General features: G+C 26.3%; 11 protein-coding genes across 19 annotated transcripts; 9 read left to right on the top strand and 2 right to left on the bottom strand.

Moving 5' to 3' along the window:
• The first annotated feature begins 14,156 nt into the window (after window positions 1-14,156).
• Window positions 14,157-24,393, top strand: LOC113547983 (forkhead box protein K2). 2 transcript variants are annotated; one of them, XM_026948590.1, is made up of 11 exons: window positions 14,162-15,258; window positions 17,051-17,305; window positions 17,827-17,985; window positions 18,056-18,476; window positions 18,728-18,879; window positions 18,961-19,175; window positions 21,209-21,352; window positions 21,913-22,024; window positions 22,092-22,293; window positions 23,571-23,785; window positions 24,163-24,393. In XM_026948590.1, exons 1-10 carry the CDS (start codon window positions 14,918-14,920, stop codon window positions 23,781-23,783), a joined length of 2,214 nt encoding a protein of 737 aa, XP_026804391.1. In that variant the 5' UTR covers window positions 14,162-14,917; the 3' UTR covers window positions 23,784-23,785; window positions 24,163-24,393. The 2 variants fall into 2 exon arrangements, with proteins under 2 accessions (XP_026804392.1, XP_026804391.1); XM_026948591.1 differs by having other exon boundaries at window positions 14,157-15,258; window positions 18,964-19,175; window positions 23,571-24,393.
• Window positions 24,394-26,132: 1,739 nt separating this feature from the next.
• On the top strand, window positions 26,133-34,258 carry LOC113548452 (zinc finger protein 713-like). Of its 5 annotated transcripts, XR_003404889.1 has the most exons (9): window positions 26,134-26,559; window positions 30,677-30,975; window positions 31,054-31,230; window positions 31,499-31,597; window positions 31,686-31,881; window positions 31,947-32,152; window positions 32,442-32,739; window positions 32,826-33,557; window positions 33,696-34,257. XR_003404889.1 is itself a non-coding variant. In XM_026949335.1 (8 exons), exons 2-8 carry the CDS (start codon window positions 30,685-30,687, stop codon window positions 33,503-33,505), a joined length of 1,947 nt encoding a protein of 648 aa, XP_026805136.1. In that variant the 5' UTR covers window positions 26,133-26,574; window positions 30,677-30,684; the 3' UTR covers window positions 33,506-34,258. The 5 variants fall into 5 exon arrangements, 4 of the variants coding, with proteins under 4 accessions (XP_026805136.1, XP_026805132.1, XP_026805135.1 ...); XM_026949335.1 differs by having other exon boundaries at window positions 26,133-26,574; window positions 32,826-34,258; XM_026949331.1 differs by having other exon boundaries at window positions 32,826-34,257.
• A 9,343-nt stretch (window positions 34,259-43,601) lies between these two features.
• LOC113548278 (replication initiator 1-like) lies at window positions 43,602-44,847 on the top strand. Its single transcript, XM_026949078.1, has one exon. The coding sequence runs from the start codon at window positions 43,762-43,764 to the stop codon at window positions 44,623-44,625; it is 864 nt and encodes a 287-aa protein (XP_026804879.1). The 5' UTR covers window positions 43,602-43,761; the 3' UTR covers window positions 44,626-44,847.
• A 131-nt stretch (window positions 44,848-44,978) lies between these two features.
• LOC113548276 (signal recognition particle subunit SRP68) lies at window positions 44,979-50,429 on the bottom strand. Of its 2 annotated transcripts, none has more exons than XM_026949076.1 (12): window positions 50,281-50,429; window positions 49,845-49,937; window positions 49,162-49,228; window positions 48,975-49,088; window positions 48,756-48,912; window positions 46,923-47,044; window positions 46,555-46,738; window positions 46,260-46,487; window positions 46,030-46,176; window positions 45,778-45,923; window positions 45,449-45,692; window positions 44,979-45,384 (listed from the first exon to the last, which is right to left on the bottom strand). In XM_026949076.1, exons 1-12 carry the CDS (start codon window positions 50,300-50,302, stop codon window positions 45,136-45,138), a joined length of 1,773 nt encoding a protein of 590 aa, XP_026804877.1. In that variant the 5' UTR covers window positions 50,303-50,429; the 3' UTR covers window positions 44,979-45,135. The 2 variants fall into 2 exon arrangements, with proteins under 2 accessions (XP_026804877.1, XP_026804878.1); XM_026949077.1 differs by lacking the exon at window positions 50,281-50,429 and adding an exon at window positions 50,045-50,203.
• A 302-nt stretch (window positions 50,430-50,731) lies between these two features.
• Window positions 50,732-56,380, top strand: LOC113548273 (pyruvate dehydrogenase phosphatase regulatory subunit, mitochondrial-like). Of its 3 annotated transcripts, XM_026949071.1 has the most exons (16): window positions 50,732-50,865; window positions 50,963-51,217; window positions 51,280-51,407; window positions 51,476-51,579; window positions 51,647-51,910; window positions 52,010-52,280; window positions 52,344-52,468; window positions 53,168-53,364; window positions 54,154-54,308; window positions 54,429-54,568; window positions 54,706-54,735; window positions 54,822-54,970; window positions 55,074-55,278; window positions 55,350-55,619; window positions 55,700-55,872; window positions 55,959-56,217. In XM_026949071.1, the coding sequence occupies exons 2-16, from the start codon at window positions 50,988-50,990 to the stop codon at window positions 56,215-56,217; spliced, it is 2,700 nt and encodes an 899-aa protein (XP_026804872.1). In that variant the 5' UTR covers window positions 50,732-50,865; window positions 50,963-50,987. The 3 variants fall into 3 exon arrangements, with proteins under 3 accessions (XP_026804872.1, XP_026804874.1, XP_026804873.1); XM_026949073.1 differs by lacking the exon at window positions 54,706-54,735 and having other exon boundaries at window positions 55,959-56,380; XM_026949072.1 differs by lacking the exon at window positions 50,732-50,865 and having other exon boundaries at window positions 50,988-51,217; window positions 55,959-56,380.
• Window positions 56,369-59,005, bottom strand: LOC113548275 (60S ribosomal protein L13). Its single transcript, XM_026949075.1, has 5 exons — window positions 58,895-59,005; window positions 58,389-58,666; window positions 58,144-58,323; window positions 57,940-58,074; window positions 56,369-56,549 (listed from the first exon to the last, which is right to left on the bottom strand). Exons 2-5 carry the CDS (start codon window positions 58,632-58,634, stop codon window positions 56,430-56,432), a joined length of 681 nt encoding a protein of 226 aa, XP_026804876.1. The 5' UTR covers window positions 58,635-58,666; window positions 58,895-59,005; the 3' UTR covers window positions 56,369-56,429.
• Window positions 59,006-59,107: 102 nt separating this feature from the next.
• Window positions 59,108-68,655, top strand: LOC113548274 (protein-glutamate O-methyltransferase-like). The gene is made up of 7 exons (XM_026949074.1): window positions 59,108-59,249; window positions 64,387-64,473; window positions 64,542-64,647; window positions 66,649-66,884; window positions 66,980-67,323; window positions 67,408-67,641; window positions 68,191-68,655. Exons 2-7 carry the CDS (start codon window positions 64,391-64,393, stop codon window positions 68,535-68,537), a joined length of 1,350 nt encoding a protein of 449 aa, XP_026804875.1. The 5' UTR covers window positions 59,108-59,249; window positions 64,387-64,390; the 3' UTR covers window positions 68,538-68,655.
• Window positions 68,656-74,091: 5,436 nt separating this feature from the next.
• Window positions 74,092-76,561, top strand: LOC113561072. The gene is made up of 4 exons (XM_026967281.1): window positions 74,092-74,117; window positions 74,185-74,469; window positions 75,740-76,013; window positions 76,547-76,561. Exons 1-4 carry the CDS (start codon window positions 74,092-74,094, stop codon window positions 76,559-76,561), a joined length of 600 nt encoding a protein of 199 aa, XP_026823082.1.
• Window positions 76,562-77,142: 581 nt separating this feature from the next.
• On the top strand, window positions 77,143-87,894 carry LOC113561063 (E3 ubiquitin-protein ligase RNF123-like). Its single transcript, XM_026967269.1, has 14 exons — window positions 77,143-77,280; window positions 80,231-80,350; window positions 80,955-81,222; window positions 83,370-83,590; window positions 83,694-83,804; window positions 83,905-84,157; window positions 84,217-84,379; window positions 84,595-84,788; window positions 84,853-84,992; window positions 85,086-85,265; window positions 85,327-85,489; window positions 85,684-85,836; window positions 86,612-86,792; window positions 87,759-87,894. The coding sequence occupies exons 1-14, from the start codon at window positions 77,143-77,145 to the stop codon at window positions 87,892-87,894; spliced, it is 2,421 nt and encodes an 806-aa protein (XP_026823070.1).
• A 988-nt stretch (window positions 87,895-88,882) lies between these two features.
• On the top strand, window positions 88,883-108,738 carry LOC113549537. Its single transcript, XM_026950886.1, has 4 exons — window positions 88,883-89,051; window positions 100,085-100,258; window positions 101,531-101,632; window positions 108,358-108,738. The coding sequence occupies exons 1-4, from the start codon at window positions 88,883-88,885 to the stop codon at window positions 108,510-108,512; spliced, it is 600 nt and encodes a 199-aa protein (XP_026806687.1). The 3' UTR covers window positions 108,513-108,738.
• A 13,078-nt stretch (window positions 108,739-121,816) lies between these two features.
• Window positions 121,817-122,340, top strand: LOC113550095. Its single transcript, XM_026951732.1, has 2 exons — window positions 121,817-121,960; window positions 122,128-122,340. The coding sequence occupies exons 1-2, from the start codon at window positions 121,817-121,819 to the stop codon at window positions 122,338-122,340; spliced, it is 357 nt and encodes a 118-aa protein (XP_026807533.1).
• Window positions 122,341-132,959: the final 10,619 nt, after the last annotated feature.

Below are 132,959 nucleotides of genomic sequence, written 5' to 3'. Positions count from 1 at the left end.
TTAGCTATGCCTATGATTTAAATACAATTTTATAGTTTTAATTAGTGGGGGTTGAGAGCTGCTTCAATTGTTGTCCTCGGTCCAGTTTCTCTTGCCAATCCGGCCCTGTTCATTGCTATACATTTACATATAGTATGTTTCTATATAAACTATAATAGAAAGTACATTATAATATAATATACATTATACGTAACACACTATAACATTTGTGTTTATTGTTTATGTATAAGTCAAAGGCCTGTGTGTTTGTATAACATTCGAAGTATGACCATTTATCATGGTATGCTGATTTTAATAGTAAACAATAATAGATACGTATAATATTTGTATAATATAACTGTTGTGAATTGAATATTTAAATGTATTTAAAAAAAACCTTAAAATATGCACTTTTAATCTTGAAAAATACACTGAAACCCGCCTTAAACACAAAAAAATCAGTACAAAATACATTAGATACTATACCAATACCATATAGTATAGTATACTAAAGAATAATAATTTAAAAAATATAAAGATTCCAAAAGCGTTATACATTTTAAATTAAAAAAGGCGTGGAATAAAGAACTTAATTCGACGTGCTTACAGAATATGTAAAATACTTATAAACCTTAAAAATTAATAAAATATGTGTAAAAATTGTGATCAATGGATATGTTACAAATATAAAAAATATTAATAATAGAAATATACCTAAAAAGTAAAAAAATAAAAATGAAAAAATAAAAAATTCCAAAAATGTAAAATTAACGTTTCAAAAATGAATTAATTATTATCTAATTCTAACTTTGTATTAAGAAAACTATGTTTTATAGTATGGTAAAAATAATGTATTTTTCTTTACAAATTCACAGCATTAATTATTATAATTATTATTATAATTAATTGAATGTGTTAATATTCACAAAATGTTATTTGTTATTTCTTTTATATTTTTAATTAACAGCCGATAGGTTCTGCTGGATATGTCGTACGTGGTTTCTGTACACTAAAACAAATACGCTATCGCAAATTTGACAGTGTCAATGTAGCATTCATTATAGCATTGATTTTATAATAAACTATTATAAAATCAATAGTATAACTGTATAAGTTAGCATAAGTCAATACCAACGTACCGTAAAATGGTGTGAATAGATTCGTGGTAAAAATAACTTAAAACTATGGCCTTAATATTTACAAAATTGTAAAATTGTAAACATAGAAAATAATTATAAATCACATAATGGGCAATGGTAGGAAGTTTCAATTTAACAATTAATATTTAAATTATTACAATAAGTTAAAATTCTAAAAACGCATGTCAATGTATACTTTTGACATTTTTAAATTACCTTAAGAACAATTTATAAAAAATTACGTGTCAAGCTTTCTAGCTTTTTAACCTATAAATAAATTGTTATGAGTATAAACAAAAAGATGAACTAAAAAAATTCAAATATTTCAATTACAATGTATAAAATATAAATAGCTTAAAAAGACACAAACTCTTAGTAACATTTGTACAGAAAGCAATTTTAAAGTGTGCTGTTTAAATGTTCAAGTTTTCCATAAAAAACCCTCAACATTGAATTATAAGTAACACAAGTTTCATAAAATTACAAATAAGCTCATAACTTATATGAAATATTGAACGAATACACAATATTTTAACCAGGATTAAAAATATATAATATTTGATAATCTGTGATATGTATTAATGAATCTATAGACGTTAATATAATAATATTTATTATTATTCAACAGTATACTTTTTTCTTACTTCTGATATAACAATGAACACGGAATGAAAAATGAGCTTTTAGCTTGTGGTCGAACCACAACGAAATGTTTAGTGTTGCATAATCTAATAATAATTATTTACATATCAATATGAATGATTTATTTTTGAACATTTAATACAAAACAATAAGACAAAAATTTGAATATTTATTATTGACAGTCGAGTGTCGACAAGAATTAATTAGCCATAGACAGTTTTTAAAACAATAAATATAAAATATAAAGTTTTTTTTATAAAAAATTGTATATTGCCCCAGAGCGCAATTTAACCTAATGCGGCAGTAATTTTGTGAAGAGTACTATAAAAAACTTGTGTTAATAATTATTAATTAATTAAGTGCTTTTACCTTATATTTTAATTTGTTGTGTTTTATTTTATTTGTATACAACTAAAATAATCGGCATAAAAGACAATATACATATTTTATTTAATACATACATTATAAATATAATAAAATATATAACCGGTATGTATATCATATAATACATTTTAGCCATGGACCAATTTTGAATAGGTAAGTACCACCTATTTTAAACAAGATATATTATACATTACAATAATATTATAAAGAGAATAAATGATAAATGTACATTGGACAGGTTTCCAAATAATCAATAGTATATAGTGTTCATTAAGTATACACTGTTATAAATGATCTAAGTAGTTAGATAGTTAGGTACCAACTATAGATAATACCTAATAAGTATAATACGTAATAAGCCATGATTTATTGTGGTATGTTTTTATTATGGTCTGAATGCTTGATAGTATTATACTACTACTATACGCCATCACAACGACGTCGTATTATTATTATTGTACGATGCAGCAGCAGCACCTCACATGAAAAATGCAGGTGACACTATAAAAATTCTCTATTCTAAAATAACAAACATAACATGGATTACACAGAATTGCAGAACAAGTTCATGTGCATTATCCTAGAGTGGATAAACTAGTGTCAAGTGTAAATCAGGTTTCTTTAAAAGCCCTTTCATAAATTGTATTATTTAAAACAGTCCATCCTGGAAACCCCTTCCTTCCGAACCAACTCGCTGGGGAACTCGGTTAAAGCCACGTCATATTATGACCAATACTTAATTCAAATTCCGAATTCGTGATGTACTCGTATTAGATAGCTTTATTAAAGCATATCACCATCGTTTGGTCTTATCAACCGCCACTTCGAGACACAAATAGCACGACTCGGTCAACACTCCCTCTTTACCAATTCTCGGGAGAGGTGGAACGGGGAACCAAGCAACCGGCTGTATGCTTGTATACGTGTCCCAGAATTCTATTAACCTCAGGCTTCAACAGTTTTTACCACTTCTGGTAAATATATACTAGGATATTTTTACTGCCCTCGGAGTAAACTCCATCCTAATATATATATATATATCCTTGGATATCATTTACCTCCCAGAGAATGTCAAAAAATCCTAGTATATATTTACTTTGGGGAAGTAAAAATTACCGGGGGTAAATATCGTTTGTTACAACAAAGTGTATAATTAATATTAGTATTTCGATTTAATAAAATCTGACATAAATTATACACTCAAATTTGCATTTGGTGTTTGTGTTTTATTTTCACATCCCACACAACACCAATTTTGGGAGACAACGATAATCAACGATACAAGTCGGTCGTTGAACGAAACTTTTCGCGTTATAAAAATATTTTATCAAATAATTATTAATCATTTGAAATTAAAAATATAAAGACAATATTGATTGTTTAATGTAACGAGTAACAACTTATTTAAAAAAAACCAAATATTTAAATAGTTTATAATCACTTTGCAGAGATTGAAAATATATTTAACTAATACTAACTTCTGATAAAATGTTTTCAATTCAATAATTAACTTAACTAACGTACAACCAATTTTCCACATATCAGATTTTTTTTTCTTAATATTGTAATATACCAATAACACTCCAACGGTACAACAATATTAATAAATAATAGTTAACATATTTTATGGAACAAAAAAACTTTTACAAATTTTAGACTTTTTTGAACATATCTTGTTTATTTCAGTTACAATAACTTCTAAGTTATAATTATAACTATATTTTTCACGAATATCAACTTCACATTAGTCATATTCATATTGACTGCCTTCGGGAAGAAACGGTGAAAAAACCTGCTTATTGAACAATTATTATTGTTTAGATCGTGATTCTTTCAATTATTCTGTGGTGATGCCCGTGATTCCGTACTACCATGGTTATAATCACCAAAAATAATACAACCCCATCATGTCTAAATCATCCTACTGACGGCCTTTGATTTAATCACAAAACGTTAAAATTACAAAAAAAATTTAAACCTTCAAATTCTCAAACACTGATGAGTAAACTTGTAAAAAAAATTGATTTTAATATTACAATGTAAAGTATCTTCAATTGATTGAAAATACAATACCTAATAAAATAATAATTTATAGTTTATACACATTATTAGAATCCTATATTATATGAAAAATAAATATATAATATTATAAGACATACTAACATCACAAACCAGACAAAACCAGACAACACCGGGAAAATTTTACAAGTTAAAATAAATATAATAATTACATATTAATATATTATACAAATAATAAAACAATATTCATATTAAATTCGAATATTTGTAGACTTTTAATTAATTGGACTTTTTTCATAGGACTTTAAAGTAAAATACTATAATAATTTATAGTCTGAAATATTACAATAACCCCTCTCCCTAACTAACAATTTTTTCATTTGTAAAAATGCGAGTTTATATAAGCTTTTTATCGGTTCATTATTTATACAAATTTCATGAAAAGGGAAAAAACTTTAAACTCTACACGTTGTGCCCATACGATTCAATAATATACATCAGGAAAACTTACTATCAACTAAATTATGTTATATGTATATTAGGTTGCGTTTAAATATTTTAAGATTAAAAAAACGGCGTATTTATTGTAATTGATTTTGTATATTTTTTATCGCTAATAATTTATTATTTCCGACATTTTTGCAAAAAAAAAAATATATTTAGTAGCAATAGTTTATAATTTAATGATATTATTATTAAAATGTTCACATTTAAATAAAATAAATGAAGCTATTAATATACTGTGCTAATTTTTATTAATTCTATAAGTAGTGTTATCTTTATCGATTAATAAAATTCTATAGTTCAATCAATACAAGGTGATTCACATTCACTAATCACGCTCAACCCAATTTTTCTTTTAATGAATTAATAAAATTTTTAATTTTAAAAGTTTTAAGTATACTTTAAGATCATATTTTCAAATACTTAAATTATTTATACCATTTGAGCTAGTCCTGTGACCATTCAAACTTTATTTTTCATATGAGAACCAACCTTTTTACCATAATTTGTTAAACAACTAATTTTTTTTTTTTTTTTTAGAAAACATGAAGCATCTAAGTCTCAATTACTACTCGTTCAAATATTAATTTAAATACATACATTTTCCAAAAAAATCACGTGCTTAATAATTCACAACAAAAAAAAGATAATTTTAATTTGTAAAAAAAATTGATATTACCAATCTAAATATTTTTTCTTAAATGGTATAAATAACTTAAGTATTTATAAATGAAATACAAAAGTATATTTAAAAATTCCATAAATCAAAAGTTGAATAAATGTGTTATTAAAAGGAAACAATGGGGTGAATATGCTTGGTGAACCATTCTGTATATAAAAAACACTTTAGTCTAAATTATATTATGATAAATTAAATTAAATCTTTTATTTTGTACAAATAATTATTTTGTTAATAAAATAAATTAAAATATATTCATTTTATACTTGCTCTGTATTAGCGATCTATCAATTCTCAATTTAATTTTACTGAACCTAAATATTCATTATTGATAGGTATAATAGTATGTGTGTATACTGTACTGAGGTTTTTTATTATATATTTAATAAAATTTTTCAATTAAGTGTATTACTTATTATAAATTATAAATAATTCATTGATTATCGTTCATCAGTGAATAAGATATAACATAAATTATTTAATGTATTTATTATTCGTAGCAAAAACCAACATGAAATAAAAATATTGAATAGCCAATAGGTATTTGTATTTAATAATGAGTAATAACTATTATTATTTATCAATAACCAACCTAATTAGTAATTTGTCTTATACTCTTATCTGTCCAAATAAACAAATTATAATTTGGTTTACGTCATAATACATATATAGTTTATATACATACACAAAATAATCAATTTCCATGATTATTATCAGTAAAAAACTAATGATTTATTGTTAGTAAGGTTATTATTTGTTCATTTTGTTCTTTTATTAAATTACATTTCATTCTTAAAAATGTTGAAAAGTATTTTCCAAATGTAATTTTCAAAATCTAATTACTATACTTTAAAAAAATAAACCTACCTTATACCTAAACAATCTAACAAATGTCTGAACTTAAATAATTGTACACTTGTGTTGTACAATATTTGGTTAAAATGGTATTAAATTAAATTATTATATAATGCAAATTTTCATTTGCATTATATAATTTTTATAAAAATTTTTATGTAGGTTCTATATTTGATGTTAATACTTAAGAGTTTTATGAATTTAATAATACATTAAACATCGCGTAATTTTTAATTTATCGTAAGTTACCCAACAATACCAATGCAAAAGTATTAATGTAAAAATAATTTAAAAATGTTTTTTATTTTTCTGTTATGCCTATAGTTCTACAAGATATACTAATTATTTTAAAACTTTCAATTTATAATATTTTAAAATCTATAAATTCTATAACGAGTAGGTGCATTAATAACTAAAAAATCATAGTAACAAATTAATTTGTAGATATTTCTAATTCAACATTAGTAGGTACCTGCCTACTACCTATTATATAGTACATACCATCTCAATAATATTATATTAGTTTATCTATCCCTTATCTCATCTCATTATGTATACATAACAATTTGATAAAATTCTACTAAATAAATTTAATAATTGGTATAGTAGACTATAAGAACACCAATTCGTATAAAATTAATTGATAGTTACGGTAGCTCAACTTTTCAACACAGATGTGTAAATATTTCACACGACGATTAAAAGTTTTATTAGTACCGAACAATTTAAAATTATTTTACACCTGGAAGTTACACAGAGTAGGCGCCTATTTATACCTATGCCTAATAGTTTATATTCTTATTAGCATAAAGTACTAGGTGGTTGTTGTTTGTTATTTCTACAGGCTATAAAAAAAAGTAATTTAAAATGCTAGAAGGATTTAATACAAATGTAAATGTAAGAAAAGTGTTGACTATAGTTCTACACAAATAAACTTCTAACTTTTGAATGTATAATACTTGGAAGAAATTAGAATAATCGTAATAGCCTATAGGAGCATACACAATATCTGATGCAATATGATCGTTGTATGGCATCTCGCAAGAAGCATATTGTTATTATAGAATACGGTAAAAGTTGTTTTATCCGATACGATTCTGAGCTATAGTAAATAAAAATGTATATGTAACATAATTTGTAATGTTAATTTCATCTTGATTTTGAAAAGTTTTTTATACATTACTATACTTAATAATGTATTAATTTTAAGTTGTTCTTGAAATTTGAATCACAAAAACAAAAAATGCAATAAACCTACAAATTATTATACTTCCATAATATGCATTCTATGACACATACGTAGAATGATAGAACACATTACTTGGTTTTTTATTGATAAAACTAAAAAAAAAAAATATACTACGAATGTAAATTATTCTAAATAATTCTTCTAAGATTATGAGCGGAAAGTTGAAAATATTGATTATAGTATTTTATCACGATTCAACAATTTTTGTTAATAGTTGTTGTGATTCAAAAAATAATATATCTATATTTAGCCATATAGAGAACTTGAAACTTTGTTAATGCCTTCATAGTACATTATTATTTACTATAAACAATGAAATTTTCTAAAATATTTAGATTCATTTTCAACTATTAGCTATTTATACTACGAACCGTTTCGGTTTCACTCACACCATTCAACAAAAGTCGGTATTTACTCAAAAGTTATAACATTAGTATATGATATAAATATACAAAATAATTCACAAAGCATATTATGTTCACATTCATTTTCCTGTTTAATAATAAATTTATTCAAAATCTATTTTTTTTAAATTTTTAAATGTATTTTTCATTTAAAAAAGTTTGTATTTCCACAGGATACCCCTTTAGTAGGTACAAACAATCTCAATAATTTGAAAAAATATTTTTAGATAAATTTAAAATTCCAAAAAATCTGATTTTTAGTAACTACATTATTGAAGAAAAAGGTGCATGCTTGATGAATCACTCTATGTATACTATATTACTATTATAATAATTAATAAATTACAATATTTTAGCAATAAAGTGATTCAACGTATTACTAACTATAAAATCAAAACAATAGTAGTGTAATAAATCAATAAATGTATCATACAATATCGTTAGTAATATAGGGTATAAACTGACATAATATATTAACTCCGCTCGAAATCGTTTTTCATATGCAACGACTTATCACTGAATTAAAATTTAACACATTTATAACAATTTAAGATAATGTTTCTTTTAGGTAGGTAGTTCATACTGGTAAACACAATTATTTTGTAAAGACATTTTAAGTTCAAACTTGGATGAAATTACATATTTTTTCAATGAATAATGATGTTAAATATTTTGTTGTAATTTATTATTCGTGGGAATTTACAAATTTTAAGTGTATTTTTCATTTTACTGTAGGTACTTACGTAATGTCGTTTTCAAAATATGTAAATTAATTTTAAAATATTTCTTATTTATTCCATAAACGGCATAAACGTATTCACACTATTTTACAGTGGTACAAGGTGATATTGACTCAAAAATGTATAACAATTAATAATAGTAAAATGTGATATAAATATAATAGGTATTATAATTGTATAATGATATAATATAATACTAATAATGCTACCTATATTTTTGGAAAAAAATTAAATCAACCTATTGAAATACAAAAAGTAAAATAAATTACTTTAAATATAGAAATATCAAAAAACATATCATATGTACAAAATATACTTAATGGTATAGGCTGACAATAGGTCTGCTCAAAATCGTTTTTTGTATTGATATATCATTGAATAGAAATTTAACACATCCATTACAGTGACCCACTTGACACCTACCGTATATCTAAATGATATCCACTTTTACATCGTTCGTTTGTATTGCATATTGAAATTTAAAACGCTTAAAAATAAAACAGAGTATAACAAAACAAGACTGTAAATAATATTATATAATGCCAAAATGTATTAAGTACTATCATTGATTATAAATACTATACTGTTTATACTACTCAGTATTTATAATCAATGGTACTATAAGTCTATAACCCTAATACAAATCACAATAATTAAAAATCCTTCCATAATTATGTGGTCAATTGGTCAAAAATAAAGATAATTTTGATTATGTTATTAATAATTGTCGAGTCAATTCAGAAGATTATTAATTAATGCATCCATTAATCATTATCATAGAATAAAAAAAATACTTATTAAATTAAACCAATTATGTTGGTAAATAGAATTTACTAAATACCATATTTTTAGTATCTCTTGTAAAATTATATTTATGGTTTTAACTATAGATTTAGAAGCACAATTAAATCATCGAGTAACACTATTGACCCTCCTCCAATTAATTATTATTGATTAATTTATCTTTAGCTCAGATTATATTTGCAGTGTAGTCCGTGACTCTACTAGGCTATAAGAGTGTTAGTCACTTAGAAAATACTATAAAATATATTAAATTAGAAACTAACATTTTCAAAAATATTAAAGCAAAGAAAAAAGAACTTATAATAGCACCAACAAAAGATAGAATAAATATCGTAGTATAATTTATTCGTAAATCTAAAATTACAATAATAATATAATCTATACGTAGTATGTACACCTTCACATAACAACTGGATAGAATATTGAGGGGGGATAAGGAGGTTATCCCTCTTGACTCTTAGGTTTATAAATAAATAGGCATTATAATGTGTTAAAAAAATGTTGTTTGTTGTTTGTTGCCTTATCCCTTCCCATCCCACTTATAGATCAGCCACTGAATAACAACAATAATATAGCAATGTAAACATTGTAAACACGATAAAATCTAATAGAATAATAAAATTAAGTCGTACCATTATACTATTTTAGTTAATTGCGTTAGGTACTTCTACTAAATATACTCAACTCTATAGTAATATGAAATTCAGCTATATTTCAACATTTATTTTCTGCAGACAAATAGGTAATTAAATTACCATCAAGTACTCTATACTTGATACTAATACTATATTATAGGCTATATGCTATAGTTGTGTATATTATGTAAATATATAATAAACTAATGAATAATATAAGTACCTATAACCTATAGATTCATTTTTCATTCATTACACATCAATCGAGAACTATTGAAGTATTTTTTAAAAAATATAAACATTACAATAAAAAAAAAAATATTAACAGAATTATTTAATGTAATAATGAACATTATTTTCCACTTTTTCAGTGTGTTTTTATGCAATTGCAAACAATATTATTTATTATTCGTTGATACCTCGTCCTACTCCAGTCTATTTATTTATTTTAAAACATTTTTTTTTATCCATCCACATTGTAATCTAACAAATAATAAATACATATCAAATATAACAGTTTTACATTTACAACACAATAAACACCATTGAAGTCAATTAACTTTTATATTAGTATTCTTTATTTATAAAATATTGTACACTTGCGTTCAATAAATCGAATTTAAATTCAAAGTGCAAGTCGTCTAAATAATATTCTATCGTGATTCATGATATCAAATTGCAATTAATTTAAATTAAAACACGTCTTGGGCATCATTCTGTGTTTTCTCAATTGGTTCAAAATGATAACGCACATTGTCTACATGAAATCAACGTAAAAACAAACTACACGAACTAATCGAAATCCTAAATAATATTTTATTATAATATTATTATTATTATTGTACTTATTTACTAATATTTTAATCTAATAAAATCATAGATAACTTATTACAGCAGACGTAATAAACAGAAAAAATAACTTGTCTACTGAACGTTGGACGACTAAGGTAATTGAAATCCTACGTTTAGTTTTATTGATTTTTATGTTATTCGATATAAGTGATCTATTGTAATTTATAAATTAATATCACTTGTGATTCGATTCGCAATTGCTCAATTCAAATATTTATCGAGTAAAAACTAAAAACATCAGTCTCTCGGTGTTCGTCCATTGTACAACATAACTGCTCCCATAGCACTGTCCTGCCAACAGTTTAAACATTACATAACTACATATTTAAATGTTGGAATGTATACGATCTGTAATTTTATTTTTATACAATAAGTGAATTTGATAAAATTTTTTTTTAACTTTTTAACTATACTCTATATGGTACCTTATTATACCGTATTGAAAATAATTAATTTATAAATAGAAGTTTATTTATTTATTAATTTACTTAAATTACCACAAAATTGGGCATTGATCATTTCTGATATTTAGGTAATTTAAAATCAAAATTGCAATAGGATAAGAATTTATGAGAGGTACAAATATATACACATTACGCAAACGTTACATACACTCGTATTTTGATTTAATGATTTTATAGTCTATAATAGCCGATATAGGTACACTAAATGATCGTAAAAACCAGAAAAAACTCCCCAAAAAAATAAATTAAAAATAATCCAAAGAAAAAACATTTGATTAAAAAAATGTACTTGTTTTTCTTCGTTTAATACAAAAACTAAAAATTACAAATAGTATAATATATTAATTTACAGAGAAAATTAACTATCGAATAAACACAAACTCACGTCTACACAACATGTATATTATACAATAATATAGTATACAGTATACACGCTATACACTTTGTAGACAACATTAATGATGACATTGATTTGATAACTTTTGTGGGTTTTTGCTACAGATAACCATAATTGATATAGATCACTATAAATATAGGTCTAATAATAAGAGAGAAATTCAAAATGATTAAACACGTTAATTATTAAAAATGTGTACTATTCAATTTTTTTTTTTAGGCTTATTTTTAATTTGATTAATTTATTTTAATTAGTCTTTTTATTTTGCATATTTTCGTAGTTTTTTTTCCTCCGACCAATACAACAAGTAAACGTCACGTCCGTAATGGGTTTTCAGATTTCCCATTTCCTAAGCACGGCCGGCGGGATGACGTGTGTCACGTGTATAAAAATAAACGCGGACTCGGCCCCAGATAAGCACAATATATAACCTCGTCGATCGGATATTTTTTTTTTTCGGTCGAATTTCGTTCGGTTTGCCAGACGGTGTGAAAAATTAAAAAACGGCGCTCGATCGCAACAATACTTTAAGACGTATTGTCATGACGTGTGCACGAACAACGCGGTAGGTGCGCCGCCCAAGTGCCGACGATGATGGATCTTATAAAGAAATATAAATAATAATATTATGGTGTATCGCATACAAAAAAAAAAGCATTAAATTACGCGATGCCACGGCTTTTATTTATTACTCTAATACTCTGCTTTTATCGATAGTGATTTTTTTTTTTTTTTTGTTATCTGTAATTCGATTTTCGTCGTTTGCCGTGGTGGGCAATATTATAATATACTTTTACTAATATAATCTTTCGAAGAGTGGTTAGAGCACATAATAATATTATCGGAGACCCGACACCATAATTACAATACATACACAATAACGCAGATAAGTGCGTGTGTGCGAGTGTTTGTACTGTGAACCTATTCAACAGAATACAAGCGGCGCAATAACAATAACAACAATAATAATATTAATAGTAATAATAAGAATAACAACAGACGAGCGTTTTTATAGATAGGTATGGTCGGACGGATGATCAGGTAAATGAAAACGCGACGAGTGTAGTTGTAGATGGGAGGGCGGTGGGAAACGACCGAATAACAATAATAATAGTACAAATAATAAGTCGTCTAAAGAGTAGAACACAAACAACAGCGGTGGCGTTGACCGAGTGTCGTACGACGTCACCGTCGCGCGTCGCCGAACACGCCGTGCTGCGGCCTGAGCAGCTGTGCTGTACAAGTGCGACAGACTGTTGTACCATACGATACGGTAGATTTCCAACCTCTTTGAGACCACGCTCTCGCTTACAACGTTTTTGGAATGTTTACACAGTGGTGATAAAAAAAACCGGACGAGTTGATCATGACTCGTCTACCGGGCGGCAGCAATCTCAGCTGTTTTTTGTTTTGTGCCGAAATGAGCGTATGTGCGCGCGCACACATTCGTCCATGGTGACTTACACGCATGCGCAAAACGAACACACACAACACATCGCATTTCCTAGCCGACTACGCGCGTGTGCGTGCGCGCGAGCCCGGCTCACACACACAGTGATTGTATATTCTTATTTCTGTCCTTCTCGGGCGCACGCGCTGCCGTCGTCATTACCACTGTTATTATTATTATTATCAGTACTATACATGTATCGTGTTATATGTATGTATATTGAGTGTAGTGTGTACGTAGTACGTATTACATTATTACGTAACACGTCTTAGTCGTTGGAGATTGATAGGCCAAACTATGGGCGATACTCTGCGATAGCTCCCCGAATCCCGATTCCGACGATAGTCGATAGTTACGCACACACACACACACACTCGCGGACCAACTTGTGTGTATCGTATTTTTTAAGACAACAGTATTGTATAATAGCATATATTACGATAAAAAATAATTTTTTTTCTATTCTAAGTCTGTGTTGACTGGTAGATCCGTCGTCACCGGGGAACTAAGTGTACACATACTCAGGATGAGGAGCGAAGAAAATTTACAATCGAACTCAAACTAGTGGTCGCACACGCGCTTAATCTAAAACGTCATTTCGACGCTAACGGCAACGATATTCCTACTTGTAAAATACAAATAATACTATCATGCTTGTCTTCTACAGTTATTTATAATCAAAAACGCGGTCGGCCGGCGCGACAACGGTGTGTGGCAGCCCGCGTAGAGTACCGTCATAACCCCAAAAAAAATTTAATAAAACAGAAAGAAAACGTCGTTACGTCGACTGCCGAGAAACAGTGACGGAATATTGGGCCGGCGGGCGAACGGACGCGGGAAAGAATTATATAAAAAACGATAAACCGGCGCGCGCGCCGCCGCCGCCGCCGTGGGATTTCGTCGTCGGTTCGACGCGTGTCCGACGATCGACGACGACACCGCCGCCCACATCGTCACCGTCACCGCCACTCGACGTCAACAGCAGCACCGGCCGCCGCAGCAGTTCGATCGTCACGTGGTACACACCCTCCACCCGAGGCCGCCGGTCATCTGCTGGTAAACAAACGGGCACACCGCCGCCGCCTTCCCCGCACCCGAACACACGCACACTATCGCGCCAGCGCGAGCGCGCACACACACACACACGCCACAAGGAGTCACGCGCACGCACAAACACACACACACACACGTTCATTCGCACTCGTACTTTGGTTTTTAGTCGTTCGCATCGCTGTCCGTCATCGCCGCCGTTTCGGGGAAAAAAAAAATAACAGCAGCAGCAGCAGCAGCAACTCTCGCGGTCTCGCTCACTCCCTCACTCCTCGTCGTCTTCCACTCGCTCACCATCACGTCCGACCATCATTCTGTCTCCGTCTGTTGCGGTCGGAACGTCTGTACACGGCCGTCCACTGTGCGTGTGCGCGTAACGCGTCGTCGATTCCGCCGCGCCGAGTACGTCTCGTGCACACACACCGGTGCAGGTTACTCGCCTACACTCGCCCGGGCCCGACGACCACAACACCGCCGCAGCATCGAAACGAACAACCGCCACCGTACCGCGCGATATCGTCGTCGCGTGTTATCGTCTCTATCGTCGTCCGTTGCGATACCGCATATCGCCGTCGCCGCCCGCCGAAGTACAGTGTACACGCCGCCACACGCACACCTCCGTCGCAGCAGCATCAGCCGACACGGTGCTACGTGTGCAGCACGCGGGGACCATGTCCGACACGGATTGGACGCTGCACGCGCTCAAGTCTATGCCCGGTAGCCCAACTAACGTGCAATGGGCCCCGGACCAGGACGTGACGGGCGTGATCGCCAAGCTCGAGGGTCGCGAGCTCGAGTACCTGATCCGGCAGAAACGCATCGTCATCGGCCGGAATAGCTCCAAGGGCCAGGTAGACGTCAACATGGGCCACTCGAGCTTCATATCGCGGCGTCACCTGGACGTACTGTACGAACACCCAAACTTCTATCTGACGTGCCACGGCAAGAACGGCGTGTTCGTGGACGGCGTGTTCCAGCGGAAGGGCGCCCCAGCGCTACAGCTGCCCAGGAGGTACGGTACCCGGACGGTGGTCGTGGTGGCGGCGGCCCGCAAAGGCCGTCGTCGGCTCTGTGCGCCAATACCCGGTCTTTGCTTACGGTCATCGTTAACGATACCGTCCCGGCATTTGATTTTTCCAATTCGATTTATATTTTTTGATCTCCGCTAAAAAATCGCACGCGGCGCCGCCCCTCTTTCCTTCCCCCCGTCGATCAGTTCGATCCGGCCCGGCGGTCGCTGTGTTTACACACAACGTTTTGTTTCCCAAACGAAATGATAAACGAATCGGAAGACACGACGTTGTTACGGGCGATCGATGATAACGTGTTTTTGTTGTTTGGTTATAAATGGCTGCGCGCAAGTGTGTGCGTGTGTAACGGGTTTTCAAGGTCTCCCTGTTGCCAAAGTTCAAAATTGTCGATTGTTGTTCATACACGCGCATGCGACGCGTTAAAAAATATTTCCCTTATCATTGTTCAGAATCGCCGGACTCACGAACACAGCATTAGGTTCTGGGTCCGACAGCCACCCCAATCATCGGTGTATTAACAAAACGTTCTAATGACACTTGGCCACCGATTTGCTTCTCTCTAAACACATTAGGTTTTGTCACCCTTACTCTCAGCTTGAAATTTCATTGATGTTTTAAAGTATTTAGTATTTTTGTTAATTTCCCATATAAGTATCAAATCACATCATTTAAGTCTAAATAAAACTATACTAGATATACAAAATTCCTTGACAAAGTATTTCCAATGGGAGATCTCTTTATTCCGTTATTCCTGTGCTATTATTATTCTATCAATTAGATTTATTGTTCTAATTTATTTGTAACAGGTTGCTGAATAAAGAATTGAGTTTAAAAAAATATATATATACACAAAGTTCATCATTGTTTGAGATCCCAATACCTCACAATATTATTGATCAAACTATACGTATTAAATACTTAGTATAATAGTTAAAGTACATTACACACAAGAATTAATTTTAATTATTGTCCACATTACCTTTAATTAATCTATATCTAAATGAATTATAAAATATAGTTTAATAAATCTTATTAAGTCTAATTTTAATATTGTGTTTGTACATATTAATTTTGATATGTGTGGTTTTTAGTCATTAAACAATATTTGTTGAATTACGTAAACTTAAATAGTACATACTTAAATATTTCATTAAATATAAAATTAGAATTGTTAATTTTTTTACATTACAAAGTCAAATATGTTTTTAAACTGTTTGCTTTTGCAATAAGAATTATTCATAAATGTAAAATACCATTTATATGTCTGATAAAAATATTAGTTTTAAACCAATGATTAATACTTGCTACAAATAAACAATAAGGAAAAAATACTATAGATGAATATACAATTGGTTTTTAATATTAATGAATAATGATACAATATTTTAAATAGTGTTATACCATTATTACCACTCATAGACTTTTTATATATTTTTAATATTATTTTGAAGATACAATTGCAACATCTATTTTGATTACAAGACTTGTATTTATTTTATATCATTACCTACGCAGTATATGTTCAATTTTAAATAATTAATTACTCTATTGATTATCTGTGTCGATATTTAGGTACTATCTATCAATAATAGGTACTAATTGTTTAATACAAGGTTTTTAATATGTCTTATTAAAACTAGTAGTTTCTTATATTTTCTTTTAGTTAATTTTTGCAAAAAATAAATAAAATAAACATTAATCGATTAAAATTATTTATTAATCTAATAATGCAAAAAATTATATAGTAATTATTAATTATTTTGTTTTCTGTAGGTGTTTAATGCGATTTCCTAGTACAACAATTCGGCTAGTGTTTTATTCATTGATAGATGAAATGGCACCACCTCCTGTACTTCAGAATACATTTATTCAAACTCAAACTAGATCAATTGCAACACCTTCAAGAAGTTATGCAAGTCCATTGAGTATAAATATTCCTCCTCAAGTCATCAAACAAGAGCCTTCAACATATTTGTCAAAGGAAAATAGATTTATGAGTCCTTTTCCATCTCCTACTGGTACTTTAAGGTGAGCATAAATTGAATTTAAACATATTTTTCTTATAAATAATATAATTATAATATTATTAATTAGATCGTTAATGTAGTATGATACAATGTGATCAATTTCTATTATTTAATATATATATAAATGTGTATAAAAAGCTTTGTTATAATAATATTTTACTAATTATTAGAGAATTTATAACTAAATGTTTCAATAAAAATTGGTCATATTATACTTTATATTTTAATTTTATTTTTTAGTTATTTTTTTCTGCAATTCATTTTTATTAATTGTTTATACTTAAATAAAAAAAAATAAAGAATATGTTGATAAGATAATTTTATAAAATGAAAATGCAAAATAAAACTAAAGTCTTAATTACTAAGAGTGTTTATTAGTGGTGGTGGGCGGGCTCATTGTCATGCATAATAGTTGCAATCGGCCACTGATGTGGAATTGGACAAACCTATACCGCCCCTAAGTAGTATTCTTAATGTGAACTGACAATAAACACATTTATTTTATGATTTTTATTTGTTTAGTGCTGCAAATTCATGTCCAACTAGTCCTAGAGGAGGACACAATCGACATACACTTGGACCAGATTTGCAAATGGCAGCATATGCTGCTGCAGTAGCTCATCCTGGTCAAATAGGTGTAATTTCTACACCCACATCATCTGCTATTTATGTAGAAGAAAAGTAAGATTTTTTTGTGAATTTTTCATTAATATATTTATGTTTATAATTTATGTGTAAATTGTTTGTTTAGTAAACACATAAATAATATGTCTAGTCAGAATAGCCGAGATGAAGAAACTAGCCCATTAGATGCAACTGTTTTTGATGTTAGCATTGGTAATGAACCATTTGTTGGTGATTTTTATAGAAATGGTACATCAACATCCACAGGACAAAATTACAGTCCTCCTGAAACTGTGATCCAAGATAGATCAACTCCTATAAATAACAATAATAGTAATTCTAATGCAAAATCTAAAGATGAGTCTAAACCACCTTATTCATATGCTCAACTCATTGTACAAGCTGTTGCTTCAGCTTCTGATCGTCAGCTTACTTTAAGTGGAATTTATTCCTATATTACCAAAAATTATCCTTATTATCGATTTGTGGATAAAGGATGGCAAAACTCTATAAGACACAACTTGTCATTGAATCGATATTTTATAAAGGTAATTAGATTACTATAGTTAGATAAGGTAAAATCTAATAAAAAGTGAAACTCATAACTAAATTATTACTACTCAAAATATATTGAAAAATATATTCAAAATATGATGGGAAGTGATTTAAGAAATTTTATTATAAAGTGACTCCTAATAATTTTAAAAAATAATATACAAAAAGTTAGATATGTTTATTTAAATTGTTACAGCATTTTTTTTTAGGTAACTAATTGTTTTATTTTTTCATTTTTATTAAGGTTCCTCGTTCACAAGAAGAACCTGGAAAAGGAGCTTTTTGGAGAATTGATCCTTCATCTGAACAAAAATTAATTGAGCAAGCTTTTCGGCGTAGACGTATAAGAGGAGTGCCTAGTTTTAGGCTTCATAACTCATTTGGAATGTCTTCAAGGTAATTTAATTTAATATTTAAATAATTTATTATAAACTTAACATCAAAGTTATATCATTGTTTAATTTAATCTTATTTAAGAAGTGCTCCTCCATCACCAAGTCACATTACTGGTGGCGAATTATCAATCGCAGATTCGTTATCTAGAGAAACTTCACCATCGCCTCCAGTATCTTCTTCAGACCAACAACAAGATGAAGTTTGTCTGACAAATTCTATCTCAAACCAAATTAAATCACCAAATAAAATTTCTCATACAAATGGTGTTGGTGTGCTTCACTATGTCTCATCAACAGGTAATAATTCTTATATAATTAAAAATGTATGTTACATAATACTAAAATGTATTTAAATGCGATATATTACTGTTTAATACAACAGTTCTCAAACTTTTGTTTTACGTACCACTTACGCATATATTAATCAGTTGTGTACCACTAATGACTAAAAATAGAACAATCCAAAATTCAATTGTACAGTTAAATACATCTTTTTTTTTCAATAATAAGGTAGTATAAATACTACAACTACAGTATAATAATTTTTTATATATTAGCTTTTTTAAAATAAGATATGAAATAATTGAATGGGTTTATTATCCAAAAGCGTAGCACTATGTAATCTTTTGCATACCACAGTTTGAGAACTGCTGGTTTAACATATTCTCTGGTTATATACTCATATGGTATTAGCTAATAATTATTCTTAAAATTTATTTTCAAGTAATAGATATAGGCTTAGAGACTTCATACATTTGCTTGATATTTTTGGATGATTAAGTAAATAACTTATTTTAGATATAATAAATCTAAGTACAAAATTATATTTTCTTGTTATTAGGTTTTTAATCATTAAAGTATTATGTATGCATTTTCTAGATTTTGAAAAGCTTTCTTCAATTTCTGTAAAAGTAATAAAAAAATCCATAAAATGTTTTTTATATTTACAAATTTATATTTTTCACTCATTATAATTTGCGCTCTTACAGCCCATACAAATATTTATATTATTTGGTCTTGTAATTTCGATTTTTGTAACAATAACCATCATATAAAATTGAACCGAGAAAAATAATAATACTATTAATTAAACATTTTAAATAACCTATTCTAAAAAACTTTTAATGTTTATATGTATAATTATTTGTACATTTCTTAGATTTGTAAGTCAATTGGCATAACTATCAACATTAAGAGGACGTAGTACCCGCATGTGTTGTCTTCGTCTTACACACGTGAAACATAGCAAATTTTCGTTCACCAGTTTCAATATTGTGCTGTTGGTTTTTGATATTAGAGTGAACTGACCTATTATAAAATTTAAAGGTAAGATTATTATCTAGGGCTCCTTGTAGCCTTTTATTGATATTATTTTTAAGTAAGTTTTGATCTTTTTTAAACTATACATTTAAAATAATCATAACTTATTTAAAAATAAAAATATCAACAAAAAGCTATGTGGGGCCCTGGATAATAATCTTACCTTTAACTTGTATAGTAGGTCAGTTTACTCTAATTTGCTATGTCGTACGTGTGTAAGACGGAGACAACATATGCAGGTTCTACGTCCCCTTAATGAAATATTGAAAAATGTATTTATTGATTATAACACATAAAAACTAAAAATAAATATTTATATAGACAACATTTTTATTAATTATTTTTATCCAATCTTGGAAAATGCATTTTTTATAATAATATATTTTATCTAATTGTATAGTTTTAATATTTTTAATTATGTAAAAATTTAAAATATAGATAAGGTTATAGAAAATTATTGAATATTTAATTTGTTATTTTATATATCTTTAAAATTAAAAAATCTAACTGATAAATAATAATTTCAACATTATATTATTTTTTAATTTAATTTATTTAGTTTCATAGTTACCTTATGCTACAAACAATATGAAACTTGAATTATCTTTCTTGTGCACACATCTTTAAATTGTTATATTTTATTGATAATAACATAATTTCATAAAAAATCTGTCTATTCGAATAGTTATTATTTTGCTAATGATACATACAGAGAAGTGGCGTACGCAGGGAGGGTTGTCAGAGAGGTATGAGACCCTCCTTAAAAATAAGTACCTGTTCAAATTATGAAAGAAGGATTAAAAAAAAAGGTCAATTCATGCATATAATTATGATATGACACCCCCCTTCAAAAAATCCTGCGTACGTCACTGATATATGTATATATATATACTTTATTTTATATTGTTAACTAATAACAAACAGTTGCTTTTTTTATTTTTAAATTAAAAAATATTCACCACTTAATCTTAACAACAATTAATAAAAAAAATGCTTAAATTTTTGTTTAGCTAACAATGAAACTTTAGAAATGCAAAGTCCTCAACAATTAACGTTCTTAAAGTCACGATTAGTCTTGCCAGTGACAACTTATAGTAAATCTACAACTAGACATATTACAATAGTAAACAATGGACTTCCAACATCTCAGTCAGGTAATTATAATTTATTAAAAAATATAAATACAAAATTAATATTTACAGACAAAAAAACACTCTAATGGTGCAGATCTTAAAAGGATATCAACACTACTTATTTTTTGTCACTTTAACCTACATGTAAAATAAACAAAACATTCTCACAAAATCTTTTATATTTTTATATTTTTAAATTACTTTAAAGTAAAATTACCTATTACATAGATTATAAAGGATAATATATTTATATAATGCAAAATATTGTTTAAAAACAATTTAATATACATTTAACTTGACAAAAAAATTTTTAAGTTAAATGATAAAATAATGAGATTATATATCGAACCCTTAAAAATATTATTTTTGTGAGTTTTTTTATAACAGATTATTTTACCTATGATTACTTTAAAATTATAAAAAAAAAAATGACTTTACATTAATACATTTAATCTATGTTGTGTACAGGGTGTGAAAATAAAAAAAAATATTGTGATGATATCCACTCAAATCTACTAAAATTCAACTAATATTCTCTTAGAAATTAATATTTAACTGACACAAAATGTTTGTTTTTATAGGAAGCACAACTAAAACTAACTTAAACTTTATTGCCTTTCCTCCACCAATCAAGGAGTCTTTATTGCCACAAGCTCCTGTTATTGTGCAAGCTTTAGATCAGACATTTGATGCGTAAGTTATTAGAGAGTTTAAATTGATAGATTTAAATTACTCTTAATGCTATTGTTTTCAATTCTAGTTCTAAGCTGAATCATGCATTAAATATTGATAAGGCAGTTAACCATCATAAACAAGTTGAAAATAATGAACCACATGAGGATATATCTCAAAATAACCCTACTCAAGGCATAGAAATAGAATCTGGAGAATTCGGAGTTCAAGATATTCATGAAGAAATTATTGACGATACTCAAAAGACAACAGGAGAAAATATAGAACAGGTCAGTTTACCACAAAAAAAAAAGGAATGTTATATATTTATAGAAAATTTCAATTTATGCAATTAACGCGTTTATTGCATTGTAGCATATCCCAATTGATGCTAATTTTTTTATTGGCACTGTATCTTATTATCAAATGCATTATGATTAAACTATTTTTTATTAGTTCCTCTTATAAATATTATTTATAAGTATGTGCATGTCATACAATAATATTAAAATTTTTTGATTTTAAAGAATTTATTTTTAAAATCACCATTATACACTATAGTAGCAGTTCCTAAACTTTTACGGCACATTAAAAAATAGTTAGTGATTTGTGGAACTTCTTTTTTTAAATAATATAAAATAACTATCTCAATAATCACATACATCTGGCAGAACCCTTGAGTTGTTCTACAGAACCTTAAGGATCTACAGGCCACATTTTGGAAAACGCTGCTCTATAATATTCATTATACTCAAATATTATGATCTGCCGTTAATGTTGTAAATTATTCTAAAATATTATTTTATTTTATATTTATCAACTGCAAGTCATTAAATTCAATTTTGTTATCTATTATTATACGTCCCGTACTAGATTTATAGTAAATTTCTTATCTGTTTTTTTTTTTTGTCACTAGTCACAATAAATACAAAAACTTATCTTATTTTAGTATTTTTATTGACATTTAAAATATATCACCTATGAATAATCTATTTTTGTGTACTTTTTGTTATTTTGATTGTGTATTTTCAATTTTACAATATTAAGTTAATATTACAGCAGATATTTTTATGTTTTGCTGCTGGCTGCTATAACCTAATTACTAATTAGTATTAAAATATCATCATTTAGTGGTCAAAGAGAGATTAACGTACATGAGACTACTACTAGGTCGTACTCCAACATAATATGTATTAGATATTAATGATATTATCTAACATTATTATCCTGATTCTTATATTCACATTTGTCTATTTCACTATTTATTACTATTTCCCAAATTCCCAAATTCTTAGTTTTAGCAACCTTTGTCCTTAACCTATTTAAAATCATCCATATTTTAATTTGTTAATTGAAGATAGTGTTTCTCTCAAACATTTTATGCTTATCTAATAGTCTTTCTTTTTTTTAAATTTTATTTGTCTTGTGTTTTATGTAATTTTAATATGATTATAACAGTATTCACATACTATTAAACATTAAATTGGTATTTTACCGTATCTTTTTTCTTTTATAGTAATATACATAAGCCTATTTTATTCATTGTTTTGTGATTTTTTTTGTTTAGTCATCTAAGAATTTCAAATCTGAAGAATCTTCTGAAAATGGAAATCAACAAGTCGTTGGTGAAGAAGTTGAAGAGGAAGAAGAAGTAGTTGAAGATAACAATTTTGAAGAATCCAAAGAACCGGATAATAACTATTCTGATAATTTTCAAGAACCACAAGCTAAGCGTGCCAAATTAAATTATTATCAACAAGAAATAAATGGCGTCCCTTAAAGGTAATTTATAATTATTAAAAGTTTAAACATGTTATTGTTATTTAAATAGGTCTTATCTTAAGAAAACTTTTTTCTGTACATAAATTATGTATAAATTTTAAGTGGGCTACAAAATTATTGTTATTGTAATACATTGTTCTCTTTAATTAATTTTGAATTATCTAGCTTAATCAAACTAGGTATTTCTCTCCATCAAAATATTTAGTTATTTTATGAATTAATAAGTAATATGTTTTTTTTTTTAATATTATTTTTTGCTTGAGCAGAACTATAGGCAGTTAATATATTATGTTATAAGATACCATACTACATTAATAACAATGTGTAATTGTAAGAATATTGTATTTTTGCTAAACATTTTTTTATGATTGTTCTAGCTATTATGATATTATACAAATTATCATTGCAATTGTAAAAAAAATCCAAGTGAACAAGGTAGCCCTAAATTTGACATGATGACCATCATTATCATTTTATCCTATGTCTCATTATGTTCCTTGTACATAACTGTAATAACATATCTATTGTAAAAAAAATTTTAATTCCAATTAATTGACAATTTATTTTTGGTTGATAGGGAATTTTATTCTTTTTAAAGTGCAATTACATTTAATCTTTCTATATTTTTTCTTTTGTTATTATTTTTTGTTGATTATAAATGTTATCAAATTAAAATAAATTGCCATAATTTTTAATCTGTATGTGGACAAAAGCTATTTTTTTCGGTTTTTAATTGTTTGAGAATTTTGATGTTATAAAGTTCATTTTTAAGAAATATGTGATTGGACATTTTATATTATACAAAAAATATAATATAATTATTTTTATAAAATAAGTTTTTGTCTACTTAAAAAAATGTGTTACCATTTGTGTTTAGAAAGATTTAGTTTACATTGGTATTAAAATTATATAAAATTAAATTTAAACTATACTCAATTTGTTGGGTTTAAACATAAACAAACTTATTATGTTGGAATTTTTAAACATCTTGTACATTTTTCTTGTTTATTTATATATTATAAATATTTCAAAAGTATTTTTCAATCAGCAAATAATTATTTTTTCATTTAGTTCAATACTAAAAAATAATAATAATATGCACAAATGCAAATGTGTATTTATAAAATATTGTATTACTGTCTTGGGGCATCTTTATTCGATGAATGTGCGTGGAACCCGGCTCTACCATATTTATGTGTACCCCGTCTCTAGTTGTATTACCCTAGGCAATTCCGACAAGCACAAATGTTTTTTTTTAAGATTGTAATAAACATGATGTTGTTAGTAGTATTTATATATATCATAATATAATAGATTCAAATTGTATTAAGGAATAAAAATAGTCAACGCAATACTTTTTTAGCACACTTGTAAGTGTAATATAAGATTACTATTTACTTTATTTTGTTGAGACATTAAATTTATAAATTATTTAGTTTGAGTGTTGTTATATATAAAAAAAAAAAATCAAATCGCCTTTCCCTCCTTTCTCCGAAGTACGTGGAACATATTTTGAAGTATCCAAGTGTTTCTTTTTATCCTAAAACGTAACACCATTAGTGTGTGTACGGTCCGTATAATACGGAGTTTGTATCGTGAGGCACTATAATAATAATATATTATTGTCGTATTACGCGGTATGTGTGAGTAAGAAAATAACAGCATTAAACTAAACTAGGAATCGATCCGTTGTACAAAAAAAAAAAAAAATATAAACGAAACAAAACATTAAAAATATGACGGTGGCATAACCGAAGATCACAGCAGCTGCTGCTGAATGCTGATGCGTGTGCATGATATAAATGACAAGGTAATATCAGGAGTTCGACGGTCATATACTCCGGTAGGCGCCACGTGACGTAGCGTAATGTATAGTAATAATGGTTTTTATGACATTATGATAATGCGAACAAGCAAGTGACGTGTTGCCGAGACTCGTACCAAATGTCGACCTGTACGTCATACGTTGTGGTCGGAAGCTTCGTTTCGCGCGCCTTTCTAGTTTCCGGACGTTGTCGCCGTAACATAACGGTAAATACAGTGTGACCAATAGAGCGTACGTCTGCTCACTAGTAGCTGATAAGGGGGCCTCCCGTGAGGAGGGCAAAGCACCATAGAACTACTACTGTATTTTAGCCTGGTGCGTCGTAACCCGACGGCGTTCAACAAGTAAAAAACGCGGCCGCCACCCCAAGGTCGAGAACCGGTCGTCACCGTCCGCGGGCGGCCCCGACACGGTAATACCGCGTCGCCGCCCGAGGCCGGAGAATTGACGGTCGGACCGTGTGGCGGCACTGTCGCCTCGGTGAAAACGTCCATTCGCAATGGCGTGTACGTGGACGGCGAAGGTATTCCGTAGTTTTTAACTGGCGGCCCGTGTTCACGTCTACGACAATCGAGCAGCGCGCGCGCGTTATGTAGTGTTAGTGTTTTTATTATTTTTATTATTATTATTATTATTTTTTTTTTCAATCTCAGAATATATACAACATACGTATATATTATGTATTTTATATTTTATCCATTATAGTTTTTTGATTTATGCCCGCGAAACGAATCACGAAAACCAATACCGAACATATTATTATTATTACTATTATTATTGTTGTTGTTGTACATAATAAAATATTATATTGTACATAAAACGAGCTGCTGCTGTCGCCGCCGTTGCCTGAAAAGCTGCCTCCCCCGCCGTCTGGTCTCGCTGCGAAAAAGACGTCGAATCGGAGCCACCGAAAGCTGACGTCTGAGCGTCGTCGCCGTCGCCGTCGCGTGTGAGTATCATCCGTGTGAGTAGCCGCCGCCGCCGCGTCGTCCCCGCTCACGTACAGCACAGGGCCTTCTCTCCAAAATGGCTCTGCCCCTACCTTTACGTAGTGGTGGCCTGCACATGTATGTGTGGACGGCGGTGCGTGTGCGTGTGCGTACGCGTTTTCATCCCGACTTGGGTCAACGGTGGTGTGCCGTCACCCGCCCGCCCATCCGCCCTCCAAGCGCTCTCGAGGTGTCCCTCTCCTAGGAGCATTTTTATTATTTTTTCCCGTTGTCGTGTTTTTTTTTTTTTTTTTATAATCGCATCGAACGCGCCGTCGCGTTCTTTTCCCGCGAGATAACGGTACGCACCTCGCACGCCAACGGTGGTGTCGTTCCGTAGTCGTCGTCGATCTCGATCGTTCGGAGAACAACCGAAATCTTCTGAAGGATCAGTTTTTTCCAACCCTTGGAAAGCTGGGGGCGCGAATCTATGGACCGTGTGCGATCGGAACGCGCGCGCCCTACGATCGCACGTTATTAAAATTATATATAACGATGACGAGAGGACCGCGGCGCGCGCGTCTCGAGAAAGTACAGGCGGCCGATTTTTATAAAATATTTCCGTACCGATAAGTAGGTCTTGCGGCATATGATAGTCACATCCTGGTTCTTTAGAATAATACAATTTTTTTTTTCCATTCCGTTCCTCCGCTCATTATACACGCGACTGGATAGTAGAAAGTGAAAGCGTGTACGTACAGTTTGTACGACCGTCTACTACAGTAATAATAATATATATTTTATATTTTTATTATTACATTGCTGGCAAGCGAGTGTGTGTGTTTGTTTGCGAGAATTGTACGTACGCGTGTGCGTTTGGGGCCCTGTTCTTGCCTGCGCGCGATTTACTTTTCGTAAAAACGCATTCGGACGCGTGTACGTTTTTCGGGACGCGTTCGCGACAAATTCGAGAAAAATCTGTGGGATAGACAAGAGTAGATTTTTTACCGACGTCGGTCCGCGTCTACGTTTTGTTTAATGTTTTCGCTGTTTTCAGCGCCGCGTACGAAACGAACAGCGGTGTAGTAATGATACCGTTGTAGTATTTTTAAGTACGAACCACATCGGTATTATTACATCAAGCCTAAAACAAAAAGGTACTACTTTTTCCAATCGATCATCTAATTTTGTCGTTTTCCATCGCTCGTCATCGTCGTCCTTCTCCTCTTCCGGACAACCAGTGGTATCTGACGACGACGACGACACCACCATTTCCTCTAAACGAGATTCGGATCTGTATGCATTTTCATTTTTTTTTTTTTTTTACTCTTAGTGGTCTATCACATTATTTATTTTCGGTGCAATGTCATTAAAACTTCGGTTCTCTGTTATCTACCCACTCGATGTCTGGCACTTTTTTATCTCGTATTTTCAATTGATTTTTTTTAATGATTAATCGAGTCTATTGGTATTTTTTTCTTCGCAAAATAATTATGTAACCATAAATGTCTTCGATAGCAATGATTGCCGACGACACATTTGCATTTGTTATTTTCCCGTGTTTTTTTTCCAATTCTTGTGTATAAAGTATCATTGCTCAATTTCAATAACACACAATATAAAAAATGTCTTTGTTTTACATTTCTAGCGCATAAATCCTTTTGCACCACTGCTTATTACTGTTTTTATCATTATTATTATTATTTATTTATGACACACCGATCTATTGTTTTTTCTACATAATCATTATACCAACATAAACATTATATCATGAAAAAATAGTTTTAAACAATATAGTTTTCTTTAAACAGTAAATATAAACAATGAATAATATTTTAAAATAACTAAGTATTTACTAACATTCTAATTTGTGAACAAATCATACTTAAAATTACCTTAAGGGTAACCTTAAATATTATACCAGTTAATAGATATATCATGGCTCTTCAGATTTTTAATTAATATTTTTAATACTAAATATTGTATATAATATTATTGAGTAAAACTTCTATTATGTGTAGGTATACGTATTAAATTAATTATAATTGTGTACATTTATTTATAGGACAGACATTAACTACCTAACTTCCCATTTTATTACTTTTATATTGTCAATGAGAGATATTATTGGTCAAGTTGGTTTTGAGATTGTCAATTTGTCCAAAGAATTTATACTCTGATTTTGTGTATCCGTCGATTATTGAGAAAATAATATTTTCATGATAGATTCTAGAAATTTTAATATAATAATTTTTTAAATATAATATATTTACTTCACTCTTAAAATTGCAATTGTTTTGTATTCTTAAGTCTTTGATATTGTCTGTTGAACTATTCATAATTCATTGCATGATTTTATACTTTCTGCTTTTTAAATTATATGGTGAATTTTAATAATATCATATGTATTTAATAAGGACAAGGTACTAACTAACATAATTCAGTAGTAAAAATATTAAAATAAAATAATTTAATTAGTTATAAAAACATTGGAGATCTTAGACTAACCATATTTGCTAATATTTTGTAGCTAATCCTCAATCCCCCCAAAAAAATAAGGTATTCATTATATACAATTAACCAGACACCATACTAAAATGATACTTAAAAAAATTGTTTTTATTATTAAATACATTTTAATACTTTTAAAATATATAAAGTTAAATTATAGCTTATGTAGTTATGTATCAATAACCTTCCTAAAGTAATGATTTAATAAAGCACGATCATAATAATTTTTAGGTCTTTAAAAATTAAACTTAAATTATGATAATAATCACATTTTTCAATTTGACTGTTTATCTTAGAAAGTAATAAAAGTAACATGGATACCTACTTAATTTAACTTTATACTCCCTGTACCTGCAATATTTTAGTATAAATAATATTCTTAGTGATTTCGTATTCTTGATTAATATGATTTTTAAACAATTTAGAAATATTTAGATTTGCTGTCCTTAATTGTATGAAAGATATTAACATAATATTTAAATGTGAATAGTATTAGGTAAAAGCAATTAATATCATATTAGAATTCTCTAAAGCAATTTAAAAATATTTTTACAGTTAATCTGTTTTAAATAGTGTTTGTCTTACTATCAATTATTAAATGTATTATTGGTTTTAATAATAAAGAAATAACATTTCTATGTTATTAAAATGCATTGTATGCTGCTCTTACTTTTAAATGCACAATCAATTTCTTAGAAAATCATTGAAAAAAATATATTATTAAATAAAATTTGAAGTACAATTATTTTCTTAAAAGTTTTCTTAATTGCCTCATTATATAATGATTAAATAGACCTTGAAATTTCTAATTTAGATTTCTATATTTATTCCATATGGAAGTGCCTACCAATTCAATAAAATCATAAGTTTTAAATTTCTAATATTTAAAGCTTAATTAATTTTAATAAATTTATATTAGGTTAAATATATTTATATAACTTCTATAATAAAGAAAAATATAAAATCTACTATTACATTAAATAATCAATTGTAAAACAATATTTAAAAATTAAAATAGATAAATATTTTATTTTATTTTGTGAACTTTTTTTTTAAAATTCCAAGTTTGATAAGTATATCTTGTATAGATATGGTAAATAATATAAAAAAAATTTAATATGTTAATATTCAAAATATTTAATAACAGACTTTATGTTATGAAATTATTATATAAGGTGACAATAAATAGCATTATCATGAATTATTTTTAACAATTTAAACAAATTTTTAGTTTTAAATGTATATAGGTATTTACTTTGTTGTTAGTTGAAAATTGTTTTAAACTGATTACCAAACATTTTTTTTAAATTTATATTGTCAGTGATTAAATATTTAGTTAGAGAATAAATTTAGTTTAATACAATGCTAGTGTTAGGTACTGATAATAAAAATGTTTGTTCATCTTTTATATTTTATTATTTATAAATATGTATATTTATACCAAGATTTGAATTCCTGATTTTATTTTGATTTCACAAGTTTGAATCAATAATGGAATGATAATAACAATATATTCACAAGTTAATTTATTGTTGAACTTTTATTTATTTTCATTTCAATTATGTTTGTTTAGAATATTTAATTATTTTGCATGTATGTATAAATAATTAATTATTTTTATTTTAGATTAAAGTATGAATACTGGAAGTTATCCTACATTTGTGACCGCTGCGCCGGCAACTTCATTTAACACCTGTTCAAGTGCAAACATGACTCAAGTGAATTCAGGAAACAAATATACAAATGTTCAACAACAAACTGATACAACTAACACTAATACAGTAGTTAATACTTCTAATACTAGTGGACAAGTCGTTGCACTATTGAACAGTGATGAAGCAGGTGTAACTTATTTGAGGCCTCTGGATTCAAATGGTTTTGCTGTAAATCTAGCAGGAGTTGGATCATCTAATCAACAAGGACAAGTATGTTAAGCATTATTTTTAATTTAATATCATATTATATTTTATACTTTTTTTAATATTCATAATATTTTTATTTAGATATTTACTATTCCCATAACTGTTCCTGGTTCTAAGCCTGGAGAACAAAGCCAAACTATACAAATTCAAGTAGTTGGGCAAGGTGGTATATCTGGCGATAAACTTTTGCCTGTTTTTGGTCCAGTATTACAACTAGCATATAACCAACAACAAGACAATGGAACCATTCAACTTCAGGTTAGTTATCTCATATAATAAATTAATAAACAAATGAGAAATAGATGCTTAATTTTTTGGCCAAAAAAACCTAAATATTTTATGATAGTATTATTTTTAATCTTTGGTTTGATGAAAATATCTTTTAAAAACGTAATTAATGTTTTAGTTATTTTATATCACCAATTTTTACTATAACTGACCCTGTTTTTGGAAGTGATGGTTTACCTTTGCTCTAGTGTCGTTCATCTTTAAATTTTTTCCTATTTTTATTTTTTTATTGTATTAGTTGCAGCAAGAAGGTGATGTTTCAAATGACCAAATACATAATAATAACAACGATTCAATGCAATCGTCTGATTTATTACAAGACGTTCAAGAAGACCAAGTAATTACTTTCCATTGATTATTTGTGTTTTTAATTTGATGTTTTATATGATAAATAGTAAATAAATGTATTATTTTAAATGTGTTAGGATATGATTCAAGATGTCAAACCAGTAATTATCGAACAAAGCGGCACAGATAGTAATGGTTTACCATTTCCATTAGCAGTAGTGGTAAATCAAGACATGGTTGTGCGGCGTAATCAGCAAGACAACAAAATAATTGGCGATCAAAAAGATAATCAGGCGGACAAACGATTAAGAATTCAAAATGAACAAGATCCAGGTAATAATAAAAATACCATATGTATTTTATTGAATTAAAGATTTAACAAATTATTTTACTTCCAGCAAATCAATATGTTATGACTTACTCATCTAATTCAAATAATTCTGTTTCATTGGCTGATTATATTTCAATGAATCACGATAATATACCTCTTGGACATTTTTTAAAATTTTCACCTGATAATAATAAAAGAGATAGTATGGAATCATCTGGTAACCAAGATGATGGCAATAGTGAAATGGTAGTTTACGAAGATACCAATAGTGGGGTAATTATGAACTCATTTCTCATCACCCGTATTAATTAATTTAACTGATCTTAAAATGCTACAAAAACTTAATTTTAATAGTAGTATGAAAATATTCTTCTTGTATGTTAATTTTTGTGAATTTGGATAAAATATTTTTGTATAGATATAAAAAGTACCAACTAAAGAAAATATAACATTTTCTTTAAATGTCAACAGCTCGGTGCTTTCTTAAAATAACGTGTTTAAACAAAAGTTTTATCCTAGTTAACTAATCCAGTTCTTAACAAAATATTGTTTACAATTTTAGGAAAAGGGTAAAAGAAAAAAAAAATACAAAAAGAAACCACCAGCTGCTCGAAAACCACGACCTGGTCAAATACATATTGCAACTGCCTTAGATGGTACACTTCTATTTTGTTGTCCAGAATGTAGTATGGCTTACCCCGATAAAGAAATGCTTGAACAACATTTAGTTGCTCATAAAATAGAAAGAAGATTTATATGTGACTTATGTGGTGCTGGACTTAAACGAAAAGAACATCTAGAACGACATAAATTAGGTCACAATCCAGAACGTCCATTTGTTTGTAATGTTTGTTGTAAAGGTAAATTTTTGTTTATTATAATCAGTTATTGTTAAATAAAAACATATAATGCATAACATTAAGTATTAAAAATTCTTATAATTTAGGTTTCAAAAGAAAAGAACATTTAAATTTACATGCTGTGATCCACTCTGGTGTAAAAACTGAAGTATGTCAGGATTGTGGTAAAGGTTTTTATCGACGAGACCATTTAAGAAAACATACTCAAAGTCATATTACTAAACGTTTAAAAGAAGAACATGCAGCTCTTCAACAAATGGCAGAACAAGTAACAGTATCAGATCGTCAAAAAATGTCCGTCCCCGAGCTTATCCAAAATCAAAGTCATTCAGGACCAATCATTAACTTGGCTCACCAAGAAATGATAATTGATGCTGTTGCAAGTGGAAGACACGACAGCCCTACCCCTCCAAATGATCATCAAATTGTCATCACCAAAGGCAACCAAAAACTTACTGAACAAGAGTTGATTATACTACAGCAGCAGCAGCAGCAGATTCAACAACAACAGCAGCAGCAGCAGCAGCAACAATTACAACAACAACAGCAACAGCAACCAAATAGTCCAAATATAGCCCAACAAGAAATGATCATTGAGGCTGTAGGACAACAACATCATAGTCCATCTCCACCACATGTGGAACACCATCAAGTCGTTATTACTAAACTAGAACCAACAGAAGATTCAAGAGAAAATGAAAGTATTGTTTTGACTCAGTCTGATGCTAGAGAAGCACTTGGTTTACTACACCATCAATCTCAATGACCTATACTTTCAACTGCCAAGGTGACAATTAAACAGGAGCCACCATAATAATGCAAGTATACTATTGGTAATCTATATTAATCGTTTCCTAAAAGTCATTTGATCTAAAATCAATGTTAACATATATATGATACTATTTTTAAATTCTACCAAAAATAACTTCCATTATTTTTTTTTAACAATTATATAGAAACAGATGTGCTCAATATTGTAAATAATAAAATTTACATGGATGACATTGTTTTGCATGAACAGCAAATAGTTTTGTGAGTTTCAATATTTTATTAATACAAACTTATTATATTTTATTATTTCTGACTGTCAAAAGTAAATGTCAACTAAAAATTTTCCGTTCATCTAGCCTTTTCATTATATTGACGCTTAATATTATTTAAGATCATCAAATTATAATGTTTTATTTTACTTTAATTATATCATCATATTATTGAATTTTGAATACATTTTGGTTAAATAGAAGATTCTGAGGAGAAAAGACTCATTGCTTATTTGAATTAAATAGGATAAAACAATAAAAAAAATCAATCTTGCTCACCCTTCTTTATTTGTTGAAGATACACAATTCATCCCATTGACAAAATTAAAACCTAAAATATAGATTAATCTGCAGTACTAAAAGCAGAATAATAGACGACATATTTTATATTTTTTTAAATTTTAAAACATTAAGGTAATTAAAAATTATTATATAAAAAGTGTATAGTCTATTTTATTTATAACAAAATTGTATATTTCTAACTTTCATTATTATTGATGAAAATATTGTGTAAACATGTTATTTTTATTTTTTACTAAACATTTTATTGTTTGTTATATTATTATTAAAATATTTATGTCTAAAGTATAATAATAATATATTTTACTTTATTAACAAAAACTTGAATATAAATGTAGCATGCTCTACATTTAAATTAAATTATTTATAACAATATGATATATTTTTTAATTTATTGAACAGTTCAATAATGTGTACATTTCCTATTAATGCTTGATAGTTTCATTTTTTTTTTTATGTTTTATTTTATTATGACTTTTTTAACCACATTCTTTAATAGAAAAATCGTACATTATCAATACAATTAGTTTTATATTAAATAATTGATTTAAAATATGTTTGATACTATAATTGACCAAAGTTTGGTAAATTACATATATTTTATTACCAAATATAATTAAAAGTTAAGTCTATAATTTTTAATAAATTGTAAATTAACGCTTTTAAAAACATCTAATACTTTATTTTTTTTTTTAAGTAAGCACTGTGATACAAAAAAAACTAAATTTAATTTATGTCTATGGCTTTTCTGTAATGTCTTAAAGATGTCAGATATTAATTATGTGATAAGTTGTAGTTTCCATACATACATATAATATCTATATGTATGTATGTATACTCATGCATATTTATAAACAATGTACACTATGATTTTAGAAATTTAGCAATAATAATTTTGAGGGTAAAATAATACAATGTTAGTTTATGTATGTTCACAATAAGTTAAGTAATTTTAATGTAACCTAAGAAATCCGTTATTTTGTATTAAGATTATTTTTTGTTTTTGTTATGTTGTCAATTAAAATTGTCTAAACCAAAAAAAAAATGTAATTCACATACTAGATAATATGTTTAATGTTCTATAATTTTAAATGTGAACTATGTGATAAGTTACAGTGTAAATAGAGGTGCATATCATCATCTAGATCTTAAAATGTTACAACAAAAATGACAATATTTTTTTTACTTGATATGAATTTTTATACAGCTATTTTTGTTAGCCATATGAATGAGGACAATTTCACATATTTTTTAGTTAAAATTTCAGAAAAATTGAATGTTATTAACTAATAATTACTATCACTTTTATATTTATGTTAACATTTATACTTATGTGTAAGGAATGTTTTGTATTGTATAAATATAATACATTAATTTTGTTGGTTGTATGGGCTAGGTTAATTCATTTTTATTTAATTCAGTTTACATTATAATTTGTCTTAATATTTTTGGTTAAATGGTTTTAAATAATACATGCATTTATTATCAATGATTAACAACATATTTTTCTTTGTTTTAGTTTTACTTATAAAAAATAAATGCATGTGATTTGTGTATTTATTGATAGTTTACTTAAGGTAACAAGTATTTTTTTTTTTTTTATTTATACCAAATTTAATCTTGAAAATGCCTATAATTTTCTATTGCCTTACAAATGGTGACATTTTTATTTTTATGTCACTCTAATTCTAGGTATGATATTTCAAAGAGATAAAAAATTATAAAGCTTATTAGATGGTTTTTAATCGTTTTTGTCACATCATCCCAAGGCTGGGCATTAACAAGTTAAAAAATGTTACTTAACGAGTTACTTTTATTTTTGTAAGTAACTTTTAACTTAACGAGAAAACCCAAAATGATTTTAATATATTAACTATCAAGCAATAAATTTGTTGTGTCGTCAACAATTATTATTTGTTCATAACATTTTATTCATATTGTTTCCTGTGACCTTTCATGTAATTAATTTTACACGTAAAAAAGAAAACTAACTTATTTTTAACTAAAGTAAGTTACTTTTTTTTCAAAGTAACTTTTAACTTCAAACTTACATTTTTCTGTATTAATTTAATGAGTTAAAATAATTAGTTAACTTGCCCAGCCTTGCATCATCCTATTATTTTTTATTCAAGTAATTCTAGATCCACTTTTTTTTTTAATTATACTAAAAATATGTTTTGTTTCGTGTTGATTTTGACCATAAATAAAAAAACATACATATTTATACAATTCTAACCAATAGTTTATTTTTTCGGATCGTTCACAGTGTCCAAATACCTCGATTTTCAAATTTTTCGACTGCCTTCAAGGTCATTACAAATTATTATCTGCTGTAAAGTAGAAAGCAAAAGAATTGCAGATAGCTATTGAATTTGTTAAGTTATATAGTTAGCGTAGGTATATAACCATACCTGCTGTCTGACCAAGTATATATACTATTTGGCTATGTTATCCACGATGATGGTCGATGCTATTGGTCAATTAATACGACTTGGAAGTGTGTCCGGTAGTAATGGGTGTAACAGTTTTTATTGTTAATCAGCAATCCTCAGATGTGTCAAATAATTCAAGTACAATATGTTGACATTAAAACGTCAACACGCCTTAGCAGTAATTGAAAAAACAAAAATTCTTGAGTGGCCAGAGACATCACTTCCAAAGTATAACAGACTAATGACAAGGCTCTTTAGTCTGCTTTAAACAATCATGTATTCTTGGGAGATTGGAACGCGGCGTTTTTTTCGTATTATTTATACATTATACGTAAGTAATAAATAATAGATATTATTATAATTATAAATAAATTCTAAAAACAGCCCAGACACTTGTAGAAGGAACGCTATTGGAGAGCTAAAAAACTATGGGGATAGGTACCTATGTGATATAAATAAATTACATTTTTTAATATCGTCGACTCATTGATTAAATACAATTTTTTGTATTTAATCAATGGTCGGTTTAATCATTCGAGAATTTTTACACATTTAGTCCTTGTACGAATGAAAAGGAACTAAAAATGCAAACAGATTGGATTGGCATTTTTTTATTATCACATTCTTAAACACGAAAGCGGACTTTATATTGGAACGACTAGTACCTAATCAGTTCTTGAATTAAAATGAGACGTATACAAATCCCTGTTTATAAAAAAAATATTTACCTATACCTTTTCTTCTAATTGTATCCAAATTAAAAAAAGTAGTAAGATATTTAAATATGCAAGTGGCCAGTGGGTATACATTTTTTTCACTCTTACATCCCCTTTTTATTTTTTTTCCAATTCAAGCACTGTTAGTAATATCTGGGGCTGTGAATTTAATGCACCAAAAAACATTAAAATATGCACTTAAGACTTAAAATGCCAAAAATTATAGTATAATATGCATTTAAATGGTTTTTAATTTAATTTTTATATTGATTTTAGTATATTATATTTATAGTACAAAGATGTATTTATTAATAAAAAATAAAATTATAAATAAGTTACCTAATTTTATTTGAGTTTTGATTTTTAAGTTGAAAATATAAATTTGACTTGCCTATATACAAGCTATGTAAAACAAAAAAGTTTTCAATGATATTAGTTGACTGAATTTAATTAAAAATACCAGAAAATGAACTAAAAAATAAAAATATGGTCTAAAAAGGCAAAAAAATAGAAATTAAAAGTTTTATAAATGTGGATTTGTTACATAATTCAATTTATGTACTTGTCTTATAAAGCTATGTTTCACAGTAACCGAAAAAAATTCACTTTCTTACAAATCCACAACCCTAATAATAACTGACCGTTATACAGATGATATACCTATTATAAAATAACTATTTACTATTTTTTACTGTGGAACACCTTTTAATTATTTTTAAGATTACTACACTACCTACATCCGTGTGTGTTGTATTAGTCTTACAAAGTTAAAAACGTACGACATGGCAAATATATATGTTCAGACTTCAATAGACAGTTCCAATTTTGTATAATAATCTTTAACAACAGTGGGTGATTGATATATTATAAGATTTAATAAAATATTATCTGTGTTTTCACATAGGTTTTTGATTTTTTACGATATTTTAATTTTTAAACAAGTAATTCAAAAATTGTAAAAACCCATGCAGAAATGCTTTTATTATAGGTACCTGTTCATTCTTTTAAGCTTGGAAATACATTGATTCTCTCAGTTATTACAGGTTACTACTCAAAATTTGTACTGTTGAAAACAAATTTTATTTTATGTTGAATAATGTTTGCAAGACGGAAACTATACCTACATATTGTTCGGGTGTGGCGTCCTAAAATATTGTTCTTACATCTGTTTTGACCGCCCGTGAACTCAATGTCTATTGTAGTCGTATTCGATCACACGTATATGCCCGCCCGATCCGGTCTCGATAAGCCTAACGCACATTTTCATTTGTTGCGCCATTATATAGAATCTGTACTGACTATATAGTGTCTCGTCCATCATATACGCATATACGCAATGTATGCGTCTGTGTTTTCATAGACATCATTTGACATTCGTGTACCAGCATTGCGGTATACTACCTATTATGTCCAAGTCATACTTTTAATGAGATTCATGCTAACTCGAAATCTGCGTACTGCAGGATTTTGTAATCGGTTATGAGTTTACGACCACCGCTAGAGATTATATAATATTAGATATGTAGCAAATCTTAAATCTTGCAGATTACATCACAGAAGCTTATGCCCAACAGATACAGTTTCAGTCGTATAAGGGAATACAAGTCCTTGTATATAACTATGGGATTCAGTTCAAGTTGGTTAGAACCTAGAACGATATAAAATTGGATTTCGACGTCAAAGTTCGCTTATTCGTCAGAAAATTTGCCGACTATTGTCTATTTTTTAGTTAAATTTATGGAATGTATATAATACTCGTACTTGGGTTTTGACCGTTTAATGCATTATTTCATATGATTTTTGGTGAATAGATAATAATTTTAATATTATCAAAGCATTTCCAAAATCTTTTACTTATATAGTTATGTGATGAGTCATTGTAATGAATGTGTTAAATTTAAATTCAATGATAATTATCTTTATATATGAAAAACAATTTTGAGCGAAGACAGTCAATCAGCCTAGCCTATATCGGGCTATATCACTAAATATATATTTTATGATGTTTTGTGATATAACTATAATTAAAGTAATTTATTTTACCATTAGTAAAACAGAAGTTGAATTAATTGTTGTCGAAAACAATGCATTTGAAAATATCATCGTGTAAAATATAATAATACAAGTCCATATAAAAAACCGTTTCTCCTGGAAGATACTTTATAGATATCCTGGGTCTAGATACTATATATTTTTATACTTAATTAAATTCTTAAAATTTTGATTCAATCATCGAATTTCAATGTATAAATGTATAAATAATAATATATTTAATAATGATAATATAGGTATAATATATTATTTAATGAACAAAATAAATAAATAAGTTTAATAAATCATTAAATTAATTTAATTTAAATTCCAAATAGCAGATGCCAGTAGCGTCACACAATTTTTAATTTGACGTGTTTTCTTTAATATTTTTTCCAAGATTCATTTATACGTATTACCTCGACTATAAAAATGAATGTATATTATAAACTATAAACTATGATAATATGATGTGCCGATCTATTGTCAAGGTATTTATTTATATTTATATATTAAATACTTAAATACTAAAATAGGAAATACAAAAAAAGAGTACAATAAATTACTATGATGGCAATATACTGTGAAAACATATCAGCAATCTTCTTTGAGATACAGAAACATTATATCCAATATATTCTTAAAAAAAAAAATTTTCAATAACCTAAACTTATACAGAATTATAGACTAATAATTAATATTGTTCAATTAAATCGTTTTAGTATGTGACATAGGTACTTAAAATTAAATCATTCCTTCAACTTAGCTTAAATGATTCTCCACTTGGTACACTTCATTTAAATGAAAGTATCTGTGTATCTCATATTGTATTTGTTTTCTTTCAGGTCAAACGCCTAATTTAAATAAATTCCCTCAAAACTTTAAATATTTTTTTCAACCTCGATTTCATTAATTGATATTTATACAATTTGTATCTGCTATAAAACTTGTAATCGCTTTTGATTTGAAGCTTTATCATTATATAGGTAATATACCGATTATTTGTATTATATATTGTACCTACATTATTTTATTGTAATTGTTGTGCTAACAATGCTACCATAATTTATACTAGCAGAATAGCAGATATTAAAAATAATAATATAAAAAATAGCTATATAAATAATTGATGACATCATATATACTTAGTATCTAGTTATTAACGACTTATATAAATTTAATATTATATACTAATATTTAGTCCGATGGATCGCATCTGCTCAGAATTATTTTTTGTATACAATGATTTTTTACTGTAAATAAAGACTGTTTTTAAGGAGTTTAATATAGGCAATTTTCTAAGATTTCTAGTATGTACGCATACGTAATAAAAGATTTATTATCTATTTAGTGTATATATGACATAGCTAGTGGTGGATCTAAGATTTTTTTTTGGAGGGGGAGGGCAAAATTTATCACCATAATTTTATAAGCACAATATTTAGAATTTGATGTTAGGTAGGTCTTCAAATAAAGTATAACTCAAGTATAAAATATAGATAAGATTACAATCATCATTATAGTTTTATCGCTTTATATTATCCGAAAATAGATGGTGCCAGTCAGATGTCTGAACGATGACTTATAATCATTATTACAACTACGAATATATAACTACCAAGGGGGGACCCGGGCACCCTTTGAATCCGCCACTGAACATAACGTAAAAGAATTAGCGAGGTGTTGCGTTACACAAATATAAATTATTATTATTGTTTTCTTTTAAATATATCGGTATTTTACCAATTGTACATAGTATTATGTACTAATTATAAGCTATAAATTCGGTAAAATTTTTGAAAATATATTTAAATTCATCATAAAGTTATTTATATGGAAATTCTTATACTTTTAAATTAAGTTTTTAAGATCAATAGAATTAAGATTTAAAAAATGAAATATTGAAGAGTGTAAAAGTTTAATTTCACAATAGTAGAAAAGTCGTTTTCAAGTAAACTTCATGAGAAATTCGAGTATGTTTTTTGGTTTTCAAAATTTTATCCGATTACTAGAATAGTAGGTAATATTGACATAAGATTAAGCTTAATTTTGGTAAGAAACCTAACTGGTGGGAGGAGAGTAGTGAAAAAAGAATTTATGTCAGCAGTCAAAATTTGGAGGGAGATTGTGCAGTGTGGTTTGCACCCAGGGCCAGATCTGTTGGCCCTAGGCACTGGATAAAATTGAATTTCATAACATAGGTACTTGTGAAATGTGAATACTATTTTTTTGTATATTTTTAGCCATATTTTCGTAGTCTTTACGTTTGATATAGGTTATAGGCAGTTGGGACAGTGTCTACAGTGCCTAATGGTATTAATACCGCTCTGTTTGCACCTCCAGTTTTGTAATTAGCACCTTAAAAATTAATGTTATCTGTGGTATTAATATTATGTATAAATAGTAAAAACAACAATGTCATTAAAAATATGTGATATTAAATGTTGGGTGTATACAGTGTATAAGATAATTGCTCATAATGTGGTTTCGATATCTCAAGTTCGAAGTAACAACTAACAGATCGATTTGATTTAAAATTATATTGCTCATTCAGCTCATTAATTAAAACACATTAGATTTGTTGCCAGGCTTGAATATTATTTGGGTAATGATCTTTCATGATTTTACAAAAATCTAGTAGGTACTGATTTTGTCAATACATTTATTTTATGACTTTATGTTAAACCTTTCAAATAACTACGAAAATAAATAGGTATAGGTATTATATTCATATACCTAGTGTAGATGTGTGTATTTTGATCTTCTGCACATTTATTTTTTTATATTTTCTATTTGATTCTGAGTTAGCCAAAAACTGACAAAATCGTATTACTGGTGCTACGTATATTATGTACCTATGGACGTAAAATATACGTTCTAAACATTTTTAAATTCAATTTATACACTAAATTGGTATATACGTAATATACTTACACCAATTTTTAATTAAAATCACACAACAAATATGTGTTGTTCCGGAAATCATCAAATATATATGTGAAATATAGTCAGTTCTTAGAGGAACGTGTTTAAAGAAATTCGTTCCTTTAATTTCGTTCCATTTTTAGGAACTTATCGGGAAAGTAGTTCCTTTTTCATGCTTAGGAACGTATTGGAATTTCATTCACTTTTTAGAAGAACATGAAAGATTTTTTTCGTTCTTTTCTTCGTTCATTTATTTTTAAATAAAAGTAATTAAATCATCAAAAATGTAGGTATTAAATTTAGTAGCTAATGTAAAAAGTACACAAATAAACCTGTATACGATATTATTGATAAAATGATAATGTTTACAAAAGTTAAAACTATTACTATACAACAATATGTATTATGTTTAAGATTTTAAAATTAAAACAATTATAGTATAAAAATTTACCTATGTTTTTTATTTTATTTTACTTCACATTAAAAAGGAACGAGGAAAGGAACTAGTTCCTTTCTTTAAGACAGGAACGGTAAAGGATTAAGCTCCTTTTTAACTAGAGGAACGTGAACGTGAACTAGTTCCTTTTTTTAAATATTTATAGTACAAACATAAAATATATTTTATTTTTACTAACATTACCTATCTGAATCACCTACCAAATATTCATCAAAAATATTTTACCTTTAAACGTAACATGTATCAAAAATTTTCTTAAATATTTGTAATACCTATACACGTAGTTAAGATGTTAAGTCGTTAAATATTTATATTGTTTAAACTCGTTTTATATTATACGATTAATCTGAATGAAATATAGATATCTTTTAAACCAGTGGTACGCGTAAATTATTATCTTAATAAAAAGCGTTATTTTATGTTCATTACTCACTGGTCTTTAGTCGTTAGTTTGTTTATTCTACAGGCCACAGGATACGTAATAATTTTATCGTTGATAATTTCATGAATTAGGTACTTATGTAAAATAATAGCAATTTTAGTCGATATATCACTCGTGAAGATTAGCTGCTCGAGGCGATTGTACCATACCGGCTAACCTGAATACGCCAATCATGCGGAAGCGGCCAAGAAATATGTAAAGATGGGCCCGGACTCAACTCCCTTTCTTAAAAATTAGCACCACCATTGTTCAGGGATGATTGGAGTGTGTAAATAAATTGGTCGTAATTTAAACGAACTAAAAAATAAAATGTGATGCCCGTGGTTTATATATTAAAACAGTTTGCCAGAGTTGGTCTTTTATGGGACTAAGGGGCGCGCTGCCGGTATAGGTCGTGCAAGTGCGTATTGATAACGGGGTCAGGAAGGGTTGTTTGAAAGGGCGCCAAAATGCTGCTCATGGAAAGGCGTACGTATGGTTTTTCTTTTTGTATGTTTAATACTTTATTGATTATACGAAATCAACGCAGCCATCTTGTATCGCGTTTTTCAATTTCCCGTAACAATCGCAGCGGCGGTCTCGGACGTGAGTCGTCCCTTCCACGGAGGAGTGGTGTTGAAGATAAGCGTTCTCCGATTTATCGGTAACTACCGAGGCAGACAGATAAACGACAGAAACGATGACTTCCACGTTTCGTTCAAGCGACATACTCCAGCAAATGGACTTCGCTATGATTGGCACCCACTTCGCTTCCGGTCCGCTGCAAATCGACCAAGATTTCGCGGGCATCAGCGGGGTGCACTTCAACAGCACCGGGTCGCAACAGCACTACGCCAACGACGGCGAGGTGACACTGCAGCCCAACGGCATGCCGCCGTCATGGCAAAGCATCGCTGCTCCCGGGTCGACCGTGGCCGATTACCTGTCCCACTTGCCGGCCACGCTCACGTTGCACCACTTCCTAAAGTACTCGGGTGAGTCGGTCTGCAAAGACGTGCGGGACGAAACAAAGCCCCCGAAGAAGAGGAAAAAACAAAGCAAACAAGCGAATGCCACCGTAGCATCCGCAAGTGACCGCTGTCCGCCGACGACGACGACAACGACAACGACAACAACGCCACCGCAGGTCAAACCGAAGCCCGGCCAGATACGGATAACGAGCTGCGCGGATGGCACCACTATGTTCGGATGTCCTGAATGCCGGGCCGAGTATTTGGACAAGCATCTGCTCGAGGAACACTTGGGCACTCACGCCACGGAACGGAGATTCGTGTGCGACATTTGCGGTGCGGGGCTAAAGCGCAAGGACCACTTGACGAGACACAGGCAGAGCCACAGTTCCGAAAGGCCGTATGCCTGTACGGTGTGCGGCAAAGCATTCAAACGCAAGGAGCAGTTGACCCTGCACAAGGTGGTACACACAGGTGAGAAGCGACACGCTTGCGTAGAGTGTGGCCGTGCGTTTTACAGGAAAGATCACTTGAGGAAGCATGCCAGAAGTCATGCAGCCAGGAGAGATAAAAGTAGTGGACAGACGTGTTAAGACACCATGGCGGACAGAAAGTAATGAGTCAAAGCACGAAACGATTTGCCAATTTGTAATTAAAGATTTTCATTTGTATACATATTATTATTATTATAATATGTATATTATTCAACTCTTGTAACTACTGTCGCTTATAAACTAATATTAAATTATACGTGAGTGCATTATAATATACCATTACCATATTTATTATGAATTTGTAAATATCATGTTATTAGTCATTATCAATGTTTTCCTTAATATTAAAAAATATCTGTTATTAAAACAATGAAACCAAGTTCATTAGCAGTAATTTATTATTATAATGTATACAATTAATATATAATATAGAAAAATTAATTAATCATTAATTTATTGATGTATAATATATTATCATTATTTGAACAAACTTTTAATATTTAAACTATGTTGAAAGATAAAATATTTGATTGTACAGTATTTTATCCATATTGAATTTTGGATTGTACAAGTTCAAAAATACAAAATATGTGTTTTATTATTAAACGTTCACTTCTTTTTTCCACCCCAACCCCACAGACCTTTAACAAATCCGGAAATTCCTTCTTTGTTAGCCGGATCAGACACTGGTTGTTGTTTTTTGAACGCGGGAAGTTGCACAAAGTTTAATGCAACATCAAAGAATAATGGCTTGCACGGTATTTCTTCCATTTCAGGTGGTACTTTAATAACATTAGGATCTTTACCTAATATACTCGAATCTTCGTAGTATTCGTCCAAGCGTTTTGTCAAAGGCATCTAAATTAATAAAGGTATTTAAATGAATAATTATGTCGAACAATAATTATGTTGAAATACTTACCTTTTGAAGTTTGGCATTTTTCAAACTATCTAATTCTTCTTCATTATCTTGTTCGAGAACACTTTGAGCATGAGCGCAATACTTGGAAGACTCGATGGTGTTCACTAAGTTACTCAATCGCGTCTTCAAATCATCATCAACTTGATTAATAACTGAAGATATATGAAGTAATGCTCGTTCATACATAGCCATTGTATCCCTCCAACGGTGCAGAGTACTTAAGCTCTGACCAATATAATAGCATCTAAAAAAAAGAAAAAAATTACAATTTAGAATAAGATGATAATATTACATAGAAAAGTTTTATGATGAAATATTTTAAAATATACCTGAATGCTTTGTAAGCTTTAGCTTTAATAACCAATTTTTCTTGAAAATCTGAGTCGTCTTCCAAACCAGGCAATTGTTGTTCCTCCAAAATATTTTGTATCAAAATCTCATATAATCTAGTTATATCTTGAAGTTTCTTACTTCCCTATGTTACAATAATAATTATTAATAAATAATTAAAAGGATACAATTCAAAAGAATATACAGTTATTTAAAAATAAATTATAGTTTTAAACAGCACTAAAACTTACAACTGTTCCTTGTTTGCCATCATTTTCCAATGCACTTTCAATTAACAACAAATTACGCTGTATTGACCTTTCTAAACGAATAAATGACAAATAAGTATGAAGATACTGTAATGATGATGCTGAAGAAGTTGAAGAACCATCCATTTTCTGCATTAAAAATGTGTATTAATCAATTAAAGCGATATAAATCAAACCTAATAACAAAATTAAAATAACTCAAAACATCTAACCTGTTCAGTTTTTATGTCATCCCTTATTGCTAACATAGCATCTTTACAGTCCATTAAATGTTGTTCCAATGAATCACTTTTTTCAGCTAATGTAGTGCATTTGTCCAACAAACTATTAAAATCACGGTTTGCTAATAAGAAAGTCCTTACACGAGAATTTTTTACAGGCACTGTACGATTTCTCCAAGTCACTTCACTTAATGAGTCTCTCGTTTGTGCCATCAAAGTCTATAAAAAATGTATGGTTTATTTAATTAATTATGATATTCTTTTTTTACTAGTAAAAATAACTAACATCTAATGTCACTAATAAATCCCCTTGTGCTTGATTACGTAAGTGTAATAGTTGATTAACATCTGTCTCATTGCCAATGTTATAAGCACAGAAGCGTAAGCTTGGTTCTAATTCTTCATAGCGATTTCTATATAAAATAGCATCTTCTTCGTTTAGTGCGGAAGCTAATTTTTCATAAATCATTCTGAAAAATAAAATATTGTTATCAAAATTGATGACATCTTATGTTAATAAATGTAAAACTAAAATTTCACATACAGTATTTGGACATGTACATTTACATGTAAGATATTTAATGGTTGACAAAGAGTAATATTTTAATATAAATTGTAATCGTAAACAAGTAATACTTAAAAATGTTTGCTTACTGAGCTTTTTTTAAATTTTCAATGGCCGGTTTCCACTCTTGTAATTCAAACTGTAACATTCCTTCACACCAAGCTACATAAGCTTGAGTTTCCAATTGAGTCCGAGCGTCAAATTTTTCTGACTAAAATGTATTTGTTTTTATTAAAACATATTATTCAAACATTTAAAATTATTATTTTATTTAAATACTTTGAATTAAAATATGTAATTTATATTGTGTTATATAAACAATTTTTATATTATTTGAACACCTTATATATTATAATTAAGGCTAGGGACTTCATACCTTAAAAAACCTTGAAACATGCATGTATTTATCTACTAAAGAACCACTAAATAATAAATATGCTATTAAAATATGCATTAAAAAAAAAAAAATCATAGTATTAAATAAAAATTTACTTAGTTATTATTTTCTTTTTCGATTTATTGTTTTTGAATCACACTTGCGGTGTACTGATAAGTAACCATGCAAGTGATTGTCAAGAAACATAAACATTAATTTTATATGAATAAAACCATTATAATAATATCTTAGGTCTAGAAAATCTATTTAAAATTAAGTATTTTTTTATAATATAATAAAACTTACACCTTTGTATAAATATTGTCAAATATGCAAAATATGCAGCTATAAATTTTAAATATACACTAGTGTTGATATAAAACATATTTATATTTTACTTAGCTATATTTTTAATGATTATTGAAAAACATGCAAACTCCTAGAAGTCCCTAGACCTAATTATAATATTTTGAATGATGAATAATTAAAAATATTGTTTGTTAAGATAAATTTGGTAATTCCCTAGATTACCAAAGTAGTTATATTATGTATGATGAATTTTATAGGTAACATTAAATTTCTTGGAAAGACTATATTGATTGAACCCAGAATTTTATTAGAAGTTACTAATATACATTTATGGAAGTAAATAATATTTACTATTATATCAAAATATGTCTTTACTCTTTTGAGCGATAAAAATAAACCTTTTATTTGATATAGTAATCGGTAAACTTTTTACAAATGAAATAATTATTGTTTTAATTAAAGTGATAGGATAATCTTTTAGACATATTGCTATTGTACCAAAATCAACATCATATCATTGTCATTATAAATATTAAAACACAATTTTATTTTATTTATATAAATTAATAATGATGCATTCTCATCCTTCCCTTTCTCAAATGAGACCACTGTTACCAACTGATAATGATCGATTCTAAAATTGAATTTGAATATTAACATAAAGAGTAATAAATGAACAGTATATAATTACATGACAAATAGTGTATTACATACTTATACATAAAAGATATCTTTTAATTTTTTATAATATATTATATTATATTTTTTAATAAATAATAATTCAATATTAAATTTGTTATGTTTTATCATTGTTATTTTTTATAAATATACGTAATATAAATGTTTACTACTCTCTGTTTGGGAACCTCTGATTTAGCCCACTAATAAACTACAAATTTAATTCAATAAATTCTGGCTGGCAAATTTATTGTTACCCAAAAAATGATCATACTTTAAATTATACCCTGTTCAGGTTAATTGTGCTCAGTCCCTCGGATGAAAACCAGTTCTGTTCGCGCATGTATTTTGCTATGGGGAGCGCTTTGGTGTGCCAACGCATATTTATACATAGTGACTCCAACAATCAACAACAGCGGTCGTACAATGCCGACCAATCACAGGGCGTTTGATCTCGCCTGAGGGATTTGACAATTGTTTGCTCAGTATGCATGCACGAGTTTGGGCACTCTTAATCTGAACAAGGTATAATTGGTATGTAATATTACAATAACTCTACCTCACAAAGTTTTTGAAGTTGTATTGCATAACTAGCAGCTTTTCTTAATCTAGATACCAAATGAAACTTTTTCCTCGGTTCTGTATTAGCTTCAACTCGTAGTTGCATTGCATAACTCCATGCTCTTTCAGCCAACATCAATGGAATGTAAACAGCTCTAAATTTAATAGAATGTTACAATTAAATAATTGATTATTTTTATTAACATGAATATCTTACCTTTCATCTGTCAGATTGGTTTCTGTAACATTTTTCTTACGAAAATGTCTACGATCCCCCTGCTGTAAATGCATAACTTTTCGTAAACGTCTGATACGCCTGGTACAATAACCTCTATAAATTAAAAATGAATAATTGAGTATTTCTAAATATTTTCACCAAAAATATAGTATTATTTAATATTTACCTATATCTTTGATAATCATTGTGCCTTAAGCCATGCTGCTGTTGGGCTTCTTTAATTATCTTTAATACTGTTAGAATATTATTAAAGAATATTTAAATTTAAATACTAGATACCCATTTTTTTTTCAATTTCATTATATATGTTAGTAATTATTCATATAAAATAATTAATAACGAATGGAAAATATACCAAGTAATAATTGATATTTAATAAATTTGTAATATTGGGAAATCGCAATAGTAAAATAATTCATTTTTGCTTAATAATTACGAGTAACCTTTACTAATAAATTTTCAAGAATTATAACATTAAATTTTATAAGTAGGAATCTGAGAAGAAAGCAGGAATCAGAAAGGAGAAAGGTCAGTATAGGATGTTTGAAGCTTTTGTTTTGCTTTTTTAGCGGTGATAGGTCTCAATGATTTCAGATAAGCAAAAAAGAAAAAAGTATTTATAAACGGGAGAATGAAAAATTGCTTTATCATATTATAATAATATTAATTTGGTAAGACATTATACATAAAATCCTTGGTTACTCAAGTTATTATTTTTATTTTGGGTACATGAGGAAGATAACTGTTTTTAATATTATCCATTCCTATACATTAAGTGTAAAATAAATGAAACATACATTATAATTTTTTAAAGATATGTAATTTAATTAATTAATAGAAAAAGGATACTTTCAATTGAAAATATGGGAATTTTCTTTTCTTCGTTTTCTGGTGCATTCTCCTTGTTGCTCTCGTTGGCTACAATTTGGTTCGACATCGTACCTGATTAGATACAGTGACAATATTATTGTCTACTTAGTCCAAAACTTATATTATAATAAATCCGATTATTAATGGATACAAAATTTATATAATATAAAAACTTTTACTTATTAAGTCGATATCAATTTAATAGATTACGGTGTACTGTAAGTAGACGTTTTACTAAATAAAACACACGTTGACAACTTTCGAATTATATGTTAGTATGTTACATAAATAATGAGTGATAAGTCGTAAAATACACTATCAAGTATTCAAGTGGCAAGTCCAAAACCAGATAACAATTTAGTAACGTTACAACACACTTACAAGTCACCATTATAATCAGTAATTCAGTACTTACGCGTAGATGTAGAAGTAGACATCGATTATTCAAATATATACTTAAAGAAACTATTTAGAATAATTAATAATAGTATATGATGTAGATAGTAGATATGTTGTGTTACTGTATTGTCTGTACTAAAGACAAAATTATAGGTATTATTATCGTGGTATATGTACTTATCAATGATATTTAATGGTATTATTGGTTACACCGAGGGATGGGAGTCAGTTCTTCCTCTGATACGCCATTCAACAATAACTGGCGGTCTAGTATATATAATATTATATGTCCAATTGCCATGGTCCATAAGTAATAATTACACATGCTATGATCTGACAAATGTCGATATTGAATCTACAATTAGATACAATTTATAGACACGATAAACTAACTTTTTTATATAGCAGTGTTATCAGGCTCATCAGACTTAGTTATCTCGTTATTATCATTTTATCAGTATTACATTTATCAATTTAAAATAATTGTTCGATTTGGTCGACTTTGAAGTTTGAATTGAGAAATTTAAAGTAAATAAAAATGCAATTAAAATAAAATAACATGGAATAAAAATCGTTTATGATTTCCTACTGCTCGTCTGAGGTATTATTTATAATGTTTTATAAATAATTGTAATTCAAATTTAGTCTCAGATGCTGAAGCAGTTTCGTAATGTGTAATGTTTTGTACACTTTTATAGGTCTGTGAATAGTTTTGATTTAAATATGTTTTTGACCAGATGGCAAAAAAGATTATACTTGAAAAAGTTAAACCGTTGGTCCATTAGCCTCAGCAGTTGTGACTGTACCCGTACACATTCTACAGTAACTCATGAGTCTGTGCTCCCGACTCAAGCACAGGTTGTGATATGTGGTACAGGAGTTGTTGCCAATTCATTGGCCTACCATTTAGTGGAAAATGGGTGGTCTGATATTGTACTCATTGACCAAGGAAAGTATGTATCTTATTGAATGCTAAGTTAAATATTTTGAAATGTAAACCCCATTGTGTACTTAGGCCATGTGGAGGGACATCACATTTTGGTTCGGGAACCCTGGGCTTATTTAAACCAATTGCCGAACGCAATATTATTATGTATAGTATTAAGCTATACAGGCAGTTAGAAGCTAAAGGATATGATATTGGTATGTTATTGATAAATACAAGTATTACACATTTATTTCTATAATGTTTACAATTATTTTGCATTTAGGTTTAAAACAATGTGGTAGTTTAAATTTAGCTCAAACTAAAGACAGAATGATAGCTTTAAAACGAAGGATTGCATATAGTTCACCCACTGGATTGCATTGTGAGGTAGAGAAATATTAGTTTTAATTTTTGGAACTACTTTCTTAATTTATCTAATATTTGTTTTTATTAGATGTTGGGAAAAAATGAACTGAAAAGATTACATCCATTTTTAAATACTGATGACTTAGAAGGTGGAGTATGGGTACCTGAAGATGGAGTGGCAAACCCTCAAGCAATATGTAAATCATTAGCTAAATTAGCTTCTGAAGGTGGTGCTCATTATGTTACTAACTGTCACATTCAGAAAGTTGTTACTGAAGAAGATCGAATTAAGGGTGTGCATACTAGTCGAGGGTTTATTTACTGTGAATATTTTGTGAATTGTGCAGGAATGGTAAAATTAATTAATTACTTCTAAGTTTAGCAATATTTAAACAACAATTCTGATAGGATTATTTAAATAAAGGCTAATGATAAGTTATTTATTTTTTAGTGGGCAAGAGAAGTGGGAAATTTGTGTTCTCCTAAAGTCAGGGTGCCTGTATATCCAGCAGAACATTTTTATGTTACAACTAGTCCATTACCTGGGATTGGTGTTGATTTACCATGTATAAGGGATTTTGATTCTCATATTTATGCCAGAGAGTTTAATTCCGGATTCCTGGTAGGCGGATTTGAAAAAATAGCTAAACCTGCTTTTCTTAATATGAAATTAATACCACCAGATTGGAAAAAAGATATGCCTTTAGATTGGAAACATTTTAGTAAGTAAATTAAAATACCTAGTATGTTACAATATAATTTAATTTAAATTAAATTTGTTTTAGTGCCCTATTGGGAAAAAGCTATGTCTCGGATCCCAATTCTTAAGGATGCTGTTTATCCAACATTAGCAAACTCTCCAGATACATTTACACCAAACGGAAAATGGATTTTGGGAGAAACACCAGAAGTAAAATATTTTAAAGTAGAAGTAGGATATTGACGAATAAACTTAGCCTAGCAATTCTAAAAATACCCAAAAATTAAATTAATTTTACTTCATATAATATTTGTGGCTAAATTTAAATTGCAAAATAATTTTTAACTATGAATGTAACTATTAATATAAGCATTTAATAGTTTTCCATTTTATTTACATTTTCATAAATACATTTCAATTTTCCTACATGTAGATAGATGAAACTATAATACTATTTGAAATAAAACTAAATATATTTACAAATGGATTTAGCTAGTATCCAATCACTTTTTTTCAATTTTAAATATTCAAAATAGAAATAATAAATAATAATATAATACATGTTTAGATATAAAATAGTTTTAATATGAACTTACATAAATAAATACAATGAAACCTCCCTTAACAGACAATTCGGAATTAGAAATATTTTCACTACTTATCTATAGAAAAATAATTTTACAGAACTATCTAAATAACGGACACTTTCATGGCTAGATTTTGATAATTTTTATTGTAGTTATTATCTAAGTGTATAAAAATATGTTTCAATTTAAACTTTTATATATTTACAAGGTACCAATTCTATGTGTATCTAACATACAATGAATATCTGTACTAAACAAAGAGCTATTCAATAAAATATTAATTATTATTGAATATTAAAGTGAACTAACAATTGTTTTTTAGATTGACAACTATTTTGTAGCTGTTGGAATGAATGGTAATCCATTACAAGGAGCTGGAGGGATAGGAAAAGCAATGGCTGAATGGATCATAGAAGGAAAACCTACACAAGAACATTTAGCTTTTGATGTACAACGATTTTTAGATCTTCATAATAATAGAATGTATTTACAAGAACGTACAAAAGAAGTAGTTGGCAGGTATTAATTTTAACTAGTTAACTTTATTCTATAAATAATACTATGTTTTTATAAATACTAAAATCATTAAATGTAGTATTGACATTAAACTAATAAATATATGTATGCTGTTCATAAATTTTCTGATTATTTAAATATGAAATTTTTTTACTTTTTAAAAGGACACTATACTCGCATATTATGTTGTTTCCGTCTTATAAATGTAAAACATAGCAAAAACTGTTTTGCACGGAATTGAACCATTCAAGCTGTAGTGATAGTCAAGACTCCAAATTGATTAACAATATACTTGAAAATATTATCTGTGAAATATTGTTTTAATTTTTTTGATATCATTTATATAAACAAAATTCTTATTGTTTCAAAATCCATTATTTCTAAAATAAATAAATTTGTATTTTCTATATGAAAAAAATAAAAACAATATTTCAAAGTTAAAGTTAACCTTTTTTATGTGGTGAATTTTCATTTTTTAGTAGTTATATAGCCTTCTTGGCTTTTTCCCGTACAATTTTTGCTATTTTACATTTGTAAGATAAACAGAAGACAACACATGCGGGTGTAGTATCTTCTTTAGAAGTTAAAATGTTTTAAGTTTCTTAAAGTCACCATATAATTATTTAATTTAATGACACTATTAAGATTTTAGCAAAAAAACACTTTTATGCTATCTTTTGACATCAAGGATCATATTATTATGATAACAATAATTCTTAATTTGTTCTTTAAATTAAATATAATAATTTAAAAATGTTAGTACCTACCTTATTCATAAATTTATTATTTAAGACACTATTCAATACCATATCCTCACCAAAATGAATATAAGAATGCTAGAAAATTACGGTGTTCACCGTTGTTCAGTGTTTTGGAAAAAAGAGGAGCAGTTTTTGGTACTCGAATGGGATATGAAAGACCTTTATACTTTGACACAACTTACAATGGTAAATAAAAATAATATAAATAAAACTACATATTATATTATTTTTAAAAACAAAAAATAAATGTTCTTATGTTATGTTTAATTTTTTTAATGTGATGCAAGATTAAATATTTTTTTATAGGAAAGGGATCTCCACCAGAAATGCCACCGGGTACATTTTACAAACCAAAATTCTTTGATTTTATGTTAGAAGAATATTATGCATGCAGGGAAACTGTCGGTATTATAGATATGTCTTCGTTTTCAAAAATGAAAATTCAGGTATTATTATATGTATAAATAAGTACATTATATTTATTATTTTTTTATTATTTTTCATGCATTATCTATTAAATTTGTTTCTATATAAAACATTAAACCATATATTATGTAATAATTATTTGTATACATACATTAAGGGAAAACAAGATGTGAACGAAGAAACCGAGGTAAACACATTATATTTTATGTGAATGTGATTAAAGATATTGGTTTTATTGATGTCTAATGTTTTCTTATAATTTATTAATTTCAGTCTCAATGCAACGGTGTTGTCGAATGGTTACAATCTTTGTGTACTAATGATGTTAATATTCCAGTTGGCGGTATTGTCCACACAGGAATGTTGAATGAAAGAGGTGGTTACGAAAATGATTGTTTATTAGTGCGTGAACGAGAAAATTGGTGAGAAATGAAAAATCTTCCTTATTAATAATATTAATTATGTATGTTAAGTTTTTGGGAAATTTGTAATATTTAAATTCTTAATAAAATTACATACTTGCAGTTACCTAATGGTATCACCGACTAGCCAACAAACTAGAGTTTTAGATTGGCTTAAAGACCATTTGCCAAAAGATGAATCAATTCAGTTAGCAGATATAACTTCAATGTATACCGTTGTAAACATTATTGGTCCTAAAGCAGGCGCTTTAATATCTGAACTATCACAAACTGATGTTGACATTAATGTACAACCTTTCACCTATAAGGCAAGTTGATAGTTATATTAAAATAAAAAATAAAGCTATGACTAACAATTCCGTTGAAATTATAATTTTAGACTGTAAACATTGGTTATGCTTCTGATGTTATGATGATGGCTTTTACACATACTGGTGAACCTGGGTTTTGTCTCTATATACCATCTGAATATGCACTGCATGTGTATGATCGTTTTATTACAGTTGGATTTGACTATGGAATTAGAGACGTTGGAAGTTTAACACAACGGTTTATGAGAATTGAGAAATTCATACCGTTTTGGGCAGAAGATTTAACTCGTGACACTACACCGTTTGAAGCTGGCTGTAATCATGTTGTAAAACTTGACGTATGTGATCATATACATTTTAAAGTCATTCATGTCTCTACAACATTATTTTAAAATATTCCCTGTTTCTCTTTTTACAGAAAGAATATTTCATTGGAAAATTTGCATTACAACGTCAAAAAGATCAAGGAATTACCAAAAAACTCGTAATGTTTATATTAGATGATTTAGATCCTGATAAGGACATATGGTCTTGGGGATTGGAACCTATTTACCGAAATGGTAAATTTGTTGGAACCGTAACATCAGCTGGGTAAGTATACTTAAAACTAATATTATTAAACCAATTTACACCAATAAAATTTGATTTATAGAAAAAAAATATTGGTTATATTTCAGGTATGGTTTTACTATGGGAAAATTAGTATGTTTAGCATATATTCGTCGTCCTTTTACAGATAATCGTAATAGGAATCATATGGTTATCACAAATGACTATATATTGTCTCCAACAGCAAAATATGAAATCGATATAGCTGGAACTAAGTTTTCAGTTACTCCTAAAATACATACTCCATGTGTAAATATTAACATGCAGAAAGTTTTAGATGATTCACGATATGTGCCAAAAGTGATTTCTCAAATACCAAGAAACTAATTGCTTTTTCATTAACATTTTAGCATTTAGGTTTGTTATGAAATTTATAGAAAAAGTTATTTGAGTTGATGTAACTGGCACCTATTTTGTATTAAACAACTAAGAATTTAATATTTTTGATATGACATTGAAAAAATAAATAAATACTCAATGATAAGTTTAACGTTTTTATTGAGTTATTATTATAAAAGTCAAACAAAATACACCACCAATCACTTCTTCTTCTTTCCTTTACCCTTCTTGTCAGTGGCTTTCTTTGCCGCATCTGGATTTTCTGCAGCTTCTTTGGCCTTCTTTTCTTTGATACCAATCAATTTAGCTTCAAGTCTTGCCTGCAACCATATAACATTTTTAATTAACCACAAATACATATAATGAAGTTATTAAGTATATTGAATTGTATAAAAAAAGTAATGATATATTCAATTAAAATATTCACTTGGGTAGGATGGTTTTAAATGACAGAACTATATTTTATGGTTAATATATAAATAATGATACCATTCAGACACTGAAATAGATGACTATGACACATTAGGTCATTAACTAAATAAATCAAATATTATCTGAATGGTTCAATGTGATGAGACAAAATTGTAGATCTCAATGATGAAAATTTAAATAATTATTCAACCATTGTGTATTTACTGTTAAAATTTCTATATATTATTACAAAAGTAACAAAACATGACAATTTTGAGTAAGTTCTACAGATAATCAACACAGAAATAGCGAATTTCTACAAGTGAAAATAATCAAAATTTCCAAATTTATATAATTTAAATTAATTTAACTTCCAAATGAAACAGCAATAATATATCATAACTTTATAACTGAAATACTACATAACTACAAACTGTTCAGGAGGGATAAAAAAAACTAATTAATTTGTTTCTAAAAAATAACAATGAATCCATATTTATAATATAATGTATTATATTGTATTTCATTAATAGCATAATTATTGTACTTAAAAGGTATTACGAGGAGATTGATGGATATACAAGATCATATACATGTTGATTAAATACTAATATTACAGATACATGTAATTTTTTTGTAATGAAGTAGATACACAGTAATTATATCATAATACAATTGATGGAACTGATTAAACTATAATATGTATTTAATGGTATCAAAAATGATTTTTGAAAATTGTTAATTATGTTATGAGGTATTGCAATTGCAGTTAGTCACAAAATGCATTATAATTTGATATAATTTAATTTGCGTTATGTATGAAATATCTGTGTATTTAACGAAATTGATAATTTTAAAAATCTTGCTCCAATCATATTAAAAAGAAAAAAATGGACAGAACATGAAATGACTTAATTCAAACAGTTATGAGCTTTATAGCAGTATCAACTCAAATGTGTGTCTTAAAGATAGTTTTACAACACTTTAGAAAAAGTGATAGAAATTACTAACCCATAATTTAATTTTGTACAGGTTGACTCAAGAATTACTCATGTATGAAACCAAGATGGTTAGAGTAACTCTTTTAAGGATTGTACATTTAATATTCGAGGTATATGATAAATTATAAATATGTTAATTTGACTTTATTAATATTTTTGTAAAGTACAAAAATTTGTTTTAAAAAGCAACAAAATAATTGATAATTTTGCACACCTATGACTCGCACGTTTGTAAAATAGCAAAATGTGGATTTTAAAAATGTGCATTAATAAGCATTTTATTACATATTTTTCTTACCTGGCAAATAGCATTGAAAGCATTGAACTTCTTCTCTTCTTCAGTGATAGCTCGAGCCTCAGGTTCTTTGCTAGCAGCCTGTTGGATGGGCAATACATCTCCCTTCAATTGTGTAGCTGTCTTGCATTCTTCTTCCTATAAAATAATATAAAATATAATATCAAAAAAAAAAAAAGAAAAATCTAATTATTTATGTATACGTACAGTAGCTTCACCCTTCTTAATCTTGTTGGTCTTGCTCTTGAGTGGGAACAAAATCAATTTGGATCGGTACTCCTTCAAACGTTCAATGTTCACTTGTAATGATTCTACACTTTTGTTTCGGCGTCTTGTGTCTACAGCAATGCCAATGGTACGAGCATAATGTTTATTTAAACCAGCACCCTGATAAATGGTGAACATATGAGTTTAGTATATATTTATTATTCAATACTAACAAATAAATTTACCTTAAGCTCTTGCAGAGTAAAACCTCGACCAGCACGAACTTTAGTGTGATATCTTAACGTGGGGCAGTGTACTACCGGTCGCAAAGGACCTGCCGCTGGTTTAGGTGCCAACGCTTTGGCCTTTTTGATACGGTTTTGGTGGCGCCTGTATTTACGAGCCGGCTGATTGAACCAGGTCTTAATGTAACGTTGCCAGTCTTTGTGAAAATGCCCATTTGGGATCATATTATTTCCACTTGGAGCCATCTTGATGACTTTAGTTGTTGACTACCTATATCCTAAACGGGGACAAAAGATGATTCGTTTAACAATTATGGTTATGATCACAACGAAAGGGCAACAAGGAAAGTAAGGTGTAATAAAAAAATAAAAATTTAAAAATTAACTATGAAGGGTTCTAATATCGATTTGACGTGATTTATAAAAAACGTTAAAATAAAATTAAGACAAGTAAATGCCTTGAGTCGCAGGATTCAAGCGGATAAAATAATATTGCATGTACTTACCGAAAATGAAGGGAATCAACCACGAACGAATAGAAAAGGACGTTGTTTGTATTTGGTAGCCGTAGTTGTAGTTGATAGGTGTTATCGGCTAACCTCAAAATGACGCGCATTTATTATTTTATGTTGCCCGCACTATTTCATATTTTTCGTCAAACAACATTTGATATCGCTTTGGTGGTACCACTGATAAATAGCCGCTTAGGACAAAGTTAAAATCTAATTTTTTCACGACAATATAAATAGGTACTGTCTGCCGAACTTATAATTGTCGAGAACCAATACTGAAGTATCGTTTGACGAGGACAGTTGACGTTCAAATTAAATTGCTCTTTCAGATCAACATTAAACGATTTTCGTAAGTACAAGCATGTTTTTTAATTTTAACTGGATATGGCGCATCATATATTATGTAGTTAGGTCTTAGGTACCTACCTAAAGATAATAAATTATTTTAAAAGAAAAAAAAATTACCGGTTAAATTAACTCGTTAATTAATAAGTTATAAGTTTATTATTGATTTATTCATAATATAAATTATTAAATTATTTATTTAATACTTTATATTGGAATATTAATTTAAAATAAAATAAATTATTGTGGTAAAAAGTGAAATGATACATTTACTTTACCTTTTAGTTTATTATTGGCCGCTTATCTTTCTATAATTATATGCATAACAAGTAGCAGTTATAAAATATAAAACATTTTGAATTAATTTTAAAAATTATTTAATATTCTATCATTTATCCATTTCAAAATTTAAATAGGCACTTAATTTTTATTGCAAATTTAAATCTTTTTTGTCTTTAACTTGGGTAGATAGAAAAAAAGTTGAAATATATTCTATCAATCCTAAGTTCAACGTGAAATATTGTCTTAGCTCATATACTTTAATTTTTTTGACCCAAGAAATTTTAAAAGTCAAATTAGATATCAATAAATTAAAGAAATATTGATATTTTAGTATTTTATATTTATTTACATAATATGCTATACGGAACAATAAACATTATAAAATTCGTCATCGACTCAGGATATATTGGATTTTATGTGTACTTATGGTCAATATGCTGAGTCTAATTTTTCAATGGAAATTTAGAAAATATCCAAAATTACTAAAATGAAAACGAACATTTCTTAGTAAAATATTTCATTCATTTAACTATTTAACTTTGATAATGTTAAAATATGACATGCATATTGCATAGGCAGTATGCTTAAAATATTTCATTTTTGTTTAGTAAACTATTTGGGTTTATATTAGAACGTTATATCCGCATATGTTGTCCCGTCTAATTAACTCATAAAATACCAAAATATACGTTCATCATATTTAATTTTTTGTTATTAACTAAATATCAGAGTTAATTTACCTATTATTAATCTGCGGGCCGGATAAAATATGTTCGTGTGCCGTATCCTGCCCGTGGGCCGCCATTTGATGACCTATGTTGTATACGGTACCTAATACACTTTAACTTATAATATATCTTAAGTTAAATTGATTAACATTCAAATTTCTACAAAATCTGAAAATGTGGTTTCATTATTTAGTTATTTTTTCAAATTTTATATGTAATATTAAAATTTTTATCGCAGTTTTTCTACTTTAGAATCAATATTTTGATACTATATACTTATACAAAGTAGGTACATAATTTATACATAGGTAATGGTAGTAAGGAGATGTCTATTAATTTTATTTTGTGCAATAATAAAATTGCAAAATCAGTTAAATATTTTATTAATTTTTGGAGTTTATAAATATTTTTAACTCATTACTTAATATATTATATAGATATGCCATACTTATTTAGAAAAAAAATTTAGATAAGAGTGGCAATTAATAATTTATTTAAATAATTTCGTTAAGTTTTTAAAATGACATAGATAAGTAAATTATTTTTAGTTACTTGCTGATTTAGAATAAATTTAAATAAAAAGACATTAAACTTGAATAGCTCATTTAGGTTTTGTGTATTCAATATCATTCTGGCGTTAAAAATTGTTTACACCGTTAAAACCATTAGTTGTGGTGTATCCATTACGTTATATTTTTTCTTCGGATAAACGGTACACTTCAAAAAAAAAAAAAATAAGAATAATATAATTTACAAAACAATCAGATTAATCATGAACTGTGAACATTAGATACCCAATGAAGAGTGGGTATATTACCAAAACATTTACGAGAACTATGAACTCATAAAATAGTGATAATTTCAGTATACACAAATAGTATAATTATCATTAAAATAAAAAAGTAAACACATAGCTTATGCACATTAAAACAATATCATTGAAGTTTAATTGTTTAAAAATTATAACCTAAGGTTATTCAATCTTTGAGTTTTTCACTCACGAATGAAACTAATGTACTGTAATGTAGAAAAATAATTTCCACTATACTTATAACGTGTGTATTTTTTATTTTAACAATTAAAACGGTATTAATGTAATTATTTTGTAGTATAAAATTGAAAGCAAATTCTTCACCTGACTTGTAAATTGTGAGATATTAATTCGATGAGATTATAAGTTTTAACTTATATCTGATATTTTATTTAGGAGTTATCTACATAGTTATACGTACCTATTGGCTATTTAAAAGATCATACGGGTTTATAATATATTCAATTTAGGATTTTTATGAGTATACTAAGTGCTATTATGATTTATGTAACCTTAGGTTTATTTAAGTACAAAACCTTGGATTATAAAAAAAAAACTATTTTATAATTTCAAATTTTCCTAGGTTAAAATGTATAAACGAATTAAATGTTTTAACTTGTTTAAATAGTACTACAATATACTTTTGAGAAGGATGCTCATAAACACCTATAGGTTTATATATACATTATTTTTGAAAACCGATTCACAAGAAAAAGAATTGTTGAGGGTTGTCATAGACTTGCAATAGATCATAGTTGAGAAACTAAATCTATACACGATACATTTTGTTCTATCGTACTGTTTTAATTTTTTTGATATCACAAAAAAGTTGCTCTACTGTAAAGTATTATTTATATGTACATTGTTAATCGTCCTTAAGTAGGTTACTGAAATGGACGTGTAAACTTGAACCTACTATTTGTAATGATATTTTATTATTTATTTTCCTATTAGTTCGTTAAACTTATTGTTGCGAAAACATAGCATTTATTTTATTATTAATTTATAATTATTATATTATTTATTATAGTTTTTAAGATAACTTGTTGGTAAGTAAATATCGCCCAATACCATAAGAAGGTGTGAATAGATTTGTGGTATAAATAGCTTAACATTAATCTAAATATTTTGAAAATTTCATTATGTATCTTAGTGCTTTTTAAAAAATGTATTTTATATAATATTATTATATTATATCAAGAGTATAGTTTTTCATTGAAAACAAAGATACGATTCAAATTAAATCAATGCTATTACTACGAATTACAATATTTTAATCATTGCACAACACTTCAATTATATAAAATAACTTGGAAGCTTTATAAAAACACTATTTCATTAGTATAGTTTTTATTTGGAGTGATAAATGTAATGGTTTTAAATTATGTGTGTTTTGGTTTGAGCTAATTGTAAACTTTTGAAATTATAGACTTTTTTCAATGTATGTTAATAAACAGTTGGTTTCTCAATCAAAAAGCTTGTACATTTAATACAAGGCTCCTTTTATGTTTTCTTTTTGTTAATTAAAAAATATCGAAAATACATTCACACAATGAATATTTGCAGATGGCCATAAACTTAAACAAAATTGGGTATATATATATTTTATTTTTTTATAATTCAAAAAATATTCTACTACTGTTTATAATATTTTTTTTTATAATTCTAAACAATACATATTATACACAATACAATTTTCAAAATAGATTAATTTTGAGCTTTTTATATTATAATATGGTATATTACGGTATTATTATGGTTTAGATATACATAAGTTTTATAAAATGTTTTTGCCAACAATTATTAGCTCAAACAATTAAATTGACGAAATAACAAGTACAAATAAAAATATGATATAAGATAAACTAGGCATCCTTTGAAATAGATTCTAATCTATTATTGGAGTTCATGTAAAATCTGTTTATGGGAGGGGATAAGAAGAATATGAATGTCATCAAAATTTCCGATTTTAAATTCTATAATATGTATCTGCCGACTACTAAAAATTGCTGAGTTTTTATGTAATATAATTGTTTAAAAACACATATTACAAAAAGTGGATCACGTTAGTCATTTTTTCCATATAGCTTGCGTTGAACTACCTACTTCATTTATCTCAACCTATTTAAATGAAACTGTAAAACATTAATCAGAGCAATAATAAATTATACAATTTTTAAATAACTTTTTGGTATAAATTAAATACACGATAATATTATGTTAAAATGATAGTACGTGTAAGTAGTAAAAAAAGGAAAATAAAATGTCAATGTAATTTTTCTTAGTTCTAGAAAATATTCTTGAGTTATAACAGTAAAAATATTTTCACAACAATTTGTATAATTGTATGTGATCTGTTCATATGTATTTATGCGGTTTGACAGTTTCGCTAGAATTTCCCAAAATCTAAACTCTCTATTACGGTTTTGATTAGTACTTATATCGTCAACAATGTTCTTAATCGAGTTATCCATGGCTGTAGTCAGGGAGGTTTTAGGGTTCAGACCCCACCCTCTTGGAATTTTTTCTTGAAATAAGATTTTATAATAATTTCATATTTTATTACATATTATAACACATTTATACTCTATAAATTCCCCAAAATATTTTGCTCGCTATGGCCTTGAGATTATCTATAACTGATTGATGGTCATGGTGGTTGGAAATAACTTTTAATAAACATAATAGTATACTAAATAGTGAATACTTTTTCGTTAGTCGATGTAACATGTATAAATGCTAAGTAAATAATTAATATCGTCATAGTCAGCAGATACACGTGAAGTTTATAATATATTACCCATTGGCCGTTTTATTCATTATTCAATAATTTTGCGCCAAGGAAGGTCGATGTCAATACAATAATTTTGTTTCCATTCTAAGTTAAATCAATTTTAAAAATGAATCAAATAAGTATCTAAATTCTAAGTATACCTACTAATTCTTAATATTTTACTCAAAAAACTGCTAACTGATCACGAGTTGTCACGACTCTGATACCACACATTCCTATGATAATTTTGTATACCCGTTTCCTTCGCTGAAAATCATCTTTTCGTACATAGAATAATTCATTATCCATTATAAAGTTATCTATTAAGTGATTAGAGAATTTGAAACCTATTGGCTATTATACAGTAGTGAATTTTTCTGTATTTTTTATTCAAATCTATTAGAAGCTTATTAACTTTTGTATATACTTACAATTTACATATATAATTTATTTTAGAATAATATTAATTTTTAAATGATTAAACTATTTACTAATACAGTTAATAATTGTCAAAAATAATATAGATATTTAAAAATATTATTTTCAGCACAATGACGATTGAAAGTAAATTGTTTAATCTATGTATTGACGAAAGTCCACCAAGGAATGAACCATTAGTAGCCAAGTACATGAGGTATTTTTTTTTTAAATTTGCTAAGTTTGAGTACCTACTTATTTAATTTTATTAATTATTGTCCATAGGAGTTTTGCTTTTCCAGTACTATCGAAACTAACTCCATTTAACATATCCAAAACCGGTAGTTACTTATCAGCAAATAAAAATGTTATTTTACAAAAATATGGAGCGGTAAGTATCTAATTTTTTTAAATTAATTATTGAGAAAGTAGATACAATTTGTTAAGATAATATGATAAAAATATAACTAGTAATTTGCGTTTTATATTCATAGGTATTAAATTTACATTTATAATTTATGTATTTACATACTTCAATTAATACATTCTATGCTTAATAGGCTAAGACTGCAATATTTTATAATTATACGGGTATATACGTATATATAGCAGGATACATAGGTATATAATTTTATTAATAGGTGTATAATTGATGACTGATGAATATATTTTTTTCGTTTACAAAGTTCATATTATTTTTTTAATATAATAATAATTGCATTATATTATAGACACTTTGTGTATATATACTATATAGTGTACCTATACTGTAGGTATACACAGTTAGTGTATAATGTACAATGTACATTTAAGATAATAATTATACTGGTTTTAAATTGTGATTCTACTTTGATGAGCTATGAGCAACAATTCACTAATTGTATTTACTCCATTTACGTTTAAAATAAAGTATAATATCGATTGACGTGTGATTATCAGATTATTATAAAACATAATTGACCACTTGCTTGTAGAGTTTAGACTAGTATAAATTGAAAGTATAAAGTGATTACTGATTAATATAATGAAAATGAAGATAATTATTATAAATATTTATAACTATATTAGTAAAAACCATTTTAAACCTTGACCTGAATAGTGAATTATTGTTGTGATATTAAAAATAAAATTATTAATTATTATATTCTCTTATTAGTTCTTATATTTATTTATGATTGTCATCACTATGTTAATATTATGTTGAAGATTATCTTACATTTTTTTCATGCATCAAAAAATTTATGTATACCTACTTATGTAATATCTTTGGGATGATTTTTAGCCATTCATCAAATAAGTTTTATTTTTATCCTTGTTAATCATTAACATACAATCGACAATAAAATTATTTAAATATATTTATAGCAATAATAATTTTGTACACTACATTTTCTTTATTTGTAGTGGTGTTTTTTTTGTATATTGCAAATTGATACAAAGAGATCAATAATTTATAATTTTTACTATAATTTTTTGAAGTATTAAAAAGTTATTGACAGGAATGGTTGTTCTAGTGGTCACATTATTTTATCCAGCTTTGAAACGTATACAATATTTTTGTATACGAAATTAATTTATAAAATATAGGTTTTTTTTATATAGAAATCGTACGTTTAGAATTTAATTAAAATCATAAAAAATAATCATTAAGTAATAACACGTGTAGTTTAGGTATATATTTGTAGTTGCAAGATATTGAGTACTTACATAAAAATATGTACATGTTCTTATGTTGCATATGTCATATTTGGCTATTGACTATTATGTACCTATTGTATTTACATAATTAATCTATACTACTCGTATTAGTTTAGTGCAAGGATATATTTTTTTAGAGAAACAATATTGTTCTAGTAAACATTGAAATATCAATACCTCCTTTCAAGCCCAAATTACTACCGCAATTCTATTATGTTTAAATTGAGTCAATTCTGCTAACAATTAGTATATTGTGTATTCTGTAGTTATATTTTTAATTTTAACTCGTATATTTTAGCATATTATGAATACTTACTAATACAACTTTATATTTTTTAAGTATATACTAATTTTGTTTAGCTATAATATAGTTTTCACCATATTTAAAAATATAATATAACTTATATCAAGGTGTATAGCTAATTACAATAATTCTTATTCTTGAAAGTCATGTTATTCTTGTATAATACTTATTATTTTTTTTTGTTAGATTAAATTTAGTTTATATTTTATAAAATTAATTTTTTTATAAACTATGATATAATATGATGTAAAATAAAAGTATGATATCTTTGGTATCTTAACTATTGTATACATGGTGTTCTACATTTTATTGTATGGGTATCAATGCTTTTTTGGTCTTTTGTTTTATGGAGTAAATTAGTATAATACTTTGTATTTAACATTATTTTAGGAAGCTGAAAATGATATTACATCAATTTTGAAAAAATTGGATACCTTAATAGTAGATATTTTAAGTAATACGCCATTTAGAGAATTAAACTCTGATAATATAGACGTTAAAATTTGGAATAAAGTTCTTGATGACTTTTCGGATGAAGATGGAAATCGGCCAACTTGGTTATATACAAACTGGTTGTATTCTGAATGTTATATACATCGTCGTTTATTTGAAGCATTTGAAACTAGGTTAGTGGTCGTCTTTATAATACTTTCGTCAAATTATTATAGATTTATTTTCATTAAAATTATACGTAATTATGTAATTATTTTGTATATTTTAGTACATTATTAAAAAACTATGATCCATTTTTTGAGCAAAAAATGAAAGCTTTAACATATTGTGAAGATGCTACAGATATTTTGGGAAAATTCTTAGTTAAATATTTCAATAAAAAAGATGTTCAGTTAAAAGATCTTCGTAAAGATGTACCGAAAATCATCAAGTGTGCCTTATGGGGAAACCGTTGTGATCTTTCACAAACTGGTGGTGAAGCTATTGCACAAACTGAGAGCCCATTAGATTTGGTTGATTCATTGCAACCCCTTATGCTTGCTGACGAATCATCTAAAGTAGTTGATTTTTTATTTGCTTCACTCAACGATTCCAATGACAATAAAATTTTAGGTACTTGTTCTTAGCATAAACGCGTATTTTACTTGTGTGTTGACAAAATGTTTATACTTCTATCTATATGGAATTTGTTTTCAGATATTATACTGGACAATGCGGGTTATGAACTTTTCACAGACTTATGTTTAGCTGATTATTTGATGACATACAAATTTGTAAACACTGTACGGTTTCATGGAAAAGCTATACCATGGTTTGTATCTGATGTAACTATTCAAGATTTTACAGCTACTATAAATTGTGTAGCTCATACATCTAGAAGTGAAACATTAAAAGAATTAGGCAAGCGATGGGAAGCCTATTTTAAATCAGGTATTTATGCGAATGTGATATCAAATAATTTTTATACAAAAAAGATTTAAAACTATATAGTTTCAAATATTTGAATAATTAGAAATAAAGTCGTAAAAATGGCGAATTTTTGTCATAAAAGAGGTCCATGTTCAGATTTTATTTAATAATAAAAGCCAAATGACTAATCTTTTGTTTTTATATATCTGTGTGGCTGTGCTAAATACAAGTAGATTATACACTTTTATTATAGATTAAATATAAAAATAGATTAATAAGATCTAGAAATAAAGGAACGTTTCTGATTTTAATAGTATAATATTACATTATGGCTATTTAGTTGTATAATATAACAAAATATTTATACCGGGCCGGATAAATAATCACTAAATATTTAATGAAATAAAAGTAAGCTAACGATCTTTAAACATGATTTAATGATCTGTTAAATTTATTAAATTATTAAATTAATCAATAATACAATCCGGCAATAAAATACTAATGTATAAGTTAATAGTGATTTAATAAATTCATGGTAATAAAACAATGTCTATGTTATTATTGTTACAGGTCAATGGATATTTGAAAGTGAACAATTTTGGACCTTGCCATTCAATTTTGATAAAATGAAATCATTAGATAATGATTTATACTCCAAACTTTCGCAGTCATTTTTAATCATATCTAAAGGAGATCTTAACTACAGGAAATTAGTCGGTGATATATTTTGGGAGCCTACTGTACCTTTTACTCAAGCAGTGGGAAGTTTTAAACCTTCTAAATTACTGGCACTAAGAACATTGAAATCAGATATCACTTGTGGCTTAGCAGAAGGCTTAGCAGAAAATATATCAAAAAATGATCCAGATTGGTTAAAAATCGGCAAATATGCTGTTATTCATGTAGATGGTTTTTAAAATGTATTATTATCTATATCGTGTTTAGAAATTTTTTTTTTGAAAAATTTAAATGTAATAGATAATTATTGCAGTCAAAAATTAAAACATGTAATCAAACATTTTTGAATATCAATCAATATTATACCCATTACACATTTTATGGTGAATAAATATATTACTTTAGCTATTATTAGTTTTTATTCACTTATTAAATTTTAGATCATATTTCTATGAATTATAGTTAATTAAACATAAATAACAACTAGGTACTGATATTTGTCTTAAAATTGTATTTCAAGTTAAATATGTATCTAGTTATATATTTACTCGTATGTTTGTAAATGTAATAAATGTAGTCAAATTTAGAAATATATTTTATTTCTGATTTATCTAGTATTAAAATTACACCATATATAAGGTGTGACAAGACTTTCCATTACAAATGTTACTATAATTGTTAAATAGTCCTATTACACCCTGTATATACAAATATATATATATAGTATGTACCTATAAATAAAAAAGAAATAAGATATTAAGAGGCCGTTCTGGTAGCGAAAAATCGACCGTAAAAAAACGCTTTCGTACTTCCCATTTTCCTCAGCTCTCGATAGTCGTAGAAACATGATTTATTCACCAAAATAAACTTGAGAAGTTCCTCTTGACGATCTCGTTCCAGATTTTTGAATTTTTTTTCAAATCGGAGATATTTGCATTTGAAGTTTTCAAAATTTTTAAAATTTTTAAAAAATCATATAAAATAGAAAAAAAAAGATATTATCACAATTTAAGCATAATTGTCTAAAGGGAGGGTATACGTATTTATAAGTTAAAAACAATAATAATTTGAAATAGATGGTAACATATATTATTACTACCTAATATATGTATAACTGTGGGTTATAGGCTACAGCTAACAATCATATTATTCAGAAATGCACTACGTAGATAACAATAATTTAACATAATTGTACTATAGAAGACACATATAGCCAATAGCCACTCCTCTCCTCTCACATTTGAATACGAAACTTATATTAATATCTTAGATGTTTTTTAAGTACAATTTTACAAATCTTTGAAATAATACATACCTGTGGTTAATATATTATATTACCTGGGGCGACATTAAAAATATTCAACGATGTCACAACCCCGTGGTTGGGGGGGGGGGTAATATTTAAAATTGCAGACTAGATTCAGAAATACAAAATGTTAAATATCAAAAAAATTATAAGTATATTTGGATTTATTATTTACACATCAATAATTGTGGATATGTCTGGCAGGTATTAAGAAGAGATTACTTACACCAAATTCTCAAGGTTTCTTATATTTGTCTCAGTGTCTAACATATTTTATGAGGAATGTAGTGATAGATATAAAGTATATCCTTCTTTTAAGAATTGATAATACATTAGGTGTCTGGTAAATTTGCCTTTAATGATTACTGATTAGTATTATCATTATAAGATATCTTTAATGGAATTGTAAATAATTTTTTTAAGCTTAGAAAATCTTCTTAAACAATGTTATGACTGAGGTAGTAATTTGTCAGCCGTCAGATAATTACAATATTTTGTTTAAGACCATTGAATTTCCATTACCTAAGTTACTCACTAACTCACTTCACTAATATTATATGTACCTATCTAATAATAAATAATAAAAAATATTACGAGTTAATGTTATCAGTAAAGAAAAACTATTTTAACTGTATGTTATAGTATTATATTTAATATCATGTATATATTTAATATAATGTATTGATCATAATACATATTATGATTTTTAATTTAATCAATTATTGACTATTCGTATAGTTTTTATCTAATTTTCAATAAGTATATATAAGCTATATAAGTAATAGTATGTTATGAAATATGAACCATTGCGATTAGTATATTATGTTATTATTTAATATCTATAAATTGTTTTTTTTTTTAAACAAAACAAATAACATAAATAATATTGTAAATATTTTAAAAATATAATCATATTATTTTAAATAGATACATACTATGTATTATTGTACTAATGTACTGTCTTGTGTAGTGGTTTAGTTTGATTATATAATATAATGTGTAAGCAAAGAGGTGTGACATTGGATATTTTATATAGGTACAAACTGCATAAGTGTGTCATTCGTTTACAGTTTTACACATGTATTTTATGAGTCAGTTAAGCATTTTTTTTTTTTAAATCAATAACATCATTTAGAACTAAAATCATATTAAATATATTCTAAATCTGTTTTTAATGCAGTAGTATGGTAAAAAATTGTCAAAATTTTAGCATACTACACATGTTTGATAACATAGACGTTCTCACGGGGGGGGGGGGGAATATGGGGATAGATCCCCCATGGCCTTTTTTTTTAGTGCTACATAACGGGTAGGTAGGTATAACTTTTTAAACCTATTTAAGAAACTCAATGACTGAAGTAAGGAGTAGTGAGTACATATTTTATTAATATTATATAATATTATAACGTATATATCATACAATAATTGATGCCAAAGAAGTTCTTGATGTGATGGCTCAAAAATCAAGAAAACTTGGCATAATTTTGTAGATTTAATATTTTAATTAAAAATATAATGTTGTTATAATTTAATGTATGTTATTTTTAAATTTAAAAAAGGGGTGTGGAGGCTGCCCCCATGGCTCACCTTTTAATAAATTTTCATTTCCCCCCCCCCCCCCGATAAAAAATTCTGAGAACGCCTCTATTTAATAATACAATCATTTTTAAGACAGTTGAGTACCTACTTGTAAAATATAATCCAACAAGTAAGTGACATTGATCTTAAATGTAGGTAGATAATTTAATATAAATAGAATATTTTCACTTTTATAAATTTAAATTATTCTGAAAAATGCTATGATATTTAATGCTAATCTTACTATTTTTAATAATACCTATCTATTAATTTAGATTTTATTAAATATTGACAAAATAATTAATACTTTTCTAAACCAAACACTAATATTTTCTCGTATAAACTATAGGCATAGTGTATTATGAATATAATGAGTATAAATATATATATTTAATAATATATTGTTTTGCTGATTTAGTAATAATTTAAGGAATTTATTTAAATTCAACTAATCATATATTTTGATTTCATTCGTATGTTTGTTATTGAACATTTTGTTTAAGCTATCAATAATATATATACATATGTCACATAGTTAACTAATTAATTAAAGATGGAAGTCTACAATAATTATATATTAAAGATATCTTTTAAATTAATTTGTAGTTTGATATTAAGTTTTTATTTATGATGCTAGAATGTATGAAATACCCACAAAAAAAAACAACAAAAATGCGGAGATCATTCGAGACGCGAATGTTCTAGAACTTTTATAGGGTTTTAACAAGACATAACACCGCAATAAAAATATAACGCGACCCATGTACCCATCATTAATACATAGGTAGGTACTATCTACATAATAGGTGTATTATTATAAATTATGATTACATCGTAATATCTAATATCTAATATATAATTAATGTTGATCGATAACAGTGTCCATAATAGAATAAGGTATTATTTAATCCTTTGTTTATCTAAATAATGGCTTCACCGTTCAGTATTACTCACCGTCGACTTCTTCGCGAACTGCCTAGAACATTCTACATTCTACACCAACATATGATAGCCAATAGGTATTATATTATACGAAGTGATATGTATATAATATATCGGGTGATCCTTTTAATATAAGACAGTCATTATTTCAAAAACTGCTAATGTTTTTGAAAATATGTTTTCTACATTATTTTAAGCCGTTAAAACATTATTTAGAAAAATAAGATATGTTTTCTATTTTTTAAATTTTTAACGCTTTTCCCATATGCATTATTAATTTTTTATTTCAAAGCAAAAAATTTTTTTTAAGGTACTTCAGTAAATAAAAGTCGAATTTAAGGTAATTAGTTTATAAGTAGTTTAAAGAAGTTTAGATGGGAGGAGTGGTGTGGTACCGGGCCACAGAAATAGGTACTTACCCCGAAAAATTTTAGTCCACTATTCCACTCATCTAAACTTTAAATACCTACTTATAACTAATAAAATACTTGTCTGAAATTTCATTTTAATAGATTGAAATGCTCCAAAAAATATTTTGCTTCAAAATATGAAATAATAATTTAAATTTAGTCTTATTATTAATATTATTTAACTGTTATTTTCATTATTTATTTGTCATAAATGTACTAATTTAGTCTAATTTCTGTTAATTGTAAGGTACTTAAATATTCAGATCATATTAATGCTATCTCATACACCAAATTACTGTTTTCACCAGAAGGGTCATTCCCTGTTTATTGTATATATAAAAAAAAAAAAAATAAAAACAGTTAAAAAATATTAAAACTATAATTTTTTTCCAAAAATGTTTAACATGTTATAGTATAAAGATATATTTTCGAAAACGTTAGTGTTTTCTGAAATAATGAATGTCTTATGTTAAACAGATTAACCTGTTTATGATGTAAAATCCTAAACGTTTATAATAAATTCAATAAGTCAAAAGATTGAAAAGAAACAAATCTAGACAAACACATATTGTTTTTCTATACTTAATGTATAGGTACATAGATTTGAAACACATTATGTAATGTAATATTTTATTGATCAATGATCTGCAGTTTATTAATAAATCATCAAGAGTAGTTCCGTATCGACCGTATCACAAATCATAATTGCTAATTTTTACAGAAAAAAAAAATTATATTTTATTTTTAAATAATAAAATAGGTAAATTATACCTAGGCATTACTGGATGTTTTAATTCAAGAAAATAAAAATCCGAGAAGGTCACTTTGCAGTATAGTAGTCCCTTACACTCGTCGATGAGTGTACATCGAATACCATAGCTATATATATATATTAATTTACTAACTAGGTATATAATATTTTCAAGCTTTTTTTGGCACCAGTAACAGTATAAATAGTATAAAAATCTAAAAATGTACAGTTTTAACAAGTTCATATGAGCAATACGTTTTGTATTATTTGTGTAGTGTAAACTAATGATTAATTAAAGTTTTTGTATAATAGGCAGGATGTAGATCGATTTGATCGTAGTTGCAGACTTAATATTAGTAAAAAACACACATATAATATATTTTCTGGCCTATTAATTATTATTAAAAAATAATTATATCGTTTGAATTGTCATGGAATACGTAGTGGTATAGTTGTATTAATACAACATATAATCTATTTCATAATAGTTGTTTGAAATAAATTAATCATAAGATAAAATACAAATGGAGAACTCAAATATTGACCATATTGATGGTAAATCATTGTTTGATTCGATTAAGTACCCTCTATAATAGTATTTAAACAATGTTTATTTTAAAATATTATATATATATATATATATATTTAGTTTAAATGTGTAATATAACGATAATTAAAATTTAATTTATTTGTTTAATTTAAATATATTTTTTTTAAATAAATTTGTCTAGTAAACATTGTGGTCGAAGAAGTAACTAAAATATTTGGAAAAGACGGTAAAAACAAATTAAAAACGTTGGTAAAGAATGAAAAAGTCTATTCAGAGTAAAGTGTTAAAATATATTTATTTTAATGTGTCTAATGTAAACTGTAATGGAGGATATTAATTGTCATTAAAGCATAGATAAGTTGAAAGATGATATGGAAATATTAGCTAACAAATCAGAATTTGATGAACTTTTAAATGTAGAAAAAACATATTTTGAAAATGTTGAATCTTTTAATTCAACCTACTTAAATGGACAAATGCTGTTCATGGAATTTGGTACAATGTATTCAAGGAGTAATATGGCCACTGTGAAGTCGGTACATGGTATAAGAAAGGATGATGATGTCTATCAATATGAAGTACAGTTAAGTTCTAATGGACCGATGCGCATAGGATGGGCTACTCAGAGGTGTGCGTTTACTGATGAACTGGGAGTAGGTATTTGGTATTTTTTCACGAAAAATAATATAATCTATTAGACAGTTATAATAGCTATTGGATTATTGATGATGATTTATTATAATATAAAATAATATACTATAATATAATAATAATAATAATAATTAAATAATATGATAATATTATAATTTAATATATCTATGCCTTATAATTTTTCAGGAGAAACAGAAAATTCGTATGGTTTTGATGGTTATCGTTTAGAAAAGTGGAATATGTCTAATGCGTGCACATACGGTCGAAAATGGAGAGTCGGAAATATAATTGGTTGTACTATTGACTTGGCAAAAAAGTCTATGGAATTTTTCAAGTATTACAATAAAAATTTTTCTATGATAAGTAGAATAGTATAATTAAATTAAACTGGTATTAAAATAATAAAAAAAAAATACACAGTTTCATTAAAATTTCAAGGAGAAAAAAGTTGTTATTACAGTATAGTTAATTTGTCTTATAATTATATAAGTTTTTTTTTTTATATCAAGTTTAAATAAAAACTATACTAGGTAGACGTTAGAAAAAAAAACATTACGTTGGTGTAACTTGGTTCATATATAAATTTCTTGTACAATCAATTATAGGGTTAAGATTTGAAACAATGCTAATAATGTTTATATACAGCCATAAAAGTTTATTCAATTTTTAATAGTGATGCATTTATTCAAACCTTGATTTTTGGAATTTTAAAGTATATACTTTTTAAGTGGTAGGTAATATGTATATTAAAATAATAATAAAAAATAATTGGCTGAAGAAATTACAGTAAAAAAATAGAATGTATTGAAATAGGACTTCACTTCTTAAATGCTATAATCATCGAAGTAATGTATATATTGTTTTTTTAGTAATTATACTAACTCCTCAGTTTTTTAAGATATTATAATTTTTAACTATTTATGTGTATTTTTGAATTTTGATATTTTACATGCTCGTAAATCGCTTAATAATGGAAGTGCTGTAAAAAATCAATATTCATACACAGATAATATTTTATTGTTTTTAAGTTTGATAATAGTTCAGTGCACTAGCATATTTAAGCAAACAACCCAAAATCGTTTCTGATGAAAATGAATTTACTATGCTGTACTTTATTAGATGGAAGTTTAACAAATAAAATATAAACATCTGTTCATTGAATTAAAAAAAAAAAAAAAAATTGGCCACAAATACTCCTTTTAAATGTTTATTAGATCTAAACTTGTAGAAAAATAGTGTTTAAAAAATTATAGTATTGTTATTTATATTTTTTTTAGTAATGGTCAATCACTTGGTGTAATATTTGAAGAGTTATTAAACAAAGATGACTTGACGTATTTTCCTACATTAACTCTTTCCGATGAAGAAAATGTAGTTGTTAATTTGGGTGAAAGACCATTTAAATTTCCAGTGTTGAGTTCAAAACCTATAATTACCAGCCCGATAGCCTTAATAAATTATTTCAGACGTCTTGAGAAAAATATAAATTCTCTAATTGAAAGCCAAATCAGTCTAAATAAAATTAATGTGAGTTTTATATTTCTATACTCAAATATGTTACAAAAATTCTAGTGACTATATTTCAGACGAAAAATAATTTGAAACACTACGATAAAATAAGAGTTAATCATATTATGAAAAATATATTATTTCATCAGTTTGAGCATTTATTGAAAAATCAATTTATTGTAGATAGCTGCTTAATATTATTTTTAAAGAATTTGAACAAAAAAAGTCCTCAAAAGCTTATAGTTCTTCTTAAATTAATGTGGGAAATTATACCTGTAAGTTATATTTTAACGTGATAAATAATGTTTAAGAATATAATAAATATAATAAGATTAGTAATTATGTTTTACACGTCATAATATTACATATTATATGGTCATTTATTAAGTTGACACATTTGATTATCAATAAACCTAACACAACTGATATGTACGTTTAGATTTCGAGTGCAGCACTGAATATATTGATTTGTGATACATTATGGTGTTGTTTTATTTTGTGTCTGTTATAACTTTTTAGAGTAGTAAAAAATTAATAACTTTAAATTTTAGGATGGTTTCTGGTAATCAATTGTTGTTAGTCACAATTAAAAATTTTACTCAATCTAAGGTTAGATTTGATCTTACGAAAATTACGTTTTGTTTTAAATTAAGATCTGTATTCATAAAGTACCTATTTAGATTTTACAATTAAGATACAAATTACTATGACAGTAAACAAATAAAAACTATTTTTTGGCGGTATCAGTATGTTATTTTTATTTAATTATACTTACAGTTCTACTGCTTTCGAATTTTTATTGAAGTTAACATACTTATACAAAAATTTTGGAGAACAGTTTCTAAATAATTTAATTTTAAGTTGTTAGTTTAAAAATATATATTTATTATTTTAGACTTTTACTATTAAGAACAAATTTTAAACAGCGCAATATTAATGGTCCTCAGGAATATTTATTTTCTTTTTTAGTTTATATTTTTTGTTCTTTTATATTAAATTATGCTTGTATAACATTAATTATAGAATAATATGAAGTGTTTATTAATTTATTTTGTTGTATGGTTAAAGCCTTAAAAGTTCAACTAATTAAAATGTACAGTAATCATAAAGTTTTCCAATTGTCTAGAAACATAGAATGGTTTCCATCATGAATTGTTTAATATTTTGTCTACTTTGTGAATTTAAATGTACATGGAGAAATCAATTTGACATATCTCATCAAACAGCTGCACTCAAACTTTTAACTACAATTTGTCAAGAAACCAATACTAGAAAAGAGACAATTGTAAATATTTTTTTCGACAAGATTAAGTACGTACTGTTATTTTAAATTAGACAATATTATACTTTTAATGCTTTAAAAGTTGTATAACTAAACGTACAATTACATTAGATAGTACCAAATTTAGGTAGTTATTTTTTAAAATTATTTCTTATTTCTTAAGTAGGACATTGCATTTATAACTTATATCATGTTATTCATGAGTGTTTGTTAATTGTAGAAGAACCAAGGAAAATAGTTTAATTTAAAATTAATGTATAATGTATGTAATATTATTATATTATAGATTATATAAGTACATCATAATATTATCGTTGTTAGTATTTGATTTATTAATTATAGTGAAAATGTGACCGATTATATAATTCAACAGCAATTTAGTTTATTTTTAGCATGGTTTTAGATTTATCAACATAAAATATTTTATCTCTAGTATAGGAAAATACTAACATAATTTTTATACATATTATTAACATTTAAAACCTAAATTTAAAAAAAATATATATAATGATAACAAAAATACAAAAATAAATAAAAACAACATGGTTTTATCTTTAGAACTCAAATTTCAATAGTTCAATGAAGGATATTAGGATAATCTTAACAATATTTACTACATCATTATTCATTAGTATTCTCGTTTTAATTACTTTGAGTTGAATAAAATATAACAAAATTTTAAATAAACCATAATGTGATTAAAATCTGAAATCTGATTTCCATTGATTACTATAATAAATTATTACTGTGAATAAATTGGAAGTACTTACATGTTACAATAATAGTAGTAATTCGTGATTTTATTCGAATTATAATTAACTGTATTCGTATACAAAACGAAAGTTAATTGTACTATAAGATTCAGTTTTCTTATTGTAATAAATAAATAATTAACACGAAACAATAATTTTGTTAATTATTACGTAATACTGTAATAGTAAAATATTTATAACTTGTACTACTTAGTATACTTATATTGGTTTGGTGCCAAGAAAATATATTATATTGATTGATAAAAAGAAATTTAGTAAAATCATTACTATTTATTTAATTGTGACTTTTTTGTATTTTTTATAAGATGTTACAGCTTAAAAACTCATGAAATATAAATTTTCATAATAATACAATATATTATATATTTATAACATTGTTCATTTAGAATTAGATTAAACATGAACATAACTGTTAAGGTTCAACCATTTATACATATTATATACTATATAGTTATACAATTTACCTTAATTATATCAAATAGTGTAAATACTACGTGAGTTAAATCCCCTCTTCACGTTAAACAATTATCATTAAACCTTCCTCAATATTAATGTAACGCGCGTATTGATATTACCATATTGTATTTGTAATTTGAATGAAATTCCGACAAATTGAGATTATTATTAAATTTTACAAACATTTGAAAATAAGTTATTAGAATTAATAAACTATTGTTTTCACCTAAAAAGCTTTTTTTTTTAAGTAAGTGCTCTAGCGCTCTGTTATATTTACGTAGCCCTCCTCACTCCACTTATAATCTCTAAATCTTTGTTAACATTTTGTATACATTAATTGTATATTAATTTTTAGAATTTGAAAAATGGTTTAAAGATGATTGGATAACAAGGGAAAGTGGCTGCAAGAATAGTAGTTTTTTTGTAAAATTTTATTGGATAATAATCAATTCGAAAATATATTTTAGAATGAATAAACAAATTTAGTATTGGTTTATTATTCATAAAATATGCAATTCTAATTTATAATACAAATACACCATAATGTACAAGTATAGGTATAATTTTATTAATAATAAATATTATATTTGTAATATTACATTTTTTAATCATTATAATTTTGTTATCATCAAAGAGTTGTGTTATATTTACAATTTATCATTTAATAACACAAAATCATACTAAAAGAATTTCAAAATTAAAATGAGTAATAAGAAAGTTAAACATTGTGTTTCAAAATGTATTGTACATATTTCAATATGCTATTGCTTCAGTGTTGAGCATGAAAGAATGTCTTGACAGTTTATAAGTTATTATTGTTCTATATAATATAATATATATATATACATATATACAACTATTCACTTGTCATGAATAATGATGAAAATATATACTTATTTTTCGGTTTAGAGTATCTACGACTATTTGTTAAGTTATAATCAATTTTTTATTTATTAAATAGTTTTTCATTTTGCATAAAGTGAATTTGTTTTTATCCTACCATGTTACAATATGTAGGTCGTTAAATTAAGTATTATATGTTAAAATGTTTAAATCAAATTGTATCCCTATTATTTCAATTTATAATTGAGTAATTAATATTGTTTTGTATGCATTTATTTTTTAATTTCTAATATATTTGTAATTACAACCTTTGTTAATTTAAAATTATTCTTATAAAAAATTTACCTATCTATACATTTCAGTATTGTTTGAATTTAAAAAACTAAACGTATTAAACTATTATTATTGTAAGCTTTAGTATCCATTTTATTATTGAAATATTATATAGATAATAGGTATAGTAAATACATAATACATATAGATATTACAATAGATTGTCAATAGCATAGCATTTAATATTATTATTCTTACATTGCGTAATAAAAGGATAAAAGGATATAATATGCATTAAAAAAATAATTAATTTTATAGGTTTTCTAACTTCCTACACATTATTTCTCCATCTGACGAAATGCTTGAAAAAATGTTACCACGTGTGTATTGGAGTATAGAAAATGTAGATTTGGCAGAAGATATGCAAAATAAATTGATAAAAAATTTTCCTCAGGATTATAAAAAATCTAAATCAGCTTACAATGAAGCGAGTGAAAAAATCAAAAAATTATTGATTCGTAATTTATTATTTACATTTTTAAACCATACTAAATATAATTAATTACACTTAATCATTATTTATTCAAACAGAAATAGAAAAACTTCAGATAATATTTCTTAAAACCTTATTAAACGACAATGACCAAACTGACACAATAGTGAGCTCCAGAGTTTTATTTAGCAGACGATTCCAAAATTTTATCCAAGAAAATATAATTTATTGGAGGGTAAATATTATTAATTTTTATTTTTTATCGTAGATATTATTAATTTTTTTCTGAATTTTATTAAATTTTACCAGATTTTGTATTATTTCAATATTTTTAATATTCAAAATTTCAAACAAAATGTTATTAATTTAGTTAATTATAACTAACAGTAATATTAATTTTACAATATTTATGAAAAGGATTTTTGTTCTTATTGGAATACAAATTACGTACACTTATTAGTGCGCCTAAGACATGATTATGATTGAAATCCTGTATTAAAATTGTTGCTCCGCGGAGTCTAAATCAGGGAGTTAAAACTGTTCATATTATCTTCCGAATAGTTCATCATTGATTAATATGTTAAACATCAAATAGTTTACAGTTTATTATAGTTGTAATTAAAGTTTTTACATTAAGCTATTATTATTTAAAATTCTCCAGGAAGGAGTGACCGTGGTTATGTAATTAAGAAAGTAATCTAATAATACTTTAGAAAAATACTTGATGGTTATTTTATAAATTATTATATTAAAATAAAAAAATAGTTGTATTCGTAATTTATAATGTATGTGTAAAAATGTTGTGATTTCAGTATTTTAAATTGCCTTATGTTTTCTAGAATAATCCTATATTAAAACAACCGGGTCCGGTATTGTTGAGTACATTCTTTCGTTTATCATTTTTATTACGTGAACTGTTGAGGGAAGAACTAGTAAATGTTAATGACTTAAGAATACACCCAAATATTTTTTATTTGAAAAACTACAATTTTTTTGGAATCGAACGAATAGGAGGCACATTTTCGTACTTGAAAAATAAATATAATGAAATTATCAAATCGAAGCTGGGACCTCCGTTTGACAGTCGAAATGATGATGATAACAATAGTAATATTTTTACAAGTGATGTATTTAATTATAGTAAGGTAACTATAATGACGACAATAACGAAATGTTTGGTATTAATACCCTGCCTTATATTTATTGGCTCTGATTCAATTATATTTGAGTTAAAGTATTTTTTATTTGGCTTATAGTGCTTATACTATACCCATATACAAATGTTTGAATTTTAAAGTTGTAACCAAATATATACAAAAAAATTGTTTACATAGAATAGTAATCAATTGTTTTCAATTGTATGTTAAGTGGAAAGATTACATAAGTAGGCTCAATAATTTTTTATTAAACATTTGAAAAAATGATGACTTCTGAGTTATTGTGTTTAAATAAACAATTCGGAGTGGCAGATTTAAATCTTATAGTAGCTTACATATTATAGTATTAGTATTTTAAAATTTAAAATACATAGGATGTTGGAATTTTTAAATCAAATTGTAAATTAGAGTCATTAACAATTATTTTATTTTAGTTTTTATCATATCTTTCATGGGAAGATGTGTTTGTAATTTTGTCTACATCAATAATTTTTCAATAAATACACAATTTGTAGCATATTTTATAAATAATGATATTATTATTTATTGCCATCACCTTTGTGCTTTTAAACGTATTTTGCTTAAAATCTTAATTATTTTTCTGACTTAAGGATTGAGCAAGTTGAGTTAGTTTTAATAATTTTATAATTTCATATACATTAACAACTGATAAAAAAATATCGAAAATTCTGATTTAAATTTTTCACTCTAAAGCTGGTCACAATGTGGTTTTATTTATTTATTTGTGTCTTTGAACAATGTACATAATATACCTAACGCGCGAGGTTTGAAACGAATACTACACACTAAAACGGTATGAAAACTAAGTGGTTTGATATTCGCTCTAATGTTCGATGTTCAAAAAAGGTAAAAAAAAAAAAAAACACCGAAAATCAAAAATCAAACATGTGTATTACAGCATGTGTAGTTTATACCGTTTATGGTGTATGTACGAACTACACTAGGGTGACCATATTTAAACAAAAATTAAAAAAACAGGACAAAATAATTTCAGTAATACATTCTAAGTGATATAATTAATTATTATAGTTTTTTCGTTAATTTCTATATTATGAAACCTGAAAGTGTTGTATTGCAATTGCCATCTAAAATGCAACAGTTTTATTTAATAAATTGTAATTGTTTTTAAACATTCATCATAGGTATAGTCTGTTAAAATATTTTATGTTGCTTTTTTTAAATTCGTAAATTCTATTACTTTTATTTTCACTCCTACTTGTGGGTTAAAATACTGAATTAAAAATATTTATGATCGACGTGTCCACTTTAATTTTCGGGAATTTAATTGATTTCAGTTCTTCTAAAATCTGCTAAATGGCAAAAGGAGCTATTGCATTCACAATTATAGACTCATATTTTGTACGGGCACAAGAAAATTTTTTTTTTGAATTTTCTTTGATTTCCGATTATTTAAAAAATAAAATAAAATTTAAAATAGTATGTTAAAACTTTAAAATATTTTTATTTGATTTAATACAATTTCTCATACGGAATAATTAGCATCGATATAAAAAAAAATAGGACAAAAGGCATCCTGAAAAAAGTTTGTCAGGACAGCAGGACAGAAAACTGAAAAAGGACAATCTTGTATAAAACAAGACGCATGATCGCAATAAATTATACTAAATATTATTCACGGGAAAATAAAACAATAGCGTGAAACCTGTTAGAATAATTATTTAGGGAAATAAAATACTGCACGATTTTCCAATTGTATGTTACTTTTATACAGTTTATACATTTTAATAGTTTTTAATTTGTTGCACTTCACTTTACTATAGTATTAATTAGTATTATTATACATTATACGAATCAAACAATAATATTCGAATGTTTTATGCATATGTAAAATAATAATTGCATATTATAATACTAATTTTATAGGTATTCAATATTGTTCAATTATATTGTATTATTATATTATCCCGCAGTTAAACGCCATGTATCACTTAAAATACTAATTAAGAGTAACGTTAAAATATTCAAAGGGATATTTCTTCAATACTTTTTGGTTTACCCACATACCTATAGTCATAGTAGCGTTATATGATTTTGTTCAAGCCGATATGCTTCAAGCCGAGGATGCAATTATAGAGATCGATTCGCCGGCAGATATAATTACTGTTTTAAGAAGACTCATTACAGAAGACAGAAATGCAAACACCCATATCGCTGGTGCTGTCAATAGAACATTGTCATTCGATCATTTACCTACTGACAAAATACACATATTTTCTGTGCTACTAAATAGTATAATATGTTTATATCATGTAGCTTGTCATAGACAACTAATTGAAGTAAAAAAATATAACATAATATATATATATATATATTTATAACGTTAAACATGTACTTAACATATTATTAATTTATTATTATTTTTAAATTTAATATTCTTAGTATGTAGCTTTCAAAGAAAGATTAGTCGAACTATCAATAGATTATGCTATAGTAGATTATGAACTAAAAATTTCCAATGAAAACAGAGATGTTTTAGAGCATACCCTTAAGGTATTTTTTATATATTTAAAATTTGATATATCAAAATATTTTTATAAGTATAAAAATTTGATAAATTATTTGAAAATGAAATATTTATATATTTGTTTAGGACATTGAAAAAAAAGTATGTTTATCAACGAGACATATAGCCTGGCTGAAGAGTTTGATATTTGTAACCGCAAATGAACAAATTTTAGAATGGATTCTCACCATCATTTCTCACACACTAAAATATTGTTCAGACATAGAAAAAGAATTGTTCGGATTTGTCCCGGGCTATTATATAGATAATCTATTAGGGTTAGCTGTTCTATTACCCGATTATACAAACATAACCCAGAAGTTTGATGATATCATAGTTGGTAATATTAATTGTTTAAATAAATATTTATCTTCATATTAAATACAAGTTTAATTTTAGGTAAAAAATGGTTAGCTAAGTTAATTGCTGAATTACTACTAAACTTTTTCAATGACCATAGAATAATTCATCCAAAAACAAAAGAAATAATAATACAAGGAGTAACTTTATACTTAACCCATCCCAAATCAGTTGTCATTCTTCAAGAAGTTGCAGAAAAATCGTAAGACTCAATAATATTTAACAATATAACTAATTTAATCTGTTAAATATTTTAAAGATTGTTTTTATTTTTTATAACTGCGGTCTGTGATGTGTATACTATAATTAATGCTATATTATATTAATATATACTACTCGTATATTATATAATTATACATGGTTTATATGCAAATAAAAATATGTTTAATATAACGAAGAAAATTATTATTTTTTTAGACGATTGCGTGCAATCAAATCAATTTTTAAACCGATGGAACGAAAAATATGGATAAAAACCAATTTATTATTGATGTTAATTTGGTATGGTTCTGGATTTGCATTCCGTTATGTACAACCACCTCATCTAAAAAATAAACACATTTCTACGCAAGGAGCACTCGAAGAAATTGTGTTTTCTAACATGGGAACTGGTTATAGTTTTATAACATTCTTGTAATAGTTATAATTACTGTTTTATTTTTAATTTTTTGACAGTACGACTACCTGCGATTGTGCTTCAAAATGACATACGGACAGTCATAGCTTACGACAGAGAAACAGCGTCTAATTTTATCAATAACTCTTTGAATTATCTAAACTGGGCTTTTTCTGAGTTTATAAGTTTATTTCAAGAAGTATGTACAATTATGTTGATATTCATACATTAAGTTTGTTAGTTTCATTTTATACATGAGACTATAGTTTTGTCGCTTTTACAATTTTAACAGGTAAAATATATAAATGAAAACAATTCTTTTATTATTTCGCCGGAAGAAGCGAATAAGCTAAAAATGTGTGGTAAAAGTTTTATTTACACTGTAACTTTATTACGTGTTATTGAAATGATGATTCATTTTGATCGTAATATTATAATTGATCAAGAAGGATCACTTGGCAGAGTCTTTCAGGTTGTAAAGAATATTAGAATTTCTTAAAATATAATAGGTACATTTGTTTTGTATTTTTCAGTTGATTTGTCAAATTCTTAATCGTATAAATGCCTCATCTTCTACGTTTAGTCGAATTTTGACATCATCTTTACCATACATGGAATGTGTACATAAGTTTACAATTCTTGTAGCAACAACTGGTGTTTTGTTATCTATGTTAGACGGTGAAATAAATAAACAGGGTGATTGAACAAATATAAATTATTAAAAATAATCAATGTCTAAAATTTAATATTTTTTAATCAATAATATAAATAAGTAAAAAAAATGTATATATTTTACACTCCATTTATATACTACACTTTATGTGTAAAATAAATAAATTCATGATTTAAACACTTCTTAAATATTTAAACAACTCGTAAAACTTTATTAGTTTCAGAAGAAAATCCTGAGAGACCAAGCAAGATTTCTAGTATTCCAGAAATTACAGATGTTTTAATTTCAGATCCTAATTTTGATTTGTCATCATTGGACTTTATTATATTACCAGAAAATGAAAATGATGAACCATTTTCCTTGAATTTTTGTAAATTATATTTATATTTTAAAGTATTTATAATTAAAAAATTCTTATTTATTAATAACTGTTTAATATCAAAGTTATGATAAAATATTCTATATTTGTTCTTATATTATCTTAATTATATTTTAGTATTTTACTATCATTGTACTTACTTACAATTACCTACCTATTATAGCTGCTAAAATTAAATGTATTGATTTAGTTTATTAATTTATCATAATGTCTATATTTTTAAAACGATTAAGTAAAATTTAAATGTATAATATTTGGTGAATTTCAATTCATACTTTCGAGAATCTGAATTAAAAAATATTAGAGCATCTGTATTAAGGAAATTAAAGGCAGAGAGAGAGGGAATATCTCAATTAATATTTCTAAAACCAGACGTGAATTAAAATAAAAGCTTTAATATTTTAGCGGATCTTAAATATTTTGACAATTCTATTATTTTTACATCAATGTTGTTTTGTTAACTAATTAAAAATAAAACTTACCCAGGAAATCCGGCCTTGTTTATATTATATTATATATTTAAATAATTTTCTTTTTAGTGGTTACATATACAGTATTTCAGTAAAAAATTTAATAGTGTTAACTAATAAATAGGGTAATAGATATTACATTACTTTCACAACTTTATAATAATAAACCTTTGTGGAACACTCTGTATAGTTAATTAATTCAATTTTGTTTACATTTATTATTAAATATTCATTAATTATGTTTACAGCTATTGTAAATATTTAGTATAATTTTTAACATAATTTTTCTTCATTAGATAAAGAGTATATTAATAAGGAAGAACTTAAAAAAGTTCGTGATATGTATCAACATTTGGATTGGTACATGAAGCGTCACAAATCTATGGCTTCAAGCATAAACGAGGAGGATTTATGTATAATATGTTATTCAAATAAAAACGGTGTAACTTTGATACCGTGTAAACACCAATGTTGCAAGTAAGCTCATATTTATATAATCAACTTAATAGTGATTAAAATTCATAATTTTAAAAAATCTTAAAATTCTTACTCGATACTAATAAATTATAGTTAATAGTTACCTAACAATTATAAAGTATGATATACAAAAGTGAAAAATACGTGGGCAAGATTTATTAAATGCATAAAAAATTATGGACATAACTGTTTATTTACACAAATTAATGCGACGATATAAATTAATTTATTTGCAAAACTTCACAATATACATTAAAAATTATACATTTTTTACAAACTAAAAGGCTCATAATAAGTCTCTGTGAAATATAATGCAACATTGGGGATTTGTCTATTTCATATAGTATTTATATTATTTTTTGAGAGAGAAAGCGTTTTGGGAATCAAAGTTTCTTGAATAAAATTATATAATTACAATGGTCGACTGTAGTACCACCAATCAAATAATTACAATAAATTAATTTAACGATATTACCCAGTTTTGAAAGGTACACAGTTACATAATTCTTTATACAATAAGAAATTGCATTTTTTCTGTTATCATCTTTTGGGACAGTAAAATGTTTCGATTTTAAACTTTGAAGGTGATATTTGGTAGAAAGTTAAATCTAGTTGATAAGTTGGTGTCAAAAGTAAAAAATTCCTCGTAATGTAATTCTTAAAAAATCGGGTAAACTAGAAAAAAAAAATAAAGGAAAAACAGGATTTTTTTTATATTTAGTAATTATTAAAAAAACGAATAAATATATAAACTTGAGATATTTACCAAAATGTTTCTATTATAATTTCCTGAATATGGTGTATATTTTAAAATAATTTATCTCTATTTGAACTACTATAAGCAATTGAAATTTTAATTTTTTTTATTTTGATAGAAAATATGTAAATAAGAATTAGAATAATCATGATATTATCATGTATTTTATTTTAAAATTATTGATACAAATTGTATTTATTTTTTTTCAGATTATGTATAAATCATCACATACTTTATTCGCGTGTTTGTTTTTACTGTAAGGGAAGAATCGAATCAGTGGTAGATACCAATAATTTGTCGACTGTAATACATGATTTTGGAATTGAACCGCCACCATTATTATGACCGGATTGATTTCACAACAAACTAATATCATTAATATTCAAAATATATTATAGTTGATATTATAATATAAAATTGATTATTTAAATTGAAAATATCTATTACTATTAAATTAAATAAGTTAGAAAATAAGACAAATGATGAACGATAAAAAAATCTCGCTTATATTGAGTAATGTTAAATTAAATTATTGCAGATAAAAAAAAAATAGTGAAAATAAAATATTATAATTTACCAACACTAAAAAATGTAGTCAAATTCACAGAATTAATTGTTGAATACAATATTGACAAATACAATATGAATTTTAAATGTATAATTTAAAAAAGTATAAAAATACAAAATTACTGAAGAAATACTAAGTTAATAATGTATACATTTTAATATAATTTTAACCATTTTTGACTAGACCAAGTTCCACTTGAAATTTAAATTTAAAAAATACAATAATGTTTTTAAATTTGTAGAAAAAAAAGAATTTTGATCAACTCTGAGTACGTCACTGTCTTAACACGAATAGTATTGTAGTTATTATTGTATAGCTATTAAGTCATAATTATAGTATTGTACAACAACATTTTATATTATTACTTATTTTACTTAAATTATTTTGAATTTAATGATAAATTTTTCGGTTAAATAACAAAAATTAAAACGAATATATAAATATTAAAACTATACTAAATAATATATGGATTATAAAAATATTTTAGTGTATAATTTTAAAATTTAAAACCATTATTATTTTATAAATTAAAATTATAAATATCAAATATCAATATAGGTTTATTATTTACAAAATATTGTAATGATTATTTTTAATTGTTAAATAAATTGCTTACATAAACTAATAAATAATATTACTATAAATGTAAAATTAATATATTTACACTTAATGGTTGTTAAAAGACCTTTATTATAACTACAGGCTTTCAAACGAGAATGAAAATGCAACATATTGAAGAATAAAGTAGAAGTGGGAGGCATAAGAATGGGCTGTGTTTACTTGTGCAGTTTAGTATTTCACAGACCCTTAGGTGAGAAGATTAAGTCATTCGTGTTCAAACGTCGCGTCATGAACGTCCTAATCCCACTGGCTTTGTCGGTATTCTTGCTCAATCAAAATAATGCTTGGTTTATAAATCACAAAAATTCAGGAGGTAAGAAATTCTTATTTATTTAATTTATAATTTTTTTGTAAAATAATTAAAAAGTATTTAAATTATTAAGTTTTATTCTTTTAAATTAAAAATAACTTTTATTTATAAATTCTCATTTTAAGATAATAAATTTCTTTTTTTATTACAAGCTCATGGTTAAAAAAATAGCATTATATATTATAGAAAAATTGAGAAAACTAAAAAAAAATGTACAGATTAATTACTTTTAATTTCTATTACTGAACATTTATGTAAATATTAAAATATTTTTAACAAATCTACATTTTTTATACAATAATTAAATATGTAACTTTTATTTGTATAAAAATGTTAATATTTTCATCATGTTAAATTATAATGTATTTGGTAGCAATATTTATTTACTTTCTATTATTTGTAATACTTTTTAACTAAAGTGAATACATTTTTTAGTTTTTATGTCGTTTAAAAATTTGAAATTGTAAAAATAATATATCTAATATCTATACTAAGTATTCATAATATGGAGATTTATAAAATATCGTAGGTGCTAAAATAATAATATTTAAAATGTCAAAACTCTATGAATAATATATTTTTTAAGTATAAATGAATTATTTTTATTTTACTTTTAAACTTTTTAAAAAATATTTTCTACAAAATGGATAATCTAATAATATTAAATCGCACGAATAAATGTATAAAATATAATAAATTAATAAAATCTCAGTATTCAATAAATTAATACATTGAAATATTAGAATTTTTTAAAATACAATTGTTTTTACGCATATATATTTATATTCCATTATTTACTAACGGAAACCACTTTTTAATAATATAGAACATTTTTATAATATTTCATTTTTATTTTATTAACTATTGTAAATGAAATGCCCAACACCTATTTGATGGTCCTTAAATATTTATACCGATTATTATCTATAATTTATTTGAACGCAAGACCATGTATTATATATGAATGTATACATTGTCAAACTTAAATAAAAATAACTAAACAATTGAAGCGATAATTGAACATACTTATATAATGTGTACATAATTTCCATAGTAATATAATATTTTTATAATTGTTATTTTTAAATATTAGAAATATAAAATTAAAGCAATCCGTAATTTATTTAAAGAATATGTTATGGATTTGTTTTATTTCCTATAAGAAAACTTTTAACTTTATTAAGCAATTGCATCTACAATAGAATTTTAATATGTTGTATTTTCAAATGTTATTACCATACACATATTTTTTAATTCAATCGTTTCTTTATAAATATTAGTTATTAGACTATCGTTTTATTTTTGTAAATATTGCTTATACATATTTAGAGTAAAACATAGGTATTAATAATGCAACATGAAAGTAAACGTTTTTTTTTCATTCAGGAATTATTATACACTTATTTTAACGTTTTTAGATAGTATTCAATTCAAACAATAATAATATAAAGAATTTTCATAAAGTTGAAATTAAAAAAAATTCTTGAAATATAAAATTCAAATAAAATATTAAATTGTACTTTTGATGCTAAAATGTTTAAGTGTATATACATAAAATGGAACGGAATAAAATTATGGAAATCACAAAAAATAAATTATATTATTTATGTTATACATATAACCTAAAGTTGATTTTTTAAAAAAAATTGGTTTTCGAAACTTAAATAAATGTTTTTATATAGATATAGGCATATTGCATATTGAATTTGTAATAAATGTTAAATATAAAATATTCTATTGAGAATACATATTATAGGTTACTACTAATCATATTATATATGTATATTTATATTTTTCTTACTCAAAAACCGATATATTTAACTACTTTATACATTTCAAAGCCACAACCATTTTATTTTTATACTTTTACCAGAAAAAATCCAAATACATATAGGGTTTTATTTTATTATTTATTTTTATGTATTAATGTTTAAACTGAATAGTAAGTAGGAATGAAAAAAACTTAATAATTGTCGTATGTATAAAGACAGAGATTTTATTTATTTGAGGTAAAATTAAATTAATAAATCTTATTATTATGCATAACTTAATTTTTCTACTTAAAAACATATATACCTCGTGATATACTTTTGAAAATTATTTAATTTTAAAAAGAGTAACTTAAAAGTTAATTAAAATTCTAAATGTTGATTTATTGTTTTTTATATTACCAGTCCTATTATTTAGACATACCTATATTTAGTATAAATATACTTTAATAATTATATAATTTAGTTTTATGACTATGAGGTTCCTCCTGCTTATATTTTTGGTTTTCAACGTTATACTTTGGATATTCTAATAATAGTAATGTAGATTATACAATTGTAAATCATGTTTAAATTATCTTTGTAGTAATAAATAATAAGTACCTATTATTTCTAAAATTATTCTAAATACTAAATATAATTCTGTTTTGTAAACAAATTATAATATTTGATTTTCTAGTTGATTCTAATATGTATTTATAAGAAAATAATGAAAAAGTACTCTGGTAAAGCCAGAAGGGTGATATAACTTGACGAGTATTACATAAAAAAAAATAACGTTGTTTAAATTGTTTTTCTATATTAGTTGTAAAATGTCTTATTATGAAATTAAATTCAAGTTTCCGTTGCATCAGTGAACAAAATAATGCTTTTAGACCCCGATCATTCGGATATGGTGATAAATGATCCGTGTATAATGTTTTTCCTTTAAATTATTCTCTTAAAAAATCGTGACCCATTGTTTTAAAATGTTAAGTCTATTTTAATACTAACAGGATTTAACAAATAGGAATCATTAAAAGCATTTAAGTAATTTTTACTGTATTGTATTAACCTGTTTTTACACTTTTTTATTTAAATATTTAAAAATAGAACATTTATGCTATACTTTTATAAAAGACCTTTTAGGAAAATATTTATTTTATCTTAATGGAAATATTCTTCTTACTACAATTAATAAAATCAAACTAAAAAAAGTTAGGCTAAGTTAAAAAAACAATTTTTCTCAACATCTGTCTAATATATTGAATTAAAAACCTCAATGGTATAAAAAAAAATAGAATTACATTATTTAAGATTGTATTTTTACAATATAATAAATATTAGAATTAAATAATATTACTTTCCCGCTATTAAACTTCTTTGGATTGAAATCTTTTAGTTTTTATATTGAATCATTTAAAAATATTCTCTTAAGTAATTCTGAGTAAAATACATTTTTTTGTTGTAATGCATATAATATACGTATTATAAAATGTATAAGAAGAAATTATCACGCATTTATAAAAATGAAAATGTTAATTTATTGTTTTACATGGCGATCTTCTTACCGTGCAATATACATAACACTAAATATGAGTGACTTTACATGGACCTCGGTTGAGTGGACCGTTTTACAAGTTCCGGTCTCTGAAACTTCTAGTAATTTGATTCCGGCTGATGATTCGTACTTAGATCCACTCTAAAGTAATATGAAAACTGCCATTCTACGATAATAAATGAGGAGCAACAATTTGTTTTCTTTTATTTAAAAAGAAAACATCAGTAAAAACCTTCCATGATATTTCAGAACCCTTAGTATTTATACTAGATGGTATATACAAACATGATTCAAAAAATATGTAATCACTTAAAAATATATTTTAGTTTTTGATGTATAACATAGTAACTTTTATGTTTAAAAGTATGGTATTTCTGTATTGATTTACAAGTGTTAGTGTAAAAACGTTAATGTCAGCTGCAAAAGTTTCTTGTAGACCTATTCTTTAGATTGGATGATATTCGAAACTGGCATTTTTGAAACGTCTAAAACATTTGTATCATTTTCCAATTATTTTCTCTAAAGCAGGCATTTAAAAAAAAAGAAATATTAAAGTCAGCATATTTAATATGGTAGATATGGTATTGTGTTTTGGATGGATTAAATAGACAATTAGATAAGAAATTATACCTATATTACCGTAATATAGTACATTCAAATTTTATTTAATGTTTTATATAGCTTTCACTAACAGATATATATATTACAAAAATAAACAAAAATAAAGTTTTATAACATTATATACGATATATCAAGCGAATATTTAAAATACAATAACACGAGTTTCCACTACATAAAATTCTAATGTAAGTATTTTGTGAAAATTTTAATTCTATAGGACTGTCGTTACTCGTTTATTAAGTCATACATTAAAGTTAAACATTGATAAAAATTATTTTATAGTATAGTTTATTGTATTTTATATTGTTCGTAACTGTTACCAAATTACCAAACATTACATTATCCAAAGCACAATACCTGTATCAAATTTCTAATTAATTACATGAGCTATATGAAACTTTTGAGAAATATATACTTACCAAGCAAGTATTTACAGAGATAATTAAAAAAACACATACTGTTATAAAACCAATAAATTTCCTGCAACAATTAAAAGAATATTCAATTTTAAAAATTTAATATTATATTTGTCGGGAATCATGAAGAAACTACAATAACGAATTATTGCTTACATATCATAAAATAAAACAACGATGTTGATAATTAATTAAAATATTCAAGTTTATTTTTTTTTTTTGCTAAATTTAAGTTTAAGACTGTATTAATGTAAATTTTTGATTTTTTTTTTCAATCGCCATTGAGTATATCATAGTAATGGATATTATGTTAAATTTTAATTCATCGATATATCGTTATATATGAAAAGCAATTCTGAGTAGAGGAACCAGTCTCTTAGCCTATATTATTTAGTATATATTTTATTATATATATTAAAATGTTCATATTATAGCAATTTATGACTATAAAAAAAGTATGCTTATATATTTTATTAAATTTTTGGGTATTAGAAAGAACCATTTATAAAGAATATTGTATTACAAGCGTTGGCTAAAAAAATTAAACGTTTTATAAATTTGTAACTATAAAATCATTTGCAAATTGTTGTGGTCTTGAGATACATGATCTTATCTAAATTTGAATTTGAATTTTTAAGCAAATATAAAAAATTGTACATAAATATATTTTTGATAACTTTAAATTGACAATTGACAATGAATCTTATTATTTTTTTAATTTGACCGAAAGAACCGGTGCACCCCCCCCCACACAGTTCAAACCAATACATTTATTGCTCTCCTCAAAATCTAAAAGATCTATCAGAATTAAGCTATTATATTGATAAGATTGTTGGCTCCATTACAATTCACTAATTTTCAATTAAAGTAATACAAAAAAATAAATAAACAAACAATAAACATTGTAATTTTTAAGTATTCAATAACGATTTAATCTAATAAAACTTTTATAATTATTTATAATAAGAGTGTCATACTGGTAATTACTATGGAATTTCAAAAACCAATATCTAGTCGTATCTATATATCTATATAAGTCTTTCATTATTAACAAAAGCATCATAGTTTAAAAGGTAGATAAGTGGGTATACCATTCTATTAAATAGATAATATATTGAAATTAATCAAAAATAAAGTTCCCGAGAATAATGTTTTTAATAAACTATAACAAAATAATTGATATCATTATTTATCATTTAATAAATAATTTGTCCAAATTTGAAATTAAAATTTTTATAAAAAATAATTGCCTTTATATATTTTTGAATTTTATGGTTTCATTATGAGCTCTTTATGAGGAATCTTGTACTAAATTTTCAAGAAAATGACCCATTGAATAATTTTTTATCAATAGTTATAGAAAAAAAACTAAAAAAAATTGAAAATTTGTAATGCCTATGAATAGCTCAAAAATAGTTAAACAATTATGAACATTTTATCATATAACAAAAATGATAAAATAATCATTTTTTGAATTCAATTTATATAAATTAAAGTATCTACTGTTATTTTTATTTTTGAAAGACAACAAAATATCAACAATTCTTTGAGAAGAAATAATTGTTTTATGAATGAATATCTAATGTCGTAAACATTTTAACTTCAAATGTTCATAAAAAATGAATTTAGCCTTTTGATAGACATTTTTATTTAGGTTGAAAAACTTATAAAGAACCTTGTACTACAGTCTTATCTTAGGTATAAAAACAAACATATTTATGAATTTCTAATTACAAAATAATTTGTACATTTGTGATATTTTGACGAATTTTGTAAAAATGCTAATTTTAAACGCTTATAAAAAAGTACTGTGACTATACATTTTCGATATTTTTAATTGAGAATATGTGTTTTATAATAAAATTTTTAAATATTTCTACCAAGCGAATAATTTTTATTGGTATTTTTTTTTTAAGTACATACTAGATTCAATTTTCTATCCCTCTTTTAAAGTTGAAATTCAAAATTTTTTTTAACTACTTATCATGTATATAGACACAAAAAACATAGATCTTTGTAAATTCAATATATTTATCAATCCGTTAGGAATTTAAAATTACAATGTTATTAAATTCGAATTGTTAATTTATAGAATAAAAATAATTTTCTTCCTCGCTTTAAATTAATAAATAAGTTACCAAATGAGATATCAATAATTTTAAAAATGTAAATGATAATAACTGATCCCTGAAAATTACTAAAAAATGAATTGTAAACTAATTTAATTAAAGAAAACAATTAACATAAATAAATATGTTAACTTCAGACTTCAGTATTAAAAATTATAATACTTATATTTATTTATGATCATTTTTGGTGAAAAAAATTAACCATCTTCTTGAAGTGAATTTAATATTAATTATGGCTGTTGCTGAGGCTCTTTGTTACTAAATTGCCTATGCAGCCCACAGTATTCAATCCGACCCTGTATTGTAAAATGTGTAAAATACATCAGCCGATTTATTTCATCAATATTTTAAATAATTTTAAATATCCCATGTATCATTATTAAATAAATAGGTTTGACGAAAACAGAAGCTACAACAGAAAGGTAATATAAATGATCCATTATGAACTTATAATAACAAATTATTTTTCTGGGACGCACCAAAATCCCAATTAAGATTTTCTGGACACGACGACAAACTTTTAACAACTGGACGTCTTAATACATTTTACACCTTAGTTTATATTATAGTCTCACTTATCGTATACGCAACTCGAGATAAAATGTATAACTGTACATCGGCATCCATGGTAACTATAGCGAATGGATAAAATTAATAGGGGGCTGGTCATTAGGTTAAGTCGGGGCTGTACCAATTTTGAATATAATATTGTCCCGGGGTACCAATAAAGTATTCCGGTATCAAACTTCAAGAATAATTTATGTCAATATTTTATCTTTTACAAAACGTTTCTGGCTGAAAAACAATATTGTTATAATAAATTATCAAATAAGCAAATTGATTAATTTATTGGATGATGAAGTCTGTTTTAAAAAAATTGTTCAGTTTGTCGACGTCTATAAATTTATATTTACGAAAATTTTTGTTATAACTCATTGCTAATTGATAATTTTGTCAGTTAATTTTCAATTTGCAACATTGAAGTACTTAGTTCCCCATAAATGTACATTGTAGATTGCGGACCATTGAGTGTGGTGTAGAAAAAATTAGGATGTTAAAATGTGTGGTTGACTGTAGAGGAATGGTAAATTTTGTCCCTTATAAATTATAAAATAAATGTTCGCCTCGGCTTAAGTAAAATAAAATATGGCAACCCTACACTAGATGTATTTATACGAATATTTTGTTTGCATTCCTATGTTACGATAACAGTGAATAATAATCAAAAAACATTTGTCTGGCCTTTTTATTCGATTTTTTTTAGTTTCCCCACTTCACTTAAAATTTACTTAAAAAGGTTCTCTCGGTCGTCGATAAGTATATATAGATATTAGTTTAACACAACAATTCTATTTCTTTGTTGAGAACATTAAATGTATTGATGATGTATCGATAATCAACAACTATTTTGTAATATATAATATATTTTTATGTTATTATAATAAATAAAACAATATAATTATATTTATGTAAATATTATATAAATCTAGAGTTGTAAATATATCAATAGTAAACTGTTTATAATAAATTAAATAAATGATCATATTTTTAAGTTATAAATTCTCCTGTGTTAGGTTTTATAAAACCATTTGTATAAGTATATTGAAAAGCTGAGATAGGTTAACGTAAAATACGAGAGTTATGTGTGTCTACTGAGGCTAGTGATTTAAAAATATAAAGGTAGCAATAAATCATTGCATTTAAAAATTGAATTACAATTGCAATAGGACCATGGTGAACCTAGACATGGTCAATATTTCAACTAAAGTTATTGAAAATTCCAAAAATAAACTGTCAAGTGCATTAATACATTAAGTAATCAGTTTCTAATCTTTTTAAAGGTAACTATTGCAAATAACTTATTGGAATTTTTAAAGTGCCCCAAAAACAAATTTTCTACAAAACAAACTTTTTGCAAAACAAATTCTAATTTAATATAATATTCTAATTTATTGCTTACACAGAAAACATTTTTTATTATTTTAAATTGAGAGGATTCAGTTATAAAAAATATAAATAAAAAATAAATGTTAATTTATGTATTTTTGTATGAAACTATACTTGAGAATAATATATTTGAATTCCAATATGTAATATTTTTAGGTTAAAATAATTTGAATAATTTGATTTAAACATTAGTGCAAGATCATATGATTTATAGCTTATATGTTTTTTTTCGCAAAAAGGTAATTGGATTGAATTCTATAATAACACGTTATATGTGCATAGAAAATTAAAAATGTATGGTATTTTTTTTTATCTATTCCACAGTTTATGTGAAATAAACGAAAATAATAACAAAAAAAAAATTGAATAGACTATAAAACGATTAATACTTAAGTTTAAAAGATTAAAAACTATTTAAGTTGTATAATAATTTGAAAATTTAAAATTTATATTATTTTACAAAATAAATCATAAAAAGTATTGATATTAAGTTAAAATAAAAATATTTGATCTATCAATATATGTATTTTCTAAAAACTTAAATAAATAATTTTAAATTGTTTAGAATAAGATGGATGGTTTTAATTCTATACATTATGGTTAGGTTAGGTTAGGATGGTTAGGTAGAGTCCAAATCACGTATATGAAATGTCATATCTTTGTTTCTTATTTATCAAGTTAAACTTCTCGTATATAAATAGAAAAAATGTGGATCTAAGTTCATATTTATCATATTTGAACTATATGAATTTCACTTGTTGTATTGTGTACTTTGCTCATATGGTTAAAATAATAAAAATGAGATAAAGAAGGCAAATATAAACTTTTCTATAAGAAGGCAAGAAAGAAAACTGATCATTGGTAACAAAAATATATTGTAAATTGAAAAAAACCGTTTCATATATCTTGAAAATAAAAACTTATAGTTGTTTTATTGTTGTTGATATAAACACACTAACCACAGTGTTTTTTAAATCAACTAATAATACTTATCTTTGAATGGTTTCGAATAAAGATTATTATTAAATAAAGATTAATTTATTCCAGATTTAACTTTTAAAAAATATAGGTATGTGTTTACTATAGATATACAAGTTGATTCATCAAGCATTTTTCTCTTCTATTTTTCTTCAATAGTGTATGATGTACGTATTTGCTCGAAATCTGGTTTTTAATTAAAATTATATAAACAAGTAATTATAGTATTACTAATACTAATATAAAAAATAATTTTTTTTATATAATTAAAAATTGGAATATGAATAAATTATTCATTAAATGAAAAAATGAGTCGAGTATTCTTGATGAATCATTCTGTACATAATTGTTAGTGTACAATTATTTATTTTTTTTTTTTAAACATTTTAACATTTTTTTTTTAAATTTTAAGCTCACTACTTAGTTATTTAAGATTTAATCAATACGATCCTCTTAAATTATTATTCATAATTCATTATAATGTATTATCATAGTTTTGTAAAAGTCTTGGTACCGTATACTATTTATCATCAGTTTAACGGGCGTATGACGTTTTCGCATCGCATTATTGTAATAAATATATTTTTTTACAGGTTGTATACACATTGATATTGTTAAAAAAATATATTGAAAAATTATTAAAATAAAATGTCACTTTTTATTTTCATTATATTGTAACTACTAACTAGTATTGTAAATTGTAGCTCATTATTTATATTCATAAATAGTTTATAAGTTATTTGAACATCAAATTAAAATTATTTTCGAATTTGTTATTATATTTTAATTTTACACTCATATTTTGTTATCGGTTTGTCATCCAATCGTGTAGCTGTACTACCTGCTTACTGTTTGAACGTACAATAAGCAAACGACTAGTCAAATTGTTTACTTGGGGGATTAATGATGCACAAACGTCAACTTCGGAACTCAACACTGATATGTGTACCAATTTTGCTTAAAATTTATTACCTCGCCCAAAAAAGTTATTCAGCCTAACATCTGTAGTCAGTGTCTGGATAATGTGATAGCTTATAATTAATAGTTAATTAATATTGCTTGTCGATTGACTGTAGATACTTATATTATTATTTTGTACTTACATTGGATTGATTTTATATTCCAATGGAATTTAAGAATATATAATGAGCGTATCGAAATAAGGGAACTATCTACAATATTTGTCACAATCTAATACAACGCCTATATATATTTGTTCCACAATTGGAGTATTACTTTGTTTGGGCTGTTTTAATGTTTTTCGATTATATTTAATATCTATTGGGTATACAAATATATCTTTTAACGTCAACGAATAAAAATAATTTATTATTACACATTATAATTTGCTTAAATAATGACTCGGAAATAATGTGGTGAATTCATTACAATATCAAATATTGAAATATGTACAATATTCCACATATTTGCGTTACTAAGAAATTACCAACATTTTCAATATTTCTAGTATTATTTTTTCAAATAACCGAATTATTAATAAATATAATATAGGTTTTTCATACATTTCACAGTATTTTGCAATTTTCTTAAAACCTACTAAATAATATATTGTAATGTTAACAAAATATATTACGATACATGTTATTTATAAATTGTATTATTATTATTATTTTAGGAATCGAAAAAAGTAATCTTAAATCAGTATGGGATCTACTATATTTTGATAAAGAAATATTGGACCGTAATATCCCAAAAGACACATTAAATAAAAAGAAGGTTAAAAGTTCCGACATATTTTCATCTCTGATGAAACGAACACAAACTTCTTTAACTCCATATGAAAGTATTGGTAAGTCAAAGAGAACAGGTATACACTAATTTTTATTTATTTATTGTTTCATTTTTTACATGAATATATATATATATATATATATATATATATATAATTATTTTGATAAAAAAATTTGTACAAATGTAATATTCTATTATAATATGTTCTATAAAGAAAAATTGTAATAATTCCCAAAATGCCGACCTTTATGTAATAATTAATTCAACACGCGCATTAATATTCCATAGAAGTTTCTTGCCATATGTTTGCTTATCTGATAATAAATGAAAATGAGCACGCATGGATCTGCCTTCCTAAAGCCAGCGGTTAATCATAATATTCATGAATGTACTTAATGAAGTAATTTTTCATAAAATTTAAGTTAGCGAGTTCTCTATATACGAGATAGATAGGTGTCTTTGATGATATTAAACTATAGACACAAATTACTAGTTATGAACGAAAAATTATATTGGCACATATTATCATAAATATTTATTTAAGATAATATCTTGTAATCAACTATTCTCCTACGTCATATTAACTAAGGACTTCTTAATTCAACTTTAAAATGGAATTAAATTTATTTTTTAAGAAAAATTGTTTATTATTTTATTTGTATTACATGATTTATATGAAATTGTAAACTGTTATATAATAAGAATATTAAAATATACGTGCCTAAATATAGTATTAATAAAGGTATTCAATAAACATTAAATACAAATATGTGTTATTTTATGACAAACATGAATATATGCTTAAATTGTAAACACCTATTTTTAATGAGAAAATATTTTTACATGACTTTCTATCGTATTTGTATAATATTCCTACTTACTTTTCATATTTTTAAATAAAAATATAACACATTTACACACGGTCTTATTAAATTCCAAGTAATATTATTAATTTTAAGACAGTAGGTAAGTTTTCTTGTTATTACTTTTCACTTTTTATGAAAAATGTATAAGAGTAAATATTTTTCCATAATTTTGGAACACAATAAAGAATACTGTTTTACGTATTAAAAATGTTACTAATAATTAATTAAAATTATTCCCATCTGTTTATCAAGTGTGTCATTCGATATTTATGAAATTAATGCATATTTAATTTCAATAATTTTTATTAATGTATACTTACTCGATTTTATTTAAGTTGAAAATATTCTCTCCAAAAAAGTAAGAATTTATAATTTAAAATTTAAAAGAAATGTATTATTATTACATGAAATGTTTTCCATTTATATTTTTTCTAATATTATTAAATATTATTTTGTTGAAACAGATGTCATGAGTGACCTGAAGCAGTTTTTTGATAATATAAGTGCTAATGTTAAGCAAATGAAAGAAAACCAACAATCTAAGTATAATATTCAAAGAAAATATGGTAAGAAATAGTAATTTACAAATTTTAATTAAATATATTTTTAAAATGGTCATCATATCATTTTTTATTTACATTGTAATACATTTTAATTACCTATATATACTATACCTATATTTTAATGTAGTACCTAAACTTTATTTCAATTTTTTTCAATTAAAGGTACTCAAAGTAATTATTATATTATACTGTTATTTAAGTTAAAATAAAATAGTTATAAATTGTCTTACGAATTTAAGGGTACCTATAACCAATTGACAATGTATTATTGAAATATTAATCAATAAGCTTATGATTCTAAAATATAGCAGTGTAGACTTAAAACAACAGGTGTCACCCTTTTTGACCAAAATGTACCCTTCTCCTTTTCGGTCATCTTTTTTCGACAAAAACTTATAGTTCTCCCTTCGACTAATACAGTTTTTTATAAATTTACAATTATAACAACTAAACTTCACAATTATCATGTTTAATTGAACGTAATTATATCTATGGATGTGATTTTTAATTATCAAAATTATCATTACAATAAACAACTGTGTAAAAAACTATGCCTTCATGAATATGCTAAAAATTAAAATAAAGTTTTATTTTTTATGATTAGAGGATATTCATTTAACAAATTTTTGAATAAAAATATAATAAACAAAATAATTATTTGAAATAAAATGTTTTAACATATTACCTCATAGTTAAATTAAAAACTAATTTTTGTTTTGCATACTTTACTATTTGCATAGTTTCAATGTAAATTTAATTTCGTTTATAGTTAGTTTCTTTGATATAAAGACAAACTAGAGTAATTATTTGTTTGATATAACATTAATTCAAAATTGAGTATAAAAAAAAGTTCAGTTGTTAAAGTTTTAAATTTAAAAAAACTGTATTAACCAAAAAGAGAACCGAAGAAAGGAACGCCCAAAAACCAATGTAAAAATAACTTTTGTTTTATATTTATTACGAAATATATAATTTGTATGATAAATAAGTATACAGTAAGTATAATATGGGATGATATAGATTAAAAATACAGCATTCTACAGCAAACTGTCCATTGATGAATTATTGGACTTCACGATTTAATTGAATTAGAAGAAAAATATATTAATACATATTGTAGTTTGTTAGTTTTTGTTTGAAATGACCTATTATGGTTTTCTTTTGTATTAAATGTATTAAATAGTAAATGTTAAGTAATATTTCGTTTTTAAGTAGTTATACCACGTTAAATATTCTTAGCCAAGGGTGGCCACAACGAGGCTCGCGAGCCGCACGCGACTTTCGAGTCAGTCTCATCAAGCTTAGAGTAAAATTATTAACTATTTTAATTATTTTATAAAAATCTCTTAACAATGTGGCTCGTTTAGAATTAGCTTCTTAAATTTGCGGCTCTCAATATTAATGTTAGTGGCTACCCCTGTTTTAAGCTATTTATTACTTACTATATTTTTCTAGAACAATCGTTTCCTTTTTTCAAGGCGGTAATCGATAAAAATAAAATGCATACATTTAAGTACAAATGGTGAAAACCTTTATTGTTAATACAACTTTAAATTACTTAGCTTAATCATAATGATAAAGATTATTTTTTTTTTATTCTTATCTACATAGGTAATAGTATTTACACTTGTATGTACAATGTACATACACAGTAATAATACAAGTTAGTACTTATAGAATAATATAATTTACATTTAATAATAATATTTTTTAGTTATTGTATTAAGCAACTTGATTTCGTCATTTTTCTAAAATATTGAACTATCTCACGTTTCCTTGTGCGTATTTTAATTAATAGCCATCTTAGTAATATACTTTTTCAAGTAAAAAGAATTTTTCCTGTGCATTTCCCTTTTCAAATTTTAATTTATTTTTTATTTTTATATTATGTATCAGTGGCAAGTTTATTACTTAAAAATTACTTAGTACCTAAAATTACCATTTTACTCCCAGGAATTTACTATAGATTACGTCACCGATTACGACACCTTAACTTAACTTAACCTCACTAAATATTATATTATTTATCATTACAGTTTATCCATAGCATAACTATCATATTTATGCTTAAATGTTTTCATATATTTAAGAATTGATAGTTATACCAGATACCTAATATATACTAAACTTATAATAATAATATTAATTGTTAATAGAAAAAATTAACTACAGATATTCAAGTTTTTATAACATTTATTTTATTGTTATATATTTTTTTTTATTTTTATCATTTTTACTATAGATTTAGTCATCTTGTAATTTTCTTGTTTGAAGAGGGTAAAATAATTTTACATATTTTTCAAATGTATCTTTTTCATAAATTCTACGCATCAAACAATGTATTCATAAGACAAACGGAAACCGTATACAAATATCAAACTCACCAACTTATCTTTATCCTTGATAATGTTTCATCTTTTAAGAGTATTTATTTAACTAGAAATTTTAAGCGAATACAGTTATAAAATAAGAGTGTATCGCATAAACTTTGAAAGCTCAAAATAAAATAACTATTGTTATTAATATGTGTATAGGAAACCGGTGACAACAGTTACATTTTGCACTCAATTATAAATTTAAAATAATAAACCTTGATGTTTTAAACATTAATCGTACAATTATTATCGACTAATATTATTTAGTTGTGAATGTATTTTTATTCATTTTCTTAACCTAATCCACCTCGTTCTGTGAATTGATTGGTGATGACTGATAAGTGACAGGTACCTATAACAATATATTAAACTAATAATTTTACATAATATTATAAATTAAATGCACTTCGTGGGGGATTTTCTGTAATGAATAATATCAACATACAGAGTGAGTTGCAGCTGGAGTTAACATAATTGGAAGCTTGTTTTCTTGAAAGGTTAATCTGTCATATTTAATCGGATTTCAAATAAGCTGTGGCCGGTGTATCTATATAGAAATAGCGAATGACCAGTGGTTTGCACGTTTAATACATTAGACCCATCCGGAAGTAATTGTTTTTCTCGTTCGCTGTTCTGCTGGGCTATAATATTTGTTATAATATATAATACTATAGAATACTATAATAACATTCTGATTTAAATAATCGGCTTAGATACTGGTTGGATTTGACAGCTTACGAACCTACAAAATTTGTTGGAAATTTATATGTAGGATGTAGCTAATTAATATAAACGTGAGCATGTGACAATTTTTTTTTTATATAAATACATGGTTACATAATATACTTAATATATATTTTTTTAATACGTCGGCCGCCGGAGCATAACTGCATCACCAACGTATCTGTGTTCGGCAGTACACCTTATACAATCGTTCGGTGCGTAACCCCATTTCTGTTCATAATAAATTCGATAAAATCGTAGTAATTTCCATATTTATATGAGTAAGTAATATAAAATATAAATATGCATGATTTACATTATTTGTTGATCATTTTCAATGGTCAAAAATTATTTTATTTATTATGATTTATGAATAAAATAAACTATATTGAAATTTATACTTATAAATCCATAATCATGCGTAGTAATAATAGTAATTTATTTCCCTCGTTAATAGTTTGTCATATAGTTCACTGTTATATTTTTTCATTTTCTAAAATAAAAAACAAGTACAATTTCTACTACGATCTTTATAAAAAATAACGTTTGTCAAATTTCCAATTTATAAGTTTGCACTATGATATTTTCGGAACCCTCCTTTTAACTGAATAAGTGATTGAACTCTAAAATATTTTATGTCCTCTGATTTCGTTTAAGATTCGTATTGAATTTATTATTCAAACTCAAAATAAATTATTAACTATATTTCTTATAGATCTTTTATTTTAAGTATTGTGAATCCCACAATATGGTTATTATATTATCATTACTTATTAATTAATTTTATTTTTATTTCTAATATTTTTAAACTGTTTTTTAGAAATTTCATTTATTCATAAATAAAATATGATCTAATTATTAATTATTTAATGGTCTAGGTACGCTATAAATTATAATTTAGAAGTTGATTGTTCTACAGAACAACAGGGAGTAGTGTAATCTTGTTTGACTCGACGTTCAGATAACACCTGCAGTGTAGTACTCAATTTTACTTAATTATTTCATTAGCTTAATTTAATCTGCCAGGCCATATATAAACTACAAGATGATTTCTTCTACGTATACCGAAAAATTTTAATTCGATATTCATTCAACACTACTACAACGATAATGTTAAACCTCAAAATATTATATACTCAAGTGATTTATTACCATATATAATAGTAAATATAGAAAATGTATTTTAATCTCTTAGACCTGCTAGAAATAAACCCATTAGCTGGTTTATAGGAAGTAAACAAGATGATTTCTATGAATTTAATATCATATATTTTGTTGAAAAAATCTCAGTTAGCTAAATTTTGTTTGATAATATGTATTATATTTGTGTCTAAGATTCTATTTTATTTAAAAATGGAATTCAATATAATATTTTAATTTTTTAAACCACTATGCAATATTATAAAATATAACTTAATAATCCTTTACCTAAAAAGGTACCTACTTAGTTACTAATAAATAATAATTAGCAATTAGAAATTCATTTAATTAATAACTAAATCAATTAATTTGTGTAATATCGAATGTTAATTTTACTGAACTATTATACTCAATTTTAAATTTAGCAGTTGAACAATATAACTTAATAGTTAAATAATATTTCGAGCTTTGAATTGATTTCATTATTTTATGACATATCAAATTAATATGTTTGTTAATTGTTAAAATGAAACGTTAACTGTATTAAATAATAAAGTATAAATATGTAAAACTGTGAATAAATTATACGTTTGGAACAATAATTTAAATAATTTAAAATCAAACAGTTTATAATCCAACTCATTATGGTATGGAATAATTTAAGCTTACTTTTATTTTGTTTTTAATACGAATTATAAAAAATGTTGGAATTTTTTGACTGATTTCAGATGTGTTATTTGAATTGTGCAAGGTATACATTTGCGTATTTAAAATCTAATAACTGATTAATTAGCCTAAAAATGAAAAAAATTTAGACTGGATTTGTATAATATCGTAGAAATATGCGTATTAAAAAAATTGAGATGACTTCACTTGCTGAGTCGAAATAATGCGGGTTTAAACTTAAAATTAAACTATACATTCAGATATTATATTATTATGTAGTGACGATAATAAATTAAGAATGAATATATTTTAAACATTTATATTTTCAATAAACGTATTATACTTTATTTAAGAAACAAACCCAGCGGGTATTAATGGTTTTAGTTTAACGTTTTTTTCAATTCCGTGGTTCGTACAAATACATTTAGTTCCGAATATGTTTTGTTTTGGGAATAAGTGTGTAGGAGTCTATAGTATTCTAAGAGAGCACATCAGTATAATTTTTTTTCCCTCGTGGACTTGTTCTTGAGGCTATGCCTGAACTGAATTGTGAGACCGTTGCTTTCTTATTTACCCGCAGGTCGTATACATTTTAAGCTATAAAGTATTGAAGTGTCTAAAGAAATTGCCTAACGTGTGTCTGAAGCCTCGAAAGTCTTGAGCCGATAGCGCGTATTGTCCGTGGTTTTCTATCAATGACTAGTTAAGTCTCATTTATTGGAATATGGTATTAATTCCTCAACACCTTGTGTTGAATACAGGCCCACATATATTTCTATCTCTAAATCCACGTCTTTTAAGTAGATATCCATTATAAACTGTTCGGTTAATTTCATTAAGAGTGGAACTCATATATATATTATGTAAAAACTGTTTGATGTGTGCATTAATATATATATATATATTATAATAGGTATATAGGTATATATTTTTAATATCTACAGTTGACATTTAAACATTTTTTAATGTATTTATAATTTATGAATATTTGGTTATACAAAGTTGAATTCATCTAGGGACACTACTATAAAGTTACTCCCTTTCTACCTCACCCTTCCCACTACCAATCATCGATTAATGGTGAATTATATGAATACATACGATCAGCTAAAAGATATGAAATATTTTTGACAACAATAACGTTTATTTGTATTTAACTGCCTGCTAAATTAAAATATTCAGCTTTAACTGACCCTTAAAACAAATTAGTAGTAATAAAATAGTATTTTAATTGTGGTTTTTAATTTATTTTTCTAATTAGAACTTTATTATAAAGTTAAGTATTATTATTTTTTCAACAATATAATTATCATGAAATTATAATCTCCATTCCAAATAATCCTAATAATTTGTTGTTTATTCATTAAAATGTTGTCCTGAGGGACCACACTTTTTTAGAATAATAAACGCCAAATTGAATTGTACGAAGTAATTATAATACTATAAAGCTAAAGTAGTGAAAAAAATAAAATAAATAATTTGAAGAATTACAAGATTTTGAGAACAAAATATTAAATTTATATAATATTTGAGGATACTAAATTAGTACAAAATATGTGTATTTTATTTAGTATAATTGTGCAGATAGTATCTAAAATATTAGCACTATATTAAAGAAAATTTTATATTTCTATATGGGTTTATACACAATATTAATGACTTTTAGAGACTTAATTTATTTTATAACCATTAGGATATAGGCATCACTTTTAAATAGATACTTTATTAAATAACTATATTATAATGTATCTATATGTAGTTTAAATAACTTTTATTCTGTTATTAATTATTAAAATATTATAACTTGATTTATGTATATTTCAGATATCTCTTATCCTGGAAATTATTTCCGAGGACGTAAACCTTCAGATAATGTAAGAAATTTTGTAAGATACGACGATGGAGAATCATATCGTGGTACAAATAATCACGATCCAGGCATTTTATGGACAGGACTTGGAAAGAAGAAACGTCGCTAGTAAATATATAATATGCCAAACTCAATCAACAGTATCTGTCAGTTTTCATCAATCTTAACTTGCGCCTATCATTAATCCAACAATGGACTCAGATTTATACTAGTTTGCTACGCATTAGTGATGTTTTATTTAATTCCACAATTCCACTACCTATTTAAAATAAAGGTGTCTTCACAATATATATAAAAAAAAATCTCATTTATTTATAATAAACATAATAAAAATACATTAGTTATTATTAGTTTTACACTTCAAAATATATACCTCTGTCCTTCATATACACGCATAGCGCAGTACACTAAAGGTGCACTACCTACACATTAATCAAATCGTAACATGAATATTATAAATTAATACCAGATCTAAGAGTTAGATCTAACAGGAGTTTCTAACAAAACTACTTGTGATATATGCCTATTCAAAGGAGTTAGTGAAATAAAATAACTTAAGTTAAGCTAAGGGAACATAAGATAAGTTAGAAGTTAATAGTTATACATAATAATAAATATAAAATAAAAAATTTAACTCACAAAGATAAAAGTTAATATAAAAACATTTTAACTACAAAAAACTTAAATTATTTAAAAAGTCATTTGAACTAATTACATTTTTAAATTAATCAAAAAATTAATTAAGTAGTTAATGACCACCTTTGTATCTTTATGTCTACAAAAATCATAACTATTATTTCCGGAGTTCGGTCTCAACATATGCCAATTATAACACATTTTTCGTCTAATATTATTTTTTTAATAACAAAAATATTAAGTGTTATGTCATATGATATATCATATGCCTACTGCATGATAAGTATATAATGCATAATATGTATCGTTTAAACTTTTAACCACCACTAAAAGAACATGTAATTCATTGAAATATAAAATTTTGACATTATTGACAACTTGAATATGTATCATGTATGTTGTTGTATTTATTTCTGAAATAAAATATTTATAAAACAACAAAAGTCTATAAGCATTTTATAAATGAGAAATATAGTTCAATTTTACCAACTATTGTTTTATGCAATTATTAATTATTAAAAATAGAAAATCGTTCGGTATAATAATGTTATGGTTTATTCCAAGTTTATTAATAGCAACGTACCTACCAGTGTTTTTAAATTTACAGCAGCGTAATACATGGCTAGTTTTTTGGAGCCATATTTAATATAACTTACGTTTATTGTGTTTTACGATGTATATGTATCATGTAATTTCAAACAATTATCAACGCGGTACCTAAATATGGGTATTTGATGATTTTACACTGTGTGGTCGTCTTATTTTACAGTATCTTACAAAGATTTATTAAAGTGAATAAAAAATATAATGAAGTAGCATTTAATGAAGTCACACTTTTACTGTTTAATATTCAAACTTAGTTCTAATTTAATTTTATCAAGCTTTTCAAGAAACTTCTCATAACTATTTAAAGGGGGCGTTATATACAAGTGGAATTATACATTATGTAACTCATTATTTAAATATAGGTACCTGTATAAATTAATCACATAGGTATTAGATTTAGGAAGAATTCGTGTTCGGTTGTTCCATCCACTATGAATGAAAAGATTATAGGAGCAATTAATATTAATAGGTAACTCACGCTAAACAAAGAAATATTTTGTATATCATCAAATAAATCTGAAATAAAAATTATATTTTAATGTAAAGTAATTGCAAGTGTAATTTAACAATCAATATTAAAATATTACGTATAATAAACATAGTTACACATGACCGATGATAATAGATTTGTTTTGTTAATTTTACAATTTATACAAATATATTACACACAAAATTAAAAGTGGGCTGATAGGAAAACGCTCTGCTATATATTTATGTCAATTGTACCTCTCCATTGAGTAAGTCATTGTTATGGATATGTTAAATATTTTGAATTAATAGACAAATCATTGTAAACGGAAAACGATAATGAGTTAAAACCTATATTTGACTAAGTACCTAATTGGTATTTGAACTACTTATGGATATCGTATATTAAATTATCAATATTTTTTACACAAAATAAAAAGTTTTATCATACCAAAATCTAAAAGTTTAGGAAATTTAAAAAAAAATTATAACTTCTATTAACAATACAAACAACCCAAAATATTTTAAAAATTATGTATAGTGAATAATAAATGGCAATTAAGTATATTTATGAACATTTTAAGACCATGATAATTTATTTTTAAATTAAAAGAAAACAACAAAATGGATTTACTTGAAAACTGATTTTACGTACAAAGTCCCGCTTTTCATTTTTTTTTTTTTTGCTGATTATTTTTAGGATTCTCATTTGGAACCTTCCAAAAGTGCCAACTAGATTCAATTTTTTACTAGACAACACCATTGAAATTAAATTTCGAAGAATTTTGTCTACTATAAAATATAGAAACACACACACAAGACATATATCATTATCATTGATTAAAACATTCATCTGATCGGAATATAAAATTATGACACTTGTAAAAATAATAATAGTGTGTCAACAGAATTCACCTATTTAAGTGAAATTCATCTTTTACAGCTTTATAGTTATGATAATAGCTTAGTTATAATATTTTAAATTACATCATAATTTACACAACACCCACGTCTAATATTCCATGAATAAAATATTATATTAAAGATGTTCAGTATAATGTTTTTGGGAGAGAGTGAAAGTGTTATTTAAACCTGAATTATATATTTTATACATGTATGGGATTTCAAAGTTTCTACAACAATATACCTTTATATTCTATGCCAATAATAAACAGAATACCAAATCAAAGTATGTTCCTCGAAGTTACCTATTCAATTAGTTGTAACGTGTAGGCACCATAATGACGACCCAATAATTAGGTAGGTATTCCTCTTTATCAGTTCCCTCTTCTTTCGATGTAAATAATAATCGAAGTACAGTTTTAACAGAATAATTTTAACGGTAGGTTTTTTTTGAATGGAATAATAATAATATTATAGTAAATATAGTCATCATGTTTATGACAATCGAACGGACATTAAACTTCACGCATCGATTGCACTCACATCATTTTAGAGGAACACATTTTCAGTGAAACGAGGTAAGAACTTACTATTGCATATTATAATGTTAAACCTATAGTATAGTTCATGTGAAAACGAATAAACTTGTTTTAAAGACTTGCAAAATATATATATATATATTTACATTATGATTACATTTATGACTTAAGTCTTTATAGGTAATAATGTATAATTATTAAATTATGTTATTCTATAAATGTAGGTAATACTACATAAACTAAGGAAAATATTTTTGATTTCAAAATCTCTCTAGAAAGCATAATTAATCGTAATTTATTAACAATTAGCTCAACCTTCAGCCATCTTCGTATTTATCAATACATCTAACTAATATATTATTCCAATCTATAAACTTTGGTGTAATAGCTAATGATCCTTCGTGTGTTCGCAACCTGCGCACCTCGCATCCCACTATCCTATATGAACAATCTCATGAAAACTTCCACAGTTTCCCAAAGCGTCTTTTATCCAATCTTGCTATTAATATTTATCCGGACAATCTCCTCGGATACTTATAAAAATGGATCACAAGATTCCTTTTCTATGAAAAAAAACTATCACACAACCATATATTGTTATTTTTTATAAAACATTTATTTTTACTCATAAGTTTACTATATTATATATAAAATACAAAAAAGGAACAATGTTCAAAATCATTAGCAAAGTAGGAATATATATAAAACGGTGGACATCATTGACTATTGAGGGCAGTCATGTGTTGCAATTTGCATCACCCATACTGACCATATATGCGGCGACGCCAAACTTCTAAAAACAAATACTCAGGACAAATGAAAATACAACGACTGTGAGACACCTATGTCGCCCACAATAACTTAGTTTATAAAAAAATGATTTGTGAAAATCTATCTTATTTAATTTCTAAATCCAAAAAAGCTATATTACACGATTACACCATATACATATATAACCTAAAAATAAATATAGTAAATAGTGAGTACATCATTTACATTTTATTATATAGCTATAAGTGACATGTAGAAATGTATAGGAATTTAATGGTAGTTAAGCCAGTTAAGGTACCATTTAAGAATTTGAATCTATTATTTTATTATTAAGTGAAGGAGATGTAAGAAAAATTAAAACCCAAAAAGTAGTTCTGCTGCTGTATATTAGGTGTTGAATACATCTAGTCATTGAGTAAATTACTGCAATGAATGTATTAAATTTAAAATCGATATTACATCATTATCTACGATAAAAACGATACTAAGTCTATCTGTTAGTCTATATTTTTAAAGATGTAATATTATATATTTATATAAGTATTTTATTTTTCTATTAGTTTTTAGTAGTATGGTGGTAGGTTGAACTAATTTTTATCAAAGACAATTCGTATATAATATAATAATAGAGTATTATTATAATATTATATCATATAATCTTATTAGGTGGTATTTTTAAGACTTATAAAAAAATATATCATTACAAAATAAATACATTTAGTGTAGCTTTTTTGCTCTGAATCTAAAATAAACATTTCTACATCATTTAGAAATTATCAATATGACAAATTTTCGATTTTCAATAGCATAACTATATTTTTTTTGTTAATTTATTTCTGAAAGAAAATAAGAGATAAATCGATAAATTAATTTTTCCATTTTGGTAATTGAAATGACACGAAAGGCTCGAGTTCCTAACTAAGATTAATATAGAATAATAATTTTATCTAAATTAGGTCCATAAGCTCTTGATGTATAAACGCTCGTTTTAAATAGAAATTCATTAAATTGTAGTAAATTCACACCATGCTTGCAGAGGCTTCGTAATAATTAATACATAATATATTAGTATTACTTAATAATATTTTCGTTTATTGACATTAAATTAGTTATATTTCATACAATATTTATTCCGTATATCCACCGTCATCATGTATCGTTACGACGTGCTTACCCAAAGTTTTGTTAATTATCTGTAGAAAATTATAAAAATATGTTAATTTTCAGTTTTACCGTCCATTTAAAGGTTGAAAAATTCGAGAACATCCAAACACAACAGAACTTATCCCAAAATGTCGATGCCATATTCTATTCAAATTTCAAACGAAGATAAAACCAAATGTTGAATTGTCAAAACGTTAATGATTTTTTTCTATTATATACGTTTGTAGATGATACATGATATAACATAATAATCATAATTTATTATTGTAACTTTTATAAATAGAGGTACTTATATATTTGAAAAAAAAATGATGCTATTTTTTATTACTCAATAATATATGAAATATAACTATGATTGAATATATTATTTTAAACGGGATTATTTGAACTGAATAAGTTAATCGTAATCCATTTATAATACTATACTACAACTGACTGATTTCAGTGGGCGGATTTGCCACGGTTACAATTAAATTAAAAGTTTTTTGGAATACCTACGGTTGTAATTTTCCGTGAACTTTTCCATTTAATTATTCATTCGTCTGGTAGTCGACTATTAAAAATACAAAAACTAAATTATAAAAAACCAAATGACTGTGACAATCATCATTTTTGTCGCGCTTCAAATATCAACTTCAGTGTTTTTTACGAACAAACAACATCATGAAAACATCGGAGAATATTACGGCACGAAAAATGTCCGTTTACTGGCTGACGTTATTGCTTTTGAACGGAATAAACGTATATCCGGGCCATAGCAATAAAGGTAATTTTTTATTTTGTTATACAGATCGACGAAAGATAAATAATAATATAGTGAGGAGATGACAGAAGGAACAGGTGAATGTTGATTTTGATCAAATAATTAACTTGAACTGATATTTGGACTTACGTACATTCGTGTTATTTTGAATTGAGAGAAAAAGACTAGTTTGATTAATTTATATCGTCTTTTGTCCTATATGCAGTGCCATAAAAACTGGATGTGCAGAGTGTGCACCGCACACGGGCCTCAGGCCTCATACTATATCGAAGTAGTCATAAGCATAATATATCATTCTAGAGATATAATTATTCACAAAAGAATACGAAAAGTTAGAAAAAAAAAATTTTGCAATAATAATGTCACAAGAGTTTAAATTGACTCAAACAGTATTAACTTTTTTTGATGATTAAAATTAGTTTATTCATATTTTTATACAAAATTGTAAGCTTTATTCGATTTTGTTTTCTATGTAAACGAAATGTTATTTTTCCATATGTATACGATGAAATTACATGGTGAATGGCCGATCACGTATGTAAGTACATTTTCAATAGGTCCTCATTTTGATGCATAATTTGTAAAATGTATGATAAAGTACTTAAGTAAGTAAAACAATAAAATAAACGTTTCATTATTGAATTATTTAATGTATGAATGAACTTTGGACTATTTTAGATCCTACTAGTTCTTATCACATAAAAAAATATTTATTAAGGTTTTTTTATGTAGTGATGTATTGATGATATGATTATATATGTTTTATTTTTATTGAAAATATATGGTTCTTGGCACATTATTAATATATAAATCTTATAATTAAAATGTACATATACTCAATACTGTCATTAATTACGTTTTTCTGCATTCGTGCTTTAATTATTAACAAAAAATCTATGCCATAATTATTTACCCGACGTTTTAATTGTTCATACATAAATAGTTATCCTTATTGCTTACACACAAATAAATTTTTTTTTATATAATTATACATATTTGTGTAATTAGAAAAACATAGCAATATATTAAATATTAATAATTATACGGATATTGAAACGAAATGTGTGTAGGATAATGAGTAAACATATATATTTTTATTTACTCAATAACGTTTACACCTAAAGCTGTTCTATTGTATAATATCTATTGTATTATATTCTCAGAATATGCAATTAAACTATTATTATTTATAACTTATTATTATGTAGTATACATTATTTACTCATTTCACATTTTTCGACCACTATTGTAGAATCCAACAATAGTGCATAACACTTCAACAGTAAATATAATTTAGTAGTAGGTGCTTATTTAAAATATATACCTATAGGTTATAATATTAAAAATGTTTAAACAAATATTTGATATTTCCGATTATAATTTTTTTTGAAATTAAAATCTATGGAGTTAATATTGGGAGGAAACAACTTAACACGAAAATATAATTAATAAAATCATGAGTTACTGCATGTTATGAAAAATAATTTAAAACGTTAAATTGGATGTTACTTTTAAAAAAAAAGTAACTTTTTATATTTAGTTAAAAGCAATATAAACTTTTAACTTTATAACTTGTTAATGCCCAGCTTTACTGGTATCTACGAAATCGTAACATTGACCTAATTACTATAAGTCCTATAGTACTATCAATGACATAACAATCGGTTAGGTGGTGTTGAGGAATTGTCCCTCACTCCAAAATATGGAATTTTTTACGGGTCCTATGTAATATTATAAAACCGCATGTATTGCAATTTCAGATTAGGGTAATTCTTTTTAAAATGCATAAATCCACAGAAAATGAATTTCGGTTTTGCCACCGAGTACATTCATATAGACCAGTAGTTCTTAGTCTTTTTAGTTCCACAGCCCAAATTTACCCCGAAAAATTTTTCACGATCCACATGGTTTCACTTTACAAAAAGTAGTTATAAAAAATAAAATTTGTATTATATAAATATGTATAAATTTGTAATATATATTTAGTATTTTATAGGTTAATTATTGATAATATATGCATAATTAACGCCAGTGGCGTAGTCGGGGGATTTTTGGGTGTTGAAACCCCCCCTTTGGCCGTATTCTTATCAAAAATATAATGTTTATAATATAGGAGTACAACCATTTATTCGTGGTGAAATATATTCTGTTATGTCGTATTCCCGTTATCCACTGCACTAGTGATAAAAATCATTATCATTCAATTATTTTATTATTTTAACACGGTTGTAGATGTATTTTATTTTATTACTATTTCCCCCTCCCTAAAACAAAATCCTGGCTAAGCCACTGATTAACGCTAACAACTGCAAGGGTAAGTGAAAGGATATACCGAATGATTCTTTATCAAACAACACTTGTTATTTCAAAAACTATTAGTTTTTGTAAATATTTTTTTTCACATAATATTTGTAGTCAAAAAAAAAAACAACATTTAAAAAAAAAATAATATTTTAATAATTTTTTTTTATTTTGACTTTTTTAATTACAATATACATTTTTAAATTCATATTCTGAAGAAGCAAAATAGTTTTCAGTGATGAGTGGAGGTCACAGTTCCAATACACTCCGTTCACTTCGTTAAACTTTAAACATTTAACTATAAAAAATATAACTTGTTTGAAAAATGTTGTTTACACTTGTTGATTAGGTAAAAAAAATATTTTAAAAAACGTTGATAGATTTTGAAATAATGAATTCTGTTCGATAAAAGAATCACACGCTGTATATATTATTATTATTATTTATTTGTTTGTTTTTTTGTTACAACGCGATCTAAGAGTAATCAAATATACCTCCCCCGTTTGAAAACGATGAGCTCGCCACCGACATGTTAATGCAATAATAATGTTCATGTTAATATTATACACGCGGTGAACCGGTCGTGATTTTTCAAGTTGCAGTCAAGCGGATCGCGGCCGCGTACCCGTGGCTGATATGCGCGTTCTGGGCGTTCATCATGACGTCGGTGACCACGTCGCTGGCGGTGCGACACACCAGCTACGAGGAGGCGGTCGAGATGCTCACGTACATCACGGGCTCGTCGAGCACGCTGGCCCTGTTCGCCATCGGCGTGCACAAGCGGCCCGGGCTGCGTCGGATGCTGGACGCGATGCGGCGCGACTTCTGGGACGACGGACGCCGGGCGACCGCGGACTCGCTGTTCTCGCGGTTCGTGCGCACGTACGGCGTCGTCATGCCCGCCGCCAACGTGATGATGTGCATGGCACCGGTCGTATGGGTGTCCCGCAACGGTGACATCGACTCGCCGGCCGCGCTCATATTCCGCATGTGGACGCCGTGGACGCGGATGACGGTCGCCCGGTACGTCGCCGTGTACGCCGCCCAGTTCGTCGTCTCGCTGAGCGTGCTGACCAGCATCGCGGGCATGGTGTTCGCCATGGTGCTGTTCGTCACTGAGATGCAGGTCCAAGTGGACACGCTCGTCGACGCCGTCCGCGACCTGCACGTGGACATGTGGTACGACGAAGGAGACGGCCGTCCGGACGCGCACGCCGACCGTCGCCGCCGGGCTGCGTATGACGGTCTCGTCAAGTGCGTCAAACACCATCAGACGCTCATCACGTGAGTTTCCGGTATTTACCAGCTCGTAATGCTCGTATTACGTATGGGGACGAATACGATTTAGACGAGTAATCCGACTGCAGTGAATACAGTAATAATTATCTAACTCCAGAAGTCACCTTAAAATATCTGCTTCGATCTGTTATTTAAACCTTCTTTTAATCGTCAAAACAGGTCGAGTATTTTCTCGTTTTATGAGCCTCAGCCATACACTTTGATTATTAATTTCTATACATAATTGCTGTTACCCGTGATTTCTATTCTAATAATGCTCGTAAAACTCGTCTGGAATTTCAAATAATAGCGTGAAAAAATAAACTTTATTTAAAAAAAAAAAGAAAAGATATTTGTAATTCAAATATTATGACATGAATAAAAAGAAAAACGCATAAAATTGTTTAACATTTTTATATCTATAGATCCCCCCCCCTATGGTTTTCCTTAGTTTAACTATTGCAGGTCATGACGGTGTATAACCGTGTATAAGTGGACACCGCGCAATCGACTGAAATCCACACGCTCGAGAATTTTTCACATCAGATCGAAAGCGTGGTCCATACAGCATACGTTGATTGGTGATTGGAGATGCATGTCTCTGATGGTAGTCTTAAAATCATCACTTTATTCTTCAACGTAAGACAGTAATATATCTTAACTATCAACATTTTTACGAAAATCGCACATTGTCGGTTGAAAAACATTCAGAATAAATCATAGTGGCGGTTTTGGAGGTGAGGACAAGTGAGGCGGCGCCTCACCTAAAATTTTGTGGTAAATAATACTCAAAATGTGAACTTCTTGGTTCACCAATAGCACATATTTCGCTAATAATTATTAACGTACTTATGACTTTATTTGAGAAAAAATGCTTCTTCGTTTCACTTTAATTTGAATTATTATTTATTATTTTATTGTACGTATCATTCCGTGTATATTATCAAAAATATCGATAAATCGATTAGAAATGCACGAAATAATTAGTATGTAAACGTCGTAAACAAACGACGGTATTTCAGCGTATTTCCAATGACATCAGAGAGGCGCCGTTTTACGTCGCCTCTGATTTTGTACTTGTGTACACAAATGTACGCGACTGGTTAATTAAGTAAAATTACGCATGCGCAATAATCATAGTGAGACACGTTTTTTCGTCGTCTCTACGTACTGAAAATAGATTTACTATTATAGTCAGCCCGCAGCCACGGCTAAGAGCATTGCGGTAATGCGGTACGTCCAACAAAAAGATAAACAATCAATTGTTATTGTTGTAATACATATGTATATGTCACTATATTTATATATAATTAAAATTATACTATATTATAACTATTTTTATATTTTAAAATTCCATTCGTACTGTTTAATTTAGTAGGGGGGTATACATAATTCGCATTACTAAAAAGATACAACCAAAACCGCCACTGATAAATCATAATTAATAAGTGTTTAGAAAACCCATCAGGACTTATTAAGTATCTTGTCAAATACGATTCATTAAACTTAAACGATTAATTTAAAATGAAAGATTGGCAAAGCTCCAAATAAACGTATAAAAATAAATCGAGCATAGGACTTGAACGTTGTAAAATAATAGTCTACATAGTTATGTAGCCATATTGCCTAATCATTGCGCCGTGTGACATACAAAATATTTTTATGTTTTCCAACAATTTTTCTAATATTATTATTTACTATTTTTTTATCCAATTTAAAACTTGAATCAATGCAAATTATATGAAATCAAAAAATTAAATTATTGTCAATTTATTGTTCTTTATTTACTTTAAAATGAATTATGTTATGTAAATACAATATTTTAACACTTACTTGAATGTTTTTACATATATAAATTATAATATATATAAAAACCTTATAAGATTTCTGATTAAGTTATGAGAATAGTAAATAGTATTAAACGATTGTAGTGAAAATTTAGTCAAGTTATTTTAATTTAGGTCAAAACTATTAATTTATTTACTAAACACTCGACGATTGGGGTTAGTAAAAATTAATGAACCAAAATTTACAATTCAGCCATGAAAAGTTTTCGAAAATAAACCTTATACCAGTTATTATAAAAAATGTTCAACAATTAAAAATAAAAAGTTAATTTCTAGTTAGACTACAAACTCTGAGTACAATAAAAAAAAAAACTAAATTATGCATATATAAAAAAAAAATAGGAATCGTGTCCAAACCAGAATTAGAAACTCAACATTATTTTCAATCATAAAAATAACTCACAATGTTCACTCCAGTATAATCGAAAAAATAAAAACCCCGAAATAATATCAAAGGGGTACATTCGTCATTTACATAGGTTCGTCTATATATATTTATATTTATGCGTTGTTTCACATTAATCAAAAAGTGATTTTTGCAATACAACAATCAACGAACGAAAATACTTCAACGGTCCTTACACGAATAATAAAGCGGAAGAAGTTTTTCCATCTTAAACTATTGTACAAGCAACAATATTTTATACTCATAATAACCTAAAGCTGAGAAAAAATTAAAATAATCCATCAGACTTCTATACCCACGCGTGTATAGCATTTAAGCATTACACCGTAGCGCTTTTTAATATTCACCGGGAGAACGTTGCACCTGAGCTACGTTTACCTACACAGCTGTACGTCCCACGATGCATACCAATAACGTCATAACTATTATTTGCACTCGACCAATATTCTTTGCGTAGCTATTATAGTTAACTGTCAAAAATAAACATATAATTCGTGATAAAATTAATACAAAATATGATTATACATTTATTCGCGTATGTATGCGTGTAATAGTTGTTAATTAATTAAACCGATTTTGAGAGATATTAGAGCTTTTACTCTATACGTTGTGGTTTAAGTATTGTAGTTCATATAAAACATTATTCGAACCTAAAATATTTGCAAATATTATACCAATGTAGGCAATTACATTTTTATGTAAATCTTTAGTTTGATTTTATATTAGGTTCAGCATTTGCGTATCGTTTTATCGTATTTTGTTTTTCAGATTTTAATTTTAAGTCAGTTTCAGTGAGCCAAAAAATAAACCTAAGTGGGTGGATGGCTTTATTTAATAGATATTTGAAAACAACGGTAATTTATCCCATAAACTTTTTGATATATTTTACTACCCTGAAGTGTTTGCCAAAAATCATATAATAGCAGTAACATATAAAGTTAAAGTTATTTTTTTTTTGAGATAAACGAATAGTATATACTTATTTATTTATTCAATATAAGGACGTGAATCCAACAACTTAGTTATAACATTATAAAATAGAATAAAATAAATATTTTACAATGAAACAACTGACATAACTCGTAATATTAAATTGAATATAATAAGAAAATATTTTAGAAAATCTAAAAAATAAAATGTATTATATTATATAAAATAAAAATATAATATGTTTTATCAGTAACCATTGAGAGGTTATCAGGGAAACTTTAAATATTCAATATTGGATAAAATTATTTAAAACCTCTAGTATTAAACAATTAATTTTTGAAACGAATTAAAGATACAATTTCAGAATAATTAATAACAATTGTATCAATAAAACACTAATGCATCATAATTATAAAAATTACAGTGTCAGTACTGGACTGTGACGATTAACAAATATTTAAAGCTTTTTATTAATTAATTTTGTCTTGGAGGATTACACAATACGAAATTAAATACACAACTGTAGGTTTTTAGTATTCCTTAATTGTTTTAATGGTTTAAAAGTTAAGCATATATTTTTCTTCCTTTATACATTTAGGTTCAAAATATTTCCAACGTATTATAAATACAATATTATTTTTTAATATAATATTATGTTAATAATTAGTAAAATCAAATACATTTTTATAAATAATTTTAAAATAGCTTATTGTTTAAAATATTTCTTTTTTTCCATTTAGATACTTCAGTCATTTTAAATCGTATTTCAATTTGTTGTTCATTGTCGACATCGTATATGTCATGGTAATGACGTGTTTGTGTGCAAGCAGCGTATTAATGGCAAATGGTTTTTCAGCGTTTCACATAAAAATGATGTCTCTTCTTATTATAGTGGTTTCTCAGTTCTTTTTCTACTGCTTGATTGGTGAACAATTTTCTACGATGGTAAATATAAATCAATAATATTTACATATAGAAATTATAAATAATCTAATTTGAGTATTGAAAAATAAGATTTATTTACCCAACCTTTAAATTAATGTAAATTTACATGTTGACAATCTATTTTAATTGATAAAAAAAAACGTTTACCGAATTTAATAACATTACAGAACAAACAACTTGGGGATTGCGTCTATTTTAAGCTAGTAAAATGCAAGGATCCAAAATTAGCACGAGTCGGTCTTTTAATAATTCTGAGAACACAAAAACCGTTACAATTAACTACGATGGGCATCACCAAGTACACAGCTTCGCTGTTCACATTTACAGTCACGATGAGGTCTGCTTATGCAGGATTCAATGTGCTGTACAATTCTTCATGAAATATCAATATCAAATTTAAGTAACTGTTGCACTTATATTTTGTAAATCGATTTTTTTTTTTTTTATTTAGATGTCTTTACAACCACAATCAATAAACACTAATATAATAAATTATATAAAGATAATAATAAAATCGTATAACACATAATAATGATTCTGTACCTACTGTTGAATGCAGTAATCAGTTGTATTATATAGTTTTTATATACTATACAATATGATTTTTCGTTATTATTATTATTGTTCGATAGGTTAGAAACATTTACAAGTGGGTTTGTGGTTCAAACACCTCGCGAAATATTATCCAAAACTATTTTTATTTATGTATAATAATTTTCAATTTCTAATGATATTGTTTATATTAATCTCTTACCATCCACCCACGAATAGGTTCTCTGTATAATATGTATCTGCATTAGATATTATAATAATGTTCAGTATTTACATGAGTAATACCAGTTATGAGGTTTTATTGATCAATCAGCTTGATTCCTGTCGAATATTTTTCACGTTTATTTCAATTAAAATAATTTATAGTTTCTGAATCGTATGATGAGATAATCCAATTTAAAGTTTTTGTAATATATTTACTTATGTAATTCTTCATGAAAATTTCGTAGCAAGTTATTAATTAATTATTGTTGATTAATTATATTCTCAAATAATATTATATTAATATCAAAGTAGTGGTCGTCTAATATAAAAGGCGACAGTTCTATTCCACTATATTTACCAAATGTAAAAATACAATTGAAAACTACAATCTATACTATACTATACACTAAAATTTGATTAATAACAACATTATATTATTTATATAGATTTGCATAATATTGCACTGAATTAGTAGGGTTGAATCTCAAGTATTTACATAGAAACTATTTTCATATTAACAAAATGGTAATAATATAATGCACTGTAAATGGTAATTTATGCTAACAAATTCAATATTCAGGTGAAACGAATAACCTGTTTTTTGGCTAAAAATTAACATTCACTTTTTGGCCCGTACAGTTTTCTTGAAAATTTGCAATTAGAAAAACTCAACTAAACAGCGATTTATATTAATTAATTATTATTTTGACAAAAAAAAAATAATTTTTTATAATCTAAACTATTACACACAACTGTAAAAAAATATATACATACAATTTTAAAAAATGCTGAAACGTTGCAAGCATTAGTGATACTAGACTAGCTCACCGATGCAATAGCCCAATATTGAGGCGGAAATAAATTTTTTTTCATTTATGAAATTGTTAATTAAGTAATCATAGCACTTTTTAAACTGTCATAATCAGGACATGAAATAATTTACAAAATATTTTGATGCTTTGTGTTGGTCTACACAGCTGTTTTTAATAATTACTATTAATTAAAAAGTATGTCTAATCCATTATCCTATTTAAGATGACGTACTAATATATTCTACAAATATAATCCCTACTTTTATATCTCAACAAATCGCAACAGACTATAACAATAGGTAGGTTTTTAATTTAATACATGCAATTGAATTTTATTTTTGCAAAAAAGGTGAAACTATTATAAGTATTTTTTAATAGCTATTCAGTGTATATGTAATTGAATGTGTGTATATCTACATATCTACGTAGAATTATCTGGGTCATTCACACGGAGGAAACAAATATAACAACAATACCTATTAAAATTTACCGGTATATACAAAATAAAATTGCATTGCCAAAAATAAAACACGAGTATTTATTGGTACGTGGTGTCCAGTGTGCTCAAGTTGGCTCAGAGTGTTGAAAACATTATATATATACTTACAAATAATATTTTATGTACACTCAAAATTCGTGTTCTACCTACGTAATAATGTTCAAATATTATACATATTATATAAATGTATAATATAATAGAGCCACCCATGTATGTTGACTTGGAAATGACCATCATTCTCATTCTATATATTGTGTATGTTGAGATCGTTGCACGGTGATGTAGAGTGCGGAAGTAGCCTATATAAAAGGGTTAGTTTGTAATAAACATAATAAAATACAGGGTGATCCTCGAAGTATACTCATCCCCTTTTTCTTCTTCAATAATGAAGTTATTTATAAATCTGGTTTTTGGGACCTTTGCCTTTAATATAATAAATTATTGTTATCAATAATTTTTTTGAAAATTTTGATTTATCAAAATTAAAATTCTAACAAGTAGTTATTGAATTATTCAAGTTTGTGTACTAAAGTTAATAGGCCCATGATAATAAATGCCGAAAATATTATGGAAGCTCTAGTTATTTGAAATTGTTAGTATAATTTATATTACTCTACGATCTCCAACAATATTTATAATTTATAAAAATGACCCAAGCATAATAAATACTAGATCCGATATTAACTCTATTTCACATTTTTACAAAACCATTTTTAAAGACTATACGATCCTTGACATAAATATTTTAATAATTTAAAAATTTCTCGAATTTTGAATTAGATAATAATGTGTCAACATTTTCAAAAATATCATCCACTTAATAACTAACAGTAAAAAAGGGTGCTCTTATTTAAAAAAAACAGAAGTTTGTATTACCACGAGATATACTTTAAGAGGTGAACATGCTTGCTGAATCACTCTGTACTGGATCAACCTTATGTATTATATGGACACGCGTCTTGTAATCTAAACCGAAACTGTAAACATAATATATTATATTTGTACACGTCGACTGGATGACCAGTCTGTTTTTTTTATTTATTTATTTATTTTTTTTTTTTGTGGTCATTGTAGTAAAAAAAATAATAACAAACTTATTGGTGCCCATACACAACTACATAATATTTGTGTGTGTGAACAAAAAGTAAACTTTTGTCCTCTATAAACAGCGATGTGTGTAGTACGTACATCTATATACCTTTATAATCGGAGTATATTGCGTAGTCGCAATTTTGCAACCTATGGAACAAGCAGTTTTAACTTTTTAGCAAGTAGTATATAATATAATATTGTCCAAGCAGACAAAATCGTGTTTAATACGTATTATAAAAAGTTTTCACACTCTCGAACTTCACTTATTTCTTACTTTTATATTTTATCACTTGAACTTTTTTTCTATACTTTAGTCAAATTTACAGTTTAGGAAGACAATACTGCACTATCCTAGAGTCTAGACACGTGATAACCTACATACCACACAGGCCAACCATAAATTTGAAATACGAATATGTCTCGAGAGGTCAATGTTATCGTTTTTCCGACTCCCGCCTCCATCACACACTCACAATGTATACCGATTGATTACAGTGAAAAAGATAAAACAATATAAACATAATACAATATGGACAATATACACGAGGTATTATTATTATTATTATTATTTTTTTATAAGATATATTTTAAATAAATAATAATTGATAACTTTATTAAAATGATATTGCTGGATTCGACGACGATTTCGTCTGTATTTAATATTTATATGTATATGTAGTAAGTAATGTTAAATTCAATTAAAATACATGGAGAAATTAATTATGACCTTATAAGTATACGGGGGTAATGAGTGATTGGTTATGGTGCGCTGTTCAATTTATACATAATTTTATCTCATTATTACAGGGATATAAACTATAACGAAGCAATTACAACAAATATTATTTCAAATTTTTACACGCTATTCTCTAAACAAAAGTCGAAATTTTTTTCTTGATTGCAATTTAGCTTGGTTATCTTATCTAAATATAGTAGAACGGCCACGGTAAAAATGTATGAGCTAGTTAATAAGGGCCAACCCTTAGTCACTACGTGCCTGAACTACAACACTGCAGGAGTCAATTGTTACATTATTATGTAGCATATATATAGATAGGTACACAGGTGTCAAACGATAATGAATGATTTTGTACTTTGTAGCTTATTATAAAATAGAATGACGTGAAATTTGTTTTTCGACACGTGTAATTATGCTACTCGGGTACTCGGGGCGTACCTCTACCATACATTATATATTATACATAGCTGTTGGTTTTAAATTAGAATACGGATGTAACGCAATATTTTAATCAAACTATCAAAGGGTTTACTTGAAAAAAAATTATTCTGCTAGGTTATATTATTAAGGATAGAAAACAGAAAAGACCACATTATTGTTGTGAAAAATAAATGACTATAAATCATCACTCGAGCTCTAAGAAATACGAACATTTTAACTTTGAATTTCTGAAACACTATTCTTATACATATTCTATAAATAATAATATTAGTAATACATTTCTGAACATCACACAATATACTTTATTGATTAAAAGTTATTGCGACACATTTCAACCAAATTTAACAGTGCAAGTGTATATAATATTACAATAAGGATGACGAACCTATTACACGTATACACGTTAGCCAATGATTAGGCCAGGTGGCACGTTGGCCAAATTTTAATGACACGCGAAAATCATTTTATTTTATTATTAATCATGTATTTAATGAAAAAAAAATATTACATATATCTAAAAAAAAAATGTATTAAAATTTGGAACTCATTGTTACTTCCAGACATAATATTTTGTATTATTTAAAAAAATGAATAGTTATGTCAAAATCGAACGTACATAACATGTGAAAGCTATTATTTTCCACAGTACATTATTTAAAATCATCAAAATAGAGAAATAATATGTACCTACTATTAGATGACGCCGATGAAGGTAACTCAACTATATTTTATTAAATCGTTTAAAACAAACAAAATACATAACTGATATTAAAATATTTTAGAAAATATTTTTAAAAAACCCATCAATCTGAGTGAAAATTAACTACAGGAGAACATGTTATTGAAAACTGAATTCCGTTTAAACTAAAATACAAACATACTGGGGTAATACAAACTTTTATTTTTAAAATAAAAACCCACTTTTAACTATTAAATATTAATTTTTATGTGTATAATTTTTTTGAAAATGTTGATTTATCTTATTCGAATTTCGAGATGTTTCTCTATTACTCATAATTAATGATTATTATATACATTTTATTCTTAATGTTCAATATAGATCCATACTAAAAAACATATTTAAGTATTATTATTATTTAGTATATAATACATATTACTTGACTTTTATATCTTTTTTTATAAATTGCTATTGCGTAGATATATATTATTATAAGACCCTACGAAAAATTCCCGGAAATGTGGACGCGAACTTGATTAAATACCAATAAATATTATATTATAAATCTAGTCGGGTATAAAATCTTTCGAAAAAAATATTTTCGAAATGTAGTATTTGGATAAAAATACCTAGCCCCAACTATATATATTTTATACCAATGTAGCTATACATCATGTATCGCACATGTATATAATATGTTTATATAGATACGTTCAAAACGTAAATAGTTTATCGGTGAATACGATATGATCGTCGCTGTTTCATTCTGCAGTTTATTTAAAAAATTCTTTAAATTGAATATACGAGTATGGGAAATAAAATCACTGTGCATGTATCAAACTATATATTATATTGCAGTTGACAAAACCCCTATTCAAAATGTATATGTGAAAATCATATTTTAAATAAGTTATATATAGGTACAACTATAGCCCTTAAGCTATATAATATCATACGTACCTCGTGGATGATATATTATACATTGATAGATATTAATATATATATATATATTCATATCTTACCCCGTGGTTGTGGGTGTGATAAGATGGGAATACATGGCCTTTATTAAAAAACCAAAATAACTTTTTAAAAAGTTACAATATTTAAATTTTGTATGCAAATATTTAGAAATTTAATTTATTTTTGTATAATATACTGGTACTTAATTTTCTCTAACATATCAATATATTTAAAAATATAACGAAAATGATTAAAAAGTACATTATACCCTAATTCTGAATGAAATTTAATTAATTCAATTACATAACGTTGTTTACGCGTACGTTAAACTGAGTAATATTACTAATATTTATCATTAAACGGGTATATACGTGTAATATTTATAGGTAGACGTGCGATTCATAGTCGTTATAATAACGTTTCGTATATTATATTCAAATAATTATAATATAAATATTTAATTATACATATCTCTATATGTCTAGCCATCATATTTCAAGACTATTTAAATAAAGTAGACATTCGACATTCAAAATCTCAAAATCATGTACTGACTAAGGATGAGAAGTTATATAGAAATTGTACATATTTTTCCGTGACTTCAAATTTATATCTAAGTAAGTCAAAAATTTGTTCTATAACCTAGTGCACTATGTTAGGTTAGGAACTCATGAGTTCATATTTGTATTTTTTTTTTGGCATATTTTAAATTAACTAATTAATTTTTAGTTATTTTTAATTTTTTTTTTTTATTTCATAAAACAATAATTGAACACAATACACACATCCTATAGTTTCATATGTGAACGATTGTTACAATGAAATAATAAACTGTATATAATTTGGAGATATGAAAAATAAATAATAATTAAATACAAGTGTCACAGTATTTAAAAAATAAATATATTTTTTAGATTTATAATCATAAATCATTCGAACAATCGTCGTCGTTTAGATGTTGAAAATGTTGAAAAAGTTTGATGCAAAAAATTTAATCTATATACAAATACATTTATTTTTTTTTGGTTGTTAAGTAATTTAGTAAATAATAATAGTAGTTAGATAAGTAAAAATAATAAATATTTAATATTATAATAATTAAATAATATAATACAATTTTTGTGCATATTTTGCCAATTGTACATAATATTATTATTGTAAACTGTAGCACTATTGAAAAAAAAAACAAATAACGGGAAATAAACAGGTATAGCACTGTACCTACAAAAGCGTGCTGAACGTAGATACATAGATACAATTTACTTTTTAAAAATAAAAATAACAATAATAAATTATACGATAACTAATACATAATCATCTAATAATATGGTGATACAAAGTGTATTGATTTTTATAAACATATTTTTATCTTAGATTTTTGCAATCTTACGTTAAAATAATTGAATTAAATTTACAATAATAAGTTTTTATAACAAATACGTATATATATATATATATATATACGTATACAGTATACAATAATATACTATACACATTTATTTTTTGTGATAACTTTAGCTGATAATTATATTTTATTGTCCAATAAACAATATTCAATCCAAATAAGGTTATACCTATTTTATCTCACGAGTATAAAGTATAGTAAGACACTAAGACATATAAGATCATAGTTTATCTTGTTAAATAAATAAAATTTAAATAAAAACAGTAGTACAAGTAATTTTATTCGAATCTTATAAATAAAATTTAGTATCATCTATCATATATATATATGTATATTATTTATACTGAAACTTAAATCATATTTAATTTACTTATTAAAATAAATATTAGTGTTATATTAACAGTTAGTAATACTGTGAATAGCTACAAAATAATAAAATACAATAAATATAATAAACTAATTACAGTAATACCACTTGTAAGTAATAACTAATATATATAATAAATGTAGTATTTAATTTTGTGTAGTAGGTACTAGGTATCAACAACCAATATAATATATTGTATTATTTATGTGAAGTAAAAAAAATAAGCATCATCTATATTATGAGATTTATATGAATTTATTATTATTATTATTATTTTACATTAGTCACAACACGGAAAATTAAGCTACTTTCGCTTTCGCTGGGTAATGTATACACAAAACACTATTTAATTTTCAATAGTTATTTTTCGTCACGTATGGATAGTGAATACGACGATCTATATAGCTATTCCAAAATAAATAGAAAAAAAAAACGTGGATAAAGGAACCACACTAAAAAAAATACATTTAACTTCTTAAATTTAATATCTATAGTTACATTCTAATATACTAGGGAAAGTGGGGATAAATGTTAGAGTCAAGTATTTTTTATTATATGTATTAGGTATCTTTGCTTATATTTTAATCTTCGAAAGGTTTTAATGGAATTCCGAATTTTCTTAGCAAAATGCCAATAAATGTTATAAAATAAATAAAAACAGTTTTATATTCTGTAGATAAACATTAATATCTTGAAAACAAGTGAATTCATGTCTTATAAAATATATAAATTGATAAATTATAAATTTATAAAACTAAAATGTAGGTACAGTATGATTTTTTTAACATTGAATAGTTATTTGATTCAAAAACTATAGACGTTTTTAAAAATAATGTTCATAAAAGTCAAAAATGTTTAGTCCAAGTTTGAGTGCTTATATTTGAAATTTACTTTATTGGTTATTTAAGGGTTATATGAGGTGTCTATAGTGAGTCTATACTACACAATTTTAATACATAATAGGTACTTCTTTTAGTAGTTCATTAGGTACCTATTATTCCATTATTTAGTTATTATAGCTTTTGGATTCTAAAAATAAAAAGCGATGATGTTTGATAGAAGATTAGGTCATCAATAACATATGAGTTATAACAATTAATAAAAAAAATAATAATAATATAATTAATACAATTTTAAAAGAAATGCATACAATTAATTTTTATAGATGAATACAAGTTTATTTTTTCCGTAGCCATATTTTCCATACCTTTTTTCACCAAAATTTATATACAATTAATATACAATATTGTTAATATCATATACCTCATTGCAACATAATATTATATTTTAGATTAGATTATGTAGTAAGTAATATTAGCATAGGTAGATTACATATTTATATTGGTAATATTTCTATGGTGGTTAAATATAAAGTCAGATACGAAAATAAAACCATATTTTGAATGTGAAATTAATTTATTAATACATACGTCGGGTTTCTGGCAATATAATTATTATACAAAGCGAACACAATATTTATTATTGTTTCATGATTAAATAATAAATGATGATATAGGTACATAAATAGATAACATGTACACACTTATAGTTACAAACATTATGCGTATGTAAGCCCGTAGATATTTTAGTGAAGTATTCCTGTAAGTATTACTGTAATCATATGGCATTTTGTACAACCCGATGATTTGTGTCTTAAGTACTGTGAAAAATCTTAACGACGGTCGGTATTATTACTATTATTTTACTGTAGCTCAATAACTATTATAATTACATGGAATTCGACATTTTCCCCAACGGAACAATTTATCTATTAATTCGTTTTTGACACTGCTGTGTCTGCGGATCAGGTCACACGTGTACGTCGTATGTACCGTAATATTATTTTCACTCGTACGATATTATAAAGATTACCGCCACCGGTCATGCGACCCTGTTACTTACACGGCGGTTTGTACAATGTCGTATGCTCGTAGTCATACAGATTTCTATTGTTAAGCCAATGGTCATGCCCACCTCATTATAATAATAATGAAATTTATATTACACAATGACTTCCCTCGCGCATCGGCCGCGGCTTGATCTCTGCCGCACCGCGAGTTTTATGTAACAATACCGCGGTTCGAGTACCAGGGTTGCATAGGGCCACTGCTCGGTTAGTGTATTAACGCATAAACGCGATTTTTGTTCCGTTTGTTCACGTCTTCCTGTTCCATTATAATATTTCACCGTACACATTGAAGTAATAATAATAAAAAAAAATCTATATTAAAGATATATTTAGTTACTTTACAGTATTTTTGTTATCAATACTTTTAAAATATTAATGTATAAATTTAAAAAAAAAAATAGAAAACATAATTATCACAGTGTCATTCTTATTAAATATGTATTTAAATAAAACATACTTTTGCACCTACACATTTATATTATTTTTATTAGTAGGTAAATGGGTATACGATATACTCACAAACGAACTAACCCGGAATATTAAATTATATAAATTTGTTTACAAACGTTATTTAAGTCTGCCAAATCTAATTATATAAACTCTCGTGTAGTCGTGTATATAAATAGTATAGCGGTAGCGGTAATTATAATTTAATCAAAATTATTAATTATAAATATTACAACAGTGTAGAAATAAATAAGCAATTACAATTTTTAGGGGTACAAAATCAACCGCTTATCAAAGGCCAAAATAATATAGAGTTAATTTCTAATTGTCAATTTTATAAACGTGTTGAAACTGAAAAAAGAAAATTTCAGTTTTCACATTTATCCATAGTTTGTAAAAAATTTAGATAGTAAATATTATAAAATAAATATTCTAAGGACTCGTCCACCTCCATTTTTATAAAAAAAAAAGAAGATAATTCCAATACCTAACATAGGTAATTGAAACAATAATTTCATGAAATAGTATTAGTTCGAGTACCATAGGGCATAAGTAAGCATCAAACCACGTATAAAAGTATAAATATAAAGTAATATAATATGTAAAATATAGTATAAATATCTCGTTTTCTCAACAGTGTATTTGTTAGGTAATTCCTTAAATTATGTTTTGTTAGATAAAATACAATAATTATATTGTTAATATAGTGGTATAATAATTCAAACCTTTATTTAATAAACACTGTTTAAAAATGTTTTAAAAAAATGATCTGAAGCATTAAATATCTGTGATGTTGATCTATCTGCATGTTGGTAAGTTTTTCTTGATAATATAATAAACTAAACAAAAATTTAAAATTGTTCATTAAATTAATTGAAAAAAAATTAAAATTA

This window comes from Rhopalosiphum maidis, chromosome 1, assembly GCF_003676215.2.
Source record: "Rhopalosiphum maidis isolate BTI-1 chromosome 1, ASM367621v3, whole genome shotgun sequence".
In the NCBI taxonomy this organism is placed as follows: domain Eukaryota; kingdom Metazoa; phylum Arthropoda; class Insecta; order Hemiptera; family Aphididae; genus Rhopalosiphum; species Rhopalosiphum maidis.
The sequence above is the reverse complement of the archived record's forward strand: the minus strand, read 5'-3'. Positions and strand labels throughout refer to the sequence as shown.

What these genes read in the sequence shown, in the direction of transcription:
- LOC113547983 (XM_026948590.1), top strand. Translation starts at nt 14,918, where the DNA reads ATGTCCGACACGGATTGGACGCTGCACGCGCTCAAGTCTATGCCCGGT. An exon ending in TTAGATCAGACATTTGATGC is followed by an intron (nt 22,025 to 22,091) that starts GTAAGTTATTAG and finishes TTTCAATTCTAG; the next exon opens with TTCTAAGCTGAATCATGCAT. An exon ending in CAGGAGAAAATATAGAACAG is followed by an intron (nt 22,294 to 23,570) that starts GTCAGTTTACCA and finishes TTTTTTGTTTAG; the next exon opens with TCATCTAAGAATTTCAAATC.
- LOC113548452 (XM_026949335.1), top strand. Translation starts at nt 30,685, where the DNA reads ATGAATACTGGAAGTTATCCTACATTTGTGACCGCTGCGCCGGCAACT. An exon ending in CATCTAATCAACAAGGACAA is followed by an intron (nt 30,976 to 31,053) that starts GTATGTTAAGCA and finishes ATTTTTATTTAG; the next exon opens with ATATTTACTATTCCCATAAC. An exon ending in TCAAAATGAACAAGATCCAG is followed by an intron (nt 31,882 to 31,946) that starts GTAATAATAAAA and finishes TTTTACTTCCAG; the next exon opens with CAAATCAATATGTTATGACT.
- LOC113548278 (XM_026949078.1), top strand. Translation starts at nt 43,762, where the DNA reads ATGACTTCCACGTTTCGTTCAAGCGACATACTCCAGCAAATGGACTTC.
- LOC113548276 (XM_026949076.1), bottom strand. Translation starts at nt 50,302, where the DNA reads ATGTCTACTTCTACATCTACGC. An exon ending in AATGATTATCAAAGATATAG is followed by an intron (nt 49,089 to 49,161) that starts GTAAATATTAAA and finishes TTTAATTTATAG; the next exon opens with AGGTTATTGTACCAGGCGTA. An exon ending in ATGGCAAACAAGGAACAGTT is followed by an intron (nt 45,924 to 46,029) that starts GTAAGTTTTAGT and finishes ATTGTAACATAG; the next exon opens with GGAAGTAAGAAACTTCAAGA.
- LOC113548273 (XM_026949072.1), top strand. Translation starts at nt 50,988, where the DNA reads ATGTTTTTGACCAGATGGCAAAAAAGATTATACTTGAAAAAGTTAAAC. An exon ending in TTGTGAATTGTGCAGGAATG is followed by an intron (nt 51,911 to 52,009) that starts GTAAAATTAATT and finishes TTTATTTTTTAG; the next exon opens with TGGGCAAGAGAAGTGGGAAA. An exon ending in TTTCAAAAATGAAAATTCAG is followed by an intron (nt 54,569 to 54,705) that starts GTATTATTATAT and finishes ACATACATTAAG; the next exon opens with GGAAAACAAGATGTGAACGA.
- LOC113548275 (XM_026949075.1), bottom strand. Translation starts at nt 58,634, where the DNA reads ATGGCTCCAAGTGGAAATAATATGATCCCAAATGGGCATTTTCACAAA. An exon ending in TTACTCTGCAAGAGCTTAAG is followed by an intron (nt 58,324 to 58,388) that starts GTAAATTTATTT and finishes ACCATTTATCAG; the next exon opens with GGTGCTGGTTTAAATAAACA. An exon ending in TTAAGAAGGGTGAAGCTACT is followed by an intron (nt 58,075 to 58,143) that starts GTACGTATACAT and finishes ATTATTTTATAG; the next exon opens with GAAGAAGAATGCAAGACAGC.
- LOC113548274 (XM_026949074.1), top strand. Translation starts at nt 64,391, where the DNA reads ATGACGATTGAAAGTAAATTGTTTAATCTATGTATTGACGAAAGTCCA. An exon ending in TTTTACAAAAATATGGAGCG is followed by an intron (nt 64,648 to 66,648) that starts GTAAGTATCTAA and finishes ACATTATTTTAG; the next exon opens with GAAGCTGAAAATGATATTAC. An exon ending in CAATGACAATAAAATTTTAG is followed by an intron (nt 67,324 to 67,407) that starts GTACTTGTTCTT and finishes ATTTGTTTTCAG; the next exon opens with ATATTATACTGGACAATGCG.
- LOC113561072 (XM_026967281.1), top strand. Translation starts at nt 74,092, where the DNA reads ATGAAAAAGTCTATTCAGAGTAAAGT. An exon ending in AAGTCTATTCAGAGTAAAGT is followed by an intron (nt 74,118 to 74,184) that starts GTTAAAATATAT and finishes TTGTCATTAAAG; the next exon opens with CATAGATAAGTTGAAAGATG. An exon ending in TGGGCTACTCAGAGGTGTGC is followed by an intron (nt 74,470 to 75,739) that starts GTTTACTGATGA and finishes AAAAAATTATAG; the next exon opens with TATTGTTATTTATATTTTTT.
- LOC113561063 (XM_026967269.1), top strand. Translation starts at nt 77,143, where the DNA reads ATGAATTGTTTAATATTTTGTCTACTTTGTGAATTTAAATGTACATGG. An exon ending in GTCATAGACAACTAATTGAA is followed by an intron (nt 83,591 to 83,693) that starts GTAAAAAAATAT and finishes TAATATTCTTAG; the next exon opens with TATGTAGCTTTCAAAGAAAG. An exon ending in TGTAAACACCAATGTTGCAA is followed by an intron (nt 86,793 to 87,758) that starts GTAAGCTCATAT and finishes ATTTTTTTTCAG; the next exon opens with ATTATGTATAAATCATCACA.
- LOC113549537 (XM_026950886.1), top strand. Translation starts at nt 88,883, where the DNA reads ATGGGCTGTGTTTACTTGTGCAGTTTAGTATTTCACAGACCCTTAGGT. An exon ending in AAATCACAAAAATTCAGGAG is followed by an intron (nt 89,052 to 100,084) that starts GTAAGAAATTCT and finishes TTATTATTTTAG; the next exon opens with GAATCGAAAAAAGTAATCTT. An exon ending in AACTCCATATGAAAGTATTG is followed by an intron (nt 100,259 to 101,530) that starts GTAAGTCAAAGA and finishes TTGTTGAAACAG; the next exon opens with ATGTCATGAGTGACCTGAAG.
- LOC113550095 (XM_026951732.1), top strand. Translation starts at nt 121,817, where the DNA reads ATGGTAATGACGTGTTTGTGTGCAAGCAGCGTATTAATGGCAAATGGT. An exon ending in GTGAACAATTTTCTACGATG is followed by an intron (nt 121,961 to 122,127) that starts GTAAATATAAAT and finishes ATAACATTACAG; the next exon opens with AACAAACAACTTGGGGATTG.